Source organism: Miniopterus schreibersii (genome assembly GCF_964146895.1).
Source record: "Miniopterus schreibersii genome assembly, chromosome: 8".
In the NCBI taxonomy this organism is placed as follows: Eukaryota; Metazoa; Chordata; class Mammalia; order Chiroptera; family Miniopteridae; genus Miniopterus; species Miniopterus schreibersii.
Window position 1 is genome coordinate 15,143,059 of NC_138109.1, and position 122,402 is coordinate 15,265,460.

Genomic DNA, 122,402 nt, shown 5'->3' on the forward strand with positions numbered 1-122,402 from the left:
CTACGGCAATGCAGGGAATCACCATGTGTGGCTGTGTATGCTTGGCTGTGTGCACAAGAGAACAGGCGGCACTGGCATTGTGTCCCTGTGTTGCATCCGCGCAGGGCGGTGGCGGCGGCGGCGGTGGTGGTTGTGCTGTGCGGGGAGACAATATGCTATGGGTTTGCACTTGTTTCTCTGCATGGCACAGCCTGTGTGTGACTGTGTTTGTGCGTGTCTGTGAGCACCGCGTGCTGGAGACTGTGCGTGCTCCTGAGTCTGTGGTAAGCTGAGGGTAAGGAGGGGGGAGTACATGGCTGTGTTTGTACTTGTCTGTGAGCCGGGGTCAGATGCGCTCCATGTGCTACCTCCTGTGTGCACAGGTGGCCACTGTGTCCAACCGTGTCTTTGTGTGTTTCGGGTCGTCTGAATGCGCACAGGAGGAGGACATGGAGGGAGGATTTGAGTGCGTGCCTGTGCAGGCACCTTTAACGTGGCAAGTCTAAGAAATGTCGGCCTTCTTGGCAGCAAATCTGGGCTTGGTTCCACTGGGGGTGTCTGCAGAGAGGGGCTCTTAGAAGGGACGTGCTTGAACGAGAGACAGGAAGGGAAGGGGGGGCCAGCCCCAGCTTGGGGTTTCCAGGAGGGAAAGCCAGACATTGGAACTTGTCAACGCTACCTCCTTCCCCGCCCCCACCTCTCCCGACTGCTGCCTCCCCTCCTGGCGCCTGAAAGCTGCTGGCAGCTGGACAGACAGAGACAGTGCACACATAGACTGGCTCACCGACCCAGAGCCCAAATGTGAGCCCCTAAATACACAAGGCTGCACACCAAAAGTCCAGAGAGGGCAAAGGACGTGACTAAGGCTGGGGGGGGGGGGGCACATGTGTTTATATGTGTTGGGGGAGGGGGTGCTGTTGGCCTCTGGTGTATCAACTCAGACTAGAGCCCAGGCCTAGAAGGGGGAGGAAGCTTCAGGAAGGGTGTGGGGGAGAGGAGAGTCTCTGGGGAGGGGGCTTTTATTGCTCTAATCAGACTCCCAAGGCTCCCAGCTCCCCTCCCTGATTATATAACTGCTGTCGTGTCTTTGAGAATCTCATTGCCTCAGAAATCACTGACTGCAACTCCCTCTTTGTACAGAAGCAGAAGAGAGACCCAGAGAAGGGTAGCAACTGATCTGGGGTAGCACAGCAGAGGCAGGACTAGAACCCAGGGCTTCTTTTCCCAGTTGTGTCTGCTGTGTGCGCTGCATGGGTCAGTCAGTCCTATTTTTCCCTTGGCTCATTTAGCGCTTTCTCCCTCCCGGGTCTTCAGGATATATATATATCCCAAGTGACCTGTCTGTTTGCTTGTTAGTCCATCTGTTTGTCACAAGGCTCCAGTACCCTCTAGGGCAGCAGAACCTGGAAGAGGAGAGTTTGGTTCTGGGCCAAGGGCTACTGGGGAGGTGGGGGTGGGACGGGGAGATGGAGAAATAGAAGCTAAGGAACTCAGAGAGAGAGGGAGGAGGGGAGGAGAGTAAAGGGAGGGGGCTGGGGGCACATCTGGGAAGCACAGACTCTCCTTTGCCTCAACCTCCAGCCTGGGCACCAGGGGCAAAGTTTGAGCCCAGAGGGAGTCCTGCCCCTTGGGGGCTGGGATAAGGACCCTAGTGTTTCTCTATGGCTTGGACTCAACCCCCAAACCCTGGGGGCAGCAGGGCTGGAATCTTGGGGACAGTATTCTGGGTGCTTGTGTGATGTGCAGTGACCACACTCACCTAATGAGAAAGGAGGTAGGGGGCTGTGTGGGGAGGGTGGGTGTGAACCTGGGTATAAATTGACTTAGGGTGTTTGGCTTCTTTGGAGCATGGGAGTTGGGTGTGTATGTGAAATTGTGAGTGTGCTAGGATTCTGTGTGTACATCTGTGAATGTGTACAGGTTTGGAGTTCACGGGGTGAGGGGGAGAATTGCAGGAATGTGTGTGTGTGTGTGTGTGCAATAGGAAGAGAAAAATTTTACCCTGAGGGAATGGTTGTGTGCATGTGTGTGTGTGAGTGTATGAACCTGGAGGCCTTATTCTGTGTATGTAGGTAGCTAAATTGTATAGCTATGTACAGTGCGTCTGGATTTATGTGTGTATCATGTGTTTGAATTGCATGAGTATATGTGAAGTGTGCAACTGAATATGTGTGCTGCTGGGCACACACATCTGTGATTGTTTCAAGGTACATAGTGAAGTTGTCTGTATGAGTCTTGACTATGGGTTATGTGTGCAGTTGTGTGTATTTGTGGAACAGTTAGGGAACTGTTTAAATGTGTGGTTGTATATTTTGGGGGATTGGCTTATATGTGTAGTTCTTTGTTTATTTATTTTTTGTTTATTGTCAAACTTCCCTGCCAGAATGTAAATTCTATAAGGGGTGGAATTTTTGTCTATTTTGTTCACCATATCCTTAGTGTTTAGCATAGTGCCAATACACAGTAGGCACTGAATCACATTTCTTGAATGAATGATGAATGAGTGTGTGCATGCTCGGCTAGGTGTGGGAAGTGTGTTATGTTATATGTATGTGAATTGTGTATGCATGTATCTGGGTATGTGAATAGATACATTTTGCATCCAGGTGTGTGAGGTTTCAGGCATAAGTGGCATGTGAACCAAGTTTGTAGAAAGGTGCATGTGTGTATCTAGGTTTGTGACTGTGTATCTGAAGCTGTGCCACTTATGGGAGCATTGGGAGTGTTGGGGGACATGGCTGTGTGCGTGCAGTTGTGTGTGAATGTTCACTGTGCATGGGGGCGGGAAGGCGCTGTCGGCTTCTCCCAGCCTTCAGCACTCACTCAGCTTCACCCCAGGTCGCCTGCTGTGAAATGTCAGTGGCAGAGAAGCTAAAAATATCCCCTCTCCTCCTGCTCACTGCTTGGGCTGATGGGGCTGTGGGGCCCCAGCAGGCCCCTTGGGCCCTGGGGGGAGGAGGAGCTGCTGGATGAGGGGCAGGGTATGGGGTGGAGGAGGCCCTTCTCAGCACACTCCCTCCCCCTTTCCTTTTGGACTCCAAAGCCAGGCCCCAGGTTCACCTCTGTCAGGAAGCCCTCAAGTACCCCCAGGAGCTGCCACATGCTAGAGTGTGTGTGTGTATGTGTGTCTGTCTGTGGTATCCAGAGCTGCCTGAGAGGGAGATATGGCCTCCATTAGACTGGGGCTCATCTAGGCAGTGCCTCTTCTGTCAGTCCAGGGACTCTGGAGGACAGAGTTTCAGACAGGGGGCTCCTGGGGATGGGCTGTATCTTTTCCCTCAGTCTGGAGACTCCCAAGGAAAGAGTTGGTGCTACTTCCTCCTTAGAGCAAAGGGTCAGGGGTGCAGTCCAGGCTGTATGGGCTCATCTGGCACTGATCCTGGGGCCCCTGGAGCTCTCTGACCCCAAGGCACATCTGCTGCTGCTCAAAGCTTGTGGGTAGGGAGGAGTCTCAGCTCTGCCCACACCCTGGGCCGGCATGTGTTTGTTATGGGTATGAGTGTGGGTGCGGTAGGACATGTCAGGGCCCGTGGTCTTTCAGGGACCTCTTCACACGTTGGGCTCCTGGGTGTCTCCGCCTGTGTCAGTGGTGTCAGCGACTGCCTGCCTTGAGCATTATGGGCGATCGATAAAAGTTTGAGGCACGTGTGTTTTTCTGTGTGCATGTAGGTGATTCTGTGTGTGGGTCTGCGTTTCTCCCTTTCATAATGCAGACGTGCAAACTCTAGCTGGAATGAACTGTGTTCATGTGAGAGCTGCTGGCATTAACACAAGGGTGTTTCTGTGTGTCAGTGTGTTTGAGATGGTCAGTGCCTGTTTATTCTCTGTGTCAAGAGGTTTGTGGGTATGTCTGTGTTGGAGTTTCAGTCGCTCGATTACTGTTTGTGTGTCTATCTGCCTGAATATCATTGTGTCAATGGGCATCTCTGTGCCTGTGCATGTGTGCCTAAGTCAGTTTGATTTCTGTGGGTCTGTATGTCCATGTGTCCCTATGAATGTTAGTATTCTCTGTGTGGGCTGAAATCTGTGCACAAGCTGGGCATCTCCTCCCCCTTCCCTTGCTTAGTCTCCCGTCATTTCTGTGTTGAAAACCTCAGGTTGTGTCTTTCTGTGTGTGTACATCAACTTTCCCCAGCACCAAAGCCTCCAGCTCTGAGATCTGCCCTCCCACTCTCTCCGGTTGGACTTGAGGTGGGAGCTGAAGCAGAGGGCAGGCAGGCACGGAGCCCACCACAGCCAGGTCTGTGGCCAGGCTGCCACCGGGGCCCTGCCTCAGCTTTCCTCTAAGCAAGCGCTAAGCCAGAGCCTCAGTTACATGTAAACACCAGCTGTGTCAAGACTGCGCAGCTTCTTCTAGGTCAACAGACAGCTGTGGGGTTGCTAGGCAACCGCCTGGCACCCCCCCCATTAGGCACCCCTCCCACTGCCTGTACCTGCAAACCCTCTGCTGGCTCCCCCCACCCCAGGGTACTGCCATACCCTTTCATGCCAATTAAAACAGTGGGGCTGAGGGGGTAGGGGGGTCAAGGCTGCAGTGAAAATGGGGCTTTGGGACAGGGATCAAGGTATGGGGAGGTGTTAACCCTTCTGGCGCTACTGCCTCCCTCCCCTCAGTCCTCAGTGCACTTCTCACCACCATGTCATCATATTAGAACAGAACTGGGGTGACGGTAGCTGATGCTCCCCTCCCCTGTAGGTCAAGCCAGAACTGGAGAGATGCTGGAAGCAGCTGGAGAGAGGCCTGTGGGTGGTATTAGAGATTGGTCAAGCCCCCTGCCCCTCCCCAGTCTAGCTCAGGGAAGAGAATGGAGAGCCCGTTGGCAACAAAAGGGTTAAGTTCCCCCTTTATTTCCCCCTCCGAGGATAGCCACCCCCATTTCCAAAGCAGCACCTGCATGCCCTGCGGCGGTGCAGCTTGATGCCCACGTCCAAGCTAGGTAGTCCCGCAGCGCCCCAGGCCCTCAGCGCCCCCAGGCTTGGGCCTTCTCTGTGGGGGGCAGGGGAGGCGAGGGTCCTGCAGCCCCGGGCCTCCCGATCACCCCCAGGCTGCAGGCATGGGGCTCAGGGCCTTTTAGTGGAGTGCGCGAGACCAGCGGCGGGCCGGGTGACTTCAGAGGAGCTGGAGGAAGCTGTGGGAGGAGGCAGCCAGGCGGCAGGGGGGCAGCACCCCTGGCCGCCCCATTAGTATGCGGCCGCGCTCCACTCGCCATGGCAACGGCTCCCCCGCGCCTTGCATCCGGGCCGCCCCAGGCGCAGCGCGCACCTCTCCTCCCACAGGTGGCGACACGCACCAGCGGGCACGCACGCACGGGCACGCACACTCCGGGCGCCCTCGGGCACCTGGGGGCGAGCTGGGGGCGCCAGGTGCACAGGGCCACCCAGTTCCCGCCCCCGCGGCCTATGGGCGTGTCCCCAGGTGCTCCAGAGTAGGCCTCTAGGGGCGGTGGGGGGACCTGAAGAGGTTCAGCCCGTGCCCGGGTGTGTTCCTCAGTGTGCCTGTTGTGCCTCTGTCTCTGCTGTCCTTGAGGATATTTGCCTGTCTGTGCTCATGTTTTTGCCTCTTCATTCCTGAATGTATGTGGTTCTGAGTATAACTGCCATAGTGTAACTGTGTGCAATTGTCTTTGCTATCTTTGTGCCTGTATAAAGGTGTATGTGTGTCTCCGTTTGCATGCACATGGCCCTGAGCTTCCTCCGATGTATGTCCCAGGTGTGCCTGTACCTGGATGAGTATTTCTTAGCATGTGTATGCATGATCCCTTGGTATCTGCACGTGACCCGCTGCATCCTTGTGAGTTTCTGGGCACAGCTGCATGTTGCATTGTGTATCTATCTGTGTGTATTCCCTGTGAATCCCCAAGAACCCAACTCTCCATGTCATTATGCGTTCCTGTGAGTGCCCTGAGTGTGTGTCCTGGAGTGTGGCTGTGTCCAGGGGCTGCTGGCTCTGTGCCCTCCTCAGCTTCACTCCCTGCTGCCTGAGCAAGCCGACACCTGCTCCCCGAGCACTGAGCCCCCCCCCCCACCTGGCAAGGACAAGGAAGGACACGGAGACAGAGGCAGATATGGCGACAGAGACAGAGACTTGGAGGGGGATAGAGAGCCAAGTAGGCAGGAGAGGTGGTGATCCAGAGTCATGTGATCAGCCTTATAGTCCATGACCCAGAAGAGAGAAACAGAGATGCCAAGATCAGGACATTCGCGAGAGGGAGACCCAGAGTCACACAGAGACCCAGAGCACCAAGTCCAGAACTGCTGAAACACACCAGAGACCAAGATGTAGGTCCCTGGCCTCTTCCATCTCTTTCCCTCCCTTCCTCATACTCAAGAGTTTCCAGCCCTACCTATGCCTCCTCCTCCACATACCCAAAGCAGAGTTCTGCTGGCCCTGGGAATCTGTGTCCTGGGACTGGAACCCAGCCTCCTCCTTGCAGGAGCTGGCTGTGTGTGTGTATGTATGCACGTGCCGCCATCTGAGTGATGTTCTGGGCTGGTGGCTACCTTGCACACAGCCCTACCTTACTTCTCCCTCCCCCCCAACCACAGTTGCCATATTTTCTCAGGCCCAGATCATGCACACATGGCACACAGTCAGCGATACTCATTCAAACCCAGAAGCATGCCCCGGGTCTCCCTGTCTCAAACACATCTGCACATAGGGCAAGAAGACCTACCATGCACATAGCCACACCACCAAGTCCCACCTTCCTAAGCTTTCCCAGCCAGCCAATCACCCCTCAGCAATCTCTGAGGGGTTCCAAACCTCTGCTACTCACAGGGAAAGACAGAGGACCAAACTAGTCAATTCCATCAGACTGTATACTCAAGGGCATGGGCCTGATCTCTTTGGTTCATTGTTGTATCCCCAAGTGCCTGTGACAGTACCTGGAATCTTGTAGGTACTGAAGAAATTTTTGTTAAATGAATGCGTTCACACAGTCACTCAGAGAACCCATAGTAATTTACAGCTACTCAGAGTGAAAAACACAAATGCCTACCATAGTGTACACACAAGGCATCTGATGTACACCTAGGACACCTTAAATATAGGTGTCTGCACACAGGTGTCCACTTGTGTGCAAACACTCAGCACAACAGCTAGATTAGAGGTTCTCAACTTTGGCTGACAGAACCACCTGGGGAGCTTTTTAAAATTCTGATGCCCAGGCCCTACCCAACTCAATAAAATCAGAATCTCTAGGTTGGGAACCACTGATCTAGATGAATGGATTCAGAAATGTTAACACAGGGGTTATTACCAGGGATGGTGGTAGAGTGGATTTAAACTTTTAACAGTACAGTGAAGCAGACTCCCACAATCTCGGGTTTGAACCCCGGTGACACTATTTACTAAGTGGTCGTTGTAAATTACCTCTCTGCACTTGAGTTTTTGTCTGTAAAATGGGGATAATAATAGAGCAGTATCTGGTACATAGTGTTATAATTATTTCCAATTTTTTTTTCTATAATTAAAATTTTTTATTATAGAATGAATCAATTTTTGAATGAATTTTAAGAGCAGGACTTTTTTCCTTTAAATAGTTATAAAAAGGCAAGGGCTCGGAGTCAGATTCTGGGCCAACCTACTTCTGCCACTTCCCATGTAATTTTGTATAGGTCACTTACTCCAAGTCTCTGAAGCTGTCTTTTCATTTGAAAATGAGGTGAGTATCTTTCTCTACCTCAGCAACTGTTTTGAGGGATAAACACCTCCAGGAACTATTTAATAAATGGTGGAAAATGCAAATACCCAGGGGCTGCCTTGCCTTGGTGCATTCGGGGACCGGGTGTGGGACTGTGGCAGCTGTGTTAAGAACAGATCACATATGGTGCCACACCCTGGACGCGTGGCTCATTGGTTGGAGCACAGTCCCGCATACCTACGTTGTGGGTTTCATCCCGTCGGGGTGCGTACGTGAGGCAATATAGATGTTTCTCTCGCTCTCAAATCAATAAAAACATATCGAGTGAGGATAAAAAAATGAAAAAATAAACAGGGTGCTGCCCATCCTTCCCCAGCTACCTGGGAAGGGTCTCTGCTGCCCTTCCCCTGAGGCCTTAAATCCAAAAGGCTGGGCCCTTGGCCTTGACAGATCTGATCTGTTGTCCAAAATACATCCTGGCTCTCCTTATCCCTTACTAAGCCACAGAACCCTGCTCTCCATGAGCTGCCATTCTCTCACTGACCCCTCCTTTCAGGGAGCCCCAGTTTTCCTTACCAAACCTACCTCCCACCCCAGAAACTATAAGCCCTTCTCTGGGTTCCCATCCCTTTCCCAGCGCCCCTATCTTTATAGTAAATCCCCACCCCCTTACAAAGCCCTCAGGTTAATGAGCCCCCTTACTGGGTTATAATCACCTCCCTGAACTTTCATTTCCTTCATGGGTCTCCCCTCCCCACCCCTTCTCCAATTCTGTGGCACAGCTACCCTTCACTGCCCTTCCTCCCCATCTCAAGGCCAATCACAAGTGGAGCGCTCAGTCTCCCACTGGGCATCGCCTCTGCCCAGCCTGCCCCACCTGGACAGCCTCCCCAGTCTCTTCTGCTTCCTCAGCAGCTGCTGAACATTTTCTCCCTGCAGGCGATTCCTGGGGCTGAAAACAAGCTTCTCCAGCCTCCCCCACTGGTTCCTGCAATGCCACCCACCCCCTCCAACCAGCCTCCACCTTGCCCCAGAGTGGTCTCGCCAAAGCTCTCTTCCCACCCCAAACATAGTGTCTACTCCAAACAGACCTAAGTATGTGTGACTTCCACCCCCTGCCACCCTCTCGCACCTCCAGGCCTTTGCACAGGCTCTTTCCTCCTCCAGGAACAAAGTCCCCCTTCTCCTGACCCTCCCAGGCTCTTACTGCTCCCTGCCCCCACTTCCAGCACCTCACTGGATTGAGTACAGGGTTGGTGCCTCTGCTTTCACCATGCGGGAAGGTGAGCACAGTGTCTTCACCTGATTCTTGGGGATTCATGGAGGGGCCATGGTGGGTGGATGAGCCTTCATTTCACATCCAGCACAGATAGAGGCTGCAGTTTTGTTACCTACCCCTATCTGAATCCTCTGGCTTCCTCTTTCAGGCAGGGGTGCCCAGAAGATAGGGGTCTGTCTCCCTTTTAGAGGAAGGGTTCCTTTGACTCTCCCAAGGCCTGGACCTTGCTGGTAGAGCTGGCCTTTGGGGTCTCCTTGAGCTTCAGCAGGGAGGGACACAGAGAAGCCACATGGGGCAGAGCTTTAACATACAATGGACTTACAGGGAAAGCTGCTTGCTAAAGACCAGGCAGCCCAAGGTGGGCATTATTTATTATTTGGTCAAGCAGCCAAGAGTTCCCAAGGTCAGGGAGTGGGAAACAGCTCAGCCCTTCCAGGTACACCAGAAATAGGCACAGGATTAAGGGTTGTCTTTGGATTTCCAAAGTTTACAAAAGCTGGGAGGAAACACAGACCCAGCATTTGGGGCTTGAGATGGAAAGGGGAAAGTAGAGAAATATCGGGGTTACTGGCTTAATCATACCCTGCAGTTTGCAGGGGGCAGATATAAGTGTGTTGGAGCAAAATGGGGGCCTGGAGACAGAGGAGACCCAGGCCCTACAGCAAATGGGAGACATACAAATGGGAGGGTACTCCAGTCCTCGTGGGAAAAAGGGGTGTCCCACAAGGGATCTTGGGCTTAGGGTGGAATGAGTGTCTCAGACAAGTGACCCTGAACTAGAGTAGAACTGTGTGGCCCAGAGGCTGGGGAGACACAGGACAAATGAAGGGGCTAGAGTCAGAGACCTGGGACCTAGGGTGAAATGAGGTGATCTAGAAATAGGGGAGACTAGAGACTTGACTCATAACAGGGGTTCCTCAGGGAGAGGAACTCGGGGGATAACAGGGGTCCTAGAGGCAGGCATCCCTGCACTTTGAAAAGGATGGTGGTCCAGGGGCAGGGAGACCTGGGCACAGAGAAAGGGAGACCTGGGACTTGGAACAGAAGAGGGGTCTCAGAGTGAGGGGAGACCCAGGACCTAGGGCAAAACAAGGAGCTAAGAGGCAGAATCCCCACACCTGGGACAGAATGAACAGACCAGGGGCCAAAAGCCTTAGGGGGTAGACTGGGAAGCCAGAGGCAGGGGAACCCAGGGCCTGGGGAGGAACTGGGATAGGGGGTCCAGATGTGAAGGTGATTCAGATCTCAGGCAAAAGGGAAAACTAAAAGGGAGGGAACACATGGCAGTACTTAGACTCCTCTGGGGACCCAGTGGCTGGTGACAAAACCCAGGCGTGCCCCTTCCATTCCTCCCTCACTCACCCCCCCTTTCACAAGACACAAGGTGTGTGTGTGTTTTTTTTGTTTTTTTTTTGCTTTTTTCCATTTCTTTTTAATACAAACTTGGATCTTTGGGTGTGTCCTGCCAACAGAAAACAACAACAACAACAGAAGAGAAAACCCAAGAGTGAAAAATAAGAAAGAAAAAAAAAAAAAAAAAAAAAAAAGCTCCCGCAAGAGGTTCTTTTCCCTCCCCCCCACCATGCGAATTTGCACACCACGGGACCACAGCAGGTTTACAGAATGCAATATACAATCCACGATTTATAATAAAACAGTATATACAATAAATAGGATATTGTTCATTTTTGTCAAACGACCTGTAGATAAATTTCTCAGTGCATACTTGCAGGGGCTCTGGACACCTTGAGGCCCCGCTCGCAACCTCTTGCACACGCTCTCTCTCTCTCTCTCTTTTTTTTTTTCTTTTTCTAAAACTGTGTTTGGTTTTTAAGTTTTGTACATTTTTAAAAAGTATTTACAATTGCTGGTTTTGTGCAGAAAGGGCTCACCTTGGGCTTCTGCGTGGAGGAGATGGGCAGGGAGGGGTGAGGGGAGATGGGGCTGGGGGGGGTAGGGGGTGCAGGTGTGGGGGGGCGGGAGGCAGAGGGGCAGGCGCTCCTGCCAGAGGACGATGTGGACACTGGGAGGGGTCTTGGCGTTGGTTTTCTGAAAGCTGCAAAGAAACACAAGAGAAGAGGCAGAAATGAGTGGCAGGCAGACACTGAGCTCTAAGAACAGGGAGGCTAAGTGTGGGACCCCACCCAGTTCCTACCAGGATTCTGGGAGAAGCTAACCCCATTGTTCCTTCTCCCACAGAACTCCAAACAGTCCCCCATGAGACTCTGGACTGCTTCTGGCTTTCTCTGAGCTCAGTCTCCCCATCTGTAAAATTGGTGTGTGGTCCAAGGCCCACTCCACTGAGAGGTAAAGGACGTGCTGGGTGAGCAGTTGGGGTTCCAGGCAGTGTAATTTGTTAAGAACTTGAATTCTAGAGCCAGACACAGCTAAATTCAAAAGCTCACACCACCACTAAATAGCTCTATGACCTTGGGCAAGTTGGTGAATTTTTGTGAGACTCAGTTTACTCTCTGTAAAAAGGGGACAACAGAACTATCCCATAGTTTGTTGGGAGGATTCAGTGGTTTACGACAGATTAAGTCTGATACATAAATGCATAATAAATGACACCAATTACTAGTCGTTATTATTTTCCTGGGGCCTGGGCCAGCTAGGCTGTCCGAGCTGGGTTTCCTCAGGCAACAATGAGTTTAGTAATTCCTCCAACCTAGGCTGTTCTGAGGAATGACCTAAGGGAGAGGATGGGGTCTTAGCACAGCACAGGTGTGAACCACAGCTTTGATTTCTTCTAAATCCAACCCTCTCCCAACCCCCCACCAAAGCCATTCTGTTCCTTAGAGAGTCAGGTGAGGAAGAAGTCTGTCTGAATAAAGGAATAAAGAAATTGCCCAACACAATACCATCTGCGTTTGGCTGCCCCCCCCCTTCCTGAAGCTCAGGAACTCCCAAGTCCTCAGTCCCTACAATCGCCAGACACTGGAGGTCTGAAGTACCCCCTCTCCCTACAAGGTAGAATTAGGGTTGCAGGGCCCTGGGGACCAATGACTTCCCTATCCAGATCCCAGCTGGGATGAGCAGAAAGGTGCCCAGAGGGACAGGGATGGGCTTGGTCATTCTCAGCAACTCCGATCATTAGCCCGACCCTTTCAGTTTTGTCATTCTCTCAGAGCCCTGAAATTCACGTCTCCCACACTTGGTGAGGGACCATCCCACCAGAATTCAGGGGCAGGGTAAGGGTGCTAAAACTGCCTTCTAAGGCTCCTCATCAGGCCAGCCCACCATCCCCCACCCCTGCAGGCACCAGCAGCCACAAAAAGCCTTTCCTCCCTTGTCCTCTTCTTGGCTCCCCTTTCCAACAGGGCCGCATTTAAATTCTGCTCAGCCTCGGCTGCTGTCTGCTGGGCAGTCAGCCCTGGGGAAGACTTTTGTCCTGAGGCTGGACTTGCCAGTACTGCCCCAAGTCAGGGGACCTAGGTGGGTTCCTGAAAGGTGGGGCAGCACGCCGCCCAGGTGTCAGCCCAGGTGGCAAGCAGAGGTGCGAGGGGGAGGGTGGGAGCTGCATCTTTGCTAAGCTGTCAGGTCTCCTGCAGGTGAGGGGAGGTCGGAACATTAGCCTAGGGTAAGAGGTATGCCCGTGGGGTGACAGCTGTATTACTACTGGGGCGATCGGCAGAAAAGCAGCTGGGCAGAAAAGCAACTCTCGGGTAAGGGGTGCAGTTGAGATAGGTATCAGTTCTCCACAGGAAGGATAAACAGGACCGCTGCAGAGATAAGCAGGGTATCCATTAGGTGGCAGGGCTGTTGGTGTGGGGGAAAGGTTCAGCTGGAGGGCTCGAGGCACCTATCTGTAGAACAGTTTTATGCAGTTTAAGAACAGCTGCTAAGCTAAGGACAGGTATTATGTATTGGGGAGACAAGTGAGGGGGAGACTTAGAATGGGCTGCTCCAAACCACTTAGCAAGTAAATTCTACCAAGCCCCAGCCTCTCCTGCTCCTCCTAAGGGCCCCAGGGCAGGCTGGGAGCCTCCTCACAAATCCCTGTCACCCCCACCCCCTCCAGCCCTTAGACACTGCCAGTGACCCTCTCCAAGCTGGGTCTCCATGGTGATCTCAGCCCAGCAGGCAGCTCCTGCCAGAACCATTCCCATGGTGCCGGTGGCCAGGCAGCAGGGAGGCTTTCTCACCCTCTGCTAAGCCATCGTGTCTCACCTTCCTCCTCCCACCACCCTCCCCAGCTTTCATGGCTTGGCCAGAATCTGGGGGATGGTGGGGGAAGGGGAGAGAATAAAATGCAGAGGTTCCTGAGCAGGGGAGAATGGAGAATGCTGTGGCTATGTAGAACTCTGACCTCACTGGGTTCAATTCTCCACAAAATGGAACTACGGCTGACATGCCGGGCGGCCCAGGGCTGGGTACTGGAGGTAAAGCAGAGAACAAGCCTGCCAGTCCCTGCCCTTGAGGGGCTCACAGAGAAGACAAGGAAGCAAAGCAGACCCCAAACCAGGAAATTACAACTCAGGGAGATGAGGGCTGTGCCCAGGGAAGCCCTGGGGGGCTCAGGGAGCACAGAGGGGCACCTAGCCCAGCCTTGGCAGGAAGAGCTGTGGCTCTTCTACTCACTGCTGCGAGCACAGTGCCCTGCTCATGCTGGGGTCAAGGATGTGTGCTGACTGATGACAGTGAGGATAGTGAAGACAGGTCAGAGTCTGATCAGCGTGTCAAGGTCCAGCTCGGGTCGGGCACACCTCCTAGATGCCTCCTTAGACCACCCGGTTACCATAGCTACCACTGCACTTGTCATTCCCTTCCCTGCTCCTCCAGGGCAGAGACCTGTGTGTGGTACCTCTGTATCCCCAACACCAGCATGCGCCTGGCGCCCTAGGGCACCAGCCACTGTTCATGAGACTTAACCTTTTAGTGCTTCCATAATGAATGACTGCAGAGTCACATGCCACCGAGTCCGTGTGCTCTAGTAGTTTTACTGTCCAAGGTGCCAGGGCATTAAATGGTCTCTGCCTGACAGTGGGAGCTGGCACTGTGGGGCACTGAGGGATAGCTGAGTAGGGACTCAAAGTGCTGCAGATCGGGTAAAAATCAGGTTGTCTGGACAGAGCTGCTCTCCCCTCTAAAGGAACACACATTCCACATTCATTTAAGCAACCAGCAGACATATATTCACACCCACTAACTACAGGCCACAAGATAAGGTCTAACCCCCACCTTCTAGCCACTGCTCTCCAGAAAGGGGCCTCAACATCAAACAAGGCAGTGAAGCAGAAGGCCAAGAGAGCACATGGGAACTGAGACTGATTTACTATGTGACCTAGGACAAGTCCTCTCCTTCTCTGGCCTTTAGTTTCTACATTAAAATAAGGGGGCTAACCAGGGAAAGGGAGAGATCTTCAGGCACTGAGAGAGTGCCCCAAAGAAGAGTGATCAGAGGCAAACCCCAGCTGCCCAAAGGCCAATCCATCCCTTCCAACACTTTCAGGCAAAGTCAGGCCAGGGAGCCCTTCAAATTTGGAGAGGACACTGGCTCCCTTGGGGCCCAGATCACTCCTGAGAGGCAGATATACACTGAGGGTTGAAGCTTCCAATTGGGAATGGGTAGGCTGTGGTGTGTGGCTCCCCTCCCCACTCCAGGCAAGTTTTAAAAAATCTGGATCCACCAGAGAGGTGCTTTCCCACTCATTCCCTCGTTAGGGATCTCCCACCTCCTCCACTGCTAAGCATACTGGGATGCTATGGGGCCAGACAGGGTTCACATCCATAGCTGCCCACCAGGCTGTGTGACCTGCGTCTATCTCCCACTTCTCAGAGCCTCACACTTCTTGCCTGTCCTGGGAGGAGGATTACCCCCCACCCCACCGGCCTCCTGATAGGAGATGCCCGTGCAAAGACGGGTGATCCCGATGGGTATGTGTTGGGTTGTGGCTGAAGTGGAGGCTAAGGAAAGGGCAAGAACAATGGAACTGTGTGATCCCCAAGGGCCCTTCCTGGCTCTACCATGACTTTGCTTCCGTGGCTGTGTGTCTTTGGGCAAGTCCCTCTCCCCCTCTGTAAACTGGGAGAGTGTACTTGGAGATCTCCCAAAGCCCAATTAGCCCTGCCACACTTTTAGGAGTGTATCTGATAACAAAAGATGAGAGAAATCATCTACCCATTCCCCAACACCCTTTCCTCTCACCACTCCCCCTAGTCTACATACTGTTCTTTGCCTCAAGGGGGAAAAAAACCACCAAAACCCCTGGATCCTGAAATGTCTCAGGCACAATGAGATACAGGGGAGGGAGATAGGGACAGTGCACAGACATGAGTAACTGGCCTAAAGGAGCTGATGGCATGGGGAGGACATTCCCAGGAAGGGCTGTCATGGATGCATAAAGGTTTGGAGATTAAATGGGCCTGGGAAGGATCCTGGAACGCTTCTTGGAGGAGGTGATGTCTGAGTGAAAGATAGGAACTGACAGGTGGGAGACGGATGGTGGGTAGGAAAGGGCAGCCCAGGCCAGAGAACAGCTAGAGCAAAGGCACAGGGCATGCTGGGGAAAGCCCCACCCCCCATTCCTGATTCTAGTCCAGGGCTGGAAAGGGAGGGTGTGTGAGAAGGTCAGGGTCGAAAAAGAAGCCTTGAATACCCGGAATACCAAGCTAGGAAGTTGAGCTTTATTTTGTAGGGAAGGAGGCTGGAAAGGGGAGGATGCAATCAAAAGCTGTTAAGCGCCCTGTGTGGCTCAGCTGGTCCCATGCACCAAAAGGTGGCGAGTTCAATCCCCCGTCCCAGGGTCCCAGCACATGCGGGAGGCAACTGACTGATGTTTCTTTCTCACATTGATGTTTTCTCTCCCGGTCCACCACTTCCTCTCTCAAAATCAATAAAAAGAAAAAAACTTTTTTCAAGGTATCAAGCAATGAAGTCATAGGAGCAAATGTGTTTTAATCATTTCATCCAGTAAATATTTTGGGGGCTCCAGACACCATGCACTGAAGCACAAAGCACTCTGGTGGCCACAGTGGGCGGAATGGACTCGGGCAGGGGGAGACAGGTGTTGGGGCAGAGACCTGGAAGGTGCTGGATGCTCTGACCCAGGTGGCTGAGCTGGCGTTACAGCTTCTGAAGTCTCAACTTTGTCTAAGACCCATTTTCTGCCTCCAGGAAGCCCATGCTGCCTGCCCTCCTCATGGTTTAAGAGGGTGGTCCCTAGTATTTCTGGGGAGTGTTTCATTCCTTCCCCTGGAGAGTGATACCCACATGGAGGCTTGCAATAAACACTTATTTATAGGCTGCAAACTCCATGAAGGCAGGACACTGCTTTGTCTTCTTCAGTGGTACCCTGAGCACTCGCTACAGTGCCTGGCCCAGAAAGGTGGCTGGTTCATGTGAGCTGAATACAGAATTAACCTACTTCCTCCTGCCCTCCAGCACAAACAGAGGGCACTATGGCAGCAAAAGTTATGGTGACAAAGGTGGCAAATCTGCCAGGGGAAAAATCATGACCTATTACAAAGTCACAGGAAATTTTTTTCGGATTATCTGCACTGAGAGAGGACTGGTGTGGATAAGTGTGTGGACAGGGCTTCTAGCTGACCTGGGTCCTGATGAGCATTAGGCTTCAGGTCCCTTGGGGTGGGGGCCTGTGACTTACCTTGTCTCTGCCCTCCCAGGGAGGGCTCAGTGGCTAAGGCAAAGACCTAGGTGGTGTTTCATCTCTCACCAAAAGCCCTAAATCCGCACTAGATACAAGATCCTTCCTAGGAGAGAAGCAGGTTGAGCAGGTGAAAGGAGGCCTCGCTAGAGTCCTGAGCAAGCAGGAAAGGGTCAGGGGTGTGTGACTCACACAGACTGGATCAGAACCCCAGAATTCAGCCTGTGGGGAGGATTTTATCCCCCCATTTACCAGCCACTGATTACGTGCTTACTATGTGCCAGGGACTGGGCTAAGTGCTTCACGGGTAATCTTGTTTAATTCTCATAAGAGATGCAGCAAGGTGATGTGACTCACCAGGTCACTTGGCTGGTATGAGATGGAATCAGACTCTGCACAGAGGCCTGTCCGCGCCCACAGGCATGCTCTTAGCCAACGAGCCCCCCCTCCCGGTTTCAGGGCTTTGCTCCCTTGGGTTCTTCTTCCAGGGCCACAGGGATGTGGGAGAGAAGGAGCGTGAGAGGGCATGTTCATGGAGAGATTAGATTTCCAGGAAATGAGGGCTTGGAACAAGAAGGCCTGGCCTGAAAATGGCTGCGGGAGAGGCAAGAGAGGACTGGAGGGAGGACTGCCTCAGGGATTGAGAAAAGGAGCCCAGAAGAGGCAGGGCAGGGCTGACTGACCCCTGACGTGAGGGCCTCTTGCTCAGAGCCAGAGGCAAGATCAAGTGACCTCTTGAGGTTTCAAGACACGAAGAGACAAAGCCCAGAGCAGCCGGGGCCTGGCCCAGGTCCGGGCATGCCTGCTGACCCTGGCTGGATGGCGGCCTTGGAAACTGCTTCCTGCTCTGGTCAGGCCCCAGCTGGTGTAACCTTGGAAGACCTGTGACATTTCTCTTGGCCTCAGATCCAGGCCTGAGAGGGAATAGGGAGGAGAGGGGGACTAGAGATTCCTGAACACCTTGGAGGGCTCTTCCCACCCTCCCAGCCCCTTCCCAGGGTCTGGTAGGGCCAATCTTCAGTCACGAGGGCCCAACAAGGAGCCAGTCTGTCTGGCTCTGCTTCCCATCTAAGGGACTAGAGAAGATATCTGCAAGGGCCCAGGTGCCCCCTGACCCCCATCCCCTTCCTTCTCTGTCCCATTAGCTCAGCTCCTAGACCAGTCTGGTCCCACACTCTGTACTCTGGCTCCTCTGAGCTCTCCTCTTCTAATTCCCACTGGGATGTGACCTGCCCTTGCCCACAGTTCCCTCTACCTGGAATGCCCTTCCCCCATTCTCTAGTATCCAAATCTTGCCTATTCCTCAAGGTCGAGCTCAAATGCAGCTTCTTCCACAGAACCTCAAAATCCACTTAAAATGTCAGATCCAGGAACAGTTGGGGGGAACATCCAACCAATCTGTCATTTTGCGGGTGGGGAATCAGGGCTGTGGGGTAGAGACGGAGCAGTGTGGCGGGGGATAAAGGGGGGTGGGGAGGGTATGACAGTACTGGGTTCAAATGCTGACTCCACCACTTACTAACTGTGGATCCCCTAGGCAAGGTTCATCGCTGCACTTGTTTCCTCAATTCTCTGATTGGGGTGGGGGACTCACCTCTCAGGCTACTGGGAAGGGTCAGTAAAGTGGTATTGTACAAAGAGACCAACACAAAATGCACCCCTTTTCTCACCAAAGGGACAGAGAGATGACTTCTCACCTCAACACGCACCTTCCTGGTGTACAAGCTTTGTTTCTCCCTGCCTCTGGGCACCTGGCACTTTCCACCAGGTGTTTTCAGGTTCTTTGTGTACTTGTTTTAGCTTCCTGGGGTGGATGCTGACCTCTGAGAATAGAGGTCATGGGTGCTTTGTCTCCCCATGTCTGGCACTGGGACGGGCATGGAGGGGCTCAAGATGTGAGGCTGAGCTGGAGGACTACTTCCTAGTGCCCGACATCACGTGTTGGTGAATGAGCCTGTCACTGTCCTCTCTGCTTAAGCCCCCTGCTGACAATGACACTCCCTCTGCTAACTCTTCTTCCTCCCCATTCTACTTCCCTATATTCCCAAATCTTCCTCATTTCCACAATGATTTTAATCAGTGCCTGGCAATGGAGGGCTGTCTTAGATGAGAGAACTGATGTGTCACCTTAGATAAAGGGAGACGGCTCTACCACTGCCTTGGTTCAAGCCACCCTCAGTGCTTGCCTGGTCTCCCTCCTTCACCACTTGTTCTGCTCCACTGTGAACCTTAGCATGTCCCAGCTGAGGGCTCACCTCAGTGGTTCCCTATCTGTCTTGGAACACAGTTTAAATTCCTTCCAATGCCCTACATGATTCTGGCTCTGCCTGACTTGTCCCTCCTGCCCTAGTGTTACTTGTCTTCAAAACTGAGCTCCTTCCTGCCTCAGGGCTTTACCCACTGTTGTTCCCTCTGCCCAGAATGCTCTTTACATTCATTCCTCCATCCTTAAAGCATCAGCTTCAGGATCTGGTCACCCTGCTGCAGTCTCATGGCTCCTAGCTTTTCTTCTCTTTGCAGTCCTTCCTTTGGCAATATTTACCAAATGCTTTGTGTCATTCTTTTTACTGTCTTTCCCTCTAAACTGGAAGCCCCCTGAGGACCAGGTATTCATTTGTGGTTTTCCCTGTGGTGCCCCCATGCCTGGCACATGGTGGGTGCTGGGCAGATGTCTCTGGAATAACTGAATGCATTAGCTGAGGACAGTGCTGTCAACTCCTAGCTCTGAGCAGGGAGCAGGGCCAGAATGTGGGGCTGGATGGTGTCCCAGTTCCTCCTGTGTTCAGGCCTCACTGGTGGCTCCATTATGTATCTCACTGAGCTGTGACTTGCCCAAACACCCAGCCCCCACACCAGTTTATTTTCCCACCCACAGCCTGGGAGGAACGGTTTTCGGATTATTTCACATTTCTGATTATCTAAGAGACATCTCCCCTCCAGTGAAAAGGGTCAAGAGTTTGACATTTTAAACCCTAAGCAGCTTCTCCCTGGTCTACTTCAGATCTGTGGCTCTACTGCTTGCCATGAGACACAAGGGGAATGAATAGAAGGCCATTTTGATCTTGGCCTCGCTTCATTAGGAGGAAAAATATGCTGCACCCCCTCGCCCCCCAAAAAGATTGGACCGTTGTCATGCAGAGTTGCAAGAGCCTAAGAGATTATCAAAGTTAACTTCCTTGAATAGATGGGGAAACAGAGGCTGGAGTGGGGGGAGGGGGGATAAAAGCTTGGTCAAAGGCATATAACAAGTTGATGGCCAACTGGGGAATGGTCCTTCTTTAGGCCTCCTGACTCCCATGTGCTGCCCTTTGCCACCTTCAGGCACCAAGGGAGCTGAGGTCAGTCAGAGAGGGGGTAATAAGTTTCCACTGACACGACTTCAGGACCCTGAGTCACCCTGGCCTTGAATGGCCTCCCCAGATCAGCGACGGGGCTTTCCAGGAGCCCTGCTTTTCTTTCTCCAGGAAGTGACACTCCCAGGACGCTGCAGAGGCAGCAGAGGTGAAGAGTGAGGGTCTCAGACAGGCCCCTAGCCCACTCCACCAGCACCACCGTATCTGAGCCAATTCTGTGAAGGTCTGTTGTTCAAAAGGGGAATCTGATGGGACAGTTGTGCCTGTATTTCTGAAGCAGGCTGTTCATCAAGAAAATGATTTCTCCAACTGTCTCCCCTTTTACCATTTTGGGAGCATTTTCCCGCTTTTATTTTCCTTTTCTAAAACATAAAATCTTGAGATTAAAAAAAACTGTGACTCTACTGAGGTCATAGTGCCTGATAAAAACACCTAAATATCTAGCAATATTGAACCAAACTCTTGGAAAAGCATTTGGCCTCAGCAAAGGGACTGGCTTTTTCTAGGCAGGAAACATTGCACCTGGGGGCAGACCCACTGACACAGGCACAGCAGGATCCCAGCACCCCTTCTCCACTTCTGGATTCCCACCCCACATGCCCGACTACACTGAGCCTACCACAGGCCAAAGACTTTGAAAAACAGCCTTTGGGGGTACCGTGGGAGACCAGGAAAGGATCCTTTGGGCCGTTCTGTAAAGCCCTTGCAGAGTGTATGACCAGACATACTGGCCACACCTTTAGCCTGGCCCTTGCCAGACTGCATCTTGGACTAAATGAAGCTCCCAGGGAAACGGAGGAGCAAGTCAGGGTCGGTACCTTGGACAGGCCCTGGCAGATAATTACGCAACCTGCTTCCCCCTTCACAGAGCAATTCAAACACCCTCCCTTAAACGAGGTCAAGTGGTGACTGTTTCCTGGGACTCGGGTGGTGCCTGTCAAGGACCTAGCATGAAGGAGGGAATAAATGCTTGATGAACCAAACTAGATGAGACCGTCCAGTGTATGGTTCTCCAGCCATTTCAATAACATCCAAGCCCCATGATGGGTTCCAGACCCGGGCAACCCATTTCCATAAGACTGTTCTCAACACCTAATCCTAGACTACTTACTGAATCCCAACTCCTTGTTTTCAGGTCCCCAGTCTTGTCCTTAAATTCTTCCTTCTCATCACTATACCCCTGACCAGGCTCTAATGTCCTCACCTCTGCCATTCCCCGGCCTCTTCCCACTGCACCCACATCCCCAGACTCACCCAGGAACAAAACCTCGAGGTCCAGTCGGCACTTCAGTTGGCACTACAGGGAGGTGACGGTGAATGTGTCCTCAGGGTGAGGTTCTGCCATGGGCCCAAGAAAGCCGCTCTTGGGGCCCCCACCCAGGCCGGGATGCGCCTGTGGCATAAAGCCTGGATACCTGTAGGTGGTATCCTGCAGGGGCAACAGTGAGTCCCTCGGCACAGGGGACAGGGTCAAGTCACTAAGGAGTGGGCAGCCATAGCCAGCAGCGGCTGCAGCAGGGCCACGGGGTGGGCCAGGTGGCCGGCCCATCTCCAGTGACTCCTTGTCGGCCTTCGGCGTGGCTGGAGGGCTAGCCAGGTGTGGGGCACTGAGGCAAGCAGCCTCCGTCCTGCCCAGGAAGTCAGCTAGCAGCCCTGTGCCCACCTTGCCTTCATAGGGTGGGCTGCGTGCAGCTGAGCCTGGCGGGTACCAATATGCTGTACCCTTGCAGCTGGGGGAGTCGTAGTGGGGTTGGCCCAGTGGCAGGTCCCGGCAGCTCAGGTGGGCCTGGGCTGCAGCCGCATGGCCCAGGCTGGCCCCCTGGAGCCCATGCTTGAGGGGCTCACAGGCAGCCAGCTTTGTGGGTGGCGGCCGCAGCTCTTCCTTGAAGCCCAGTGTTGGTGAGCAGGTGGGTGAGTACGCCTTCTGCAGGCCAGCATCAAACACCGTGGGCGGGTGAGCCAGTGGTGGGAAATGCTTGCCATCCAGCTCAGGGGCACCCAGGCTGGGCGAGTCGCAGTGGAAGCCTTGGCCAAAGGTGCCATCAGATGGCGTAGACGGGTTCATGGAGTAGGGTCCCATGAAGTCACAAGGGTCTCGCTCACCCACGCCAAAAGCCCTCGACTGTGAGGGCAGTGGTGACATGCTGCTGTCCCCACTGTAGTAGTCCAGGCCGAGGTCTGGGCTGTCCTGGAATAGCGGGTTGACCGGCTGTGGCTTGGGGATGAACTTGGCTTTGGCTGCTGCGCCACCCCGCTCCTTCTTTGCTGAACAGGCTCCACCACCCCGTCCACCCCGTGGCTGCCGGGGCCCTGTGCTCCGTTTGGACGGGTAGCCTGAGGCGGTGGCTGAGGCGGATGATGGGAAGCCCAGATGGGAGGCCTCAAACAGGTCAACCTTCTTCCGCCGTCCACGGCCTGGCTTGGAGCTGCTCTGGAAGAGGACACTCTGGTTCCAGTTGTAGCCGGGGGCGGATGATGCTTCGTTCCAGTCCATCATGAGTTTCTCCAGGCTGGACAGGCTTGACTGGCCCTCACTGCTCGAGGCCTCACTGTTGGCACGCCTAAAACCGCCACCGACTGGCTGATTGAACTGGGTGCTGTCGGAGGACGACTCGGAGAAGGTCTCCGACACGGCTGTCTGCTGCTTCACCTTCTGTGGCGTGTAGTTGGAGATGTCCAGGATCACGTTGGGTTCGCTGACATGGCAGTCGAAACCGGGATTGTAGAGCTGACTGAAGGCCTCTGAGGCCCAGTCCAGGCCTCCATAGCCCTGCCGGAAAGGCCACTGAGAAGCCCCCACAAACTGCCGACAGTTCTCAGGCGAGGGCTGGAAGGAGGAGGAGGAGGAGGAGGCAGCAGAGGCGGCAGAGGCTGTGGTGCCCTTGGGCACCATGTAGCCGCCAGGCGAGACAGTGCTGGCCCGGCTGTCACAGCGCAGGGGCGTGGGGGCTGAACCAGAGAAGGCAGCTCCCTCAGAGCTGTTGAAGAAGGCCTTGCTTGGTGGCAGGCAGGGGCCACTGGTAGGCGGTGGGGCATAGCCAGCACTGTGGGCGCTGCTGGGCGAGGCAGGTAGGCTGTTGCCACTGCCATAGGCAAAGCTGCAGTCCTTGCTATTAGCACAGTCTTGGCCCGTAAAGGGCTTTGCTGGGGCGAATACACTCTGTCCAGCCCCATAGCCACTGTACTGGGGGGTGTAAGTGTTGGCAGGCGGGTGGGTGGTAGGTGAGCGGGCCACAGCTGAAGGCGGAGGAACCAGCTTCGGAAAGGTCTCAGCTGCCCGGCAATCTGAAGTGGCTGGGGTGATCCCGTAGCTTGCTGCCCGGCCCGGTGGGAAAGTCTGGCGAGCGGGCAGGACCGGCTGGAAGGAGGGGTCCGCCCCAGCCCCACTGCTACCCACTGCCACTGAGCTGGCCTTGGCTCCCCGGCTAGGGAAGGCGGCCAGGCCCCGCTGGGCAGGCAGGGCACTGGTGGGGGGCCCTGCATAGGTGCCCGATGCCTTCCGGGACTCAGGGCGTGAGGCTGAAAGGGCAAAGTCCAATAGGTCAGAGGAGTCATCTGAATCAAGCAGGGAGCGAAAATAGCCAGTGAAGAGGTTTTGGCGCTCCTGGCTGAGCTCAGTCTGGCCCGCAGGTGTGCCCGTGCTGTAGTAGCTGCCACGGCCTGAAGTCCCACTCTCTAGCCCAGTGGAGGCAAAGGCCCGGGCCTCAGTCCCCTGGAACCCACAGTTTCGGCCAGCTTGCCCACCTGGGTGCCCATGGTGAGGGGCCCAGCCACCACCCTTGTCCCCAGCCCATTCAGTGCCTGCCTCCCCAAAGCCTGGGCCACTGGGCACCTGCTCTGGGAACAGAGTCCCGTTCTTCCTGGACCGCCTCTTGCGTTTGGGCTTTCCAGTCACAGCGTCTACCTCCCCTCGGCCCCGTTTGCGGGGATGCCCCAACTCGGTCAGGCCGGGGCCCCCCACACCAGCAGCTGCCACTGCCACCACCTTCTTTTTCTTGCCGATGCCTTCAAAGAAGTCACTGAAAGAGCATCGGGCTGACTTGGCCGCATGGCCCCCACCCCGGCCACCAAAACCGCCTGCTTTGCCACCACGCCGCCGGAAGCCCTGCACGCGATGCAGGAAGTGGGAGATACTCTGGGTGTCGGGTGCCTGATGCACTGACTCGGGCTCACTGGGTGTCCAGCAGCGGGGTGGCGAGCAGCGCCCGGCACACTGGCTCTGGCGGTTCAGGAAGGCCAGCTTGGCGAGGACGTCTGAGTACTCGGCCTTGCTGTCGTTGGCGTCTGCTGCGTAGGACGGCTGGGGAGACGCCAGCTTCTGCTTCCGCCGCCGCCGTTTCTTTACCTCTGGCATGGCCAAGGTGGCCGCTGCCACGGTGGCCGCCTCAGCCGCCACCACTGCTGGCTCCTTGGGCTTGCCAGGACCCAGCAGCAGGTTCTTAGGGGGGCGGCCACGCTTACGTTTGAGAATAATGGGCATCTCACCAGGTGGGAAGACCACCACCACGTTCCGCCCGTTGTTCTTCATCTTCAGCAGCGGGGTGGGCTCTGCTGACACACGCAGGCCCAGCTCCTTGCCCTCCACACTCAGGCTACTGCTCAAGGACGACACCTTGTACGTGGTCTTGTTCCGCCGTCCCAGTGATACAGGGATCTTGGCCATCTTCACCACCATGCGTCGCACGCCCCGGCACTTGCTTTTGCGGGTAGGAATCACTGGGTTCTGGGAAGATTCTGGCTCCAGCTCTGGGACCGGGCCTGGGCCTGGCAGGGCGGGAGGTGGTGGAGGCGGTAGTGGTGGAGGCTCAGCCAGGGTGACCGCCAGCCCTGTGGGCATAGGCAGGGGCAGCAGGCGGCCCTCAGGTCCAGCGTCTGCCTTACGTCCCCGACCGGCTTTCCGCCGGCGACACAGAATCTTTGGCCTATCAGTGCGCCGCAAGGCGTACTTGGGGAGACCCTCAGGCCCAGGGGGACCATGGGGTGAGCACAAGTCTAGGCGCAAGGGCTCGGCCAGTGGGCAGGGCCCTAGAGGCTGCTGGGGCTCCAGACGACGGCCGGGGACGTCAAGCAACTTGGGCAGAGGGTCAAGTCCCTGAGGGTCAAGCAGCTGTGACTCCAGGGAGTCAGGCAGGGTATCCAGGGCCTGCAGAGACAGGCTTGGCAGCCCCAGGGGATCAGCAAGAGGTTGCAGGGGTGGCAGCTCCAAAGCTTCCCCAAGTGGCTCTAGTGCCTGTGGGTCCAGGAAGCGGGGCTGGGGGTCTAGGAGCTGAGGCTCTGGCTCAGGCGATGGTGGCTCAAGGCCCTGGGCCTCCAGCAGCTGGGCCTCGGGGCAAGTAAGGGAGGCCAGCTCATTAAGGATGTCAGCATCAGCGAGTTCTGAGTAATCAGGGCCGTCTTGCTCAGGCTCTGGGGGCAGACCAGTGGCTGCAGCCGTGGCTCCGGGACTGTGGCCTTGGCTGGGCTGAGGACTGTCCCTAGGCTCAGGCTCAGGCTCGTAGAGGGGGTGGCTGGGCCGGTCAGACTTGGCGTGGGGGGTGGCCCGCTCCTCAGGGCTGCGGATGCTATTGGCCAGACTAGGGGAGGAGAAGAAGCTATACTGAAGGTCACCAGGGGGTGGGGCAGGTGGGCGGCTAAGCCGGAGCCCACCGCAGTCCAGGTGCACGCCACTGTGCTGCAGGTCCTGGGAAAGCCGAGTCAGGTCCTTCATGATGTCAATCAGCTGCACCACTGGACGCAGGTTCACCCGCCCGTTGTCCCAGCGACGTCGGGAGCTGCTGCCGTCTCCGGCAGGTGTGGGGCAGTGGGCCTGTGAGACTGGACGAGCTGCTCGAGGGGGCAGCAGGTTGTCCCCCTTGGCAAGGACTGGTGGGCGCCGGGTGCTAGGGTCCCGGCGTGGGGGTGGGCGAGGGTTCTCGGAGAAAGTGTGGGCGAAGGCCTTGTCAGGTGGGCTGGCGGGGGGCTGGGTGGGAAGCAAGGGACGGGGGGTAGGGGGGCCGCTGGGATAGTACTTGGGCTCCCGGAGGTAGTCAGGAGAGCTGCACACGGCACTGGAAGTCACCACCAGGCCCTGGGGCTTCACACGCATCCTGACCTTGTCCTCCGAGGGCCGCCGGGCGGGGCCGGGGCTGACATGAGGGTGCGAGAAGCCGGGACCAGGACCTACTGGGCAGGACAGGCAGGAGGTCCCTCACTGAATACTCAAGTCCTCATCAGCTTCCCATATACTCAATGAGCCTCCGCGACCCTCTCTTAAGACCCCTCCCCAAGTTCAATCCACTTGTTGACCCCAGCTTTTCCCAAACCACCACATGCACCATGAATACCTCACAAGCCCCAGTTCAACCTACTGATAGTTCCCTCCCTCCTAGACCCTGGCTATGTGCTTAGGGGGAGTAGGACGCCTCCCTCTGAGAGAGAACAGCAGGGCAGGGCAGCCACTCCCGACCAAACTTCAGGAGAGGACCAGGAAGTTCCATCAAGGACAAGGCCTCCCTCCTCTTTGCCCCCATTCCCAGGGTTCCAGGGGAACCCCAGCCACTCACCCTCGGCTCTGCCGCCTGGGCTGTCACACTGGAGATCTCTGTGGGCAACAAGACAGGCAACAGGAGATCTGAGTGGTCTGGTGGCCACAGCCTATTCACTGCCCACCTGGCCCACCAGCCCGGTGTCTTCCACATACCACCCACAGTTCCCTCGACGCTCCCTCCAGTGCACACACCCGGCTGACCTGGGAGAGAGAGGGCCCCCGTGCCTGGGGGCTCTGCTAGTTGCTGGCTGTCAGCTGGGAGTGCTGTGGAACAACTTCGGCCTGAGCCCAGGCCTCGGGGTGTGGACAGCGCCTGGAAAGGACCATCGCAGCTCAGGTTTAGTGAGCACCTACTGCACGCCAGGCACTGGGCTGGAAGCTGTTCAGGCATCGTTTCATTTAATTCTTCATACCAATCCTGCGAGGTAGGGGCTATTAATAACCCCATTTTGCAGATGAAGAAATGGAGGCTCAAGTAACATCATTCATTCAATATATTATTTATGGCGTGCCTACTTTGCACAAGAACTGGGTAGAAAAACATCAGATAATCAAAATGACTTAATTATTACTGGGATAAAAGCTGTAAAGAGAAACTGAAAAGTGCCTGAGGTCAGAGGTTTAGCAATCATACCAGGGAGTCAACAATAGAAGCTCATACTTTGGGGACCTTTCTCTGTTGCCAAACACTGGCCTAAGCAGTTTTATGGATTATCTCATCTAACCCCCTGCAAACCTAAGATCAATATGATTATCATTCCCATTTTTACAGATGAGGAAATCATCCACTGGAAGGACTCTTGCAGGAAGGGCTGTGGGATCACTCAGGGTTCTGCTCTCTCCACGCCTAGCCCCTCCCAGGCCAGGTTCACTAGGCTCTCTATGCTTCAAGAATATCACCACTGCTCTTGCAGGAAGGACTGTGGGTAACACCATGAGGGCAAGGATTTCTATCAGTCAATTCTGTGTGTATCTCCCAACACCCTCATTAGCACATGGCCCACAAGTGTGCTTCAAAAAATATTGAATAAATGAATGAATGTAGCACACAGAGCACTCAGCCCTGCCTTTTCCCATGGGGCTCTCTCTCATTCTTCTCCAGACCCAAGTGTGACCCAAGAAGGAGGTTAGGGAGGGAGGGAGACAAGAATGTGGAAAGAAACATTTTCTGACCTCTTGCCTACCTTTATCAGAAAGGTGCTCTCTGACCCCCCATCCCACCTCTGCCTTGATCTGGCCCCTGCTATACACTCCTAGAGCCCTCTCTATTTCACCTTCACAGTATTTATCATGACTGCAATCAATTACTAGTATAACTGGCTGTTTAGTGTGTCCCCCTGGAGTGTGGGCTCTTTAGGTGCAGGGACTGTGTCTGTCTTGTTTACTGCTGTATCACGACCCCAGGGCCTGGGCTATGGATGCTACATAAATATTTATCATTTGACTCCCTGAGCGGGTCTGGGCAGAGCTGGGATTTAGATCCAGGCATGTCCAACTTTCCAGGGAGCCTGGGGAATCAGGGCCTTGGCTGATCCCCAGGAGATGGGATCTCGGGGAGCAAGGAGCTGAATGGGCCCTGACCACCATCAGGGTCTTAAAGACTGACCCTGACACTACCTAGTGTTTGGCCCTGACCTAATCCCTAGGGTCCATCCCTTATAGACACATGCAGACTCTCACAGGCTGCCACACTGCCCAGTACTGTCACCCTACAAGGAAGACTGCAGAGCTGACTCAGGGACAGGATTGTGTAGATAAGGACACTCTTCCACTCCCTTTTGGTGGATATCGATTTGCAATCTACAAAGCACCTCCAACACATATGACCCACTGAATTCTTACAGCAACCCAGGAGGCATGGTTTATGATCCCCGCATTACAGAGGAAACAGGCTCAGAATGATTGTGTAACTTGCCTGAGGTCACATAGCTACTAAGTGGCAGGATTCCTAATTCTGCCCTATGTCCAAAGCCTCCTTCTACTCCTAGCTCCTGCAACTCTCCTTCAGCCACTACTGAAAGTGCTCCTTCTAGAGCTGTGATCTAATTTAAGACTGGGAGGAACCTTAAAATCATCTAACCCACTGGCTTCCAAATCCTGGGCCTAGGGGAGCTGTGGAACATTCTAGATGCCCAGGCTCTAGTCCAGGGGAATCTGACTCATAGATCTGAAGGGACATCTGGGAATCTGTATTTTTAATCAGCTCCCCCAGTGGGTACAATGTTCTAATGCCATCTTGTGCCCCTCCCATTTTACAGATGAGGAAACTGAGACCCGAAAAGGGAAAGAGACTTTGCCTGAGGCATGGGGAGGGCCCTTCTGTTGCTCATCCAGACAGAACATTCCTCTGCCTACTGTTCCTTCCCTCTCTGCAGGTCCCAGTGCTTAGCTGTTCCTCATCATTGTCCCGCCTACTGGATCACGCAGGGTTCTGCTCTCTCCATGCCTAACCCCTCCCAGGCCAGGCTCTCTATGCTTCAAGAATATCATGGCTGCTCTTGCAGGAAGGACTGTGGGTAACAAAGGAGGGAAGGGGCTCAGACACTGGTATCTCCAACTCTGATTTCCAACAGTATGGTTGACCCACGGCTCCTGATACCTTCCTAGAGATGCCTACCAGAAGCCAACATCCCTCCCTTACTGAGGGTAGTGCTTACCAAGCCTCCCTGCTCTGGAGACCTCCCACTTGGGACCAGAGGCTGTGATCTTGGCAGAAAAGAAAAACCTCCTCTCCAGTGGTTGCTTCTATTCCACCCACCCATGAAGACCTTTGGGCATGTTCTCCTGCCAGACCTCCTGACTCTGTCCTCTGCTCTCTCTTGCAGCCTCTGGGATCTGAGGGAAGCAGCTGGCTCTCCTCCTCACCACACCCAGGTGGCCATTTTCTTGGACCCCTCCCAAGGGCACCACCTACCCCATGTCTGTGAACAAAGTCAAAAGGATCCTTCTGTCCCTCTGTCTGCTTCTGGGTCAGTGTGTCTGAGCCTGCCCATGGGGATACCAGACAGCTGGGAGGGGGCCCCAACCTGCTGTGCACAGTGCCGGGAAGCGCCAGCCCACATCCTTGAGTCCCCAGCCCCACCCTCCTGGCTGGGCTGCGGCTGTGACCACCCCACCCCTTCCCCAGACTGCCTCCCCCTCCCCCACCCACAGCCTCCCCAGGGGAGCCAGACTGCCAGGCCCAGCTCTCACTTCCGGCCTCATGACCCTCTCTCCAGCCTGCACACTCCTCCCCCCCACACCATTTCCCTCCCAGCCTGGACTGAAGGCCCAGGGATGTCCTCAAATGGAAAACAGTGTATCAAAAGGGCCACTGCTGCTGCTGTGAGACCTCCAGCATCTCCCTTTGGGGCCTTCATCTCTCAGGATCTGTCTCCCCAGGAACTAAGCATCACCCCTCTCAATCTCCTCCTCTTCAGCCCCCTCCCACAGACCCAATTATACCTAAAAATCTTCTTCCAACCTGACTCCAGCCCAAAATCATAACAAAAATAACAATAATCAAAAAATATTGGTAGCTGTCACTTATTTGGCATTTAACTAGAGGCACAGAGAAGTTATGTCCTTAAGAACAGCCATGACATGGTAGAGCTGAAGCCTTAATTTAAGTTTGTTGGGCTCCTCTAAACCAAACTTCACTGTCCAGAGAGTCAGCCCCCTCCCCTGCAGCCTTCTCCAACTGTTCTAGTCCCAACCACGAGTTTTCATTTGTAAATTCTAATCTACCCCCGCCAGCTTCTTCACCCACCCCTCCCACCTCAGCCTTCCTGGTGCACTACCTTCCCTCACCACTAGGTGTCCCCTTAGAGCCACTGATGCCCCCAAGGGGAGCAAGCCCCGCCCTGCTCCCTGGAGCCAGCAGCCCCCGCCCCAGCACAGCACACCCCACCCCACCCTACCCCCAGCCACACAGAGCTCCTTTGTGCAGCCCTCGCCCACCCCCTTCCTGCAGAGAGTGGGGCACCTGGCAAGCAGGTCTGCCCTAGACCCGCCCCCTCCCAGCCCTCTGACCTGGGTGCCAGGTGTGCAGGCACCACAGCCAGCTCTGGCTGAACCGGAGGGTCACCCTGCCTGGCGGCCCTCCCTTCCTCCCTCTGAGGTCACCCAGGGACTGTGCTTCCCGCCCTGCTCCGCCCCCATCCCCTCCTGCCCTTGGCCCTTCCAGACTTATGTCCTTGTCTTTCCCTCTGTCTCCCAGAGGACTCCCCTCCTCCAGCCCCACCAGGCCCTCCCCACAGCCTCTCACCCCCGCCCACCTCCTTCCCCTGAGAGCTCCTTGTTCCGCCCCCCCCCCCCCCTTTGCCCAGGTCTGAAGAACTCCTCCTCCTGGAAAGTTGCTGCTGGAAAGGAAGTGACTTCAGCGATTTGGCCACAAGGCTGGGCACTGCTGAGCCCAGCTCAGCTGAAGGCTTGCCCAGCCCACCTCCAAAGCACAAATGGTGCCATGTGCACACACACCACCCCCAGCATGCACCCAGAACCCTGAACACATGCTCTCCCAGTGACACACGGAGAGATCTCAATGTTTACACCCTACCCCATCCCAGTGTACCCACCTATGACCCCAGTGTATTCAGATTCGTCTACATACCTCTCCAGTGTACAGACACCCCATATACATACACCATCCAGTGTGGCACACACAACACTACAGTATTCCCACACCTGCCCAGGACACACCCAGAATCCTGCACACTCATCACTCCAATGTACCACATACACAGCCCTCAAACATCCCAGCTCAGTCCACTTATACAATAACTCTTGTATACAGAACCCCGCACACATAAGGATAGAGCCCTACACACAGCTGCCTGCATGCACGCCTGTGTGGTTGCACACAAGATACCCTATACTTTTACAGTGGGTACACACAGCCCTGCATCCTCCCACAGCAGAACCTCCCCACCCTTAAAATCTCAGGAGGCCCCACCCCCAGACCTCAGGCCCCAGGAATGCTCTTTTGGAAGTTGGGTGGAGTCCCCAGGCAGACTGGGCTCTAGGGAGCTTCCTGGAGCCTGGAGGCTTCATGTGTCAGTTCAGGGAGTTGCCTCGGCAGGGCAGCCCCACCTGGCCTCTGTGGCTCTTGAGCCTGGGTGGGATGTGGGCCAGGAGTAAGGAGGCGGGTGCTGCCCCACTCTACCTCATCCTAGTTGGGCAGCCCAATACCTGATCTACCCAGGTCCCTCTAGCACCTCGCTTTGGCCTCCCAGCTCTTGCTCCCAAACATTTCAGTCCTGGGGGTCAACTGCACATATCAGGCACTCTGGTTTCCACCTCTGCCCTGAGTTCTGCTCATTGTTACAAACCCTCTCTTCCCAGTTCTCTGGAGTCATCAAGGAGCAGAGAAGTGTCCCCAGACTAGGAAGAAGGAATCCGGTAAACTTGCCTTGGGCCTCATTTCCCCTTTCTGGGTAATGAGGAGTTTGAGTAAGTTGGGTTAATATATTTGGATTCTATCAAGGGCCTCTTTTTGGCCTCAGCTGGGAAGGGGAAATCCCTGCTAGGACAGGGAAGTAAGTCCCCCTGATGCCCACTTCATGGGGATGGCTAAGCACAGACCTGGTTTCCCTGTACACTGTTACTCACCTGAGCAGGCTGTACAGCCAGGGCCGTCTCAGCAGCAAAGGCCAGGCTTCACCAGTGATTCCAGGATGGTCTCGGCAGCCTGAGAGTTGCCCCGAACCCGGGGCCCTCTGCACGCACCTAGCGGGGCAGGCTCTGGGGTCCAGGCCGATGGGTAGACAGCCAGGCAAGCTCCCATCTGTGGAAGCAAACAGCACCACAGGCTTAAGCATGGACACAGGATGAGCCAGAGAGAGGGACCAAGAGGTGGTCCTAGATAGGGTTTACTCTTGCATACAATTCAATCAGCTCAAACCGCATTTCATCGGGAGCTGTGAACCTCAAAACCTCAGGTTCCTACTGGGAAGCAGTACATGTGTATGTGTAGGTACACGCATGCATGAACATGAATACACAGGCTACGGTGGAAAGAACCTGGCCTTGGGAGTTAGAGTCCTTAGCTCAACTTTCACTGTGTCATCTTAGGCAAGTCAGTTAACCTCTCTGGCTCTTACTTTTCTCATCTATAAAATGGGGAGATCTTGTGAATGGGGAGGAACACTCTGGGGAAACTATAAATGCTAAGAGTTTATTTATAATACAGATGTGAGTTACTGTTCAAAGCAAAAGTGTATGCAGATTTCCATGAGGGCTGTATATGTAGCTAGCATTTACCCTTCTCTACCAGCTGGTTACATCTTTTTTCTTTAATAGCCATGGCTCTTCTCACGTGGCCCTACCCTGCTGCTTCCTGCCTATTTGTCTGCCTCCTTGAGGTCTGTACTGGAGCCCAAAGGGGGTCTGAGAACCAGGTCTCATGGACCCCTTACAGGTTCTGGTTGCCTGGCAATTTTGCCTGTGTGAATGCATGTCTGAGTGTTCAGTTATCTGAGTAAATATACCTGCATGTGGGTTCCTGGGTCGATTTAGCCTTCTGTATGCTTCTCTGTGTACTTTTGTATGTCTGTGCAGGTATATGTGTGTTTAAGAGTATACATGTATGGGATTGTGTGTTTGCTCAGTTGTGGTATGTGTGCGTGCATGTGTGCCTGACGTGTACCTGGGTTTGGTGTCTTTGGTTACACATGTGGGTGTGAGCATCTGGGTCTATTCGGCTTTGTTTATGTCCAACTGAGCCTGTGTTTGCATGCCTGTGTGGAGAGAGGTGAAAGTATGTGTGCCTATGTATGACAAGGTGTGCCCAGCTGTGATCAGGCTATGAGGGAGCCTCTCTGTACACACTCTGCCTGGCTCTCTGCATCCTACTGTGTCAGGAGCTGCACAGGCTTTTCCCTGTCTCAGGGCTCTCTGAATGTATGTGTGTGTGTAGTGGGGTGGAGAAGGGGGAGTGCAGCTGATCCTCTGCTGTCCCTGCAGGTTTCCAATCTCGAGGCCTGTGACTGCGGGCACTGGTGTCACTGTGGATCAGTGTTGCCTCCCTCCTACCTCTGCCTTTCTCTGGGATTTCAGGGTCATGGTGTGACAGTGTGACTGGTGACAGTGTTCCTGTGGGTCTGTTTCACCGTGGGTCAGTATGCGCTCATGCATGTGTCCATGCATTTGTGCATTGTATGACCTTACCACTGTGCATCTGTGTGTGCTGATGGGTCCTTGGTGCCATGTCATTGTGTCTGCGCTAATATAGCTGTGTCAGTGTCAACATGTGTGAGAGGGTCTGTGTGCCAAAGTGTGCCTGCAAGACCAAGGGTGCCTGAGTATCTGTGCAGCACTTTTGTGTAACATGTCAGTGCATACGTGTGCGCATGTGAGAGACCCTTTGTGAGACAGTGTGTGTCTGTGTCACTGTGTTTGTATGCCTGCTTCCCTCCTCCCTATCTCCTGCCTTCTCTCTCTCTCTCTCTCTCTCTCTTTCTCTCTCTGTAGGAGCCAGACAGCTCCCCAAGCCTGGATTAGGGACAATTTATCCACAGGCAGAGAAGGAGAATTCCAACCTGCCAGAGCCTCCCTCCTCTGATCCATCCCCCCTTTCCCCGTGGTTGGGTGGGCACAGAAATGCAGCCCAGCAGCTCCCAAGCCCTCAGGGAGCCCCCACCTCTGCAGCTCCCCAGAGGCCCAGGAGGGTGGAAAAGATGGAAATCTGGGTGGCTCCAGAGCCCTCGAAGGGGGTGGACTGGCTGCCCCCCATCCAGGCCCCCACAGCTCAGCTCATCTTGGCCCTGTTTTCTTACATATGGTGGTGGTGGTGGTGGGGAGTCTGCATGGGGTCTGCCTGGCCCTGGGGGCTAGGGGGGAGCCAAAGGAGCAAAGCTGCTCCAGCCCCTCCAGAACCTGATACTCCCCAACTGATAAACGACAGCTTCCCCAAACCCCTGAAATGTAAATGACTGGGGAACTTGCGACTGTGCCCACACAGGCTGGGGGAGTCACTGGGAGGAGGGGGACAGTGTGGTGGGGGGAATGCAGCGAGGGGGGAGCAAGGGCTGAGCTGGGACTAAGGCTCCCTTCACGGTGCTCCAGGCGCAAGGCAGAATCACATGTTTCCCATTAGCTGCTCTGGCCTCCTTGTTCAGGGGGTGTTGGCTGGGGGAGATTTGTTCTGGTTGCAGACACCAGCCGAGACCACACAAGAGAGAAAGAGAGGGGGGGCGTGGGGGGGGGAGACTGAGTGCCAGAGAGAGAGAAAAACACAGAGAGGGAGAAAGAGAAGATACAGAGACACCCAGAGGGAGAGACAGAGAGAGACAGACAGTGACAATCAGAAACTGTGAGAGACAGAACACACAAAACAAATGGAGAGACGGAGACTGGAGGACAGGGACAGTGGCAGGGAAGGGACAGAGGTGGAGAGGCTAGTCAGAGGCTGAAGAGCAGGTCAGTGAGGCACAGTGTGAGTCAGGCCAGGTGGGACCGAGAGGGGGAGAGCCAGAGGGATGGCAGCAATGAGGCCAGCCTGATAGATGGGAACTGGAGGCTGATGGAAGGAGACAGAGGGAGGAGACCATGCATAGGGCCAGGATGAGCCAGGGAGAAGAGCTGGGTGAGGATGCCATGTGGGCAGCAGCGGGACCAGGAGGGCAGGGGGGAGTGGGTGGGGACGCCGACAGGCAGGGATGGCAGTGTGGGCAGGGGGAGTGGACCTCCAAGCTGGCCCAGCGGGGGTGGCCAGCACACATGGAGCCTCCGCCTCCTGACCCTCAAGACTTGGAGAGATAACAGGCCCGAATAGTGCTGACTTGCGGTTCAGAAATCCAATATCCTCCTCGGTGCACTAATCGACTACCTGAGCTCCGGGCCCTGCGAGCTGCCCCGATTAATCCTGCGGCTCCACAGCCTTAATTAGTTTAACAGTTTCAGGGGCAGAAGAGGCAGGGAATAGGGTCCCCCAGGCCTAGGGAGACAGGCCCTCATGCAAACCCTGCCTGGTGCCCCACCTCTCCAGTTACACCTGCCCCAGTCCCAGCGGCCCCGCTGCACACTGTCTGAAAAACATGGGTCCTTGCTCCCGGGGAACAGTCTCTAGGGTTGGCACCTGGGTCAGGAGGCAGGTCATGAGGGAATGAGACACCCCACCTCCCAACCCACACTTGTACCAGTGCTCAGGGCTTCCACTGGCAACCCCTTTGGGGTCTTGTGGTGTCCATGGGAAGGCCCCGCCAATTGTCAACTCCATACCACCAGGCAACATGTTGTCTCTTTAGGGTGAGAGACCAGCTCCTAAGTTACTGACAATCTGGCACCTGGGTCAGGAGGCAGGTCATGAGGGAATGAGACACCCCACCTCCCAACCCACACTTGTACCAGTGCTCAGGGCTTCCACTGGCAACCCCTTTGGGGTCTTGTGGTGTCCATGGGAAGGCCCCGCCAATTGTCAACTCCATACCACCAGGCAACATGTTGTCTCTTTAGGGTGAGAGACCAGCTCCTAAGTTACTGACAATCTCCCAACAGCATGAGATAATCAAACATGTCACTCCCCACAACAGCATGAGATGGGCACATGGTGACATCTCACACATACCCAACAGTCAGGCAGGCATATGAGTGACTAGTCTAACTTGTCACTTCCCACAAAGCATGAGATGGGCACATCTGATACCCCTAGACAGTATGAGACAATAACATAGGCCATCACCCTCACAATGGTGTAACTAACATACAACCAGTTATCCCCACACCTAATAATTGGACGTGAAATGCATGGAGAACATTCCCTCCAACCCCAAGAGAGACAAGCCTCACCTTCTATGTGTGAGGAAGGTACAGCCACCCCCTCCCCCCGCATGGTATATGCCAGGGATACAATCTCACTCCTTCCCCATGAGTCCTATGAGTCCTCCCTCCAGACTGGGATGGGTACACGACATGTAACCCCGACTGCCTCGGACAGGTGACAGCCCACTCCCACCCCTCCCCCATCACTGCCAGCCTGGGTGGTGCTGTCCTCTGCCTGCAGAGGCGTCACAGCTCACAGGGCATGAATGTCACCCCAGCACTGCCAGAGCCAGGCACAGCCGCACGTTGCCCCAGTGACAAACACCACTGGCCCCAGGAGGAGATGGAAGCGCATAGGGCGGGCTCTGGGTGTGACCTTGGTCCCTGGACACCAGGAGGGGAGGCACACTGGCCTCCCTCCTGGGTAAGCCAGCGGCCTGGTGCTGGGGAAGATGAGTGCTGAGAAGGAAGCCACCTGGGCACACAGATAACCTGGAAATGCCACCACCCCAAGCTCCCAGCCTCACCTTATTTCTAATTGAATGTAGTTGTTATCTAGGGAGGGGGCAGAATGAGTGGTCACCAAGGCCTGGGGAGCAATCCCTGTAAGACTTCTTAGAGATTGGAGCAGGGGAGACAGGTTATGGGTGGCTGTCACCATACCTTCAGGGCACAGGACTAAGGAGGAAGAAATGATAGCTTCACCCCCTCCTACTGCTGCCAGGGGAGCCCTTTCTTATAAAGGCCCCCCCTCCCCGTCTCCAAATTCAGACCACAGAGCCTGACAAGAAGGCCAAAGTCCAGGGGCATGACTCACCCAGGGAACAAGCCCAGCCTGCTGGCCAGAGTAAGTGAGGCCGGGAGCCAAGGGGCCTGGGTTCAAGTCTGAGCTCCTCCCAGGCCAAGCTGAGTGACCCTGGAGCAGCAGCTTACCCTCTGGCTTTGAAGTGGGGGGAAGGGACAACAGCCAGGGAAGTGCCAGGGTCTGAAAGTAGCTGAGGCTGGAGACCAGCAAGTAGAGTGCTGGGGGCCATGGAAAGGAGGATACAGCCATCCACCCCTGGCTCCACTGCTTTCTCACCTTTTTGCACCTCAGTTTGCTCATCTGTAAAATGGGGATAATAATGTCAGTCTCAAGAGACAATGTGGCATAAAGTAGGCAGGTACTCAAGAAATGGGAGCTTCTTATTGAAGAGGGAGAAACAGACAAAGAGAGGGCGGGAGACTTGCCCAAGCTACAGAGCAAGTTAGCTTCAGCTGAGCTCAGCCTCTACATCCTGGCTTCCCACTAGAGCTGTTTTCGTAAGACTGCTTGGAGTTCTATAATATGTATATGTGTGTGTTGGGGGTGAGGCGGGGAATGCTGGGGTGTTGTTGGATATAGAGCTGCCCTACTGTCCAGTGAAGAGCAAGGAAACTGAAAGGAGTCTGTCATATACCCCAACCTTCACCTGAAACCCTGCTTGGCCCACCTTCAAACACTGGACAAGAGAGAGCCAGTTCTAAGGGAGGAAGGCAGCCCCACACCCTAGTCCCCCATGACCAGCATCAGCACCTGGTGCTTAGAAGGACTAGGGGGTCTAGGATGTCAGTGTCCAGAACTCTCTTGTTGTATAGGAGCCCAGAGAGGGACTCTGCCTAGCCTGAGGTCACACAGCATGACAGCAGCAGAACAGAGTCCTGGCCAGGGACAGCCTCAGAGCAGAGTCCCTCTAGCCCCTGGGGGTGGCTGGAACTGGGGGACCCTGGGGGACTGAGCAAAACGTGGCGACAGATGGCCTGCCGAGGCAGCGGCGATCTGGGCGGCTGGCAGGCATGCTCGTTCCCGCGCAGGGAAACGGCTAATTTTAGCTGAGGCCTTGATGCCAGCTTTGTTCCCCCCACCCACCCGCCGAGGGGGGCCCAGCATGCCTTGCGTGCAACCCGCCTCCCCCAGGCACCTTTACTCCCCCTCCTGGCCCCTTGGTAAGTAGTGCCAAGACCCCAGGGTCCTAGAACTTCTGCCTGACCAGGCCTCATCACACCCAGAGGCAAGGGCTGAGCCCTGTAGTCCTGGCACCCCCACCTCAAGGCTGGTTTCCCATGACTCCAACCTCATTCCATGAAGAGGGGCTGCCAGGAGGAGGGCTAGAGGCCACTGCCCAGACTGGGAGGGCCTGACAGCAGGGGCTGCCAGTCTTGAGGGGGAGGCGGAGCACTGTCCTCCACCAGATACTTAAGGAGACAGGACCCTTATTTTACCCCTGCCCTGAGACAAATTCTTCTGTGCTGGAGTCCCCCTGGGGTTGGTGAGCAAGGGGGCGGGAGTTACTCTACCCTTTCTCTCTTCATAACTTTGACTTTGCCCCAGGAACTCAAAGTACTTTAAAGAAATCAAAGATAGAGCAAGGGTAGTAGCTCTGTGCCACCGGGGGAAACTGAGGCACAGTTTGAGACCGTCATCATTGTGGCAGGAGGAGACAAATCCCAGGAATCAGTGAGGCCTAGCCACACTCTTCTTTGAGTCCTTATAGCTAGAGGGCTTCTCGGGTAAGTTCAGCCCCTGGAACTACTCTTTGCCCCTACCCAGGCTGGCAGAAGGTAGACTAGATAGGTGGCGCCCATCCTCTGGAACCCTGGAAAGGGAGGCCTGGCACTCTAGGTTCCTGGTGCCCACCCCATCGGCTCTTTGACCTTAGACCCTCTCTTCCCCATCTGAGACTCAACTACACCTGCCCTATGGGGTGGCAGGATATCTGGCTCCTGAGAGGGGACTTCTTTGGGGTGAAGCTGGAAGCCCCGCCCCCAGCTCCAACCCAGGGGCCCATGAGGGAAATGACCAGGCGGGAAATTGAGAAAGAAGACTTGAAGGAAATCTATGTGTTTAGAAGGAGAGAGGCAAAGAGAAGAGAAAGAAGGAGGAAGAAACCAAGGCAGAGAATGAGATTCAGGGAGAGACAGAAAGAGGAAGGGTGTGGGGGGCAAGAGAAACAGGGCAGGATGAGGCTGAGAGATGGGGAAAGAGGGGAGGGTGGATGAATATACATGAATATACGAATGCTGAAGGAAAAAGGCGAAAAAGGCAAGAGAGGAAGAGGAACAGAGGGGGACTAACAAGACAAAGAGACAGAGACAGGCAGGATGAGGCAGAGACAAAGACAGAGTGAGCAAGACACACAGAGGGGAAGAGATGGGGAAGGAGCCTGCCACAGACAGGGCAGGCAGAGGACTGAGGACACCACAGGGAGCTGGAGACAGACAAGGGATTGACACACCCAGAGACCAAGAGACAGTCAGAGGATGAGACACACTCAGAAAATGGGACAGGAAGAAGGGGGAGACCCTAAGTGATAGTGGGTGTGGGGGGGCAGTAGACAGAGGCAAGGAGGGAGGTGGTAGGAGGGGGAGAGATGTCGTCGCCAGAGCTGGGGGGGAAGGACAGAAATGGAATGTGGGTCTGGGCATGAGGCTCGCAGATGCATCAGCTCCGGTTTCAGCTGGGGCAGTTGGCTGCTGGGGGGGGGGGAAGGAGCAAAGCTGGCGAGGGGGGGGGCCTGTTGCCATGGCTGCGGGCACGGCAGGGGCACAGTCTGCTGGCACTTGGAGTTCTGGGCATGGTAGGGGGCTGACTTAGAGGAAAGGGGGGGGATGATGTAGCCTCACCCCTGCCCTCAGGGCTCTACTAAGAAAAGTTTCCAGAGAATGGATGGGAGATGTTGGGAGCTGAGGAGAGCTCTGGGCCCCGTTCCACCCCATAGTGGCTGCCAGTGGGGCACCACTTTCCAGGTCGCCTGTGGGCATCCCAGGTTCCCACCCATGTTTCAGGCTGGCCCCTGAGGATCCTCTTCCTCTGTCCCTTCCAGTCTAGCTGCCGTTCCAGCATGCTGCAGTTGAAGCTGCTGCTTCTGCTTGCAGGGGAGCAGCAAGATTGTGAATTCAGGATCTGTAATCCTAACGCAGAGCCCAGGCCTACCGGGCTCCAGTTGCCAAGGCGACGGAGGGTCAGAGGGCAGCTCGGGGCGCCCGCTCCTCCAAGTCAGAATCCCAATTGTTAAAGCCCAAGAATAAACAGCTGAAGCGGCCATGGGGGGGCAGGGAGGGGGGCTGAGGTCTGCATCGGCTCAGTGTGGTGTTGTCAAGCGAGATGTCACTAATTGTCTGAAGGAACAGGCTGAGGCAGCTCTTAACTGCTTCTGTGCCACCGGAGACACCTTGGCTGCCTGGCCCCCATCCCCTGGGCCTCCCAGCATTCCACCGGGGCAGCCTGTTGGTAGGGGGAGTGCTGGCCCAGCATAATCCCTGCCTCCCTTGCACTGAACCCCCACATACTTTGGCTCCTGACACTCCTCTTTGCCCAACTTGGAACCTCCCACCTGCAAGCTAAGTCCTTATGTCCCCATAACCAGTAACCCCCAATCACTGTGCCCGCAATACTCCTTGCAGCCCAGAGCTGCCCCCTTTGGCCTGCAAAAGCCTTTCCAGTTCCCCCAATGTCTTCTCCCATCTTCCCCTCCTCCCAGAAGTCAGGGGTTCTGGTACAAGGTGTACGGATTGCAGAGGAAGATAGACTTTAGGTTCTTCTGATCTTTTTTTTCCGGGGGGGGGGGTGTCCCTGGGGGAAGGAAAGATCTATAGCATCATTCTGTGTAACTCCCTTCCTATTCTTAGTCACACACCAGAACCGAATAACTGAATGGAGCAAGGAAACCTGGTTGCTAGCTTTGATTGTTCTACCTACTTGCTGTGTGACTTCGGACAAGGCACCTCCATAGCCCGTCTCCTCATCTATCATCAATCCTGAACATTTAGTAGTGCCTATTCTGAGCAAGGCCATGTCTGGAACCTCTGTCCAGAGGAACTCCCAATCCAGTGGGTGAGAAAGGCTCATAATACAAGGCAGAAAACAATCAGAGATCCACCATCAGGTAAGATATTCCATGAAAAACACGGAGCAGTCGGTACACAGTAAATTGTTCAGTGGACAGCAGCCGGTGTTAGTAGTTGTACTGGTATTGCAATTACAGAGGGTCACTAAAAGTGTAGGTAATCAGAAAAAAGATTAGGGAGGTCAGTTCTGGAAGGCTTCCTGCAGAAAGTAGTACCTGGCAAGAGTTGGACAGGTGGGCAAGAAGGTAGTGTTCCAGGAGAGAGGTCTTGTGAGGCTCTTCAAGGGGAGCTGAGCTGTAAAGGTTTCTGGGCCGCTAGTTCAGCCCCTCCCCGAGCAGGAAGGGCGAGGCCTTCAATGGTCTCCCCGCCCCATAGGACGGCCCTGCCTCCTCCTCCACCCACTGCTTTTAGGGATGGCAGCAGAGCGGTGCCTAATAGGGGCGGGCCGCCCATGGGCAGGGCTCCTGGAGATTGGTAGCACCTGGGGTGATGTCATGAGGGGTGTGGCCAAGCTTCTGGTTACGCCTCCTGTCCCAGACCCCAGCCCTAAGACCAAAGCCTGGGTCCCAGAAGGGGGCGCTCAGGCCGCCTAGCCGCCCTCTCAGGTAGCGAGCGGGTGGGGCCGGGGCGCTGTCCGTGGGCGGGGAGCTGGGCGCAGAAACTGGGGATCCCCCAGAGAGGGCCCAGCCTAGCCCGAGGCTGGACGCGTACAAAAGGCGACTTGTTCTTTCTTGGGATGCCTGCGCCTTCTCAAACATACCTACAGTCACACTCCAGGGACAGCTACACCCACATATGGCTGCACAAAGCATGTTGGCCTGGGGAGAGGGGGCTGTTGCCAGCCCGAGGTCGGGGTTAAGAAGAAATCTGCCCTAACCACCCCTTGTCACAGATTCAACACCGTTCACCTGACCCCAAGTGACCTGGATACTCCCACAGCCTCATGCACAGCCCTGGGGACACTGACCCACTCACATTCTCACAACTACCCTCTCCCTCATCTGTAGCTCACCAACTTCCTGTTCTGGAGTCAGACCAGCTTCAATGCGGGCTCCACACTGCATGTGACCTTGGCACACAATGAAGCTCATTAAGGTTACTTTTTACCGAGCACTTACTCTGTGCCAATTCTTGCCATTACCCTTTATGGTGAATACTATCAGTCCCATTTTGTGGTTGGGAAACTGAGGCTTAGGTTAAATAGCTTGCCTAAGGCAGAAGCAAGGATTTTAACCCAGGTCAAGCTTGACTTCAGAGCCCACCATGTTCTTCCATGTATTGTGTATTATCTCTGCTTGCATCATATCACCCTAACACCCACCAGACACACAACCACAGAGAGCAAAGCCATCAAGTTGAGGTGTAATTCTCCACCCCAAACACATCTGTGTTATAGTCTAATATCAGGCAGTTTCTCTCACTAATCAGTGTGTTTTGGGGGGTGGGGGAGTCTCCTACCTCTAAGGTTCCATCAGAATAATTATAAATGGGGCACAGAGTGAGAGCAGGGCTAGAACAGGCCACCTCTAACCTTTCCAGCAGGCTCACCTCCACCTCCCCTAACCGCAGGATGACAAAGCACTAACATACTGGCTGGGGTGCCAGGCCTGCAGCTCTCCCTGACCCCTTGGGCCAGGACCCTCCCCTAGACCCCAACCCCTGCCGAGAACAAGTTGAAACAAACTCCTTCCTGGGGAAGTCAAAGCACCTTTCCTGGGGGAGGCGGCTCTGTGATCCCCTGAGCTTGGCTAGGGAGAAGGATCCGGTTACTCTTTCCCCAGCTGTGCCTGGACTCCTTGGGGCTGACCTTTCACCTCAACCAGGCCAGGACCCAAAGGGGGCAGGAGTCCAGCTTTCACCTCCTGTTAACCCTCTGAATTCCTTATCTTTCCACTCCAGAGCCCCTGCCAAGGCCCCAGCGGGTCTCAGGAAGCCCAGCCGGGCATGCCAACCTTTCCCCACCCTCCCATCCTGGGGTCTGGTTTCCCAGAGGGCTTCATAGAATGCTCCTCCCTGCCCCCTGCCCAAGCTGCCCTGCCCTCCCAGGATCAGATACCTCCGCCCAAGCAGCTGAAAATGACCTGGGCTATTTTCGCTCTGGGATCGAGTTGCAAACTCCCCCTTAAGCTGGCAGCTTCCCACAGCCCTCCAGACTATTGCCCCCCACTCCTCATCCCTCACCCAGAATCACTTAACGAGACAGGAAGGCTTTTAGAGACCACTGACCTAAGCCCCTCAGAAGGGGAGACTGAGGCCATGAGTCAAACACAGGACTGGGCAGAGAACCAGGCTTTCTGGGTTCCCTCCCAGGTCTCTTTCTGCTGTCTAGCACAGCCTGCTCTGTACCCTAGATCTCAGAGCCTCTGACCCAGCCAAAAACCCAACCGACCTCCAAGCACCAGAAAGTCACACTGGAGGCTACCCACAAGTCTGTGCCACTCTTCATGTCAGAAATCACTTCTACCACACTCTTTGTTTAAAATTGGGACCAGGTCTGTACCTGTACCACAACTATGTGGACCACAGGAACATTTTGAAGGGTGCGAACTGGGAGGAAAGAGAGGGAGACTGAGGTCCAGAGGAATGGGAGGTGGATTCAGGCTTCCTAAGGTTTATATTGCACAATACTTCCAAGTTCCCAGCAGCCCCTAACTCCAGCTTCTCAGTACCCCCCCCCCTTTCCATTCCTATAAACCCAGCCCCTTCCTGGCCCCTGCCCCTCCACCTCAAGCTCCAGCCCTCCTGGGCAGGAATGTGACTGGTCAGGTCTGAGCTGACCACATGAGTGGCTATAAGGCAACAGACCCCCCATCCTCCCATCCCCCCCAGCCTGGGGGAGCTCACATACCAAGACAAGGTGGGGGGAGGGGGAAACGCTTTAACCCGTTGCAGCCAGACTGTTAGGGTGAAAAAGAGGGGTACTCTACTTCCAGTGGCCATTCCCTTGAGTGCTGCCAGGTGGAGAACAGGAAGAATCTGCTTCACCAAGGGGGTGTGATGGAGGTAATTGCCCCATTAGTCCCTGTTAAGAAAAATTAGACTTTGCCACCCCAACTGTTTTGGAAAAAAGTCATGAGGTGGTGCTGAAGGGAGGAAAGAAGGCATTATGAACCCCAACCTCAGGAGCTCCTAGTCTGATGGGAGAAATACAACTCTGCCCCAGGGAGTCTGACTGAGGAGACCAGCCACAGACGCTGGGACAAAGAGCTGAGAGCGGAGAGCATGGAGCTGCGTAGAAGTGGGAGGAAGCCAAGGCAGGAGCAGAACAAGCCAGGTGGGGTCAGATCGGGCAGGCTTCCCAGAGGCCCCTCGGCCCACACCCCTCCCCCAAGGCTGTGGAATCTCGGGGGTCAGGGCTGAGGGACAGCCCCGCCCCCTGCTCCCCTCGGGCTCAGGAATTCCACCAACCAAGGAAGGGGGGCCTGCTTCGGCCTCAGTCCAAGTTGGCTCCCACTGGACCAGGAACTGAAGCTCTTCCTCAGCCCCCCACCCCCACCCAAGCCGCTGGGCTGGCCCCAGGCCCCCTCCCCTCCCCCTCCCTGGCTGGCACTGTGTGTGCCAGGCGCTGGCAGAAAACAAACCCGCCGGGGTGGGTTTGCAGGGAGCGGGGTAACCTTGACACAGTTGCGGCAGTCGCTAATGGCAGACACATACTCCGCCTGTTCTGGGGGGACTGTTGCCGTTGCTAGGAAACCGGCAGCCGCGTGAATGGAAATGGGTCAGTAAACCTGGGGAGAGATAGTGTGACACTCGAACCACTGCAGCTGCTCCAGCCCACACCGAAATCCCTCCTCTTCAATATTTATCACTCCCGCCTGGGTCCTCAGCTTCTTCACTAGCCTGGCCCTCGGGCCCCCCCAAGGCTCGACAGGGGAGGGGAGAGAGAAGAGATGGGGGGTTGCTTATCCACTCTTTGGGGGGCCCCCCAGGCGGGATGGAACTGGTTCTGGAGGAGATTGAACAGGAAACAGAGTCTAATCCCATGGCGGGGAAGGGGTTAAAAGGTCAATTCACGCCTGTTCCTGACTTAGGCACCGTGGTAAAATTACTGCAAGTGTGAACAGGCTTGCCTGTAGGCTTGCCTACCTGCGGAGGGGCTGATTAAGGCCAAGAGACCTCCCTTCCAGTGTGTAAGCGGTGGAGGGGGAAGAGGCACCCAAATCATGGCCAGGATTTGCTCACAGCCTGAAATCATCCTCCCTTACAGCCCAGCAATCCCAATATAGCCCAAGGCTTCCTAACAGCCAAAACTGATGCACCCAGTACAGTTTGAGAAGCATCCCAAATGGACTGAAGCTACTCACTGCCTTACAATACCATCCTGTACAGACACATGCACCCCAAACAGCCACTCACTGTTCAGAAAAACTTGACAAACACCCTGACACAGATAACCCCACAAAAGAATGTGACAACAGCAATTCAGAACAGTGAAGCTCAGCTCAACATCTATGAGCAAACGTACAAACCTAGGCACAGGCAAGACTGCACTGTGTCAGACTGTGCTGAATCTTCTACCACACTTCCCCGTAAGGGGGGAGCCTCCCCACACAGCCTGCCCTAAACCAGAACCTACTTCTCTAGTTCATCTGGGTTTGTTTTTTTCCCTCCCTCTCTTTGCCAACCTCTTTGTCTTGCACACACTCCAATATACTGCCCGTGCAATTGCTCTTCTGGACACTCCATCCCACTAACTAGCTGCCTCGTGCACCACACCCCCCATTCCCTGGAGGCTGACTGGTCACTGACACACACATTCCCTTCCCCTAGAAGCCAGCAGTCTCATAGCCCCGCCTGACACAAGCTCTGGTTCTTAGGCACAGGCCTCTCTACCGACAACAGAGACCCTGGGATTCAGCAGTACCACTCACTTGGGTGATCTGCCCCCTCCACCCACCACAATTTTGGTCAGTATCCCTGAAGGGTGTGTTTTGGGAAGGAAGGCACTCCAGCCTTGGAGGGGAGGGTGTGGGGGGGTGTACCTCAACAGGAATCTCCCAGCTGACTGGGTTCTGTATGCTCCTATCTCCTAGGATACATCAGTCAACACAGGCTCAGAGCCTGTCAGAGCTGGAAGGTGCCTTAGGCAGTCACTAATCCAGCCTCCTCTTGCTATGCAGAAGGAAACTGAGGCCCAGAGAAGGGAAGTGGCCTGCCCAGAGTCACACAGTCCAACTACTGCTTCCAGCCCCTAACCAGAGCCCTCTATGGGTTTGGAGAGAAACTGGGGGAGGGAGGTAGTCAGCCCAGGAAGGCTTTCCTGAGGCAGGGGAAGTGAGACTGGATTAGTTGGTGAGGGAGAGTCTGTAATCCTAAAGAGAAGTTTATGAGAACTGAGCATTCAGTGACATGGGCACCTGGCAGCCTTGGAATCTAGGCCACATAAATTTGCTCAAATTTGGACTTTGCCAAAATGATCTGGTGGATACTCATCCCCACCCCACTTCCTATCACAGGACCCCAGAGAGCTGTCTCCCCAAACCAAAGGTACGGAAGATTGCTCAGATCCCAGGCCTTGAATGTAAATTCTAGGGAATCCCTGCCTTTTATTATTTAAGTAGATTTACCAGGAAGCCTCTGGGGTGCCCGTGAAAGAGGTTTTACGCTAGAAAGTTTTTATTTCAACTCCATTTTGCAGAAAAACAAACTGAGGCCCATAGAGGTGGGGTAGTTTGCTTAAGTTCACACAGACAACAAATGGAGCCTTGAGTTCCTTCCAGTACACAAGGAAGGCCAATCCAACAGGAAACAGAGAGAAATGGGGGGGGGGTTGGGGGGGTGGAAGAAAGGGGAGGGTGGGAGTTGACACAGGCCCAGGCCCAAAATCCTGGGCTGAGGGGGAGCCAATAGGCGTCTGAATTTGAATCTGGGTGTCTGGGTTCTACCCCCACCCCACTCCAACAGTGGTGGAGTGAAAAGTCAGCATGGAGAGGGAGAGGAAGCAGAATTCCAACAGCCTCTCAGCCAGTCTGGGCCATGCCCCAGGGAGCTAGGCCAGGGACTGCCCAACTTCCCCCCTGCCCAGAGCTCTTGGCCAGCCCCTGCCCCCACTCTCACTTGAACAGCAAGAGGAGCATCAGGAAGAGATCTGGCTGGCTTCCTGGGCCTCAGTTTCCACATCTGTACTAATAGCTACCCTAGCAGGAAGGCCTTTTAAGGGCCCTTCCAGGTTTAACATAGTTTGGTGACCAGTTCTAGTTCTCAGTTCACGGCACAAATTCAGAAGTCTGTCCCCTGGTCTGAAACTAGTGGAAAGCAACAACATTAAATATGTGTTTAATGAATAAATGAACACTCAATCGAATGAACATCTTTCAATCCTCCCAGCCTGAATGAGGCACTACTTACCGTTGGAAGCCAAATTTCCAAGTGTTGGAGGGGAAGGGGATTTAGATACTTTGATGACTCTGAATGGGACTGTATGTTACAAAGGAGCCCTTTATTTCCCACCCTTACTATGTGCTAACTGCTTTAAATGTGCAACTTTAAGCTCCACAAGGCCATAGCCCACCTGCTATTATCTAGTTTTTCAGATGAGCAAAGGGACTAAGAAGTGAAGGGACTTGCTCAAGGTCACTGAATAACCAGTGAGTGGAGGAGAAAGGACTCCAACTGTACCTGTCCCCACTGCCTTTGTTTAACATGGTGAGGGTGTGCTGGGTTGGGACAGGAAATGGGGCTGAACTGGAACCACTGGCAAGGGGAGAGCCTGGGTCCACCCAAGGTAGAAGAGGTGCCTGCTGAGTTACCAAAAGGTTCATCAGTTTACAGAGCACCAAATGGTACTAAAACTAGCAAAGTTGTGGACAAGCATCCCTTCCCCTCCCCCACAAAGGGCAGGGTAGACCTATTTCCCTTCCCCAACCCACAGTGCCAAGAGTGAGCCCTGAGAAGTCACTTACCTACTCCCCTGGATCTCAGGGCTCCTGTAAAAGGAAGCCCCTCCCTCTCGGGAGCCCTTTTCTGGACTTCGGGACCTGCAAGGTGCCCAGCCACCCCCAAAGAAATCTGCAGCCACCGTCGGAAAAATTGTCCAGGGTTTTTCCAGCACGTCTGCCCCCCCCACCCGCTAGGCAGTTGCGGGGGTGGGAGGTGAGGTGTTATTGGGAGAAGACTGCCTCTCCTCCCACCTAGAAGCCCTGAGACGCCTCTTACTCAAGCAGGAGGCTTTCTCTGGTCCGATGACCCAGCCCTTCTCCGGACTGACCCGTCCGCCCGGAGTTTTCCCGCCGCAGCCTCTACGGCTACCTGGCAGGCCTGGGCTGCCCCCTGATCCCTGCCACCACCGCCCTCCGCCCCCTCCCAGAAGAGGCCACAGAACTTCTGACTCCCGGAGGAGGTGACGGGCGAGAGGGAAACCAGGCGGCTGGGGGAGGGGCGTCGCCTGCACCTGGCCCCTCTCTGCCGCCCAGGCCGGGAGGGCGGGACTGGACCCCCGCCAGACCCGAAAAGAGCGGCGGGGGAGGGGAGGTGTGCTGCCTCCTCTCCAGCAGCGTGGAGGCAGATAAGGAGATCTCCCCCCACAACCCTCGCCGCCGAGGCGCCCCCTAGGGTCGGGCTGTGAGGCACCCCTTCCCGAACCGCGCGCTCAGCCCGCTCCCCCGACCGGCCGCGCTCTCCAGCTGCAGGAAATTCCAGAAGCTCTCCATCATCCCGGCGCAGCGCGCAGCCCGGGCTGCCAAGGCTCCCCGAAGGAGAGCCACATGCCGGCCGGCCGCGCGGCCCGCCCTCGTCCCCCCCTTCCACCCCGGCCCGGCAGCCACGTCGGGCCGGGCGGGGACCCGGCCGGCCGCCCCTTCCCGCGCCCCGGGCCGGTGGAATGCGTGGCAGCCCCGGCCGGGGGCTATTTTGAGCGGGAGGGGAGCGGCCCAGCCTCGGTGTTTTCGGCTTTTTCCTGGCCCCCGGCCCGCCAGCCCCGGCCCTCGGCTGCCCGCGGAGGGGGGGGTGTCACGTGGCGGGGCGAAGGCCGGGGGGGGGGGCGGCCCGCGCCACGACCCGGCTCGGGCCCGGGCTCTGGCCCAGGCCCGGGAGGCGCCCGGCGGCGGTCCGGACCTGCGCTCTCTGCTGGGGCCCGGCCGCGGGATTATTAATAGCGCGCCTGGCTCCGACTGCGGCTCCAGGGCGCCCGCTACCTGCACGCCCCTCCTCCCGGGAGCACAGTCGGCCAGGGCACTCCCTCCCCAGTGACGGACTCAGGCCTCACTGGATAGCGCCACGGAGCACCAGTGGCCAATCGCCGGCCTCGATTTCCTTACCTGTAAATTGGGGTAAATCGGAATGGACTCCGTGGCTTATATGATGGATACCAAATAAAGGTTTGGCTTGCTGTGTGCCTCTCATTGGGCAAAATGCCTTTCCTTTTTGGGGCCACCGTTTTTCCATTTATAAAATGGAAAAGACTGTAAGAGGACTGAATCCCTTACATGTGAATAAGGTATTTTCATTTACGACCCTTTTGAGCTTAGCGACTACCCAACGGTAATAACCACCACTGAACACTTGATTATAAGGCTCCCATAAAGTAGGTAATAATATCCCTCTTTTGCTGATAAGGAAACTGAGGCTCAGAAAGATTAAGTGACCTGCCAAAGGCCACACAATGGCAGAGGCCAGAGTCATAAACTTTGGCTCCAGAGTCTGAGTTAGCACTGAACCATAGTGCCCTGAGACAAGTGGGACAAGTACTGTCCCCTTTTTATAGAGGAGGAAACACATTCAATGCGTGATTTGCTCAAAGTTGCCTTTGGCTAGTAAGATGCAGAGCACCCAACAAAGACCTTCCAACTCACAGTCTAATGTCCTGCTGCATCTAGTGAGGGCCCCAAGTTTGGGTCCTAGAAATGGACAATATAGGCACAACCCAGATGGGCACCAAGCTGTCTCCCGGCGCCTAGAGATTACCCTCTGCTCCCAAGAGTCAGACCCAGACTCCTGGACCCCCATGATTCATTAACCCACCAAATTCTAGACTTAGCCCAGCCTCAGAGGTGGGGGTAGAGGCATCTGTGAGGGAAGATGCAGGCAGGTGTAACAGCCTGGGACAGGGCCTGGAGTAGCTTCCTGTCCCCACCCCCAACCCTAGGCAAGGAAGCACAAAGGTTGGCAGGCCCCCCCACTCCTCCCCGGAAACCTGGCAGTTTATTTCTGTCTCTGGGCCCCCAGTTTCCACAAAGTCAATCCAGGAAGGCTGGCAGCAGCTGGCTTGGAGGGGTGGAGCTCCTGCTCTCTCAAGGGTCCAGCTGCTACCCTGCCCCAGACCCACCTGCCAGGCCAGACTAGACTCCAGAGTCAGAGGTGACATGGGGAAGAGAGAGGGAGGGGAAAGAAGCCAGTAGGTCAGGGCTCTAAGGGAGGGACCCCACCTGCCAACCTAGATGCTCTCCCAGGGTGAGTCAGTCTATACAGTTCAAGTCTAAGAGTATAACCTCTGGTGAGTCCAACTCTATTTATTCCATATCATTCTGGCTCATGGCTCCTCTGGACCCTGGTCCCAATGAAAATCCTGCTTCTAAACCTGTACTGCCCAGTATGGTAGAAACATGGTATTGAGCACTGGAAATGTGGCTAGTTGGAACTGGATTGTGCCATAAGTATAAAGTATATACCAGATTTTGAAGTCTAAGTATAAAAAAGTAAAATATCTCATTATTAACTTTATAGTGATTATATGTTGAAATTACAATAATTTGGATATACTGAGTTAGATAAGATATATTATTAACACTAATTCACTTATTTCTTTTAACTTTGTTTAATGTAGCTACTAGAAAATTTAGATTACATATGTGGCTCCCAATACATTTCTATTGCAAAGTGTTGTTCTAGATTATATGGTGCTCTGGCTTAGGACCAATACTTCGCCTGCTCTAGATCAATATCTCTGTGGCTTCAGGTCATCAACTTCCTCATATCCAGACCACACAGCCTATGTGTGGGTCTAAATCTCAACATACTACCCTGCCCCACCACACCCTAGTTTTCTGTGAATTTAGGCTCAGCCAGAGATTATGGCTTAGTCTGCTTTAAACCACTACTTGGTACATTTCTTGTTCTAGAATTCACAATATCTAGATCCCAGCAAGAGTGCAGCTCTAGATCACCTTCTAGCCTGATACCCCAACCTTGTTTGCTTAGAGATCACTGATTAGTCAGATTTAAGATCTAGACACCCTCAGGAAGAATAAGCTTCTAGATCAGGGGTTGCCAAACTATGGCTCAAGGGCCAAATCCAGCCTGTGTCTATTTTTAAAACTCAAGTTTCATTGAAATGTAGCCATGCTCATTCCTTTCTGCATCATCTATGACTGCTTTCAAGGCACAAAGGCAGAGTCGAGTCCTCATGACAGAGATTCGATGGTCTCCAAAGCCGTTTTCATTGACTTTTTGTTAAAAGTTTGCCAACCCATTCTAGAGGACCAACTAGTCCAACCCATCATGAATCTAGATTCTTGCCTGAGAGGATGGCCTAATCTAATCTAGATCACTCCCTGCAAGAGGGTACTGCTGACTAGGATCTAAACCAGAGCTGAACATGTGCCCCATGCTGCTTGACTTCCAGATTCTGCTCTGATCTCAGGAAATGGGACCCAGTATTCTTCTCTGGGATGGAAAGGGTGTCTCCACTTCCGAATTCCCCTAGGGAGAGATCAAGGCACATTGGCCCTACTCAGTGGCCTTGAGAAGAGGGAGGGAGGGTAGACTCCAGAGACAGCACTGGAAGCTAAGCCAAAGAATCAGGGGTAAGTCCTTCCCTGCCAAGGGTGCAGAACATAATCAGGCCAAGAAGACAGAGTAGCCCCATACTCCACCCCTTCCCAGCAGGAGGCAGAGCAGGTCACTTAGCTGGGGGTCATGGGGGATAGATAACCAACCCATCCAGTAGCTAGATTAAAGGGCTCCAAACAGAATCTTTACCTCCAACCACCTGAAGCCTATCACCTCAGGAATGAGTAGTACCACCATCCGCCTAGTTTGCCTCTAGCTCTGCTTTTTCATGGCTTTCTTTGAAAATCCTCCCATAACTGCCTCCCTCCCTGCCTTTTCTCCTTCCTCCAGCCTAGAAATTCTAGCCTTAACCTTAGCAGTTAAGATCTCGGGCTCTGGAGCTGACAAACGCCAACTTCAATTCCAGCTCTGACTTTGGGCAAGTCACTCCTCCTCTCTAGGCTTCCTTAGTTTCCTCATCTGTAAAACAGAATAAAAATAATGGTACCTACCTCATAGGGTTGTTGTACAAACTTAAAATCATGATGTATGTCACTTTGCCCAGCACCTGGCCCATAATAAGCATGAAACGCTAGCTGTTATTTTTATTACTATTAATGATCTAGCATGGTTCCACAGATGGACTCTGGCAGGTTTGTAAACCTCACAATATTTTAACCAAAAGCTGTTTTTGCATTTTTCTGAAGAGAAGGCCCATGGCTCTCATCATCTTCTTAAAATGAATCCTTAGCCCACATGGTTAAAAAAAAAGGGGGGGGGGGGAGTGTGGGGCCTTCAGTTCAATTCAAATGAGGAAACAGGCACATAGAGGGGAAAGGACTAGCTCAGGGACCCTTAAAAAACGTGAGGCAGACCTGAGGCTACCACCCAGGAGCACCACCTCTGAAGCCCCACTCTTTCTACTAGGCCAAGCTGTCTCTCTGATCTGACTTCATCATTTCTCACCTGCTCAGCAATGACAGCCCCCCACAGTGGGCTCCCCACTGCCAAATGCCTCCACTGAATCTCCTCCACCTAGTGACAGATTCATTTTCCTCAAATCTCATTCTCATGACACTGTGTCCCTGCTCCAAAACCTTTAATAGCTCCCTACTGCTGACGACAACATCAAGGCGGAGGTCTTTAGCCTGACATTCAAGAGCCTTCACAGCCAGCTCTGGCTCCCGCCAACCTCCGCACTGCTCCCTCTTGTCTGGTCAGTGGAGCTGGCTTCTTCCTTTCCTCTCTCCCCCTCCCCAGAGTCTCCACACCACCCACACACTCACTCAGTTCTGAACAGATTCTGCCCCTCTGCTCAATCACACAGTGTCTCAGGCCCAGCCGGCTTCCCCCACTCTGCCCTCAGGGTTGCCCCTGGGTCCAGCCACTCTCTGAACTCAACCAGATCAGGCCACGCCTAGGGATGTTGACTGCAGCTCTGGTTCCAGGAAGCAGGCCTCTGCCCTGCTCTCCAGCCCAGATCCATCCCTCAGCACTGACCCACCTTAGCCAGTGCCTATATGCTCTTCAGTTAACCTCTCTCCTTCTGTGTCCTAGGCTCAGGAACATTCCTCTCATCACAGAAAGTCAGCTGGTATAGCACTGTCCTCAGTCATGCTCCGGGATCAGATTCTTCTTTTTGGGCTTCAATGTCCTCATCTATAAAATGGGGACAGCAATACCTACATCTCATGTGATTCTCATGAAGGATAAATTCCTTATAAACCGGCCCTGCCAGAGTGGCTCAGCAGTTGAGCATTGATCTATGATCCAGGAGATCACGATTCGATTCTCAGACAGGGCACATGCTGGGGTTGCAAGCTCCATCCCCAGTGGGGAGGCAGCCGATCAGTGACTCTCTCATTATTGATGTTTCTATCTCTCTCTCTCCCTCTCTCTCTGAAATCAATAAAGATATATATATATATATATATTTTTTTTTTTTTTTTTCTTTTTCTTTTTTAATTCCTTATAAACTGGAAGGTACTTTTTCTACTAAAACTTGCTATACAAATAATACTAACAATAGCCTCCATTTATAACTTTATTTAAAATGGCAACAAACCTTCAACCTCAGCACTCCCTAAGCCCTTTTCCCTGTTCCATTTTTCTCCTTGGAACTTATCAGCATCTAACAAACCAAATATTTTACTTATTTTTGCGTTTATAATCTGTTTCATCCTCTAAATGTAAGTAAGTTCCTTGAGGGCAGAGATTTTTATCTACTTTGGTCTCTGTTGTATGCCCTAGAAAAGTTCCTATGTGTTCTTGGTAGTTGAGGAATGAATGAATGAATCAAGTGCTTACTATGTGCCAAGCACTGTGCTAAATACTTCTCATAGGTCATCTCATCTTAGGAGACAGGTACTTTCATTATCTCTCATTTTGAAAATGAGACCTTGAGTGGCTTGCCCTGATCACCCAGTAGGAAGCAGCCTGGTTAGGATTTGACTCCAGGACTTGCCCTCTTGAACTCTATGCTCTATTTCCTGTCCCGATGGGGGGGGGGGGTGTCTTTCTATTTCTACATTAGCTAAGCCTCTCGAATCTGTTACCCTCCCTATTTCCCTGGGGCTATTACTCTCCCTGTGCCCCTGAGGCCACCAGCCCTCCCAACTTACATTCTGACCTCTCTCAGCCATTTCCTCCCACTTTTCGGCCATAAGCCCTGAAGTTCATCCTCACCTCAGGGCCTCTGCTGATGCTCCGTGCTCTGCCTGGAATGCGCTGACCCCATCTCTTTCAACTCGACCCATTTCTCAAGACTCACCTCTTCCAGGAAGCCTTGCCTCCAGTCTTTACTTGCTCCCTTCCATGATCTCATGCCTTGCTGTTTACTGTTGGGAAAACCCACTAGGAGAGCATATGCTGGCTTGGTCCGTTCCCTCACTGTTTCCTGGACTTGGAGGCCTTGCTCACGTCTGTCCATCTCTGGCCAGGTCTCTCCCACCTTCCTCTGCTGAATCACTGCTCCCACCCCACGCCATCTCTTAATCAGGTTTAAAGCTCTGTGATTCAAAGCCTGGCTTTTGAGCCTCTCAAACTCCAGCTCCACCCCACACTAGCTGTGTTTCTTTGGGCATGTCACTACATCCCTCTGAACCTGTTTCCTTTTTGCACAATGGGGACAATATGGGCACCTGCCTCAGGAACTAATGTGCCTGGCACATAGTAAGCACTCGGTAGGTATCAGGTTGTAATTTCTCCTATAGTATTTTATCATGTTGCTCATCTCTGTTCTAAGGCCTCAGTCTCCTCTCTTCCTCCTTCCCAAACAGCCCCCTCCTCCAGAATATAACTGATGATAATAAGATTGCTAACATGTATCGACCATTTATTATCCACAGCAAGTAAAAATATGTCTGGAACCCAGCTTGTGCTCAATACTGCTTATTGAATAAATGAAATAACTAGTTTAATCCTCATAACACCCTATGAGGAGGGACACTATTATTATACCCATTTTACAGATAAGGAAATCAAGGCCCACAGAGGGTATGCAACTCATCATCGCTGGGATTTGAACCCAAGCAGTCTAACTCTAAAGCTGAGACTCTCATTGTCCTCATCATCTTCACTATTCCCATCCTGCTCTGCTCCAGTGCCAGCCCCCAGGCCAGGATGCTTTCTTTCTCCAGAGGTTGGACCTTAGAATCTAGATGGATGCTCACTGAGCCCTTGCTCCAAAGTTCCAAACCCTTCACATTTTATCTCACTGGAACCTCACAAAACCCTATGGAGTTAGTGCCACATTATTTCCCCTTGATGAGGAAGCTAAGGCTCAGAGAACAGTCAAGTAACTAAGGTCACATAGGACTCAAAGCCCAAACTCTTTCAACTGCATCATGTTTTGCTATGTTTTTCTCCCATTGTCTTATACAGCTGTTGATAACTTCACACACATCTGCCTTATTTTTCCAGTCAGTTAGACAGCAAGTTCTCTGAGGGCACAGTCTGAGGCCAACCCTTCCATGTGACCCCTACCGTGGCCAGCACTATAGCTGCATGGGCCATGCTCCTCCAGAGGCTTCCTAGCTGCTGATCTGCACCTCCCAGCCAGGTACACTTTACACTCGCCTGCTCCCCGCACTAAGCAGGTCTTGATTTGTGAGCTGTGTCTGCCCAATCAGACTTGGGATTGGCAAGGGCAGGGCTGGATCTCCTCTTCAACCTAGACTAGAGGCTCCCCTAAGATGCCATATCTCCCAGGAACTCAGGGATCCCACCTCCCACTTACAGCACTCTTAGGCAGGGTATCCTGGTGATTCAGAACAAGGACTCTGAATCCCAGTGTTCCAAGTTCACAGGCTGGCTCCACCAGGTACTGGCTGTGTGACCTTGGGCAAGTCACAAGGCTTAACCTAAGCCTCAATATTCTGATGTGTAAAACGAGGATGGTGATAATAATAGGGCTGCTATCATGATTAAGTAAAAATCTATAAAGTTAGATGACTGTCTGGGACACGGTAAATGCTGTGTGTTTGTTAAATAAATAAAAGTAGGGTTCCACCTAGCCATAGACAGGCCCCCCTGGTAGGGTACAGTGCAAGTGACAAAGCAAGCCCCAGTTCCAGACAACTGAAGGCACACAGGGACATGGAAACAGGTGGCCTCTGCCTCACACCTCAGGAAGCCACCTTGTGGCACAGACCCACTCCTCCTCCCCCCACATCCTCCAGAGCCAGAGGACCCCATTTCCTGGCCACATCAGTTTTTTGACCTAATACTCCTACCCTAATCCCCAAGCCACTTCCCCTGCTCTCCTTCTAACTGTTCCTTCTAACTGTTAACGCATTCCACACGGCCAGACAGATTACTGCCAGAATGCAGGCCCTGCCTCTCTAAGTTGCTGTGTGACTTTGGGCAGGTCACTTAGCCTCTCTGAGCCTTGCTTCCTCATCTCTAGAGGGGATAATCGACCCTGGAGGTCTGGCCTAGAGATTAACTAATAACTGAAATCACACCCATAGATGTGTTCACAGGTGCTTGGACATTGTAGTGTCCCACAGGCCTGACCACATGGATAGGTTTGCTGTTTGGGCAATGGGGTAGGGAAGGTGCTGTCGTTAAAAACTGACCCCTACTTTAAAAGTTTTCCCAACAGCCCCTAAACAGTGCTTAGGTTGCAAGCCAAGCTCCCTGTCCTTTTTAAACCACCACTCTATGACATTAAAATATTGATTATTGGGGAGTAGACAGGGGCCTCATGTCAGGCCTTCTGTCACCAAGTTACTGCATCTGAGACCCTGAAGCAGACATGGAGTAGAGGGGGAGGACAAGGAGGGACCATAAGGGGGGGCCCTTTAGAGGAAAATCAGGAGAGTGGGAAGTCTCCTAGGTTAAGAGGGGCAAAGGGGAAGAGGGACATGTCCCCAAAGCCCTTCCTCTCCCTCACAGCTAACTCAGCAATCACTTGGCTTGGCCTTCCACCCCTCTGGAAAACAAGAGGAGCCAGCGGCAGCAAGGTACGAGAGACGATTACCCGCCGTTAATTAATTAAAATAAACAGCAAATTAAATACAGCAAAATTAAAATAGCACAGGAAATTAATTCTCTACCAGCCCCACCTCACAGGTAAGATGCTTAAAGGGCCCCTTGCAGCCAGGATCCAGGGCAGCTGGGGGCGGTCACCAGGGCCTGCCTTTCACCACAACTCCTGGCAACCTCAAATATCAGTGACAGAACCCAGCTACCCACAGGCATTCACCTGGCTCTGCCACCCCAAGATTGGCCTCCTGGCTCCTTATCCCCATTCCTGAACCCAAGCCCTGCTCCTTGGTCAGTGGGTAGGAAGGGTCCTGACACCCTCTGGGCCAGGAGGGCACATGGCCCACATCTGCCACCACATGGGTCAGAACAGGAGGGGGGGGGCCTTGCCCTCTCTTCTGCGTCCCCTCTGGGACTTGGAGTCAGATCCTGCAAAGGCCCCTCCCTTCTATGCTGAGTGCCTGGCCCCTCATTTGGAGCACCCAAAATTTGCCTCTGGGGAACCCCTCACTTTGCTCTTTCCTTTTCCTCAGAATGCTGAGGAAGAAAGCACTGCTGAGGCCCCGAATTCCAGGCGAGAAGATGCCCAGAGCCAGGCGCACCAACCCCTAGGACATGATACACAATTCCCTTCCATATAAGACTAACTGCTTCATTGCACAGTTGCGGAAACTGAGCCACGGAGGGCCAAAACATTTGTTTGCCATCACCCAATGGCTTAGTGGCAGCGCCTGGAGCAGAATCTCTAATGGGCATGTTCCATGTCACCACCAAATTGGTATTTCTAGAATGCAGCTCAGCTCTATGCTAACACCCCTCAGCCTTGCCACCAAGGCCTGGCCTCCATAATCCCATCCCACGACTCCCCCTTCTTGGGTCCTACAGAAGAGCCAGATTAGACTCCTCAACCTGCCCTTGAGCTCCTACTCACATGCTTCCCTCTACCCGAAGCTCCCTCCCCACCTCTGCCGGCCCAAGTTTGACCAGCCTCTTTAGGGTCCAACTCAATGCCTGCTCCCCCATGAGCCACCCAGAGGGCCATGACAGGTGCTGCCTCGCTGTCCTTTAACCTCCAGGGTGCTTTGCCCCACTCCACGCCTGGCCCTCCCTGTTGTCTGAGTGAGCTGTGGTTTTCAGGTGCATGAGCTTCCTGAAGCTGCAGACCATCTTCCCTTGGGCCCAGCCCCTGGCACAGTACCCAGCACTCAGAAGGTGTCCAGTAAATCTCCTCCTCATCTGATGTCCCCCCATGTCCTACTGATAACTGACAGCTGGCTATCACTTATTAAGCATTTACTATAAGCCTGGCTCCTGCACTACTCCATCCTCATATCATGGACCCAGCTCAAAGAGTCTATGGGACTCTTTGTGACTCTTTCTGGGGTCACAGCTCAGGAACTGGAACTCCACTGGTTCTTGCTTCTACATGAATCTCCTCTCCAACCTGCTTGCCTCTTCGAGGTCAGACCATCATCATCTTCCATCTGCAGTACTAAAACCTCTCAACGAGCATCCCTGCCTTTCTTCTCTCCCCACCCTATCCTGTCACTAAAGACTTCCCATGACTCCTTACGGCCCACTGGACAAAATCCAAACCTCTGAGCGTGGTGTCTAAACTCTGTGACATTTGGCCTCTGTTTTCTTTGCAGCTTCTCTTTTAGTCTCTGTCTATCACCCCATTTCCCAGCACACCGGGACAGGCAAAAGTAAATTTACAGCTGTCTGTATGGAAAAAGACATGCAGGTTATGATTATAACAACAGCTTTATTAACTCTGTTTCGTGTACTCACAACTGTAAACCCACCTTTGCCCACCCCTGTATAACAGTTTGATTCATTTCCAGGCTTTGCATATGCTGTTTCCTCTGCCTGGAACACCCTTCCCCTATTTTTCCTACACATTCTTCAACATCCAAGATCAAAGACTACCTTACAGTCTAGTCATACTAGTCAAGCAACAAACAAAACTGGTCACAAAATTGAGAGCTGTATAAAAGAAGAACCTGAGTCACCACAGTATCCCCAATGCTTAACACAAAAATCAATGCTCGATCAGCATTTGTTGAATGAATAAGTGAATGTCCCATATATAACTGCTGACTAAACAGAGAGATGACAAGGCCACGGAATGCAGGGCTGGAGGTGAGGGGAAGAGGCGGAGGCCAGGAGGCCAAGGACGCAGTGGAGAGCAGCCACAGAGGCTGCCAGGGCTGCTCTGCAGCGGAGCTCTACTTCTGGCAGAGGGAGTGTTTGTGAGAGACAGTGACCGTGTGAGGGAGGCTCTCGGTGTGTGTGCGTGCGCACGTGTGAGAAAGCGGTGAGGACGTACGTGGGGGAGTATGTGTGTATGTGTTGCACTTGTGAATTAGCCTGTGAGAGGGTGAGGAAGTATGTGAGGGAGGGCATGTATGTGTGCATGTGGGGGTCTGTGAAAGATGCGGGTGTGGAGAGCCTGTGTGTACAATTTGTGCGGAGGTCTATGTAAGAGAAGACAAGGGTGTATGCCATGAAGGCTGTGCTGGAGGTTGCACATGTCTACAAGGGGACTCCTGGGCGGGGGTGTGTGAGAAATTTAAGTGTGTGGGAGTGCTATGAACATGTGCAGAAGGAGATGGTGTGCCTGTGAGAGTGTCCAATGGGGAGAGCAAGGTAAGAAATGTCAGGGTTCTGCTGAGGGTGTGGCTGCCATGGCCTTGGCCACAGGCCCGGTACCAGAGGTGGGGGCTGGCCCTGGGCCCGGAGGGGGGGGGGGCTCTGACTGAGCAGAAGATTCCTCAGAGTTCTTCCTGGAGCCACAGGCACCAGATTATCATCTCCCCAGGCAGGGAGGTGGAGGAGGAAGCCCAGATGTGTATGTGCCTTACATCTGTCCACAGCAAAACCTCTGGGCATTTATTTGTCTTTGTCTGTGTCCGGGTGTGCACGCCTGTGCTTGTGTGCGCACTGCCGGCTGTGTGTCTGTGCCTGTCTTTGTCTCTGTATGTACCCAGGCCTTTGTCTCGGTGTGTGTAGCTGTTGGTCTACGCCTGTCTGCATGACTGTGTCTGGGTTTGTGTGTCTCTAAGTGTATCTGTATCTAACCGGTACTGTGTGTCCTTGACCTGTGCATGTCTAAGCAGGGCTGCAAGCATCCCCCCTGGAATGCCTGTCTGTATCTGTGAGTCCATGTCGCCTTAGCGTGAGTTAGGGATTGTTGTGCTTTTAAGGCTGTGGGTTTAGATCTCAGTATAACTAAGTGTAAGTGTGTGCTTGCGTCTCTGTACATTAAGACTCTGCCATGTGCTGTAATATGAAAATGCTTACCTGTGTCTGTGGGATATACATTTGTGAGACCAAGGATATATGTTGTTTCTGTGCCTGTGTGTGTATGTGTGTGTGTGTATGTGTATGTATGTATTGGGTGTGAGGGTGTGAGGGGTTTGTCACAGACTGGTGAGCAAGTTAATCTCAGACTCCGTGACACGTGGAATAAAATCACGCTCCCATAATGGGATCATTCGTCTTCCTGTCTAAGGAGAGAACCAACTCTTCACCCTCCACCCTGGGGGAGCCAGTGGGGCCAGGCCAGGGCCAGGCACAGGCCCCCACCCAGGCCCACTCTGGTCTCAGCACCCCACCTTTACCCCTCCTCTGTTGCACCAGGACCATTCTGCCTCCACAGTGCCCTGGTGCCCACTGCAGGCTGGGCTGGGCTCCAAGACATGTGACCAAGTCTTAGAGGCCTGTCCTGGGCCCCCCAGCCCCACCCACTGCCGAGGAGGGCCCTGCCCCAGATGGGAGGGGGGTACAGGAAGGAATCTCTGGGCCCCTCCTCCTCCCGGAGGGGAGGGATGAGCTGCAGGCCCAGCCGGGATTTTCCATCTCTCAGCAACAAGATTCCTGGTGAGCAGGCTGCAGGGTTTGGCAAGGCGCCTGCTGGAGACCCGCCCTCACCCGCCAGGATGCCTGGGTCCCCAGGGCCAGGCAGCAGTCAGTTCCCTGGGGAGCTAGGAGGGCCCCAGAACTTTAGCCTACTGCTGCCCAGGCCTGTGGGAAAGCCAGACCCTTCTAGCCTCCTGCTCCCAAACAAAGATGGCCCCCTTGCCCCCAGGCAAACTACTACCCTTCCTCTGGCCTCCCCCTAGCCTCAGCTTCCTTTGCTTCAGAAATCCATCCATCACCCACTCCCCGCCTGAACCTCAGCACACATCCAGCCTGGATTCTAGACCTCACCTCTGGGTTTGAGGGCTCCCAAGGCCAGGGCTGTGCTTCTCTCAGACTGGGGCTTCTGAAGACAGGGCCATGTGTCCTGCAGCTGCGCAATCCCTCTCGGTCTTAGTGCTCCTTCCTGAATGAGCAGACAGGTACCAGGAGAGAATTTCAAACCCCAGGTTGAGGAAACTGAGGCATCAAAGACCTCTGCCCTACCTACCACACAGGATCTTTATCCTGCCCAACTGCAGTGGCTGCAACCCTTCCTTCCCCAGAGGGGTGCAATTGTGCAGTTTCAGAAGTAGGTGAGCACCAGTTGGAGGGAGAGGGGAATGGGCAGGTGGACTCCCTCAAGCCCCAGCCTTGGATGAGCAGCTGGAGAGCAGGTTTGGTAAGAGATTAAGGCTGAGGAGGAGGAAAACTGAGATGTTCCAAGATTTATGAGCTTAATTCTTCTCCCTTAAATTCCCCTCCAACCCCCCCAGCACCAGCCTGGTCCCTCCAGGGTCATGCTGTGGCCCCAGGCCAATATCAAGGGCCTAACCCATCCATCAGCTATAGCCAGGGAGTTTCCACCCCAATGAGTTCCAAAAGGAGGGGCGCAACTGACACTAGGAGCCCAGATTGATGGGGAGAGGGTATGGCCCTAGAGACAGCAACAGTCTCCTGTACCCTCCCATGAGCTGAGGGCTCACAACCTTCAGACAAGAAGCTAGGCTGGTGGGTGGGGCCCAGGAGGAGGTATCTCCCTGCCCTGGTACCACACCCAGCCCCGCCCTGTCAACAGGCAAGGAGACCTGGGATCCCATGGGGCCCTAGAGCTCACGGGGTGTGTAACCTTGGGCGGTTGCTGCTTCACTCCAGGCCTCAGCCTCCCCACTGCAAGGAGCAGGAAGTGGCTCAGAAATCCCAGGTGTCCCCCTCTTCAGCTCAGCTCTCTCAGCACTAAGCCCTGCTCTCTCTCCAGTCCAGGGGTGTCACCCAGAATCTGGGCCAGATGGGTTGAGGCTGCAGCAGCTACCCGGAGAAGTCCCTGAAGCCACCCAAGTCAGAACTGAAAAGCCGGTGATTACCCCTTTGCTACTCATCCACTTTCCAGAAGAGTGCAACTGAAGCCCTGAGATAGTGTCTGGGTCTGGACCAAGGCCTCAGTTTTACTGGTGGTTGAGTAAGAAAGAACAGAAAGACCTGGATTAAAATCCCAGCTGCACCAGAAACATTATATAAGGGCCCTTGCCTTCTCTCAGCCTCAGATTCCTCATCTGTAAAATGGGTAACACTGCCTCTAGCCTACAGCCGTTAAGTTGAAATGAGAAAATGCACATAAGGGCTGGGCACGGTGTAACAAGTGCTTGTACAATGCTAGTTATCATGACTGTGGGTAGTGCTAACATAAATCCAAGTGGCCAGGGTAACGGGGAAAACGGCTCATGGTCCAGCCAGATCAGGACCCCCAGGGCCTCAGCCCAGGAGGGCCAGCCAAATTCCTCGAAGCCCCCAGCTGTCTCCCCTATTCGTTAAAGGACTCTCATTAGTGAGCCTGGGCACCTGCCCCTCCGCATATAATAAGCCTCATTAGTATCTTAGCCCCAAGCTCTGTGCCCAGAGTCTATGCATGTGCGCACACACATGAGGGTGGGGGGCTGCAACAGGCCACCAGCCAGGAGACAGCATCCTCGCCAACCACACCCCCTGCCTGTCATCAGCAGGGCCCGTCACCCAGCTTGTCACCTGCCTGCCTCGCACCCGCACCACCTGTCACCCACCCAGCTCGTCACCCACCCAGCCCATCACCTGCACCACCTGTCACCCACCCAGCCTGTCACCAGAGCTGCCTGACAGGCATCTGGGTGAGGAGCAGGAGATGGGGAGGAGAAGACCACAGGGGTGTGGAGCTGGGGGCCCCAGAGACCCTGTAGGACCCCCACTTCAGCTCGGCATCCTGCAGCATCGCCATGGCAACCTCTCAGCCGCAACCACTTTCCCAAACATCCCCCGCCCCCCCCAAGCCCTGCTCTTAGCTGAGCTGAGGCTGAGAAGAGCCTGAGTGACAGCAGAATGGGGCAGGAAGGAGGTGTTCATCAGCTGGTTGGCCATGGCCATCATTCCCTCTTTGGACTCGGTTACTCCATCTGCAAAATGGAGGGGCTGGAATGGGTGAGGCCCCTATAAGGCAGCCATCCTTCTCCAGCCTGAATTCGCTGAGCCAGGTGCCAGTTAACCTGTAAGGGCTGGGAGGTGGAACAAAAGGACAGGAGTTTCTGGGTTCTTCCATACTCCTTTGCCCCTGGCCCAGCCCAGAGAGGCGGGGCCTCTGGCCCAAGCTCACACAGCAAAAGAGGAAGAGTAGGCTGGAAAGGAGGGGGCTCTGCCACAGGACTGCCAGCTGGAGACATCACACTGGGTGACCCAAGGTGACCGGGGGCTGAGTTGGCCCCCACCTCCAAGCTGCATTATTTATAAAACCCAGAGCTCGGAGCTGAGCAACAGCTGCAGTGCTGCCCCTCCGGGGGCACATGCCACAGTGGAATGGAAAGGACAAGGTGCCTCCTCAGGGAAGGTCCCTAGGGTCCCTGGCTCCCTCCACAGCTGGCTGGGGCAGGGGCTGAGGTGGGAGAGGGGCAGCAACCCGTCCTTCCTCTCCCGCCCCTGTCCTCCCCACTCCTCCAGCCAGGCAGCGATAGGATTACTTCTGCATGACTGCCTGCTCCACGGGGTTCCAGAGACCCTCCTGCCTGCAGCAATCTTTAAAATTCCTCCAGCCCAACCTCGCTCCCTTTCTCCCAGCAGTGAATGCTCTGGCATCTACCGCAGTGTGTCTGCTGCTGCCACCACCAAGCAGGCTGGGGCCCGGGTCCCTGGCACCCATGGCAAAGGAGAACTCATCCTCAGGGTGTAGCCCGTGTCCCACAGAACCCTCTGAGGCCCAGGCTCTGGCCCATCCCCTCTGGCCCCTGGTGCTGGTCCAGCCCCACAGACTATGGCTCAAGCTGGGGTCAGGCATGCCAGCTGTGCCAAGGTGGATGAGCACATACATGCAAATACACTTGGTGGATCTTGGCATGCCTGTCCATGTCCTCTGCTGCCAGAATCTGGCTGCCCCCACCTCAGCTCTGACCAACCCCTCCCTACCTCACCAATCCCTGCTACCCCTGGGGTGGGCAGATGCTGGGCCAGGCCAGGGCCTGTGGCTCCCCAGGGCACAAGAGGCAGGCAGGAGATCGATCCACTGAATTTTTCAAGGCTCTAATGGAGCCTGCATCCTAGGACTTGGGGCCTGGGACACGGGATGTTTCAGGGACCCCTCCCTCAGCACTGCAGTTGCTTCATCTGTCAAATCTTGGGGGTCAGAGAAACCTTTCTAGGAGCCTTCCTCCAGCAACAGATGAGGCATGAGAGGCCCCTGGGAAAGGGATGGTATTGGGGGAGCTGTGAGCCCCCCCAATCTCCCCAGCCCTAATGCGGGCAGAAGCGGCTCAGCCTCTAAATCACTCCCCTCATGCTGCCCTCTGAGGCGGATTCTGTGCATCTGTAATTAGGGGGTGGAACAGATGGTGGAGATTCCGTTTAAAATCATGCATCTAGTAAAGTAACCTTCACTGTCGGAACTGACTCCCAGGGAGACCAAGTCCCAATCCCCGATCTGGGGGGGTGGGCGGGATGGGGAGCATATTAAGCCAGCACCTTCACCGTCTTTTCCCCTGAAGCCCATGGCCCAATGTTTCTCTCAGGTGAGCCAATGAGGAGGGGATTTGGCAAACACCTGAGAAAGCACAGGCTGGGGGTAAATCCCCTTGTCTCCCCCATACATGCCACAGCCAGGGCAGGGTACTCAGAGTTCTTGGCTGAGAGACCAGAGTGACCAGGTGCCAAGAGCCCCCAAAGAGGCCCCAACCCCCCAAAGCCCAGGCCAGGGTACCCAGAGCACAGGGTCTTGGGTGGGGCAGCTTTGAACCAGATGTACAGCCTCACTGTCCAGGAATGAAAGGCCTGGGGCAGTGAGGGGGGTGGAGATGCCTCCCCAGGCAGAGGAGGCTCTGGGAAGTGGGGGAGGTCTGGGAAGCAGAGGAAGAGAGAACACACAAGAGTGAACAATTGTGTGTGCAAGGCTAAGGCTGTCTGGGTGGGGGCGGGGGTCTGGGAGAGCAAGGTGGGTTGAGGGAGCTGTGATGGAGACTGCTAGGGAGGGAGGGTGTGCTGGAATGTGTGATGGTGGGAGTGAGGGCTGCAGACAAATTGAGGCGGGGTATGTGACAGGGTGAGATGGGGGGGTTCAGGGGAGCGGGGAAGAGCTGTTCCTAAAGAGTAAGGGGTGAAGTGAATGGGTGTAGGGTTGTGACTGAGCTGAGGCTGTGTGTGTGTGTGTGTGTGTGTGTGTGGAGTCGGTGTTTGGAGAGGTGTGTGTGGGCTGTACCTGGGCTCTTAGATGGCTGAGGAAAGTTCTGGAGCTGGAGCTTGTTGGGGATGTACAGAAGACTACCTTTCTGAGGTGTTGGGTCTGGATGGGTGTGTGTGTGTGTGTGTGTGTGTGTGTGTGTGTGTGTGTGCACGCACGCGCACCTGAGAGTACAAGAAACTGGGGGGAAGTTATCTGTTTAGAGATATACTGGAACCGAAGCTATCAATGTCTGTGTGTTTGAGGTAAATGGAGTGGCTGCAGGGGGTGTTCTCATTTGAGTGGGTGTTGAGGCAGTGCGCCTATGTGTATGGGGGGAGCTATATGTTTGGGAAGGTGCAGGGATTGCATAGATGTGTTTGGGGAGGTGCTGGGCTGCAGCTGGGGAAAATGCTGGGGCTGTAGGGAGTCTGTGTGCTAGTGAGGTGCTGGGGCTCTGAGAGTCTGCATATTTGCAAAGTGTTAGGGTTGTAGCGGAGTCCTGGGTATATCTGGGGACGTGTTGGGGTTAGAGAGGGAGTTATGTGGTAGAAGCTACATGTGTGTACACTGGGATGTTTGGGGGTATATTGTGGGTCTAAAAATGTATGTTTTGGTTAAGTATTAGGGTTGCAAATATCTGTGTGGGTGGGCATGTTATGTGGTGGTTGTGTGTTTAGGGGCATGTTGGGGCTGTGTGTGATATGGGGCAGTTTGATGTCCAGGGTGTTTGTTTGTGGAGGTGTTGGGCTGTGTGTTTGTAGATGGAGCAACTGTGTGTTTAGGGGTGTTGGAGCTGTAAGTGTGTGGGGAGGTAGTATATTTAGGAGGCGGTAGGGGCTGTAGTTGGGTCCATGTGCACAGGTGATGGGGCTGCAGGGTGAGGGTGGATGCCCCTCTGGGGAAATGAAGGGCAGAGTCCTGGCCTCTGCTCAGGGGCCCAATGGGGGGGCTGCCAGCTAGAAGCCCTCTACTGGGGGTGCCTGCCCACACCCAGACCCCGTGCGGGGGTGTCCAGACAGGCAGTCCATCTGTCTCAGCCTGTGCCCAGGCCCAGGAGCAGCCGCCTCCTCTCTCCCTGGGGGATGGCAGCAGATCCTAGCCCACCCATCTGCCTTCAGATGGTCGAGGCAGGAGCCTCCACAAAGCTGCCTGGAGGGCATCACTGTGTTTGAAGAGGCATGGGCTGGGAGTGGGGGAACTGCACAGCAAACAGTTCTCTCATGGAGGCTCCTTTGAAAACCACTGACGCCAGGAGAGAGGAAGAGGGAGGACAGGGGCGGGTCTGTCTGTCCTTGCGCGGCTGTGTGGGTCAGTGCCCAACTGTGCGCCTTGGAGCCCCTTCGCATGTGTTTGCCCGGATGGCCTCTGTTCAAGCAGCATTCTGGCCTTGGAAAACAGCCCTCCAACCCAGGCTACACACTCACAGTCTTACACAGGCAGCTACCCCTCACTGCGCACACTGCCTACACTCACATGCAAATACCCCTCCACACCTTCACATCTGTGTAACTGCACTCTCACACACATGCAGCTCACCCCCAGGGCCCTATACCTTCACATATGTACACACATTTCACACCCCACACTCTGAAAAGCCAGGTAGTCACACACCTGCCACATACATGCATCCACACATACATACCTGACAATCAGCTACCACATATACACCCACACACTCCATACACCATGGATCTCCCTGTCACATCCATGTCCCACCTCACATGCGCTCAGTCTTTCTCACACATACCATAACAGACACTTGCCATCCCTTACATCCATACATATGTGTACATTTTATACTTACACACATACCCCCTCACCAACTTTCAGCTCTTTCACACCACGCAACCCACTAGCCAATTTACCTGTGTCCAGGCCCAGCCCTGCAACTTCCCAAGAGGGCTCCCATCAACTGAGGGCCTCCTGGCATCCCACCCTGCCAGCTGGGTGAGAGTGAGGGAGTATACCACCCCCACTGTCACCCCCACTGCTCCCTGGGAACCCTGATCTTCATGTCTAAGAAAGAAAAAGCCTTCTCTTTGCTTTGGTGACTGCCACAGTACATGTGAGAGTGTGACTGTATGTGACTGTGTGTGTGTCAAACATATCCCGAGACCCCATAGTGAGGCCTGTGCCACCACCTATGTATGGGTAAGAAAGCATAGGTATGCGTTCACTAGCTACGTTTGTGAGATTCAAAATGAGCGTAAAAGTGGACATTTGTATGTCACAAAATGTGTGTATATGTGAAGCTAGGCCTGTGTGGACAGGTGTGATTATGGGGGGTGGGGGTGCATTTATCCAAAGAGACATACACCGAGTGAGTGGTGAGTGTGAGACGCTAATTTCCAAGAGGCCGGAGGTATGTACATCTGTGAGTAGGGGTCAGGGCTGGGAGATCTGCTTCCAGCAGCTCCCCCCCCCTACAAAAAGAGCAAGGAGGAGGGGTCTCTGGGCTGTTTCACTCTCTCTTTCTCTCTCTCTCTCTCTCTCTCCCTGACCTCTTTAGCAGCTGGAAACTGAGCTGGGGGTGGAAGGAATGGAGACTTGGCTGGCCTGGGGGTTTGGGGAGGGAAGCAGGAGAAAACACCTTCCAGATTCTCATCAAATCCCTGTTTGTGGTTTGTAGCCTCAAGTCTCTCCTCTCTCTCTCTGTCTGGGTCTCCCACTTTCTTTATCTCTTCCTGCCTCTCACTCTCTCCACCATATCTCTCCTTCTCCCTTCTCGGTCACCTGGTCACCCTGTCTCCAAGTTTCTGTTTCTCTCTCCCTTCCATTTTTGACTCTTCCTCTCTGCCAGCACCTCTGTCTGTCCGTCTCTCCCTGTCCTGGTCCATCTGTCCGTCTCTCTCCGTCTGCCTGAGCGTGGGTGTCTCTGTCCATCTGTTCCACCACCCATCTGTCTGGTTGTCTGTTATGAGTGAGGATGCCCACTCACTCCCCAAGGCACCCTCCCCCAGGTCAGCAAAGGCTTCTCCTGGCTCAGGGGGTGGGGAAGGGGTGCAGAGCTGCAGCTTCTGGAAGCTTCAGTAGCAGCTGGGCTGAGCTGGGAGTTCGGGGCCAGCCAGCTGCAGAAGTGGCCCCTCCCCTGGGCTCTCAGGCCAAGGACCCCAGAGCAGAAAGAGGAGAGAAAGCAGGGCCTCACGGCAGCTGAGTTTGCATGTGTGACAGGGAAGAGGCAGGGGGCCTCACTTTACCCTCACTTTGCCATTCCTCCCCAAAGCCAGGCCCTGCAGGAGACAGATCCTCAGTACCTACCTTCCTTATCCCCTATCCAACAGAAAAGATACTGGGATCCAGGACTGAGGGATGCCAGGCCTTTGGGGGGGGGGGGGCTGAGAGCCTTAGCTACCTGTCAGTTATTGGGGGAGGTTCCTCCCATACTTCCTTCCAGACAGTCCCTGGGGATCTCTCCAGTTCTGGTCCCAGCTCCAGGCATGAGGGGTTGCACAGGCAGTTCTCGCTAGCTCCCCACAGGGGCTGTTACCACCTTCTAGTTTCCCAGAGTCTCTGAGTCATGGGGATATGGGGATCACATGAGTGTCACCCCTGTCCTCAAGTGGAAGGTGGTTCTGGACATGTGGAGTCCTAGGCCCCGCCTAGGCACTGGCCATCCTGAGAAGACCCAGGTAGTCCACCTACGTCACCAGATCAGCACATCACAAACTCACACACACATACACAGACTGCACCCCAGCACTCACAGCCAGCCACCTCCACTCCCCAGCGCAGCAACTCTAAGGGTTCAACAGGGAGCCTACCCAAGACCTGGCACCCTACCCTGCACCAGTGGCAGCTCCAACAGTGCCCCCAGCACAAAGACAGCAGCTGGAGACAGCATCCCTCAACACCCTCCCAGGATGTTGTGCCCCTACCCCCTTTCCCAGAATAGATGGAATCCCACAATGGATGGAGAAACTGAGGAAGAGATGGGAGGACACAGTCATCCCCCCTGAGACCCTGGGATGGGGTCATAAATGAGGAATAATAAGGAAAGAAAGGGACACTGCAGAGGCAGAATCTGGCTCCTTCCTGACCTACCACGGGCAAAGTCCATATTGGTGGCACCCTCCACAAAGCACAGGCCTGCTGCTGGGCCAGGGCCAGGGGCGGGCTCCCTCCCTCCAGAGCTCTCCTTGCCCCTGGCTGGGCCCCCTCCCTCTCTTTGCTTCTGAGCAGCCCTCCCAGCCCTCTCCCTCCCAGCGCTGGCTCTCTCATCTTCAGCTCTTGGAAGCCTGACTCACTGTTTCCCCTCCTCTCTCCCCTCCCTCCTCTCTCTCCCTGCAGCAGCACCTCCCCCTCCCCTGGGGGGGCTCTGGCCACAAGGGTGCCTGCCTGCTCCTCTCCCCAGGCTCTGCCCCCCCTCTGAGCCCAGGAGGCCCCCTGCAGCTGTTCTAATTCTCTAGCTCCAGAGAGGTGGAGCAAAAAGAGTATGGGTCCCAGGCTGCCCCACCAAGTGTCTGCGATACTGGGCAAGTGGCTCCCCTCTCTAGACCTGGTTTCCTGTCAAACAAGGGAAGGGGTCCCAAATGGATGAAGTCCTTGGCTTCTCTAGGACCCTAATATTCCCCACTTTTAAAACCCTAGTGCCTCCTGAAATAGAGCACCCACAACCTGTGGGGCTCAGAATCTGCCTCAGGCCCCGCCCCCAGGTCCAAAGAAGAGCTCTGCTCTGTCCCCAGACATTTGGAAAAGGCAGAGGGGCAGAAGCATGAATCAAGTAACCCCTAGGGTCCCCATTTCCCCATTCTCCCTCCTCCTGTGGGAATCTCTCTTTCCATGTCTCTCTCTCTCTCTCTCTCTCTCTCTCTCTCTCTCTCCCCCACCTGTCCTCCTCCCTCTTCCCAAAGACATTTGCTTGTCTCTCCTCCAAAAACAATCCCAGCATTTGATCTTGGGTGAGAGGCCCTCCGTGCCTGCTCATTTGGGGCTGTGGCGCATGCCTAGGCCTTCTTGACAACCTGGACCCCATCTCCGGGGGCTGTGATCCTGGCTCTTCTCCTTGCCTGCTTTCTCTCTCACCCCCTCATCATTGGCTTCTGTCACCATCTTTCTCTCTCCCCACCAGCAAGTGGCTGTCTGGGTCTCTCCACTCCCCACCTCCCCCATACCTCCCCCATTTTCGCCCAGTTCTCTCCCTGGGGGGTCCATCTGCTGACATTAGCAACAATGTTACCCATACTCCCTCCTGCGGTCTCCACCCCATCCCGGTTTCCCCTTCCAGGTTCTGTCCCAAGAGACCCAGGGGACCCAGAGGCAGAGCTGGGCGCCATCCCATAATAGTGAGCCTGCTTGACCTTAATCAACCAGACCAGAAGTGCCTGAGCATCTGTTAGAAAGGCATGGCACCCCCTGGTCTTGGGTGGCTGGCTGGCATGAGACACAGAGCTCTGTATTCCAAAAACCAAAAATAAATAAAAAACAAACAAACAAACGTTGACCTGGGGGTGGGGGTGGGGGGCAGGGAATGAGGGAGATCAGGTTTGCCTGGAGGTAACCCCTGTCCAATGGCAAATAAAGTCAAGAGGAGGGAGTGGCCGAGAGTCAGTGTTCCAAGCAGATCTGAGAACGAGCAATGTCCCTCTGGAGCTCTGCCAATCCAGAGTAGCCCCCCCCCAAAAATGTCCTCTGGTTTCTGTCAGGGACAGTTTGCCCCTCAAGCCTCTAGCACAACCACAACAATCAGGCAGAGATCCCATCCCTTAATCTCCTTTAGGATCCAAGTCCAAACTCCCCACAGTACACCTCCACTTAACTCTGCAGGGGGTTCCAGAAGCCTCCCTGCCAAGATCTCAGCAGGTGGAAGGGGGAGAACAAAGCCCCCAACTCCCAAGCCCCCTCACTAAAGGCCCCTTAAAAGCTGGGGAGCAATGCAAAATAATCCTGGAGCCCTCATACCCCCAAACTAAAAGCTACACTGTCCATCCGCAGCACCTGGGGGGGGCACTGGAGCTCCCTGCCCCTATGACCCTATTCCAGACCCCCAGCCCAGCAACCATAATAAACAGCAAACTCTTTTTCTTTATGACACCAAATTTCTCCAAGCCCAACAGTTCTTTCCATCACTACCTCAGCCATAGATCACATTAAAAACTCACAGAGGGCAACTTAAACACATCACATTTGTTTCTCTCTATATTATTTCAAAAGTAACGGCATTAAAAATGGATTTTACTACAGAAAATAAATATCAGCACGTGGCTCGGAGCCTAGGCAGGGGGAGGAAAGCCCACCCAGAGAATATCCCTGAAGGCTTGGGCACAGATTAGGCACTGACCAAAGAGGTGGCTGAGAGGCCAGATTACGCCCTGGGGTGTGGGGGGTTGCCTGGGGAGGGGGCAATGCCTGCCCACCTGGGCACCTGCTCCAATGCCAGACCAACAGAGACTAGAGGACTGGTGCTCACTAGTCACCCAATGCTCATGCCCTCACTGATCTCTGCAACCTCTGAAGGGTGGGAGCTCTGGGGCAAGAAGTTCACCAGTCTCCGGGGGTTATTCCAACTATTGACACAGCAGGAGAAAAAAAATGAATTCAACTTACTATCCAGTTTGATTTTCCATTACTATAAAAATAAATATACATCTGCTCAAAGGAGGGAGACAGCAAGCAGCATGCACATGTCACCTGGTGGGGTCCCCCCACAAGTCACCACCACAACACAGCCTTTCCCCCAAAGTGGGGGTGAGGGGGTGGACAGACCATAATCTTTCACTTACAGCCCCAGCTCACAAAGCTACACACAAGGGGCCACACAGAGCAGGAACAAGCCAACAATAGAAACACCCCAAATGCTCCTGGCAGACTCTGCCCAGGCCGGGGCACATGCCTCCGCCCCACTAGTGACAGCAGTGGACAAAATGTGGCCACCCTGACGGAGAGGCAAAGCTTGTCCTCACACCCTGAGCTCTGCCCAGGGAGCTGGGGCCAAGTCCCGCCTGACACCAACTGGTCCGGCGGGAAACGCCTGCCCAGACAGACAGGCACAGGCCCCCCAAGGGTCCCTCCTTGTGCTCAGGGACCAGACTGGTGCAGCCCAGCCCTGCCTCCCAGGGTGACGCCTGGGCCCAAATTCAGCTGGCCCTGCCAGTCAGGCACTGGTGCAGAACCGAGGGCACCAGGCTTAGCCCCTCCCAGCCCAGCCTCAGGGCCCCCAAGCTAGAAGGGAGGGGGGACTCCCCACCCCTCCACATCTGGCCCTGGCCCCCAGGGTCTGCGGTAGAGAATTCCCGCCCCCGCTTCTCTCTCTCTCTCCCTCCTCCCTCTCTGTGCCCGCTGCCGCCTCAGGGACAGCCCCAGCTCCCGCCTCCGGCCAGCCAAGGCCCACATCCTTCCTCCCTCAGCTGGCCCCTTCGCCTGGCAGGAGGCTGGGGGGTCAGGCTGCTGGGGAACCCCTCCAGCTCCCATCAGTCCTCCTCCCCAGCCCCCAAACTCTAGGTTGCTGTCCCTTTTCCTGTAGAACAGGAAACAAGGTTATTTCCTAGACTCAGAGCCAGCCCCCTGCCCCTCTGGCTCTGCCTGGGGACCAGGACCCAGCAGGGGAAGGCGCCCTCAGCCAGAAAGCAGAGGGATTCAGCAATTCACCCCTAGCTACCGGCCCAGGGGGCTGACAGCTGTCACTCAGCACCCCACCCCCTGGGGAAGAGGGGGCCGATTCAATCAGAGCCCCAGAGGAAACGCATTGATAGGCGATTATTTATTTATGCAAAAGTGAGCTGACTTTGTTCGCCAGGTAACCGGGCACACTGCCCAACCCCTCCGGCCCCGGCCGCCCCAAATCCCTCCTCCGCCCCACACCCCCTCCGGGTCATTAGGTCCCCGCCCCTCAACTCCCAGAGCACCAGCGGAACCTTGGGATTTGGGGGTTAGAGGGGAGGGGCTCCTCCCTCCGCAGTCTCCCCTTTTCCCAGCGCCGTTCCTAAAATCCAGCCTTGTTCTCCGCTCCCACGGTCCCCCCTGCACACCCCCCCCCCACATTCTCAGCAAGCTGGAGAGCAAATTGCAGTTTTAAATCCAAAGACGGAGGGAGGGGGAAGGAGGAGAGGGAGCGCGGCGGCGCTGGGCGCGCACCTCGCCCCCGAGCCGGGGGAGCCGCGGGGCGGCCAGGAAACCCGAGAACCCCCCCTCCCCGCCCCCCCTTCTCGTCCACCTCCCCCTCCCCCTTCCCGGCACTGCCTGCCAGGCTTCGAGCCGAGCCCAGCCGAGCCGCGGGCCCCGGTGGAAACAAAGACGATCGCACCGCGGGCACCGCAGCCATGGGGTCCGGCGGACCGGACCGGGGTGCGCGGAGGGGGCGCAGAGCCCCCCTGGCGCGCTGCACAAAAGAGCCCGGCCAGCCGGTCCCCAGCGGGGTTCTAGGGCTGGGGAGGAGGCGCCACTCACCGGAGTGCTGGGCTGCCGGCTCCGTGGGTCCGAGCCAGGCAAGGGGCTTTTAGGGGCGTCTGTCTTCCGGCGGCGGCAGCGACGCGGGCGCCGGGCAGCTGGGGAGAGGAGTCGTGAAGGAGCCCTGAGCCGCCCGCTGTTGCTGACAGCATGGCTCGCGCCTCGGCTCACATTCTCCGCCGCTAACTCCGCTGGACACGGCCCCCCGCTCCCGCGGCGCCCCCCACCTCGATCACTCCTTCGCTCTCTCTGTGCCCCCCTCGCTCCTCCCCGCCGCGCACACACTCTCACAGTCCTGGACACCCCCGCCGCCACCCCCCAATTGCAAACCTGGGAGAAAACGCGCCCCGCGTAGTCCTCCTCCTGCTCCTCCTCCTCCGCCCTCCTCCCTCCCGTTCTCTCTGGCTGTCTGTCTGTCTCTCTGGCTGTCTCTATCTCTCTCGCTCTCTGCCTTTCTCTGCTCTCAGAGCTGGGTGGGAAAAGGAAATGAGGACAGAAAGCAAACGCTGGCTTTGGGTGGTGGTAGCTGGATTCCCTCTCCCTCCCTCCCCCTCCTCCCCTCCCTCCTCCTGCCTTCTGCTCGCTCCGCTGCGAGCGGGGCTGAGCGCAGCCTGGCGGGTGGCTAGCTCTGCCCGCCCGCCCGCCTGTCTGTCTGTCTGGTCTGCTTCGCTCACTCCCTCCCTCCGTCTCTCGCCCTCGCCCAGCCTGCCTGCCTCTCTCCTTCTCCGCCGCCGCCGCCGCTGCCTCTGCGAGCTCGCCTTACCTTCGCCGCTCACCATCCGGAACCCCAGGGGGGAGCGCGCGCACAGCACTCCGGGACTTGTAGTCCCCGCCCCGGCCGCTCGGTGCGCTGCGCGGGCGGGGCCGCACGGGTTGCTCCGACGGTGCGGCTCCGAGCGCACCGGGCCCCTGCACCCAGATCCCTCCGGAGGGGGGGGCGTCCTCGTTTACCAAGGGGTGCTGGTTTTCCCCAAGGATTGGGAACGTTTCCCAAGTTCCTCGTCCCCGACGGGTGTCTCTGGCTTGAGGGAGGTTGCGGGTGGGAGCGAAGGGGCGGGGTCTGAGAATGGAATGAGAGTCTAATAGGGAATCAAGGGATTAGCCAAAAGACCTGAGACTTTCTGGGGCGTCCCAATTAAATGGGAGAGGAAGAGGAGCGAGAGGGGGATAGGCTTTCTGAATCTGAGGACGTTCTCCCTTTCTGAAACGGTGTCTTACTGAGTAAAGCGCAAGAGCTTATGCGGGAGGGATGCTCCAGAAAACTCAGCCCCACCAGCGTCTCCTCCTCACTCAGTGACCCCCGTCTCAAACAGAGCCCTCGGTTTAGCCCCGCCAACTCCTAGTCTTCCTAGAAGTCCAAGGGCGGCAAGGGCACAAAAGTCCTGGATAACCCACAGATAGTGCAAGCGCGCGCCCGGCGCGCGCACACACACGTGCACACGCATACCCTTCCAGAATTCGACTGAGCGTTTTCATTGTGTCGGGAAGCAAGATTCAAATTCAACAGTTCAAAGCTCCTGCTGCGGCCAGGGGGCTGGGCTCAGCACTTTCACCTACCTCCTCTTCAGGTCACATCTGTTATCCAGCTCCCAGCTCCTAGCTCCGGGCCCCCTGCCTGGCCCATCCCCACAGATGGGAGGAACGTGCACTGCCAGGGCCTGGTTACCAAGGGGAGGTAGTTGGACAGCCCAAGGAGGAGAACTGCTGCTGCTGCCATTTACTAGACACCACAGGGACCCTTGAGTCCAGCAAAGACCTGGTGAGATGGTACTGTTAGCATTTTCAAAGATGAGGGCACACCTTTAGGTCCAGGTCCCCCAATTAGGAAGTGGTAGAGTAAGCCCACTGCTTAACCTCTGAACCATGCAGGGAGTTGTGACCCCCAGGCTTCTGTCTGATCTTCTCTCCTAGTGTCTGTGTGTGGCTCACAGTGGACACAGAGATGAATAATGCATGGTCACTGTCCCGTCCTCAGTGTCTACCAACACTGGCTCTGACTGGTCCTGAGTTAGTCCCACTTCATCAGTGTGTCTGACATTCCTTTGCCCATGTCTATTAGCTTTGTCTGTCTTTCCCCATGTCTGAAGTTCCTCCAGCACTGCCTTTTTCCTTGGCCCACCTGTTTCTGGCTCCTCCTTTGGCCCTGTGGGGTGATGCAGGGTGATGCAGTGTGTGACAAAGGCAGGTGGTAACATTTTGCCAAATGCAGCTTCTTTCCCTATACCTCTATCTCTCCCAAGCCCTTCTTCTAGGACAGTCTGGAATCCCAGAGGGCAAAAGAAGGGATCTGAGGGGGATTCTTTATTGGCCTTTTGGGGCAGAGGGAGCAGCAGCAGTGGGAGAAGTCTAGGTCTCTAAATGGTACACCAATTGATCTGGCATCATGGGACTGGCGTGGCCAGCTGGAAAGGCCCCCATCTGGGAGCAGCATCTTGCAGGCACCTTGCAGGCATCTTGCCCTAGTTGGTCCCCCACTGGAGAGACTTTGACATTGGGGAGGGTAGGAGAAGCCCAGATTCCCCTTCCTTTTAGCTTCCCTCACATCCTTACCTATTATGCTCTTGCCCACCCAGCCTGAACCAAGTTTTGGGAAGGAACTGGATGGGGTAATGCAGATGACTTCAGGGAAATAGGGAGCCCCAGGGCATTGGGATAAAGAGGAGTTTGGGGAAAGCATGGGAGGGGAGAGGTTACGTAATGAGGTTTAAGAGGGCAAGGTCAGCAGGGTCCATGGCTCCATGGAGAGAATAGAAGTTAGGTATGGTTTTCCAAGTATGCCCCTCCCAACCCAGGCTGCTTCAGCTGTCCCCTCCCCAAAGACGAAGTGTACTTTTAACTGCCAAGGTGTTGGCCATTGTTGGAAATAAAGCATTACAGGGTTTCACAGTCATTTGGGGGCTGGTCTTTCTCTTGGAGCCTCTCCAAATTGTGTTGGGGGAGATCTCCCCAAATTCATGAGTCTTCCTATGGGCTGCTGCTGCCACCTAGTGTCTAATCTCCACATCTGCTTTGGCAGCCATAGTCTAAAAGAGTTATGGTTAGCTACCCAGTCCTTAAAAACAGTGTGGGAGTCACCGCAGGCTGGGCAGGAGAGCTGTTAGCTCCTTGAGAAAACAGACTTGAAGGAGGGGACCCAGGTTTTGGAAGAGCCTGCATCATCCCTTTCTGGGAACAGGTCATTCCAGTCACTTTTGTTTCAAAGGTAAACAGAAGGTGGTACAGCTAGACCCTAGGAAATAGAGGTGAGAGTCTAAAGTTGTGGGGTCTCAGGGTTTGGAGGCCATGTGGTCTAGCAGCCAGATAGACCTGGTTCTGATTCTGCTTTTACTGTGTGTCCTTAAACTCTCTGAGTTTCCGTTTCCATATGTATAAAATAGAAGAGTAATCCCTTCCCTGTGTTATAGGCAGCGCTTGCAAGACTTACTGAGCACATGGATGTGAAAGCACTTTGAAAACTGGTAAGGGCACAGTGAGGGGTTATTGAGTCATATAATAATAACGGCAATAACTGAGAAGTTGCAGCAGGCTGGAGCCAGGCCCCTGGGGCTCATGGAAAGGGCAAAATGAAATGAGCCTTGGGTAGTGATGGGCACTGCCCTCCCTGACTACAGAAGTTCTGGGGCTGGCCCCCCTCTTGGAGTTCTCTCAGGAAAGGTGTGGAATGCTAGAAAGGGATTCATCCCAGTCTACAGAGGGGACCTATCCTACGGCACTCAGCTACATACAGATCCAGGAACAAGAGGCCCATTGGACTGGAGCCATTATGGCCTTGGTTTTCCCCTCCTCTGGATGAGAGCAGCTCAGAGCTGGGGCCCAAGAGACCATGGAAGCAGAAAGCCCTTCTTCATTGTGGTACAGTGGGAACTAAGGCCCCCAGGCCCCCATTACCCCTCCTCCTGTGGCGGCCCCTCTCCACTCCCCCCTCCCCAGAAGTCCTCCCACATTCCTCCAGGCAACAGGAAACCCCAGCTGCAGCCCAGACTTCAAACAGCTCCTCCCTCTGGGCAGGGGGTGTGGGAGGAGAGGCCAGGGGCCAGAGGGCAAGGGTCAGCTTTGTTCCTGCCGGAGGTGGTGAGGGACCCTGGGGGAGACAGGGGGGTAGTGTAGGACCCCTGTGTGTGTGTGTGTGTGTGTGTGAAAGAGAGAGAGAGAGAGAGAGAGAGAGAGAGAGAGAGAATTCCTGCGTGTCCATCAGGTCAGGGTGTATGTGGTTCTGTCATGTCCTTGGTTTCCTTTCAACTTGACTTTTGAACCTGAGTTATGTGTCTGAGTGTATATCAGTGCATGTTTGTTTATCTGTGGGTGCTCAGCCTGGGATCCACTGACAGGTCTGTAGGTGTCACCATGTGCCTGGTTCACAGGCCTGCTCAAAGCTGTGTCCTATGAGTGTGACCTGGTAGGGTTCTTTGTATCCAAGAGAGGTGTCCCTCTCCCACTTCTTCCCTTCCCATTCTTCCGACATTAGTCACCAGAGATTTCCTTCTGGAAAGTGAATCTGATTTTGTTACTTCCCTGCTCAAAAAACTTTGGTGCTCCCCATGGCCCCAAACTTCGAAGCCTAGCCTGCGTGCATGGCAGGTAAGACCCATGTCTACCTCACCATCTCCACATTTAGCCACTAACCCCCCTCAAAAACTTCACTCCAGTTACACCTACCTAATTGTAACTACCTGCACAGTCCCGTTCAAGTCTGAAATGCCCTTCTCTTGTTTTCTTTATCAAGCAAACTTTTACACCTTTTGCACATTTCTGGTGAAGCAACACCTCCATTGAGAAGCCTTCCAGGCTTCCCCAGGTCCAACTGAGTTAGGACTCTTCCTTGTTTTTCCATTTTCTGCCTGTGTCTATTTCCTTCACCCTCATCACCATTACTGTGAGCTCTGAGAGCAGGAACTGTGCTGTGCCTCCCGCCCTATGGGACGGGAAGGTTTTGAAGGGACCTAGCCCCAGCCCAGAGGAAAGTTTCCTACAGTTTTAAACGTAGTGCTCAGAGCGACCGCTAGAGGGCGTACAGACACCTCTGCAGGACCATCCTGTGTGCGTGTGTGCGCGCGCGCGTGTGCGTGTGCGTGTGCGTGTGCGTGTGCGTGTGCGTGTGTGTGTGTGTGTGTGTGTGTGTGTGTGTGTGTGTAATGGGTGAACGGGAGGCTTTGATACTGTGCCTGGGAGAGAACTACTGGAGTGGATAGGGAATACACCCAGCTCAGTACTAGAACAGTGGGATCCAAGATAATACTCACTCCCCAATAGGTTCTAGGTCCCATAGATTTCTCTCTGACTTTTCTTCACAACTCAGGGGCCATACCCCTTGGCTTTCCAACCCTCATAGCTCCTTTTTTTAAAAAAAATTTTTAAAAAAAAGCATCACCTGACGATATGTTTTTGTTGACTTTTAGAGAGACAAAGGGAGAGAGAGAGAAACATAGATGAGAGAAAAATCGATCAGTTGCCTCCTGCATGTGCCCCAACTGGGGATCAAACCTAGGTATGTGCCCTGACTGGGAATCAAACCTTCAACCTTTTAGTGTATGAGATGATGCTCCAACCAACTGACCCAACCGGCCAGGGCCCAACCCTACTACCTCTCGCCTCTTACCTTCCAACCTTCTTCTTCCATGCCTCATCTGCACCCTCAACCCTCCCATACATAATTAGTTGCACTTGCTTGACTTAGTCTTGTTATATCATACCTCTGGGCCTTTGCACGTGCTTTTCTCTCAGTGGGAACTGATCTCACCCCTCACCCTCTGGTTGCTTCATCCGGCACTTTTCTTTCACATCCTCCAAAAAGTCTCCCTTGACCTCCAGACTGACCTTGCCCCTAAGTGTTGTAATTGTTTATTGTTCTGTCTCCTGAGCAGGACTAGCCTACAAGAGATATCAATAAATGAATGCAAAATAAATGACTTGCTTCTTTTACAAATATAATCCTCAGCATATATGGGACTACCCCCAGACCTCTATCTGCACCATGCCATCCCTGGGCCTGACTCTGGGTTAGTATTATACTTTCCCCTGCTGCTCCATCAAATAAAGGAATGTGACATAGTGGGATGCATGAGACTTTGAAGTCACACAAACCTGGGTTCAAATTCTGACTCTACCATCCAGCTGTATGACCTTCGGCAAGTGTCGTAGCCTCTCAGAGTCTTTGTTTCCTCTTCTATAAACCCAGAATAACCACACTTCTGCCCTGCCTCGGGAGCATCATATTAGATGATGCATGCGAAACACCCAGCATTAGTCAATTATGTGTGTCCCCCCCACCACCACCATGAACTTGGAAATAAAACTGCCCTCTGAGTCTTAAGCCAGTAAAATCCACGCATCGGGAGGAGAAGAGCCAGGTGGGGGAGTGAATGAGGCAAGAGATGGTTTTGTAAACGACTGAAGGGTTTTGTGAACAGTGGAAATCTCAATCAAGGTGACCCGCCTGTAATCTCAGGGAGGCAGGGCGAGAATGTGATTGAAATTGAGAAAACAGAGGCCTAATCAATTGCATTGTGCTCTATCTGAAGGGAACAGAAGGATGCACAGAAAAGGGGGTGCAAGGGAGAATTTATTCAGCTGCACCAGAGGGAGGGGCAGGGAACCAATAGATACAGGGATTCCAGACTCAGGAGGCTCTGGTCTCTGCTGAGCAGAGAGGGCCTAGTGAACTCCATGTGGTTCACTGTCCTGCTGGGCCTTCATTTAAACTCAGTGGCCATCCAGGTACCAGGCAGGGAGTTCCATGAGGCAGACAAAAATATTTTGGTCCCAGGAAAAGACTATAGACTAAGAGGACTGGTTTTGAAGTCCGAGGATCTGGTTCAAGCCCCTGCTCTGCCAGTTATGTCCTGTAACCTATTTACTTCACTGTGCCTCAGTTTCCCTATCAGTCAAATGAAGATACCTTTTCCTCATAGAGTTGTGTGAGGAATAAATGGTAGCGTGCACTTAGCAGGATACCTAGCATAGAGTAAATAATTTATAAAAGGTATAACAAAGAGAGCTAGCATGTATTGAGCATTTATTGCCATTTCACAGATGAGGAGACTGAGGCTTGGAGGGATTAATAACTTGCACAAAATCACACAGCTAGCAAGTGGTGGAAACCACATTCACACCAGGCAGTAAAGCTCTAGAACTGTGCTCTTATCTGCTTACATGACAGATGGAAACACTGGGACTCTGGCTTATACATCAGGCTCTTGTGAATTTAGTTGGCTAGAGAAGCCTCAGGAAGCCTTGACACCTGCAAATTTGAATGTGCAGAGCCAAGGCTCCCACTCCCGTGACCACCTCTCTAAGCAGCTACTTGGCCTCTCTCTATATTATTGATCCCATTCAGCAACCCCTAGCACAGGGTTGAACACAGGGAACTCACAATCTGTATTGGCCACCTTGTCCCCTTTCCTTTAGGTCACTCAACTTGGGTTTCCAGGGACACTTTCTATCAAAATCTAGAGGAAGAGTGATTTTCCAAACATCCACCTGGGGCAGATATGATTTCTTCCCAAAGCCCAGAGGCAGTGAAGTCTGGTAGAAAGATCATAGGCTTTAGTGTGAAACCAGGATTCAAATCCCAGCTCTGTCACATATAGCTGTGAGCCCTGAGCCTCAGTTTCCTCATCATAGAACCAGACTCAGGACTAGATTACATGGATGTAAACACATCTAGTATTCATCAGACACTTAATAAATGAATTGTTATTTCTCTCCAGCCTGACTGAACGCCTTCAGGATAGGGACTGGTCTTGTTCATGTTTGTGTTCCTGGGGTCCTGCCTAGCAAACAGCCCTGAGCAAAGTTAATGCTTAGCAATTGTTTGCCAATTGCAGCAGTGATTCCTAGCTCCCAGCCCTTTTCCCTGTCCACCTCTTAGTAAGTCAGGGGTCAACAATTTCCTGATGGGAGAGGTGAGAATCCTTATACTCTGTTCCCTGTTTCCATATAGATGCACTTCAGCTGTCAGAGTGTCTCAAAGGCAGACCTGGGGGTGGAACAATTCCTCATTACATAGGTGCATGGCAGATTATTTAGCACCTTCAACCTCTGCCCACTCAATGACAATAGGAGGCCCTAGTCATTGTCACAAATAAAAATGCCTCCAACCTCTCCAAAACCCTCTAGGGGACAGAACTGCCCTGAGTGAGATCCAATGAGCTAGACTAACTGTCAGGCCTCTCTCCTCCCTCCCATCTGTCTTCTTTTGGGGGAACTGCAGAGGGTCCACTGATCTTCCCCCACTGCCCCTATTGGGGGAGGCCTGCTGCTATGCCTGTAATGAACAGTAAATCTGTGGAAATCAAGTAAAGAATTAGCAAACCTACTGCACACAGACTGAAAGCCACATTAGTAATGAAGGTGACATTTTGGTGTCCAGCTGCTTGTCTTTTGTATCCATCTCTTAACTTGTCCTACACTCAATGGGGACGAGCATCAGGACTTTTGGGTGTCTTAAAACACCCCTTGTGTACGCTTCCCAGCAGCCAAAGCAGTCCCACTCACCTCCCACTGACCACCATCCCTCCCAAAGGAAGGAATTTTCATAGCTCAAGGATTCATATTATCATTTTTCTTATTTACAAAATCAATAAACACACACACATGATTCGGGGAAGGGAGCCCTCAGCAACCCTCTTCCTCAGTCTGGGCCTTGGACCTCAGTCCTGGACTACAGGGTACACCCAGTGGGAAAGGGATCCAGCAAAGTTTTCCCCTCCCTTTGTAACCTACAGTTACAAGAGAATTGAGTAGGAGGTGAATTCTGGGGTCCTGGACCAGGGTGGGATGACAAGGTAGGAATGCAGGGATGGGAGGTGAGGGAAAGGATATAGTTTTATAAATAACTAGATAAGGTCTGAGCATTTCTTTTTTGGGGGGAGGGGAGGAGTAGGGAGACCAGAGGCATATACGGTCCTAAATTGTAAGGAGAGAAATAGTGCCTGTGGCTACACTGGGTGAGGGATCATCTCTGAGCCTTGATTTGCCCATCTTTAAAATGAGTGGTTGCCCTCAATGGTGTCAGAGCATCCTGCTTGCTCTGACATGCTATGACCCTGGGGGCTTTGGGACCAGGGCCTGGGGGGTTGAAAAGGGCCTGGTGGGTACCCCTCAGTGAGGTGACGGGTGCCCAAACAGGCTATGCCTGATCCCCAGGCTGGTACTGGGGTTCTGAGGAGGTGAAGTAGTCCTCCAGGAAGGACTGCAGGTACTCGAACGTAGGCCTCTCCTCTGGATCCAGACGCCAGGTCTGCAACATGGCCTCATACAGGGATACTGGGCAGCCTGGGGGGCACGGCATGTGGTAGCCATGCTCCACCTGCTCCAACACTTCCCGATTATTCATGCCTGGAGGGTGGGGCTCCATCAGTCAGGGGGTCTAGCCTCTCCCAAAGCAGCAGCCAGGAGGAAGTCCTTCCCTATAACCACCCTTCCACCTCCACCTCCACCTCCACCTCCCCCAGCAAACCTGGGTAAGGGACTCGGCCCTTGCTGATGAGTTCAGTGAGTAGGATTCCAAAGGACCACACATCTGATTTGATGGTGAATCTGCCATAAAGGGCAGCCTCTGGGGCCGTCCACTTGATGGGAAACTTGGCCCCTGGAGAGATTGGAGGAGAAGGGAAAGTTAGTGAGGGGGGTCCCTGGATTAAAAGAATGGTGTCTTTAAGATGGGGGACCCTGAGTAGAGTTCTCTGGGCATAACAGAAAGGATCCAGTATTTAGCCAGCACTTATTACGTGTCTAGTATAGTGCTGGGCACTTCACAAACATTGTAATAATTCTCATAATAATAACATCTAACACTTGTACAGTAAGTCTTCACTTAATGTCGTTAGTAGGTTCTTGGAAAGTGCAACTTTAGTTGAAATGACGTATAACAAAACCAATTTCACCACAGGCCAGTAATTGATAAAAACAAGAGGTAAGTTCCTACAGCATATTTCTGGTCACAAAACATCACCAAACTTCTAAATAAACACCCAAAACACTTCTAATATTAAACAGTGAGATAAATGTGAGCTGTACATACATTTAAGAAAGATGAATAAAAACACATAAGATAATTATTTTCCAAGCTGCTTATTCCAGTTTAGGGTGGAGGGTGACCGGAGCCTCTCCCAGCAGCTCAGGGCCAAATCGGGACCCCCACCCTGAATGGGATGCCCTCCCATTGCAGGTGCACTGGCACACACTCACTCAGACAGGGGTGATGCAGACACACCCATTCACGCACACACATGGCTCTGGGATGAGGGAGGAAGCCGGAGGCCCCAGAGGAAACCCACGCAGACATGGGTAGAACGTGCAAACTCCACACAGACAGTGGCCCCCGCTGGGAATTAATTTTTTCTCTCATCAATGTTATAATGAAATGACGTTGAACAAATTGACATTATTCAAGGACCTGCTGTATCGTCTTTACTACATGTCGGGTGCTGTCTTGAGTGATTTACATGCATTAACTCATTTAAACCTCACAAAAACCCCTTGAGATATTTGCTATTATTACCCCTATTGTACAGATAAGGAAAGGGAGGCAGGCCGCAGCTTGCAGGTGGTTAGGATTTAGACCAGGCCTTTTGGCTACACACTTCATGCTAGGACACTTACTGACTTTCACGTGAGACTTATAACAGTACCTAGTGCCCGATAACTATTTACTGGCTTACTATTGTCTGAATATTTTCATTTTACAGATGAGAAAAAATAGCTCACAGAGGTTAGGTGATTTGCCCAAGGCCACATGGCTGGTAAGCAAAGCAGCTTGGAATTGAACCCAGAGTGGTCTCTCACGCTATGTCAGGATGGGAGTGTCCCGGACGGTCTGGGGTGGGGAAGGGGTGCGGGGTGCGCGGCCCCAGGGTGGGATGGGGCAGGGCACCTTGTCGGGGGTTGTACTCGTCATCCTCGATGAGCCGAGCCAGCCCAAAGTCAGCGATCTTGCACACCAGCTGCTCCCCCACCAGGATGTTGGCTGCCCTCAGGTCACGGTGGATGTAGTTCATGCGCTCCATGTAGGCCATGCCCCCAGCCACCTGGGGGCCAAGGTGTGGAGAGATGGGAACACCACAGCTATGTGACGGATCATTTGAAAAACCAACTTTGCAAATGAGGAGACTGAGGCTCAGAAACGGGCAGTGCCCTGCCTCAGCTCACACAGCTGATATAGTGGTTGGGGCTGCATGTCCACCCACTAAGTGTTTAAGGGCACAGGGATTTGTGGAAGGTTAATGGGGCGGGGTATCTTAGAAATGAAGGCTACTGTCCCAGTTTACCTGGGCTGCCATGTCCACCAACTGGGGCAGCCTCAAATCCTGGCCCTCTTGGTCTTTGAGGAACTCCAGCAAGCTACCTGGGGAGAGGAACCCAGAAAATCAGCAGAAAGGCCTTACCCCCACCCCAGCTCCAGGCCAGCCTTGTCACCCTTGGCCCCACCCCTCTCCAGAACCCATCTCCTGCTCCCAGCCCTCTCATTTAGAGCCACCCGCACTCAGGATCCCGCCAGGTACCTCAGCCCTTCACAAACCTCACCCAGGCCCACAGACACCTTGACACATCTCTTTTCTTCTCTTACTACATCCCCCGCTAGACACCCGCCACACAGACGCTGCCTCCGTCCCTACTACATCACAGATCCCGCCTTCACTCGCCCAAGCCCGCCGGCCAGCTGACCACACCCCAAGCCAGAGGCTCCTTCCCCAGACCCAGACCCAGACCCAGACCCAGACCCAGACCCAGACCCAGACCCAGACCCAGACCCAGACCCAGACCCAGACCCCGCCTGGTCTAACTTGGACCTGACCCCACTCCCAGCACTCTCTCGGTTTCTGCCCATTGTGCTTCCTCCCATCACAGATCACCACCCAAGTCCCTCCCCCCAGAGACCCTCACCTAAACCTCACCCCAAGTCCTGCCCCCCAGACTTCACTCCCTGACCCCGCTCCTCACCATGGCACATGAACTCCGTCACAATGTAGATGGGTTCCTCCGACACCACGGCGTACAGCTGCACCAGCTTGTCGTGTCGCAGCAACTTCATGACCTGCGCCTCCTCCAGGAAGGCCTTCGGGGACATGGTGCCGGGCTTCAGCGTCTTCACCGCCACCTTCGTGCTAGAGTTCCACATGCCTGCCGGGCACCAGCGGCTCATCAGGATGGGCTCCCTGCCAACCCTAGCCCTCGCTCTTGCCCTGGAACCCAGCCCTGGCCCCTGGGATCTCCGTACCCAGCCACACATCCCCGAAGCAACCGGTGCCCAGACGGCGCTCGAGCGTGATGGAACTGCGGCTGATCTCCCAAGCGTCCTTGGCCAGCCCCAGCGTTTGTGGTTTCATGGTAGTGCAGGCCGCTGTGAGCAGGTGGCACAGCCCGTCGTTCACCTCTGGGGAGCGGGGTGTTGGAGGTCACAGTCGGTCCTGAAGGACCCACATTCCTCATCCCATCTCAGCCTCCAAGATCAGTTATAAGGAACTAGGCCACAGGTGAGGTCACAGGCCAGGGCAGAAGGCAATTCAGCCCACTGAGTAGGTGAACATGTTGGTGCCCAGGGAAGAAGGTGGCACCAAGAGGGTGAGGTGATCTCTGTAAGGATTGGGGGACTTCCCGTAGAAGGTGGCTTTCAGCTGGCTTCCAAGGATAGGATGGGATTCTGACAAGTGGAAATGGAGTTGAGGATTCCACACAGAGATGTGGCCATGTGACCCTCGCTCTTCCATGGCCCTCATCCTTACCCTAATCAACTAAAGCAGAAACCTGGGCATGATTCCCACCTTCCCCTTAACCCCACAGCCCATCCTCCAAGTCAGTCCTATTCTGCCTCCTACCCAGCTTAAATATTAGGGGGCGCCACTTCGGTCTGGAACTAACAGTCTCATGCCTCAGTTTCCTCTGGAATCCTATGGAGCAGTATCCTGGGTGAGAGCCCAGATTGGATTCTAGTCGTGGCCTGCCCCTCCAGCGTTGGAGATCCCTCCTCTGGGCCTCAGTCTCAGTGGGTTGGGTCAGGGATCTGCAGCACATGTCAGTCCCAAGGGCCCGCCCCCCTCACCCATGTAGTGCTGCACCAGCTCCTGCACCGAGTCAAACTGGGCCCGCGCAGTGATGTAGTAGCCACCCGTGTCCAGCTTTCGGATCTTGTAATGTTTCACGTGATCGCCCCTGGCCTGGTCCCAATCCCGGATGGACAGAGAGTAGGCGCCTGTTGGGAAGGGTCACCTTCAGGCCTGCTTTCCCAGTCCCAGTTTGGAAGCTGGGAGAGGCACAAGACTGGGGGCTCTGAAGGTGGACAGCCACATCTCTCGAACCCAGTCCCAGCCTTAGCTCTGCCCCTCCAGGTTCCAGTCTTGGCCCTGACCCAAGCCCCACCCCACCACTCCTAGCCCCACCAACCCCTCCTAGCCCCACCCTAACAGTCCCCGTCAAGGGCCAGACCTGGCACAGGCCGCACCTTTTGTCGTCTCGCTCTCCCGAATGAGAAAGGCTCCCTGGGGGTTGCCAGAGGAGAGCAGCAGCCTCTCCGAGTCCTTCCTTCCCATCTTTCCAAAGTACCACCTGTTGGGAAAGGGCCAACAAGAGTTACGTACACACCCAGTTCAACCCCCAAGTCGACCTCCTGGGAAAAGTCACCTCAAAAGCCAAGGTTCAGTGTCCTCACCCTTGAAAGGGTGCCCACACACCTGCTTCACAGCCTGGGTATGAGGATCACAGAAAGGGGGAATTAGAATGCTTGGCACACAGTAGGTGCCCAATAACGGTTAGGCTTCTCCTCTCCACTCTCTGGGTTTCTCTCTCTCTCTCTTTTTTTTTAATATATCTTTATTGATTTCAGAGAGAGGAAGGGAGAGGGAGAGAGATAGATAGAAACATCAATGATGAGAGTCATTGATCACCGCCTCCTCTGTGCCCCAGCTGGGGATGGAGCCCGCAGCTCGGGCATGTCCCTGACTGGGAATTGAACCACGATTTCCTGGATCCTAGGTCAATGCTCAGTTGCTGAGCCATGCCCGGCCAGGCTCTAGGTTTCTCTTGAATTAAAATTGCTAGAACCCAAGTGACTAATGACCTCATCAGGGCACCACCAGTCCATTAGTCCATCTCATTACTGCTCCTCCATAAGTTCATTTTACAGATGAGGAACTTGAGGCTGGGAGAAGAGAAGTGACCTGCTTGCAAGGCCTGCGATAAGCTGTATTTGAAATCCTTTGCAGCCCACCCTAGTTCTTTTCACACTGTCCCAGGCAATCACTCAGATCCCTCTCCCCACACCCACTGGCAATCCCTTTCCTCCTCTGGCTTCCAGATCACTACTCTTTCCTGCTGCTCTTCCCCACTTTCTGACTGCTCCTTCCTGGCTCCGACTGCTGCTTTTCCTCCACTCTCTTAAATATGGATATTGTTCTAAGTCTCAACTTCAACTTCAGGCCTTGAGCATTCCTGCTCTCTCTTGGATATTCTTTTTTTTTTAAAAAAAAAAAAAATACATCTTTATTGATTTCAGAGAGAGGAAAGGAGAGGGAGAGAGACAGATAGAAACATCAATGATGAGAGTCATTGATCGGCTGCAGCCCACAACCCGGGCATGTTCCCTGACCGGGAATCGAACCCCTATCGCCTGGATCCTAGGTGGACGCTCAACAGCTGAGCCACGCCCAGCTGGGCTCTCTTGGATATTCTTCTGAGACTGAATTGTACCCTCAAACCAACTGTGAAAGTACACTGGAGAGATAAAGTGACCACAGGTGCCATAGAAGAATCAGATGTCATTAGATCACCAAATTGGCCCATGACCACCTTGGGCTCAATTAAAAGGAGCATAGTTTTCAAATCAGGGGAGGTGGCAGTCATAGTGAACTCTGAAATTGTCATCCCACACCTGGGTACTAGGTACATTTTGGGGAACAAGGGAAGGCATTGGCAAATGGAGTGTCCAGGCAGGATGAGGAAGGAGGAACTGTTGAAGGACTGTGTCAACAGGACACATTTCCAAGTTTTTTCAAAGCCCTGCCCCCACTGACACCCATGACATTAGCTACTTCCTTAATAATTAATATTATAATAACAGCACTTATTTTGTGTCAGGCTCTGCTTTAATACATACATGTATTTATTTAATTCTTATAACAAGGCTGTGAGGTAAGTACTATTATTACCTCCCATTAGACAGATGAGGAAATTGAGATATCTTATGGTTAAGCAACTTGCCCCAAACCACAGGCTCTTAAGCTGCGATGCCAGAATAGGAACCCAAGCAGTCTGCTCTAGGGCCTGCACTCTTAACCACTACACTATTCTTAACAGCGACACTGCACTGAGTGCCTCTCAGGGTCTCATGACACTGCCCCCAAGATGTGGACACAGCATGAACCCCACAAATCTCTCATCTTCTGCATCATCTCCTCTCCTTCATGCCTCCTACAACCCTCCACAGATGAAGTCCTCACCCCATTTGAGCTCTGAACCCTGTCCACTCGCCTCTGCTCAGAAACACTTCCCCCACCAACCAGCCCCAACTACAGCTTCTCCAGCCCCCCAACCTCTACATATGCCTACATTTCTTCCTTCCCCAAAGGAAGCTGTTTTAAGCCCCACCTTGCCATCAACATTGTTAGATCTCACCTCTTCCCTTCACTTGAAGAAGCGCTTCACACTTGGGTCTCTGCTTCCTCACCTCCATCTCCCTCCCAGGCTCTGCTGTCTGGCCTCCCACCCTCTTCACTCAGATCTCTCACAAAGGTCACCCCCGTTGCCAAATCCAGTGGAAGCCTCTGATACTCATCTCTCTTGTTTCCTCAAACCAGCCCTCCGCCCTCTTGGCTGCTCGGAGGTGGCTTGGTTTGCCAGCGACCTCCCTTCTCTTTCAAGGGCAGCTGTCTTCAAAGTTGGGTCCTAGGGCCAATCTCTCTCACATTCCTCCCTCTTTCTTCACCCCCCAGACAGCTTTAATTATCGTCTCCACGATGAAGAGTCCCAAGTTTCCACCCCAGCCCAGGTGTGCCAGAGGCAACATCCACAACAAACTAAGAGCCTTGGTGCCAATTAGAAGAAGATGCCCCTCCTCTGAGCTCATTCAGGGGATGGCTTGGCACGGCCTGGACACCTCTCATGCAAAATACAACCGAATCTACTTGCTGGTGGGCTCCTCTGCCTGGGTGCTCCTATCCATGAAACTGAACCCAACAAGTCCCCTCTAGAAACTGACCTGCCCCTATGTTCCCCACTTTAGCAAATGGTATCATCACCCACCCAGTTCCTCAAGAAGACTTCGGGCCACCCTGGATTCCTCCCACTCACTATACCCCAGTGGCAAATCAGTCAAGTCCTGCTAACTCTCACTCTGAAGTCTCTCCAATCTTTCCTTTCCCCATATATATATGTATATGTGAGGATAAAAAAAAAAGTATGAGCCTCAGTTTCCTCATCTATAAAATGGGGATGACAGTAATATCAATAGTGTTATTGTGAGAAGTAAATGAATCAAGGTAGGTAATGTACCTGTAGTAGTATCTCAGGTACTCAGGTACAGTAGTGTATAAAGGTACTCTGTGAATAATTCCCTGCCTCCTTAATAGAGTTAATTCTAAGTAATATCCCTTGCATTTGTTTAGCATTTTACAATTTTTTAAAGCCCATGTGCTGTTGTTATCACTGAGAGACAATATGTATAATGCTTAGCAAATGCAGCCAGACGATCTGGGTTCAAACACCAGCTCCACCTACTTACTAGCTATGTGAACTTGTGCAGGGTATTTAATTTCTCTGCACCTTAGTTTCCTCATTTGTAAAACAATATTAGTTCCTAACTCCATTAATACACAGAAAGCACTCTGAATAGTGCCCAGAACATAGTAGATACTAGGTAAGTATCATCTGCTATTATTATCTTCTTTTATTCTCACAGTGACCTTACAGAATTATAGATAAGGAGATGGAGTGGAGCTGTGACTTGCCCAAGAGGTGACTTTGGGTGTGGACTCCAGAATACTGTTCATAGGGCTGGTCTCCCCTCAACCCCTACTCACTCTTCAGCCTGGATGGAGTCCACAGGGGCCACATAATTGCTGGGGATGTAGCCAGTTTGTCCGGAGCTGAGTGACCGAGCCTCCCACCAGTCACCTTCACTGCAGGCACAGAACAGGGGGTGTCAGCATCAACTTAGCCCCTGGGGCACCTTAGAGCCAGGCAGGGCCACACAAAAGATCAGGTGGAGACTGATCCTGCTAACCCCTTGCCTTGGACACCCCCTCCCCCCCAGAGCTTTTATCTGTTCTGACCCCAGCCACTACAGCTGTCCCAGAAGACTCCTCAACATGGCTTATGAAGCCCTGCAGATATGCTCCCATACACCTCTCCAGCCTCTGCTCTCTCTGTTCACCGCATACTGTATGACCCACCTACACTGAACCACTTGGTAGTTTCCAGGAGTCATCAGTTAGTTTCATTCTCTCTGGCTTTCTCTTCCTCTTTTCTCACCTCTTCCTTCAACGTCTATTCATTTCACTAGTCTCAGCTTAGAAATCACCTCCTCCAGGACGCCTGCCCTGATCACCACCAACCTGGAGATCACGTTTGGTGCTCTTTCCATGCTCACAGTTCCTTACATAGTAGTAATTACCCAGGATTGTTATTGTCATTTATCTGTCTCCAACTAGGCTGGAGTTTTCTGAGGAGAGGGACCAGGTAGAATTCTGCTTCGGGTCCTACTCCCAATCCAGGTCACTTACTTGCTGTTCAGGATGTGGAACTTCTCACCCTTCGTGAAGGTGAGGTCATCTTCTGTCCGGGCCTCATAGTCATACAGGGCGATGAACAGGGTCACCCCAGTTCCTGCAGAGTCAAGGCTACTCAGCAGAGTAGGGCACCAGCTGTACTCCTAGAGTTCTGTCCCTCAGCCGGGCACTGTGCCTTCCCACTGCTGTGCCCTGCTTCCCTAGGCCTCTGGAATCCCATGGATTTCCAACTCGGGCTTCACAGCTTGGCCCCTCTTGGATTCAGGACACACATTAACACTCATCCCTGCCAACTTGGGGAGTAGCCGGGTCACCAATTCCTCCTCTTCCTGGTCAAGAAGACTTCCCTTTTGCAGCTGCCACAGGGGTCCCTCTCTGAGACAGGGACAGAGCTGTTTCCCCCGCAGACTGGGGTTTCTGAGGCTAGGGCTGTGTGTATTCCCTCAGGGCGCACGAGGAAAGCAGGGCTGTGTTTCCCATGCCATACTGGAGGCGCCTAAGGACAAGTCCGTATCTTCCCTTCTCCCAGGGTCCAGGTAGTGCCTGCCTCCAGCCTACAACTCACCTGAGATGCCCGTGATGGTGCCCCCATCGAGGAAGGCGGGGCTGGTGGGCTGAGGGGAGAAGTTGTTATAGTTGGGGATATGGGCAAAGGAGGACACAGGCCGGGCCTGAGTAGGGTCAGGGCCATAGCGGTCTGCAGCCCCGTAGCTCCTGAAGTCCCCTTCCAGGCCAACATCCTCCTTGGGCCCCGGCTCCGACTTCTTGCAGAACACACAGCCCATTCCAGGTGCCCTGCTAAAAAATGGGGGTACGCCTCACTCGGGGGCCCCTGCCAGGTATGCCCCACTATGCACATGTGCATGCATGCGTGTGCGCACCTGCATACACACATACACACCACCAGGTCCAGCTGCCTAGCCGATGACTCTGTCACAAGCATGCAGCTTTCCCTCTCAGGTCTGGAGTAGGGGCTCCTCCCTAGTGAGGGATAAAGGTAGGCAGGGCTACCACTGATCTACCTACCAGCTGCCTTAGTGTGCTTGGAGAGAGTGTGTGTATCCTCAGTGGGGCTGGTGTTCTGCTTCCAAATGTTGCTGTGCTCATTTATATATTTTTGCCTCCTATTGCTTCAATATTTGGTATTTCTATGACTCCTTCAGAGTGCTCATGTGTGCCTTTTGTGTGTCTCTAAGTATTTGTGAGTTTGTTGGTGTGTGTGTATGTGCAGCCTTTTGTGAATGTCTGTGTATGTAAGTGCATGTACATATCTTTGTATGTGATGGCTCTGTGTGTGCTTGTGTCTTATGAGTGTGTACCTATGCACACGTACTTCTGTGGAAGTACATGTGAATGTCTGTGCATATGCGTGTGTGTCTCTGTGTATGTGCATGTTATGCACGGATGTGTGTGTGAGTGTGTGTGAGGGCTGTGTGCCCGCACCTGGAGATCCCCTGCAGAGCGGGATCAAGGCCATTTCCTGTCTCAGGTCCAGCCTCTGGCCTCTCAAGCTGCCTCATTCTGGCTCCCCCATCTGTTACCTAGCAACAGGGCCCTTGCAGGAGGAGGGGGCTGTGAGGAGTTGTGGGGCCCAGGAAGGCCACCCCAACCCGAGTTCCCAACCCTCAAAGCGGATGACTCTTGGTGAAGTGTCCCTGAGTATGAGAAGCCCTCAGTCCCCACTCTCCTTACTCACCCCTCAGGCCCCTACTCCTGGGTCAGTGGGGCTGCAGCATGGTCCTTGGGAGGGGCCAGAGACCTGAGGGTAAGACAGAGGACATGGAAGGGGAAGGTTCTGCTAATGTTTTTGCAAGTCAGCTGCTAGCTCCTGCCCTCTTCAGGAAGCCAGAAGGCCTGGGCTCTGCCCCAGCATGACTTTTGCCTTCATTTTCTTTCTCACCACCCCTGGCACACTTACACATCCACCCTCACACAGGACACACCACCCACACCACCACATACAGTAACACACACACCAGCAACAGTCACATGCCAACACTTACAGCATACACTTGCATGAGTGTGCTAAACACCACTACACACCAACACAAACTAGCTCTCCCACAAGCCCAAACTGATGCATAACGGCATGGACACACAGGCTGCCTCTCAAGTAACAGACTCGGACACTCATATTTTAGTGTTAGATCCATTTCTCTAACTGGATTCCTATCAAGTCATGCTCAGCTCATTCTTGGGCTGCCAGTCCCTATCTCCTAAAAACACTGTCTCCTTCCTTTGGAAGCTGCCTCTGCTCCCAGCCTGGGCCGGGTAAACCCCAGCAACCCATGGCTACATCTGGTGGCAGAGTAAAGGCAGACACCTACCTCTAGAGCTTGCTCTTATCCCCATATTAGGGAAAGGCCCAGGTCAGAAGTCAGGGCCATCAAGATCCCTTGAGGAGCCCACCAATGAGCCTAGCCTTTCCTGGTAACTGTGTCCCCTGAGCAACAGGCTAGCAGGTCATTGAGCAAGGGTTCCCCCTGCCCTGCCAGAAACTCTGGCATTGCAACACTCAGAGAGGAACTGCTGCGGGGAGAGCTTGGTTTCCTAAGATGTGAGAGGAATGGAGAGATGCAGGGTGGGGCTGACCCAGTGAACACTGATTTCCCCAGAGGGGCCTGAGGGCCCTGCCTTGCCTTTCTTGACCCCTAAATCCAGTTGCCCTTATGGATATCTTCCTCTTCTCTCTGGGTCCTGCCCCTCCCACCAAGCACCACTCACCTCTTTCCAGGAAGCCTTCCTGGATCCACCAGGTCCAGCTGCTTAGCCAATGACTCTGTCACATCAGTGCCCTGATCTCCACCCTAGCCCTACCAGCCCCTCTCACCCTTCACTGTAACTGTTCTCCTGTAGAAGGGGGGGGCTGACACCTATGTGGTGAACTGTGAGGCGGGCTGTGGCGAGAAACCTAAAATAGCCCGTTCACCAAGCCATTTCAGAGATCTTCACCTCAGGACCCCCTGTCTTGGGCAAAACCACTGTGTCTGCAAGGCTCCAGGATGTTGCAGGGCTGGTTAGGACCAGGGAGAGATGGAGGTGGGAGTGGCATACAGGGTTTTCAGGCACTGCGGGGACAGATGGAGGTAAGATGGAAAGGGTTACAGGCTGAGAATGAAGGTCTTCGCACAGGAAGACACGTGCACATCTTAAGTGGCACACAAGCCCTATACCCAGAATCACACAGCCCTCCTGACACATTTTCAGTCACACACATTACCTCAGCTACACACGGCACCTCACCCAGAGACTCAGCTCCTCTATACAGACTCACAGGCACAGACACACACAGACACACATTCACAGATACATATATCTTCAAGGCTACCACACCCCCACATACACAAATCTCCAGCCCTCACCCATCTACACACACACACACACACACCCTCTCCACAACAGCATATACAGAATTTATAGCACTTACTGTGTGCCACCACTTCATTAAACACTTTACATATATGACCTCATTTTATTCTCATAACACCCCTATGAGGTAAGTATTATTATTATGGATAAGGCAACTGAGGCACAGAGGTTTAGAAACTTGCCCAAAGTCGCACAGTTGATATATCCTGGCATTTGACCCCAGAACAAGAGCCACTTCTTTCCAGTGCCTGGTCACAGACATGGGCAATTGCAGCCATTCCTACAAGCGTGCACAGATGGAGCCTGCGAAGGGACGCAGCCCGCCTGGGTGGTGGACCCACACAGAACTCCCCCCATAAAAGACACACTTACACAACCTCTCGGGCCCACACATAGAGACAATGTTGCCACTTCGGTACATATTACCACAATGATTTTTGTTGTTGTTGTTGTTTTTTAATTCTCACCTGAGGGTATTTTTCCCATTGCTTTTCAGAGAGAGTGGAAGGGAGAGAGAAACATTGATGTAACGGAGACACATCGATTAAGGTTGCCTCCTGCATGTGCCCCCAACATGGGCCGTGGATAAAGCCTGCAACTGAGGTACGTGCCCTTGGCTGGGACAGGACCTGGGACCCTTCTGTCACCAGGCCGATGCTCTAACCACTGAACCAAACTGGCCAGGGAACCACAATGTGTTTAAATCAGCCTAAGGGGAGTCCCAAATTCTGCACGTCTGGAATGGGGTGGGGTTCAGAAACTGTCAGCCATTGAAAAGGAGGCAGAGGGCTCTGTGGGCTGAGCACAAGCCAAGGCAGGTCCGACACCATGGGCAGCAGGCAACAGAGTCAGTTCTCAGGGCTTTGCACTCTAGGACTGATGGGGATCAAAGCCCAGGGCTAGGCTTGGCCCTCTGAGCGCTGGTAGTGTGTTGAGGAGGTTGGGGGAGGTGGGGTGAGGGTGTGGGGCACAGGGTGCGGAATCTGCATGGCCCAAGGCACTGAGGATGCCACATTGAATGTGACCACGCTCATATAGTTTTCTCAGAGGGAAGAGATAGAAAAAGAAAAGGCAGGCAGGAAGACATAAATGCAGACAGAGACACAAAGGGAATCCCAGAGTGATGTGCTGGTATACTGACTCTTAAAAAAAAAAAAAAAAAGCCCTGATTTGTAGCATTTGCTGATTTCCATGGTGTAAATATTCCCTCCATGGCTGATTTCAGGTTACCTAAGTGACTTCCTGAATGCTGGGCTGGAGATTTGCAAAATCAGCTCCCCAGAGCCAGCAGTAGCTGGCTCCAAAGCTTCACTGCCAGAAAGAAACAAAGAGAAAGAGAGACAGAAATGAAAAGTAGAGAGACAGAGACAGGAAAAGAAAAAGGCAGAGATGAAGAGAAAGAGTCAGAAATAGAACTAAAGGAAAAAAAGAAAAGAGAAAGGGATCTTTGGAAATAATTCGACTTCCTAGAAGTCTGGGAGGCAATAACTATTAATTTAAAAATGTTAATTTACTGAACACCTCTTCAGTGCCTGGTGTTGACCCAAGCAATTTCCATGCACGATCTCACTTAGTGACTTTATGAAGTGGGTTTCACTATTACCCCTATTTTACAGATAGGGACTTGACTCTGTTCATAAATATGGCTTTTGAACATCTGGTTGGCAGGATTCAGCTACCAGAGGTTCATCTGGGTGAAAATCAGGTAGTGGATGTCAGAGCTGAGGTCCGACCACGGTGCTCCCTCCAGCCTTCAACATTTCCTCTGTGTGGCCCTACTCAACTCTGAAACCTTGGATTAATGACATAAGCCCTCTGAACCTCAATATTTGCACCTGTACCTTCTGTGCTGTTGTTGGGAAGGCTTGAAGAGATGTGGCTCTTGCTTAGTGTGCAGTAGCTAAGCGAGGCTGAGAACTACAAGTATCGAAGTTAGAATGGCCCCCAGGGACATTAATCAGTCCACCCCCAACCCCCGTCTTGTGTGTAGGGAGGAAGTGACTTGCTGAAGGTCAAACAGTCGGATGGGGGATTCAAAGCCAGGACTATTAATTCAGGTCCAGAGTTCTGTTCCTGTAACTATGACTGTGTTCTCCAAAGACTGAGCAGGGGAACATCATATTTCCTACCCAGCTCCTGGCCAACTAAACACACCACCACTCCCTGCCGTATCATATGGCAGCTGGCCACCCAGCCAGGAGCCTGCCTCCCTCCCACCCCTACTCCTGGACATAGGAGCCCGAGGCCTACACATCCTTTCTTGAGGACCACACTTCCCAAAGCCATGTCAGGTCTTTGATATATACCCACGGTGTCCTGTTTCCCCCACTAACCCCTGCCAAGTATCTGTAGCATCTGGAGACAAGTTTAGGGGCAAATTCTACCGGCCTAACAACTAGCTTGAGACATTTGGCAAGTCAGTTCACCTTCCCAAGCTGCAGTTTCTTTGCCTAGAAAACAGGAATAAAAATTGCTACCTCATGAGGTTGCTTCTGAACATCAAATGCCGTCAAGCCCCTGAAAACACCTCCAAGTCTGAGGGAGGAGGAGTGGCAGGGCTGAGAAGAAAGAGAAGTTCCCAGGGTGAGGTGGGAGGGCTGGGCTGGCACAGCTGCCTGGGGAATTTCACCAAAAGGGAACTGGGTGCCTTTGGGCAGTGGTAGGAAACCACCATCCTGCAAGAGTTCCGGCTTCTCCTCAAGGCTCTGGGCTATCCAGGGGCGGGTCAGGGCTGGAGAAGCAGGGGGCAAGCCTCAGCTCCACAGCAGCCCATCTGTCACACAGTCACCAAGACCTGACCCCCCTGACTGAAGGCTTCCACCCCTCACCGAACTTTGGTGCCCTTAGTGAGCCCTGATCTCCTTCACTGAGACCCCCACTTCTCACTGAACCTCCAACCATCTCACACCAGCTTTTCTTGAGGCCTTACCATCTTCCACCCCTGAACACAGGGGCAGAGAAGACAAACCTCAATCTGAGGCTCCTAACCTGGTGTGGGGGTACAGTGGGAGAAGGGTGGGGCAGGGGAGAGGGAAGGGACCTATCTTTGCCATACTAGCTTTACCCTCCATATGGTTCTGAGGTGTCAGCTGAATTTTTCCCACTTCTTGTGGGTAAAAGTGTTTTTTCATCTGTTGCTAAAAACACACCCATCAGCGTCTAAAGCAGGAGTCTTCAGGGACTCCAGATTCTTGGGAGATGTTGAGGCATGGGTGACTCGGGGGAAGCTGAAGAATTACGAATCTACATTCGACACTCCGCCAGACACGAAGCCCCCTCACCAGGTCCCACCTTAGGCCAGCCAGAAGGGCCCTGGCTCCCCCTTCCCTGGTTCTGGAGCCCCCCTACTCAACGTCTCTCGGTCTGGCCGCTTCCTTTGCCACATCAGCCCCAGGTGGCTGCAGAGAACACCCAAATACTCACACATCGGCCTACATGCCGATGATCATTCACTCAAAGCCCAAGCCCTGCTCACAGTCACTCTCACAGGGGACCAGGGACCAGCCATGAAGCCCATGAAGCCCAAGCCTTCATGCACCTCTCCCCCTTCACAATTTCCAGAGGGCTGCCTGGGATTTGGTAGGGATGAGAGGAGAACTCAGCCCTCAGCCCTGGCTACTTCTTTCACCACATCAGGGACAAGATGCCCTGGACTCTGGGTCCCTAGTGCTGGCCCTGTCAGTCATTGACTCCCAAACCTTCATCTTCTAGTCTGTGACGTGGGAACAGAGCCCTGCTCTCCCTCCACCAAAACAGATGGAAGGAGGCCAAAGGACTCAGGATCACAGGGTGTGGCACCATGGGCATTGGGGACAGATCGCAAACTGGTTGACTTTCCTAGTATGGGCCCTCAACAGATCACATTTATTTATTTATTTATTTATTTATTAGATGTCAACTGTGCTGGTCCCTGGAGGCCCTGTCGGGTTTTCTGTCGGGCCCTTCATGCTTTTGAGAAGGTGAAGGGGAGGATCCCCAGGTCAGGGATAAATAGCTCTTAACCCCTCCAGGACACTCAGCAAAAACTGCTTTCTGCACCTGATTCTCAGGACTGGGGATGGGATGGGAGATGGGGGCTGCGTAGGGGCAGAAACGACTTCCCCCCATAATTCAAATGAGGGAAATGAGGCCTGGAGAAGCCCCATAACTAACTTAAAGTCACACAGCAACCAAGGGCCCAGTCTGGTCAAGTCCCAGAAACCGCAGATCGCCCACCCCAGGACCCGCGAACACGGAACACCATGGTCTTACTCCTCAACCCCGCAGCCCTCCCCGGACTCAAGCCCCGAGGCGGGAGCGAAGCCCTGGCCCGTCTTCCGTGCATCCAAAGGTGGCGGTCGGATTCCGGGTCAGGGCACACACCCGGGCTGCAGTTTCAATGCCCGGGGCCAGTGGGGGGGGGGGGGGGTAACCATTAGGCGTTTCTTTCTCTATCCTCTGTCCTCTGCCCTCTATCTCGCTGCCTCTCCTTTTCTCTCTAAAATCAATGGGGGAAAAACAAAAACAAAAAACAAGACAAAATGGGAGCGAAGCGGGACCGAAGTGGGCTGCGGGGGTACCGAGCGCGGCAGCCAAGCGCGGGCTCAGCGTCTCCACCCTCCTGTTGCCATGGAGACAGCCCCTCCCCGCAATCGCGGTCAAAGGCAGGATTTCCGTCGGGGCGGCCAGAAATTCCCGGATCCCGCGGAGAACGCGGACCGAGACCGCCGCGGCGGGCAGGCGCGGCACCGACAGGCCCTGCCTGCCGAGGGCGGGGACTTCCCCAGGAAGCCGCGCCCACCCCTCCAGCCTGGAAGGTGTCCGCTCGCATTCCGGACCCGCCCACCGTGTGGGGGAGGCGGCCCCGGGCTGGAGTCGCGCAGCCTCCGCGCCGCTCGCGGCTGCCGGCTTCGCCCCCGACTTCGGCCGATTCCAGATAAGGGGACTTAATGGGCCCCCGGAACTGCACCCCGCATTCCGCAGCCTCCAGAAGTGGTTCTCCTCGACCCCCTTCCCGCAAACTCCCTCACCTGATCCTCCCAGACCCCCCACCTGGTTCCCCTCACTCAGACCCCGCAGCTTCTCCCCAAACCCTCGCTTTCAAGGTCCCCTCAGTTGCTCCCCCAGCCCCTTTCGGAGGTCTGCTTAGTCCCTCTCCCCCGAGTCAACCCCCGTCCCAAATTCTATCAGTCTCCCTCTACAGGTTCCCTCCGTTTTCCCACCAGACCTTTTTAGGGGACCTGCGTTCCCCATATTCCCCCAGCCCCCTCCCCACATCTTATCAGTCTTACTCTCCAGGTATCCTCAGTTTTCCTCCTTAGGTCCTTTTCGGGGTGCGGGCCCCCTGGCCCTAAACTCCTGGCTCTCAATTAACTCAGCTGCCTCCCCTAAATTCAGACTCACCCCTCCCCGCCCCCCCCGCCCCGGCGGGAGGGGCTCCGCGCTGCCCCTCCAGCCCCACCTGACGGCCGCCTACCTGGTCCCTGCGGAGGTCGTTTGTGACGGACCCCAGGGTGAGTCGGTGGGTTTCCCAGCAGCCACGAGTGCCTACGTGGGGTGAAGGGAGATGACTGGGGTGCTGCCCGCCTCTGACCGCCGCCCCCTCTGGGCTGGAAGGAGGAAGCCGTCTCGGACTTCTCTTATTGCAGCCGCAGCGGCGCGACGGCAGTGGCGGCGGGGAGAACTCACAGTCACGCCCCAGCCCCAGGCCAGCTGCCTGCAGCAGGGAGGGGCCCTCAAATCCCAGGCCCGCCCGCCCCCACTTCCCGCCTACCCTGACTTACCGGGGGTCGGCTGTCCCAGCGCTGTCCCTGCACCCCAGCTCCTCTCCGCAGACCTGAACCTCCAGCATCGCCTTCCCAAGGGCTCCTTCCAAAGGGGCAGGTTCCTCCCTCCCAGAAGCACCTGCTCTTTTAGAATCATTGCCTACGAGGTTAAAAGGGGCTTTTCTCTGTCACTGAAGCTCCCTCTCCACCACCCACCACCCCGCCACGAAAGGTTAACAGTGGTGTGCCGGGCAGGCTAAATCGCCTTAGCTGGGTGAATAAAGAAAAATTAAATTTATTAAAAGAGGTTAGGGACATCCAAATGGAAGGGCTACACACCACTGACCCAAAGGATATTGGGTCCATGATGGCAGCAAAAACATACTTGGGACAGTGAAACAAGGAAGAACATAGAAGAAGCAACAGGAGAACCTAGGCCAGGCTGCTCTGGCTCACTGAGAAGTCAGAGAGAGAGAAGGGGGCCTTGGAGACAGGTTCATGGGGTGAGTCCTGGAGGAGCTGCTGCTGCCCATTGGGTCTTCTTGGAGGATGGAGATGGCACTGGCATGTGCCCCTAATGGGGGACGGGGGCTGGGTCCTTTGTCCTAAGCATATTTATCTCTTTCATGCAGGCAGGAATCTTAGGAGAGGTCTCGGAGAGTCTCAATAGAATATTCATCAGCTTTCCAGGTGTGCTCTTTCAGAGTTGTGGTCTCCACTGATTAGTCGGTGCCAGGGCAGGGGGTCATTAGTCAATGAATCTGGTCCTGAGTCACCCACAGCAACACTTGTCTGGTTTCATGCTTATCTGAGCCTGGAGCTGAAATACTACAGAGGCCTAGATGTTATCATTAGGGAGAATCCCTCAGGGGCTCTAAACCGCATGACCATCGATATGCTAGGGGAGGATAGGTTACCCTGGGGACAAGGTTGTTGTTTTCCCAGTTTCACCCCTTGCTAGGCATCTGTGCCTCCCTGTTGAGTCTCTCTGTACCTGGGTGTCTGTACCTGGGTTTCTGTACCTGGCCCATCTAACACCCCTAATTCCTTTTGCAGCTGGGAAAACTGAGGACCAGATACGACAGGCCTTACCCAAATTCTCACAGTCAGTTGACCTCAGGCTGCTGTCACAAGAGCCACTGCAGTTCCAGGCACCAAGTCTTGCCATCCTCCTCAGGAGGCCTTCCCTGATTGAACACTCAGCACCTTCTGCCTGGTGACCACTGATTCTCAGGGTGTGGGGTGTGGAATATGTTTTCCTAAAGGGCAAGGACTGGGTCTGGCTCTTGCCAGTGTTCCAGTCTGTGCAGTGTCTGGCACAGAGTCTCAGGCTCTCTAGGCATAGAAATGCATGCATTATTCAGGAACAAAGGAATTCACAGGTGAACAAATGAAAACCCAATGAAAAAAATTAATAAATGAGGACAAGAATTAAAGAATGAACTATCCCTGGCCTGGTAGCTCAGTTGGTTAGAGCATCATCAAGGTTTCGGATTCAGTCTCCAGTCAGGGCACATACAAGAAGCAACCAATGAATACATAAATAAGTGGAACAACACATCAATGTTTCTCTCTCTCTCTCCACCCCCTCTCTCTAAAACCAATAAAAAATTTTAAAAAATTAAAGAATGATGAAATTCAAGAATCAATGACTAAATAAGCAAATGGACAGCAGAACAAAACTGCTTCTGCTTTAAAAATACAAATTGGACCAAACTGGCCCTGGCCAGGTAGCTCAGTTTGTTGGAGCATCGTCCTGACGCACCAGGGTTAGGTGTTCAACCCCTGGTCATGAGTGTGTCAGTAAGTAGAACAATGAAACATCTAAGTTCCTCTCCCTCCCTCTCCCTTCCTCTCTCTCTTTTGCAAATCAGTAAATTTTAAAAATTGAACCAAATTGCTTAAAACTCTCTAATGGCTTACCTCCCACTTTGCTTGCATAATAAAAATAAAATACAGTAATAATAAAGAAAAATAAAATCCAAACACCTTGCCATGGCCTTCCAGGCCTTGTGTGCCCCGGTCCTGCCCATGTGTCCAGTTCCATTGGGCCATCTTCCTTTTCAGCCACCGGAATCTTTTTCAGTTCCTAGAATACAATGAAATTTTGCCTCAGGGCCGTCTCACATGTTCCCTCATCCTAAGATACTCTTTTCCTTTCTCTTCACAGTACTGGCTCCTTTCTGTCCTTTACCTGACATGCCACCTCCTCAGAGAAGCCTTCCCTGACCAACCTATCTAAGGAAGTCCGCTCATTCTTGCTCTTGGCACCCAGTTTGTCTCCTTCATGGCAGTCGTCACAATCTAGACAATCTAGTTGTGTATTTCTCGGTTCATTGTTTATTGTCTCTGGATCTCTCTTGACAAGACAAGGGCTCTGACCTCAAGAGATACCTGGCACCACTCAGGACAGAGATTCTGATTCTTATTTATCTATTTAGAATAAACTGTTGGTTAGGAACATGGACACTGACTCTTTCTAGCTCCATGACCTTAGACAAATTATTTTACTTTTCTGTGCCTCAGTTTCTTCATCTGTAAAATAAGAATAATAGTAGACCCCACTTCACAGGAGTCTTGGGAGAAATCAATGAGCTATTAGACTAGTGCTTGGCACCTAGAAGCCGCCATATAAGTATTTGCTAACATTCACTCATTTGATCAAACCTCAAGCCTTGCCTGTCACCACTGCTCATGCCAGGCTGGGTGCTGGGGGCTCAGATAGAAATCAGGTGTATTCTTTGTCCTCTTTGTGGCACTTGCTCCCTATATGATACAGGTGATCAAAGAGGCCACGGAATGGGCCTGCTAAAATCCCCCACTATCCTTTAAAGGAGCATGCTCACATGCTCCTTTAAATCAATTTTGAAAACTAATACCAAAACCAAAAATCAAAACCCAGCAAGTCGGCTAAGACCTCCCATCCATTTCCCACCTAGCCATTACTTTCTTGCTCTCACTTCTATTTTTAACCAGCTTAGATTCTGTTGTCACTCCTTATAGTCCTTTGCAAAGACCCTGCACTGCTTGCCTGCCTTTTCCTCTGGTGTACTTACCTGAAAAGCCCAGGTCTGCAGCAACCCACCAGCCACCTTCTCTGGGCGTGGGGGTGAAAACTACCTGCTGTACAGACAGGGTTACACCTCCCAGCCTCAAAAGGACTCTAGCCATGCCCTGGCTGGTGTCGCTCAGTTGGTTGGAGCATTGTCCCATACACCGAAAGGTTGCAGGTTCAATTCCCGGTCAGGGCATATACCTAGGTTTCGGGTTTGATCCTCAGTGGGGGCACGTAAGGGAGGCAACGGATAGATGTTTCTCTCTCACATTGATGTTCCCCTCTCTCTCTCTCACCCTCCCCCTCTCTCTAAAATCAGTAAAACATATCCTCCAGGGAGGATTAAAAAAAGGACACTAGCCAGACCCAGCAACCTTCTAAAGCACTTTCTGAGTAGGCTGGCCCTCTGTGTCTGCCTGGTTGACCAGTTCCCACCCTTTCTTCTGTCCGCCAACTTCCAGCCTCTTCTCGTTCCCCTTGTACTCCAAATCCTCTCACCTTTTGAGAGCTTCACACCTTCTGTAACCCCCTCTCCTGCACCACCCATTTCTCCTTCTCCAGGGAATTATCCTCTCAGCATGCAAATCGGTTCTAGATATTTTCATTTAAAAAGAAAAAAACCCAAAAACCTTCCCTTAGGGAGTGAAGCATTGTATCCTGCCTTTTTGGGAGGAGCTCCAGTTCAGTTCATTTCTAGTTAATGAGGGAAAGTTTTTGTTCTTTGTTTGTTGTAGAAAAATGCCAGCCAACCCACTAGAAGGGATGTGAGAACTAGAAAAACTCCATTTTGCAGCCCCAGTTAGATAATAGATTTAGGCAAAAATAATCAATGTACCATAGATTGGGTAGCTCAAACAACAAACATTTATTCCTCACAGTTCTGGAGGCTAGAAGTCCCAGACCAAGGTCTGGCTGGTTTGGGTTTTGGTGAGGGCTCTCTTCCAGGCTTGTAGAAGACACATTCTCAAAGGCAGAGAGAGAGCCAACTCTCTAATGTCTCTTCTTATAAGGACACCTGTCTGATTAGAGCCCCATCCTTATGACATTTAACCTTAATTACCTATCTCCAAATACAGTCACATCAGAAGTTAGGGCTTCAGCATATGAATTTGGGGGTGAGGGGACACAATTCAGTGCATAGCAGGTGCCAAAACCACTATGTGAAAGGTTTTAAAGCGCAAAATGTTCACCCAGTGCTGAAGGAGCACTGCACAGCTGATTGGTATTTGCAAAGAGGACCTCTCCTTTTCAACAGAGAGATCTGGTGGGCACCCGGAAACTGGTGTTAGCAAACTGTGGGCCAGCTATGGCCCTCTGCCTGTTTTTGTGCAGCCTGTGAGCCAGAATGGGTTCTACACTTAAAAATGGTTCAAAGAATCAAAGGAAAAATAATATTGAGTGACATATGAAAATTATGTTAAATCCAAATTTCAATGTCCATAAATAAAGCTGCATTGAAACACAGCCACACCCATTTACATATTGTGTATGGCTGCTGTCATGCTACAATGACAGAGCCAAGTAGTTGCAACACAGACCATATGATCTGCAAAGCTAAAAATATTTACTTTCTGGCCCTTTACAAAAAAAGTTTGCCAACCCAGCTCTCGACCTAACTTCCAGTAACGAGATACTGGTTTTAGAGAAGTAAGGTAAGTGACACTATGAGGGAACCTTCAGACTCATCTATAATGTGGAACATTCTAAAAGACAACTCACTTTTAAAAGTTGTCCTTTAGCCCAGCTGGCGTGGCTCAGCAGTTGAGCATCAACCTCGGATCCAGGAGATGGAGGTTTGATTCCCGGTCAGAGCACGTGCTCGGGTTTCAGGGTCCATCCCCAGTGTGGGGCATGCAGGAGGCAGCTGATCAATGACTCTCTCATCATTGATGTTTCTATCTCTCTTTCTTCCCTTCCCTTCCTCTCTCTGAAATCAATAAAGATATATTTTAAAATAAATAAATAAATATTAATTAATTAATTAATTAATTAATATAAAATAAAACCAGAACAGTAATATTTGTCTCCCAGAATGAGGAGTAAAGGAAATGTTGGCTGTGCAAATACCTGTAAATAGCAGGTATACAAAAAATTGTCAGGAATACAAAAAAATGTCAGGATCCAGGGAGGGAGGTCTGATCAGGAGTTTTAGACTCTTTCCTACCACCACTCCATACCCGAGTTCCTTCATACTCATAAGGTGATCGATGCAGGGAGAAATAATAAAATACTTTATGTCTAAGTCTAAAGCAGACCTGGCACATAGTAGGCACTCAATAAGTATTTGTCAAATGAAAGATTCATTCTATAACCACTCTCTCCTTTGAGCCTTGAAGAAAACCAGTAAGGGGCAAGATAAGGGCTATTGTTCTCTGTTTCAAAGGCTAAGACAGTGCAGCTCAGAGAGGGAAAGTGATTTGCCTAAAGTAACACAGAAGAGCTGGGCTTAGAACCTAGTTCTTTCTGCTGACAGAACCCGTGATTAAGATCCCCTCCTATGAAGCAACCTTGTGGTCAGGAACTTGCTAGGCTCTGCTTACACTTACCCTCACATAAGGGTGAACCGGTCAGGCACTTGGACAAGCACAAAGCAGGGCATGTTGTCCCCCACCTAAGCCATTCCCAGGGGCCCAGCTCTGCTCTCTGATGACCCAGACACCCTAATGGGTCACCGTGTTCCTTGAACAGAGGCAGCCTGGCCTTGGCCTGGCTACCCTTCTATCAGCAGACCCATGGCACCACAGGACAGGTGTCTCAGAGAAGGACAGTGGGGAAATTGACTGAATGCCAGGGATGACTGAGCCTGTGGGACTGCCTCTGGGTGGCTGACCCAGCCAGAGGGCTCATGACAAGTCAACCTGGCAGGTCAGGGGTCTGCTGTCCTTGAAGGCTTGGGTGCCCCCAACCTTTGGGTACTGCAACCATGTTTCTGGTTAGTGGCGCTCTTATCCTGGGGGTAGGAAGAAGGTTCCTGGTGGGGAATTCTGCTGGGCTGGGAGTACTGTGAGAAAGCCAGTGGGGTCATCTCACAGCCTCCTTCTGCCAGGGGTGTTAATGCTCCCCTACACTGATGTCCAGGAGCTGTTTGAGGCCCAGGGGGACCTAGGAACCAGCTGGAACCAAATTGAGTGCTAACACGGTATGCTCTGGACAGGCCTAGGAATCCATCTTCCCCTTGGGGCAGGACAGAGCATTACAGAGGTGCTGGGATATCATTGTGGGGCTGGAGGATTTTCACTGGGGGTGGAGAACTATCATGGAAGTGGGGGCTGGAGTGTTAAAGTGGGGTGCAGAATATTATAGGTATTGGCATATTTCAAGAGCGCTGGAGTGTTAAAGTCAGAGCACACATTTTAAAGTTGAGCAGTTTAACAGTGGAGTGGAGTTTCACAGCAGGGGCTGGAGTACTTAGAGATGATTGGAGTAGTGTAGAGTGGGGGACAGACTCCACCGAGGGCCTGGTTATTTCAGAAGGTGCTACATTATTTAGTGAGGAGAATCTAGAAAATTTTGGAGGAAAGGTGGAATATTATGAAGGTAAAGTCTTCTGGGGGAGGCTGGATTCTTTCAGAGGGAACAGGATTACTTCAGAAGGGGTGGGAGTCTTTTACAGGGTGGGCTGAAATATTTCAGAGGTGAGTGAGAATGGTGCTGGGATGGTGTGTGGCCTTGGAGGCTGCCCAGAGAGCCCCCTTTAACCCTGAGTCTTTAGTCCAAGGATTCCGGGTTGGGGGAGGTATCTGGGAGTTTAGTCTCATGCTCTCTACAGGGCAGTTCATCACCCTCCCGGTAAGCCATAAGCAGTTCCTCAGTATGAGCTACAAGGTGATGATGGTTACCATGGCCTTGGGGGCCAATGACTTCTGCTGCCACCAAGTCCTAGTGAAATATCCTGCCTGAGTTCTGGGGCTTCCAGATAAGGGTCAGATCAACTGGCCATCCCTCTGCTTCTGGGCAGGACTCCCTTTCCTTCCTCAGCAGCCCTCTCCCAAGAATGGGACTCCCAGTTAAAGTAGGGAGCATTGCTGGGCACAGGGCCCTCTGCTTCTAAGGGTCTCTTTGCAGTCTACCTACAGACCCTCCTGCTTTGGTGGGGGGCTTGCTTATTTCCTGAGTATGGGAGCTCTGTTGGGGAGGGAAAACCTACTCTGCCTCAGTGGTCCCTGGTGTCTCCTGCAGCCTGTGTGATTTGAAGCACTTGGGGGCCAGGAGTGCTCAGTGTTGGAGCGGGTGTTAGTAGGTGGTGGGCAGAAGAGCATGTGCTAACTCTTGGTAGCCTCAGGACCTCAGGGGACAATTCCTGTTTGTTTCACCATGCATAGCTTTAGCTACCTATGGGGCTGTCACTTCAACAAGTACCAGCTGAACTACACCAGCTTCTCCAACACGACATGTTCCACCTTCCAAAAAGTGAGTGACGCCAGCAGCTCACTCTACATGGGGCAGAGCCCCAGACACCCTCCCTCCCAGAACACCAACACTTCTGCCTCCGGTGTCCACACCCCACCTACACACCCTGAGCAATGAGGTGACACAATGCTGTGGTTTCTCACTCAGTGTGAGGCCTGGGGCCAGTATCTTCCCTCTCTGATTGGACTGTGTCTCCATCCGACTGGAGACTATCCCCTCCCCTCCCTCCCCCAGCAGACTGAGGCTTCCTGGGAATGGAGAGACCCTGAGTGGGGGCAGCAGTCCCCCAGGCCTTATCAGTATGAGAGGAGAGAACACAAATATTGTCTCTGAGACAGCTAGGCCAACCTGGCCTGGCATATGTCCAGGCCTGGAGGACCTGCCAGAGAAGGAAATGAAGGAAGAAAGGAAGGAATATCCTTTATTGAGCACTTACTGTGTGCCAGGTCCTATCCTAGACATTCTATATGTATTATCTCCCTGTGAAGTAGAGTCATCCTTCCTTTTATAGAGATAGGGAGAGAGGCCATACCTGCCCAAGTTCACACAGCTAGTAAATGAGTGAAAAAGCTGGGATTTGGCCCAGGGTCTGCCTGAACTGACTTAACACCATCTTCTCTTCATAGCCCTGACATGGGCCTCTGGGCAGCTCTACTGCCTCAGTATCTTCATCTGTAAAATGGGTATATTAATAAAATCGATGTTATCTGATGAACAGAGTTGATGTGTGTGAAGTGTTGTGTTGTATGCCGCTATACAGTAAATGTTAGATAATACCAACATTTGGAACATATGGAAGAGACATAGCCCTGCCCCCAGTGTGAAGGGAGAGATAAAGCTCTGCCTTCACCATCCCCCCAGCCTGAAGGAGAGACTAAGCAAAGTGGCAGAAATCACCTCATTTATAACTTCACCAGGACCAGAGGAAGGGAGAGAGCATTAAAAAATGGACCATGTTCCTTAGGGAATGGGACAGGTTAATTCTGAAAGATTCTCTAGGTCAGTCTCATTGTCCTTATTTTATAGATAGGGAAACTGAGGCCCAGGAAACCAGAGTCACTTGTCCAAGAATGTAGTGACTCAATTGCTGAGCTGGGATGAGGCCCTGCACGGTCCATCCAGTCTCCTCTGGTCCTGGGTGGGGAGGGATGTGATATTCCAGGGGGCCCTGTACCCCTCACCCTCAGATGTGCTTGCCCACAAGATCTCAGCCCGAGGTGTAGCACCACAGCTGGTGAACCCCATGGCAGACTTCTTGGGGCCTGGCAAAGACTGGGTCTTCAGCCTCTTCAAGCACTATAGCCACTGGCATGAGAGAAGCTACGGCAGCAAGGAGGACCTTACAGCTTCCAGCTCCACGTCCCCTTGCTGTAGATGAAATTCCTCCACAGCCTTAGGTGCACAAGGACTGACACTGTTCCCACACAAGGGCTCAGCACCTCAAATTTGTCATCTGTTTTCATCCTGTATCCTCACAACCACCCTGCCCCCTCATGTGATGATCCCCACTGTTCAGGGGAGGAAACTGAGGTTTGGAGTGGGGAAGGCTTGCCCAAGATCACACTGGAAGGACCTGGCAGAGGCGAGATTGGAAGGCAGGGCCCATTGGCTCAACCCCAAGTCCTTACTCCTGCTCTGCCTTATTTTTAGGCATCAGTCCCCATCCTAACTCCTGTCTTCTCCCTGGCAAGACCAGAGAAGGTGTGTCTTCTCCAAGGCAACCCTGCAGATCAGCAGGCAGGTGGGGTCCCAGCTCCACCTTGTCCTCAAGTACCCTGTTGCTTGAACTTTATTTTATAAACATCTGTTTTTATATATCCCTTTCCCACTGCACCCTTGAGGGCCTGGCCCAGAGCTGGCATCTCTCAGTGTTGATTAAATTGGAATAATATGTTTATTGAGTATTTACAATGAGCCAAGTATTATGCTAAGGGCTTTATATTCAATAAACTCATTTAACCTTCACAATGACCACATAAGTAGGGTACTATTAGCCCCATTTTATAGACAGGGAAAGTGAGATTAGAGAATATAAGAGCACATAGTAGGTGCTCCTGACTTTTCTGAAAGGCTGAGTGAATGGACGTATGAATTAAGAAGGGAGAGGTGGTAGTGCGGTGGTCAAGATCACAGGTGTCAATCTTTTCCCTCACTCAGGTTTATTAACTACCACAACAGTTCCCACCACACCTTGTGCCCGGCCCCCAACACCCTAATGGACCACAGTCCTAGAGTGCTGGCAGCCCTGCAGGGCCTGCTGAGGTCCTCTGAGCTAAATAAAGGATAAATCTTTCCTGCCAAGCAGTTGGCCAGCATGGCTCTGCCTGAGAGCCTGGACTGAAGATTCCATGGTGAGGGCCTGCCTCCAAGTCCCTGACAACCAACAAAAGCGGATAGAAAGGACTGGCCAACCACTCTCTCAGCAGCCCTAGGGAACTAAGAGGAAACAATAAAGAATGAGTTTATTGTAGCAAGAATGATTTCAGTTAGACTGAAGAAGGGACTTACTGACAGAGAGGGGGAACAAGCCAGGAATGCTTTACCAGTCAGGAAATGCCACACTGGTCCCTGTGGGTAGCTCCACAGGCTGAGCTCTGGGAAAGGGGGGGCCAGAGCGAGGCAGAACTGCAGTTCCCACAGTTCGTGCACAGGGAACCATTGTCTAATGGAGGAGACATGTCACATCCCAGGTCAACAGCTGAATATAAAGGTCACTTGGAGAGGAGAGAGTAGAATTGGGTGAGAAATGGGGTCCTGAGAGAAGGCACCCATATGGTCACATGGGAGGTATTCCTGGTGGGGGTGGGATAAGAAGAGAGTGAAGATGCCCAAAGGAAGGGGGGGTAGGGCAGGGAATCCTCTCCTGTGTGCCAGGCACCATGCTAAGCACCTTACATATAGTGTCTCATTTCATCCATTCATTAAACAGATGTTTATTGAATGTGCCAGGCTCTGTGCTAAGGACTGCAGATACAGCTATGAACAAGATAGACACAGTCCCTCCCCTCCTTGGAACTCAGAAGTGGGAGGAGACAACAAATGTGTCAAGGGGACACATGCTTTGAAGAAAAGCAAAGCAGGGAAGGGGGTAGAGCCTGTGGCAACTGCGAGTAAGGGTTGCTTTTTTTTTTTTTTGGTGAGAGGTGGCTCTGCAGCAGTGACATTTAGCAGAGACCTGAATGAAGTGAGGGAACAACAGCCAGTGCAAAGGCCCTGAGGTGGGAGTGTGCCTGGCAGGCTCTAGGAACAGCAAGGCCACCTGTGAGGTTAGAGGACAGTGAATGAGGGGAAATGAACTGAGAGCTGTGGAGAGGGATACTCACCTTCTAGTGGTGTTTGTCAGCCGCACTAAGGGTATTTGATTTTGTTATAAATGTGATGGGAAACCACTGGAGGGTTTTGAGCAGGGCAGTAATATGATTTGTGTTTTAAAATAATTTTTAATTTAATTTTTAAATAGATAATACATTTATATAAAAAGCCTGAAAACTGCAAAGGCTCTATAAAGTCTTGCTCCTATCTGTCCCTCATCTCCTAATCCCCTCCCTTCTACCAACCACATGCTTTAGTTTTTGATTTTTATATAGTTGACTTTATCAGTCTTTTAAAATGGCTTTTTGGCTTTTGAGTCATGGTTAGATTTTTCCCATTATGAGATTATAGATTCTCCCATTTTTTTTCTATTGCTTTTATGGCTTTATTTTGATTTTTTTTTTTTTACATTTAAATCTTTGATCCCTTTGGAGCTGATCCTGGTACTCACTGTGAAGTACAGGTCTAATTTCCCCCCCAGTTGGCTACCTAGTTGTCCTAACACTTTATTACAGAGTCTGTTCTGCACTTCGAGATGCCACTTTTACCAAAGCTATCAAATACTAAATCTCTGTGCAAGTGGGTCTATTTCTGGAATTCTATTCCAGTTCATTGGCCTGTTTGTCTCTCTTTCTGCACCCAAATCAAGTTGTTTTGTTTTGTTTTGTTTTTTAATCCTCACCTGAGGATATTTTTTCCATTGCTTTTCAGAGAGAGTGGACGAGAGCGAGAGAGAGAAACATCGATGTGAGACACACACATCGATTGGTTGCCTCCCACATGTGCCCTGACCAGGGCAGGGGATTGAGCCTGCAACAGGGTACGTGCCCTTGGCCAGGATCGAACCCAGGACCACTCAGCCCGAGGGCCGATGCTCTAACCACTGAGCCAAACTGGCTCGGGCCAAACCAAGTTGTTTGAATTATTGAGGCTTTAAGTATGATTATCTGTAGTAGTGATGTTATTAGTGTTGCCTTTTCTTTTTTCAGTTTCCTTGTATTCCTCTCTCTTTTCCTGAGGGGTGGGGAACCTCAGGAGATCTCATGGGATTTATGCTACTGGAGGGGAACAGACAAACAAATAATTATGTTGCTTTGTATTGTCAAGAAAAATAATAATAAAGCAAATAAAGGGACAGAAGGCAAGAAAGGAGTGATATTCAGATGGAAGGTCCCCGGATAAGGTGGAGACACCTGGGTGAAGGGAGGGAGGCCTCATGGATGCCTGGAGGAAGACATTCCTGGCAGCACCAAGGGCAAATGCAAAGGCCTGAGGCAGGAGCATGCTTGGCATGTTGAAAAACAGCAAGGCAGCCAGTGCAGCTGGAATGGCGTGTTCAGAGGGGAGAGCAGGAGGCGATGAGGTAGATCATGCAGGCCTTGCAGGTCACGGCAAGGACGCTGGCTTTTCCTTTGAGACAGGGAGTCATGGGAGGGGGTTGAGCAGAAGAGAGACATGTTCTGACCTCCGTTTTAACAAGACGGCTCAGGCTGCAGTGTGGAGAGCAGACTGTACCAGTGAGGGCGGTGGCGGGGAGGGCCACAGGATTTGGGGTGGGTGAATGAATTGTAACTTGGTTTCTTTGTCCGTCTCCCTGCTAAACTGTGATCTTTACAAGGACAGGCACTGAGCTTATTTGGTGATATATGCACAGAGTAGGCATGGATAAACATTTGTGGGAGGAAAAGGGAGGGAGGACATGCAGGAAGAGGGGGGAGAGGCAGAGTCCCCTGGGGGATGGCTCTGCAAAGGCCACAGATAGTAGAGGGAATAGAAGTGATGAGAGAGCAGGGATGGAGGTGGAGAGGGGCTGAAGCCGGGGAAACTGGGCCCCCCAACCCAGTGCCTGCCTTACCCAGGATCTGTGACCCCCATCAAGGACTAGGCTATGTGCAGTTTACACTGGAGTTCTGCCATCACAGAGACCCTGGAGGGGGCCTCTTTTCCTCACAGTGAGAGGGTTCAAGGGTGAGGTGGTTGGGGAGAGGAAGCAGCTTTCCTGAATTCTGGCACACTGAGGTCCTGGGAAGGGATAATATGCCCCATTTATTGAAGCCTCAAGAAAGGAAGGAATCTAGCCAAGGTCATGCTGCAAATAAGAGGCCAAGCTGTCTCAGGAGCTGGGTGTCTATAACACAGCTCCTTGGCCATGACCTAATTTTGGTCTGGGTCCCTCTACAGTTTTGGGGAGTGACCAACAGCAGAAAAAAAAGATGACTCCTGGCATTCAGCCAGTACTTAGCTGCTGTCCCTGTACAACTGCTGAGGCCCCAGTGGGGGTAGGACCCAGATGTGGGGAACAGGAGCATGGGACCCTTCAGGACCTCCAGGACCTCCTAATGCTTTGGGCAGAATGGGCCTAGAGCAGGACAGGTAGACAAGAGGCACCAAGGAGCAGAGGAAAGAGGTTGGGTTTTGAAGTTCATTCTGGCTTTGCCACTATCCCACTGTGTTACCTTAGGTAAATAGCATCCATCCAGAAACCTGTTTGTGTGTCTGTAAAATGGAAACAGCATCTCCCACCTTAGAGGGCTGGCATGAAGGTTGAATGAGGCAGTAGGAATACAGTGCTTCTTCCCTGGCCTGCCCCATCCCAGACTAGGTTGCTGGTGTCCCAGTACCCAGCAGAGATGATCGGCTGCTCCTAGGTGAAGAGGTATATGAGCTATGACGTTGTCTCAAGTGACAGGCCTACAAGTGGATCCAGGCTGTGGGGATCTGGCCAGTGCTGTTGCCTGTGGGCTTTATCAGGACCAGGTAAGTCTGCATGAGCCCTCAGGACAGGTGGGTGGACCCTGGCTCCACACCAAGTCCTCAAAGTACTCCCTCACTCTGGGCCTCAGTTGCAGGGAATCTTCTCAGCATTGGTTAGGGGTGGGCAGGAATTGGAGGCCTTCTAAAAAGCAGATGGAATAGGCTCCTTCGAAAGTAGTAAGCTCCCTGCCTCTGAGGTATGTAAGCAGAGACTGGCAAGCACTGGGCAAGGATTCACTCACTCGCTCATTTGATAAACTCCTATTGAAAACATACTTTGGGCCAGGTCCTGTGCCCATCACTGGGGGAAACAATGATAAGGCATCGGTACTGTCCCACAACTTACATTCTAATAGGAGTGAGAGATATTAAATAGTGGCGAGAAAGTGTGTATTTGATATAGGAAGGGCTGGTCAAGGAACCTCTTCCCCCCACCTCTGGAAGGAAGTGATTTCTAAACTGAGATTTAAAGTACAAGTATGATTTAAGTAGGGAAAGAGAGGAGTGTTTAGGTCTGAGATAACAGCAGGTGCAAAAGCCCAGTGGCACAAAAGAGGCCCGCATTTTCAAGTAGGTGAAAGGTCAGCACGGCTGGAGGTAGGGAGCAAGAAGGGCAGCAGCTGAGCTGGGTGGGCGAGGTCTAGAGTCACAAGTCCTCACCTGAATAGGGGCCCATCTTAAAGGTGAGGGTCAATTCTGTCAGGATTGGGCAGGGAGGGAACTGTCTGTGCAAACACTTGGAGGAGAGGAAAGCAAGCGGAAAGCAGCTCAGTCTGACTAGAACCTGGCAGGGACAGAAGGGAGGGTCTTGGCTGCCTAGAGACCCTGTGAGTCTTGCTGAGTAGCCTAAAGGCCATAGGGAGACACGGGGGGGGGGGGGGGGTAATGCAGGAGAGTGACCCAACCTTGGTAGGAACATTAAGGACAGTTGTCTGGGACACCCTTTAAAGTAAGTTTTTGCAGGCCCTAAGACAAGGCAGAGTCATCTCTGGGGAGCCCAGCCCTCTTACTTCATTAGAACCATCTCAGGGAGGATGGGGAAGTTCACTTGCCAGAGGAACCTCAGAGAAGGGACACCAGGAAGCGGGGTCTAGTCTCGGCTCATCACTGACTCAATGACTCAAGAAGTCTTAACTCCCAGCACCTCAGGGCTGAAAGGACAATTCTCTCATCCTAGGAAGTGAGATTCAGTGAAACTGCTCCACGCTACACAGCAAATCAGTGGCAGGGTCGGGGTCAGGGTCAGGGTCAGGGTCAGGAAGAAAGTTAGTATCTACTGAGCATCCAGTATGTGCCAGTCCAGCGCTGGGCATTTTATATACCACATCATTTAATACAGGTACCATTTAACTTTGTAGATGAGCAGACTGAGGCCCCGAAGGCATGACCCTTGTTCAGGATCACACAGAGCTAGGACTAGAAACCAGATCTGAACCCTCCTTGTCCCGCGCCTCTTTTGGGTCTGAGTTTGGGGTGTGGGGAAGAGGCGGAGCGTGTCCAGAAGAGCGAGGGGGTGTGGCTGGGGCTGTGTTTCTGGGACTTTCCTCATTGAGGTCAGAGGCCCGAAATAGCCGCGCTCCAGTGAGCACCCCAGGCTTGGTCACATTGTCTCTGCCCCCCACCCACCCCACCCCCGCTGCGGCGATCGGTCCGGCAGCGGCGAGCGCCCCTCCGCTGTCCCATCTCCCAGCAGAATGGGGTGAGCAGCGCTACACTCCGCGCCCGCTCTCCCCACGCCGGCTACGGGAACGTGCCCCCGGGAGCCCCCGGCGCGCTGAAGCCGGCGCTGCTGCGGCGCGCCCTCGGGGCAGTCTGTGGGGGCACCGAGCTGCGCGCCTCCGCTACTACTCCCGGGACGCCCCGGCGCCCACCAATCAGGAAACAGGAGCGGACTCTGGGCACGCCTCCCTCCGTGACGTCATGAAGCAGGCCTGGAAAGCCCCGCCCAGTGGCCTTGTATGAGAAAAGCCAAAGGGCGAACCAGGGAGTGGGGGCCTCTCGAAGGGTGAAAATAACTACCCTGTGAATCACACATATTATAACTGACCCGAGAAATACACGCAGGGTGAATAGATTCCTAATGTTAAATGTATGTATTAACTCAGTCACTCCTCATCCACCCACTGTCCCTCCTTCCACCCACTTATCCAAAGTTATTAGGCGCCTTCTGTGTGCCAGGTGCTGTGCTGGATGCCGGCGATAAATCACGATGAACCCTGAGTGAGTCTAGTGAGGAAGTCTAACAGAAACAAATGCTTACACCAATCATGCTTCTATTATATAATCGTGATCAATTCTAGGAACATAAGGAACAGGCTGCTGAACTAACAGAGTGTTTAATTAATTAATTTTTTTATTGATCTGAGAGAGAGAAACATCAATTTGTTATTCCACTTATTTATGCATTTATTGGTTGATTCTTGTATAAGCCCTGACTGGGGATCGAACCCGCAACCTTGGAATATCAGGTTTACCCTCTAACCAACTGAACTACCCGTCCAGGGCACGTAGTGTTTAATTTAGATTGGGGGCTTAGATCTCTGGAGAAGTTACATTCGAGCTGACTCCTAAAACAACGAGAGTGTTTCAGCCAGAGGGAAGAGCTTGTGGAAAGGCACTGAGATTGGCAGGCACTTGGAGGGTTCTGGGAAGGAAAAAGAGGCCAGCCAGAATGGCTGGAAAAGAGTCGGGGGAGGGGAAGCAAGGTAAAATAAGGCTCTGGAGGTTTGAGTAGATTATTCAAAACCTTGAAGGCCAGAGTAAGCAAGTAAAAGTTTATTCTAAGTGTGATGGGTAGACACTGGGCTGGGGGTTGGGGGGCTTTAAGCCGGGGGGGGGGGGGGGGTGTGTCACTTGATCTACTTTGTTTTAAGATCTTCCTTGGCTCTGTGTGTGGACACAGGGCAACCCATTAGGAGGACCTTGTAGGTGCTCTCCAGCCTGAGGGTAGGAAACTAGATGGGTGGGGGAAGCATGTGGCTAGACAGTCATGAACAGACTCAAAAAATAATTAGAAGATAGAATCTACTGGCTGGCTGGTTGCTCAATTGAATGTGGGAGGGGGTGAGGCAGAGAAAGATTAAGATTAAGTCATTCATTTATTGAACAGTTATTTATAGAGCCCCTCTAGGTGCCAGACACTGTTCTAGAGAGACTATCTGGGTTCAAATTCTGGTCATCAATTGGTAGCCATGTGCTTTAGGGAAGCTATTTAGCCTCTCTCTGTCTTGATCTCTTAGTCTGTAAAATGAGGATCCTAAGAACACCCAAGAAGTACTGGCCATGTAGGAGAATCATCCTGATATGCCAAGGTTGCAGGTTTGATCCCTGGTCAGGGCATATGCAAGAATCAATCAATGAATGCATAATAAGTGGAACAACAAATCAATTGCTTTCTCTCTCTCAAAATGAATCAATTTTTTAAAAATTTAAGAAAAGAACACCCAAGAAGATTGTTGCAAGGAATAAATGAGTTAATATATTTAAAACCTTGGATCTGGGTGCTTAGAGCTGATTCTGAGGTTGAGTACTTGAACTTGGGTTCTTGGGGCTGGGTGCTTGGGTCTGCTTCTTGGAGTAACCAAGCTCCATTTCTTACTGGCCTTTCACAGAAAATTAAAACAGGGTGATATGCTAGAGCAGCGGTTCCCACACTCGTCTGTCTGCACATTAGAATCACCTGGAGATTTTTTTAAAATTCCTAAGCCCAGGCTGCACCCAAGACCGATTAAATCACAATCTCTGTGGGTGAGACAGAGGTTTTGAAGAAGCCTCAGTATGTTTTGAAGCCTCCAGGCAACATCAAGGTGCAAAAAAGTTTGGGAACCACTGAGGCAGAGAGCAAAAAGGCGGCTACTCTAAAGTAGGCAGTCAAGGAGGGCTTCTCTGAAGAGGTGGAATTTGAGTGAAAACCAAAACGTGAAGTAGGAGCTATTATTGGAGGGTCATGGGGGAAAGCCTTTGGAGAAATGTCTGGCCTAGGTATATGCATGCCGGAAGGTGCCTTTGCCCGAAATGGGGAAGACTGAGGGAGTAATGGGCTTGAGTTGATGGGTTCCAAAAGAGTGGGTGAGTAACCGTGGCTGAGTGAAGACCCTCTGCCCTCAACTCAGGTTGGTACCTGGAGCCTTGAACAATGCCGTACTCCTGGTAGACTATAGGCACTCCTCCTTCTCCTCACAACCACCCGTTGAAGGAAACAAGCAAGGGCTGCCCACTGGCCAGGAGGAGGCTAGGCCGAGGCCCAGACAGAGTCATGCATTAAAGCTAAGGAGTGGTGAACCCCAAATAAAGCCCCTGCCCTCTCTGCCTGGGGCTGGTTTCTAGAGGCCTCCCTGGCCTCTAGATCTGCTTCTGTCCCTGTTGAGGAGATCTGGTTCTCCATCAGATGGGAGTGTTGGTAAGTGGGGGCTGGGTACCACCCTGGACAAACAAGTATGTACAAATAGAACAAAAGCAGTAAAATTGTACCAATTTGGGTTTTGTGATTGTTCATCATAGTTGGGCTGGCATTTCCCTTAGTGCTGGTTAAAGGGAAAGAGAGTCCAGTAAATATATCCTGGGAGAATAATTTGGGACAAATTCCCCTACAGGACCACTCCCCCATGCAATGAAAGAGCCACAGGGCGCCTGCCAACCTTTGTCTGGGCACTGGACACCCCACTGGGAGTCAGTGTTTGGAGCTAGGAACCTGGGACTGGGTCCTGGGGATGGATGGGTACTTGGACTTGGACACTTGGGGCTAGGAGCTTGGACTTGCTTCTTGGAATAACCAAGGCTCCATTTCTTTCTTTTGATTTTTAAAAAGAGGAAAAGAGAGAGAGATAGATTTGTTGTTCCACTTATTTATGCATTCATTGATTGATTCTTTTTGAAAAATGTATATATCTTTATTAATTTCAGAGAGAGGAAATGAGTGGGAGAGAGAGAGATAGAAACATTAATGATGAGAGAGTCATTGATCGCCTGCCTCCTGCACGCCCCTGACTGGGGATCGAGCCTGCAACCCGGGCATGTGCCCTGACCGGGAATCGAACCCCAATCGCCTGGATCCTAGGTCGATGCTCAACCGCTGAGCCATGCCCAGCCGGGCCATTGATTGATTCTTGTATGTGCGCTGACCAGGGATCGAACCCACGACCTTGATGTATCCGGATGATGCTCCAACCAATTGAACTACCTGGCCAGGACATGGCCCCATTTCTTTACTGGCCTTATACAAATGAGCCTGCCCCTAACCTGACTCTCCTTTCTGTGGCTGTACAGCACATGAGAAGGGTGTGACCTTTGCTGTCTAGCTGTCTCCTCCATGGAAACTCCAGAGGGAAGGGAACTAGAAGGCATTCTGGGTATCTTCATAGGGCCTTCCTGGGGTCCCCTTCCTTTTCCCCTGAACCAGGAAGCCCATGCTACCTAACCTTTCCACCTCCCCCACAGCCATCTGCTGAAAGGAAGTGGCTCTTCAGTTCTTCACAGGAAGCCACAGGCCTCCTCCGCTTCAGTTCCCTCCAGCTACTGCTAACCAGGCCCTCTGCTGGCCTAGGATCCCTTCACGGCTGAGCCCGGGGATGCCCTGTTCCTAGTACCATCCTCTGCTGCCCAGCCAAGTGAAGTATGTGTGTGAAATGTTTCCCTCATTTCTTTTTAGTCCCTGTGGCTCAGGTCTAGGAACACAGGCTGTGGCCCTGCAGGTAAGATCTGATTGCAGAGGGTCCAGAATGCTGTGCTCAGGAGTTTAGAGATCCCAGAGAAGGAAGGGGGCAGGCCCTGCAGGGTTCTCAGTTTTGACCACTCTCATGAGCTTCAGGATCTCCTGTGCAGACAGGGGCAGGGTTGGATTCATTTCAGTCTCTAACATCCACGATGGGGCCTGACCCAAGGAGTGCTGTTGGTAATTGTGGAACTGCTCAGGATGGTACAGGCTGATGAGAATTCCAGGATGGGACTGCACTGTCACCTGGTGGCCACACCAGCACATAGCACCATGGAACTGTGGGAGGTCTGCCAGGACCTGGAGTGAGCTGACTTTCAAGGGTCTAGGGGCCAGGAAGGCCCTTAAAGAATAAAAGAAATCCCTAAATAAAGGGATCTTATTAAAGAGTATGACAGCTCTAGCCCTTGCCGGTGTGGCTCAGTTGGTTGGAGCGTTGTCCTGTAGGCCAAAGGGTTTTGGGTTTGGTCCCCTGGTCGGGGTGCATGCAGAAGGCAGCCAGTGATATACTCTTTCACATGGATGTTTCTTTCTCTCTCTCATGCATGTTTCTCTCTCTCTCCCTCTCCATTCCTCCCTCTCCCACTTCCTTTTCCTCTCTGGAACATGTCCTCCAGTGAGGATTAAAAAAAAAAAAGAGTATGACAGCTCTAACTTGAGCACTTAGGAAAGGCATTCTAGGCTTAAGGGAGAGCCCCAGTAACCTCCCCCCTCCATTTTATAGTCTAGGACAGCAATTTTCAACCTTTTTCATCTCATGGCACATAAACTAATCACTAAAATTTTGTGGCACAGCAAAAAGTATATTTTTTGCCAATCTGACAAAAAAATCAGTATAATTTTGATTCATTCACATTGATGGCTATTGTTGCATTGGCTGTTGTCATTTTTTTAAATTCGACAATCTAAGGGAAAAGAGGCCAGTGCCCCTGACTAGTCAGGTAGTGCATGTTTTTAAAATTCTTGCGGCACACCGGTATGCCGTGGCACACAGGTTGAAAACTGCTGGTCTAGAACACTGAGGTCCAGGGAGAAATGAGGAGGACAGAGGACCTCAGCATTGTTTTCCGTCAAGTCAGCCACACAGATGGAATCTATTTTCAGACTTGTCTTCGGGTGTGGTCCCAGAGTGAGGAACTGCCCTGCTAGTTTCTAGTCACCCTCATTTATGACCAAACATGGCATCTCTCAGCACCATCACCCACCTTAGTACCGAAGGTGGCAACATTATGGTTTTGCCAGCTTCAAAAATAAAATCCACTCTCAGAGGGCCGGGATCTGACAGGGCCAGGGGGATTCAGAAGCATGTGCTTCAGGCTCAGCAATTTTCGAGTAGGAAGTGTCCTGAAGAATATATCCAACCCCACTGGTTTAAAAAAACAAGGAGGCTGGGACTCAGGGAGGACAAGTACCCTGCCTGAGGCACCCCACCCTGGAGCTGGGCCAGACTCAGCTGTGTCTTTCTGAAGGCTGTTGCCAAGGAGGAGTCTAAAAGTGCATTAGCGTCTCATGACTTGCTGCTTAGTGACTTCTGGTCTGTGCTCATCATCTGCCTCATACTTTGTAGACAAGGTGATTGTGGTCTGTGAAGGCTGACAAGGGCCAGGGTGAGTGAAAGGAGATGGGGAAGAGGAGGTGATGACAGGGAGGAAGAAGGGGGGGTCATAAATGCTTTGGGGGCTCCCAGTTTATGCACTGTGGGCTCCAAGCAGGTAGGAACTGGGTCTCTTCCACTGTGGTGTCATCAGCATTTGGCACAGTACCTGGCACAGACCAAGTGCCCAGTAAACGTCTGCAGAATGAAGGCAAGGATTTATTCTACACAGGCCCAAAGGAGATGTATGGTAAGTGGAATCTCTCCTTAAAGATGGGTCATTTCAATGTCATTCAGCCTAAGAACAGCTAAGGCCTCAGATCTAATATGGGGGTGGGGGGACGACGACAGAGTTGTCCATCTCTTTGGCCTTGATGCTATTCAAGAAAATAAGATGCCAAGGGAGTAAGTGGAGGATGCCCATCCTTGGGAGAAAGGCAGAACAGTCTGTGAGCCCCTGAGAATAGATCCTGACTCCAAAGTTAGATGATGTAACTCCTGGTTGGTATTTGGCTATTTCTTCTTTGCTTTATGCCAAGTTCCTAGTCATAATAATAACTGACATCGACAGAGTGCTCACTATGTGCCAGGCATCACGCTTGAC

The 122,402-nt window shown here is 53.2% G+C and overlaps 2 protein-coding genes and 1 long non-coding RNA gene across 7 annotated transcripts; all 3 read right to left on the bottom strand.

Annotated features, from left to right (window-relative positions):
• Positions 1 to 10,335: 10,335 nt before the first annotated feature.
• AHDC1 (AT-hook DNA binding motif containing 1) lies at positions 10,336 to 26,633 on the bottom strand. Of its 2 annotated transcripts, none has more exons than XM_081145641.1 (4): positions 26,589 to 26,633; positions 26,404 to 26,441; positions 21,116 to 26,020; positions 10,336 to 10,957 (listed from the first exon to the last, which is right to left on the bottom strand). In XM_081145641.1, the coding sequence occupies exon 3, from the start codon at positions 25,944 to 25,946 to the stop codon at positions 21,159 to 21,161; it is 4,788 nt and encodes a 1,595-aa protein (XP_081001767.1). In that variant the 5' UTR covers positions 25,947 to 26,020; positions 26,404 to 26,441; positions 26,589 to 26,633; the 3' UTR covers positions 10,336 to 10,957; positions 21,116 to 21,158. The 2 variants fall into 2 exon arrangements, with proteins under 2 accessions (XP_081001767.1, XP_081001768.1); XM_081145642.1 differs by having other exon boundaries at positions 21,116 to 26,023; positions 26,589 to 26,615.
• On the bottom strand, positions 26,615 to 74,918 carry LOC308561095. Of its 2 annotated transcripts, XR_013999431.1 has the most exons (6): positions 74,897 to 74,918; positions 74,134 to 74,231; positions 61,395 to 61,509; positions 53,200 to 53,354; positions 31,977 to 32,151; positions 26,615 to 26,700 (listed from the first exon to the last, which is right to left on the bottom strand). It is a non-coding gene; the product is annotated as an uncharacterized lncRNA (long non-coding RNA). The 2 variants fall into 2 exon arrangements; XR_013999430.1 differs by lacking the exons at positions 53,200 to 53,354; positions 61,395 to 61,509.
• Positions 74,919 to 81,130: 6,212 nt separating this feature from the next.
• Positions 81,131 to 100,853, bottom strand: FGR (FGR proto-oncogene, Src family tyrosine kinase). Of its 3 annotated transcripts, none has more exons than XM_081145802.1 (13): positions 100,675 to 100,853; positions 93,547 to 93,609; positions 92,416 to 92,648; positions 91,845 to 91,947; positions 91,143 to 91,241; positions 87,572 to 87,675; positions 87,173 to 87,322; positions 86,351 to 86,506; positions 86,074 to 86,253; positions 85,401 to 85,477; positions 85,007 to 85,160; positions 83,591 to 83,722; positions 81,131 to 83,469 (listed from the first exon to the last, which is right to left on the bottom strand). In XM_081145802.1, exons 3-13 carry the CDS (start codon positions 92,633 to 92,635, stop codon positions 83,261 to 83,263), a joined length of 1,584 nt encoding a protein of 527 aa, XP_081001928.1. In that variant the 5' UTR covers positions 92,636 to 92,648; positions 93,547 to 93,609; positions 100,675 to 100,853; the 3' UTR covers positions 81,131 to 83,260. The 3 variants fall into 3 exon arrangements, with proteins under 3 accessions (XP_081001928.1, XP_081001930.1, XP_081001929.1); XM_081145804.1 differs by having other exon boundaries at positions 82,674 to 83,469; positions 92,416 to 92,645; positions 100,675 to 100,801; XM_081145803.1 differs by lacking the exon at positions 100,675 to 100,853 and adding an exon at positions 94,575 to 94,678 and having other exon boundaries at positions 82,674 to 83,469.
• Positions 100,854 to 122,402: the final 21,549 nt, after the last annotated feature.

What these genes read in the sequence shown, in the direction of transcription:
- AHDC1 (XM_081145641.1), bottom strand. Translation starts at nt 25,946, where the DNA reads ATGCGTGTGAAGCCCCAGGGCCTGGTGGTGACTTCCAGTGCCGTGTGC.
- FGR (XM_081145802.1), bottom strand. Translation starts at nt 92,635, where the DNA reads ATGGGCTGTGTGTTCTGCAAGAAGTCGGAGCCGGGGCCCAAGGAGGAT. An exon ending in CGAGTACAACCCCCGACAAG is followed by an intron (nt 83,723 to 85,006) that starts GTGCCCTGCCCC and finishes CAATCTCTCCAG; the next exon opens with GGGCCAAGTTTCCCATCAAG. An exon ending in GGGCCGAGTCCCTTACCCAG is followed by an intron (nt 83,470 to 83,590) that starts GTTTGCTGGGGG and finishes CCCACCCTCCAG; the next exon opens with GCATGAATAATCGGGAAGTG.